Below are 144179 nucleotides of genomic sequence, written 5' to 3' on the forward strand. Positions count from 1 at the left end.
CTGAGTAGGATGTCCCCGGCAAACTGCCGGTCTGTGAGGAAGATGCAGGCGGACATGTTAGATTGCCTTGATCCAAAGCTGGTGCTCTCGATGTCAGAGAGCGCTCAACACCAGCTGGTGTTTCCACTTCCCAATGAACTGATGACCTGCCAATCACTCTGGCTGTTGCAGGTAAAGAGATGGCAGGTCTGCATCCAAAAACATGTGTGACTGCTGTACCCCCAGTCACAGAGGATGAAGAGGCCGCGGATGCACAAGATGGGGCAGACGGTGGTTGGCCCAGCCTGCTAGGCCGCATTGTAGCTCAGTGAGCTTCCCACTGCAACTTATGCTTCATATCCATGTGCCGGTTCATGCATGAAGTACTCAAACTATGGATTTTTTGGCCTCTACTTATGTTTTGGTTACAAATATTACAGATAACACGAGTTGGGTCATCCTTATCATTCTGAATAAATGCCCAGGCTATGCAAGGCTTAGAGCCCATGCGACCTGAAGAGCCACTACGACTTGTGGTCAGAGGCAGAGTTGTGGTTGAGGATGCAGTTGTTGACGTGCTTCCAGTACTCCATCTGTGTCCAGGAAGGCGCAACCTAACCTCGTCATCAATAGCATCTGTGACGCCCCGCTGTGCTTGGTATCACATATCCTAGAAGAGTGTATTGATGGAATCCTCCACAAGAGGCCCCCATAAACAGTCACACATCTCCACCTTCCACCTCAGACCAGCAGAGGGAGCCTGTTAGGGATATAAATAGGGAAGGTGGAGCTAGGCAGTTCAGTTCCTCTGAAGAGTTCCTGCAGTAGAGAAGCCTAAGAGAGGTCAGTCTGCAGTGGAGCTCAGTCTAGTCTAGAGAACTCAGTTAATAGTTCAGCAGTGGAGCACGGGGCTCCTGCTAACTAGATTCAGTAAGGCATAACCGGAATCCCTGGAGAACTACAAGTCCCAGGATGGCTAAGGTGCTGATACGTAACAGAGCCAGGAGACGCAGAGGTCCCGCATAGTGGGAGCGTGAACTCCAAGAGAAGGCCCTACCACAAGGTCAGCCAGCGCAGGACAGAGACAAAGTTAGGCCTAGCTCCAGGCAGGTCAGAAACTTACTACGCAGAGGCAAGAAACAGGAGGCCCTACACCAGCTCATTGGGGAGGATCCTGATATTCACCCTTCACCCTACAGTGCTCCGGGATGTGCCTGAATTTCCTCCAGTAAAAGGTACTGAAGTGACTACCGTGTCCGTTCCCGTTCTTGCTCTGACCCAGCTGGGTCTCGCCTGCCCTGCATTCCCCCTGCATACGCTGCCCTGAGACCTAGCTCCACCTTTGGGGAGCTATACCATCGAGCAGCCTTATCACGGGTCTCAGTGGACTGCTGCAGCGCTGGTGCTTCTCACCAGATACCACAGGTGGCGTCACAAACTCTTATAAAATTAACAATTATCCACTCTTTTAAAGAGTGACCCCAGGGTACGGGCCAGGGAGCCGACCACTGCGACATCCCCAAGGCCAAGCAAAGGCCCGGGTACCGAGTCATCCCCATCCCCTGGGCTAGTCACATCCTCCTCCACCTCCTCCGTTGACCTCATCGACTGGCTGACTGTGGGTTGACAGTAAGTGGGATCTCCAACCTCGTCATCATCACCCTGTGTGTTATCACACCCGTCGTCCTCAAAGCCAACCTCTTCCTGCCCTGACCGAAAAGTCAAGTTGTCGCTCCAATCAGGTATTTGAGTCTCATCATCGTCTTCATCATTGTCTCCACCAACAGGAGTGACAGTTTGGGAACGAGGGTCTACATTATGCTCAGAACCTTCTTCATCTGGTCCTGGATCCGACTTATAAAGATTCTGGGCATCAGTGCAGATCATTTCCTCATCTGGATTAACAGAAGCTCTGGAGCAGACTTACGTTTCCCAGGCTATAGTATGAATAAACAGCTCTGCAGACTCAACCATCTGTGTTACCCCATACTCAGACGGGCAGCTGGAGACTTGGGAGCTGTGAGGAAGCAAGTGCGATTGGGGTGACACCTCTGAGGACTGGAATATTTGTGATGTTGAAATTGAGGTGGAGGAGAGCCCACTTGAAGGAGCACTTGATATCCGCTGAAGCACCTGCTGTTTTTGTGCCTCATCTGGAATTTGTAGCGATGGGCGTGTCCGTAAGAAAGGGATCGTATCACATTGTCCACGAAAAGAAGTCGACATCTTAGCTTGCCTGGAAGATGGTCTTTCTTCTGCAGATGTTACCCCACCCCCCACTGCGGGGGAACTCGACCCACCAGCGGACAGGCACCAGTATTGGGAGAGGGGGGCTGGCCGTCAGGGTCCACCGCGGCTCTGGCACAAACCCGGCGACACGGAGGTGGCACGGGCAGGAACGAACTGGCCGTGTCGGCTTCTCACTTTTTGGATTTTAGAAGGGCATGACATGCCTATATCTGTGTCTCCCCCTCCTTTTACTCCTCCACCTCTTTTCTTTTCGCATGACTATATGTACTTGTCACTTTTCCATGTGTTAGTTATGTCTTCTGAGCAGTTTGTCAGCTTTTGGACACCTTTGAAGGTGTTTTCTATGTGTTTCTATGTGTTTTTGTTTGCCTGCCATTGGTTTTAATGGTGTTCGAAGGTGTTCGACGAACAGTTCGACGAACAGTTCGGCGAACACACGGGTGTTCGACGAACCGAAACGAACTCGAACACTACGGGGGTGGCTCAACACTAGTTAACAGCAGCTCAGATTAGAGACCAGGTCAATGCCACACAGAGTTCTAGCAGCAGACACATCTCTACAACAACTGTTAAGAGGAGACTTTGTGCAGCAGGCCTTCATGGTAAAATAGCTGCTAGGAAACCACTGCTAAGGACAGGCAACAAGCAGAAGAGACTTGTTTTGGCTGAAGAACACAAGGAATGGACATTAGACCAGTGGAAATCTGTGCTTTGGTCTGATGAGTCCAAATTTGAGATCTTTGGTTCCAACCACCGTGTCTTTGTGCGACGCAAAAAAGGTGAACGGATGGACTCTACATGCCTGGTTCCCACCGTGAAGCATGGAGGAGGAGGTGTGATGGTGTGGGGGTGCTTTGCTGGTGACACTGTTGGGGATTTATTCAAAATTGAAGGCATACTGAACCAGCATAGCTACCACAGCATCTTGCAGCGGCATGCTATTCCATCCGGTTTGCGTTTAGTTGGACCATCATTTATTTTTCAACAGGACAATGACCCCAAACACACCTCCAGGCTGTGTAAGGGCTATTTGACCAAGAAAGAGAGTGATGGGGTGCTACGCCAGATGACCTGGCCTCCACAGTCACCAGACATGATCCCAATCGAGATGGTTTGGGGTGAGCTGGACCGCAGAGTGAAGGCAAAAGGGCCAACAAGTGCTAAGCATCTCTGGGAACTCCTCCAAGATTGTTGGAAGACCATTTCCGGTGACTACTTCTTGAAGCTCATCAAGAGAATGCCAAGAGTGTGCAAAGCAGTCATCAAAGCAAAAGGTGGCTACTTTGAAGAACCTAGAATATAACACATATTTTCAGTTGTTTCACACTTTTTTGTTAAGTATATAATTCCACATGTGTTAATTCATAGTTTTGATGCCTTCAGTGTGAATGTACAATTTTCAAAGTCATGAAAATACAGAAAAATCTTTAAATGAGAAGGTGTGTCCAAACTTTTGGTCTGTACTGTATATATATATATATATATATATATATATATATATATACAGTAAATATATTTATGTATACTGGATATAGATATAGATATACAGTATATATATCTGAAAGAAAATACACAGTGGAAATATTTCCTGTTGTGGTGTATTGTCAATTTGCCTTTTAAAATAAAATAATTTATAACATTAAAAACATTAAAGGCTGTTTATTGTGTGTTTGCTAATTTGTACAAATCTTGCTAGTCATCTTGAAGGGAATCAGGTCACCGGGTTTGTGCAAACTAATCTGAAAGCTGCATAATGTAGAGACAGAGATCCTGATTCCAGTGATGTGTCACTTACTGAGCTGAGTTTTGTCAGCAGGAGATTATCACTAGAGGACTATTAAACCTGCTGTCACATAATCCTCCATATTTATGAGCTCTGTATAACATACCCACTTCACTGATTGGCAGTTTCTATGCACAGTGTACCCAGAAAGCTGCCAATCATAGAACTGCTAGATCTGAAGCAGAAAAAAACAAGGATTTATCAAAAATACAACATGCAGCCCAGTAAGTAATACAAAGCTGGAATCAGGGTTTCTGTCCTACATTATGGTGCTTACAGATGGGGTAGAAAAACCCTGCTGACAGATTCCCTTTAACCCCTTAATAACATCTGACGTACTAATACGCGTCTGTGCCCTGGGACTTAAGAGCCAGACCCGTATTAGTACGTCATCGCGATCGCGCCCGCACACAGGCTGTGCGGGCGCGATCGCCGCCGGGTGTCAGCTGATTGTCACAGCTGACACCCGGTACTATGTGCAGGGAGCGGTCACGCACCGCTCCCAGCACATTAACCCCCGCGATGCTGCGATCGAAGTCGATCGAAGTCGATCGCGGCATTGCGGGGGCAAGGGGAGGTGATCGGCGATACTCACCTCCTCTTCCGGCTTCCAGCGCAGTCTGCAAAGGCTTCCCGGGTGTTGCCATGACGACCCGATGTCGTCATGACAACATCCGGGTCACCAGAGAGCAGGAAGATTGCTTGGACATGCGCAGTGCATCTCCAAGCAATCTTCACACTGTGCACTTCTGACAGCCTTCATGGCATAGGGATGGTGCTCCATTCCTGTGCCATGCAGGCGATCAGAAAAAAAAAAGTGAAAGTCCCAGAGTGGGACAAAGTAATAAAGTGTATAAACTGTGTGAAAGTGGAAAAAAAAAAAAAAAAAAATGTGCAAAAATATTATAAAAAAATAAAAAAAATAATACACCAAAAATAAAAATATAATGTACCCATCAATAAATATTATTATAAAAAAAATAAAAAAAAAACAATAAAAGTACACATATTTGGTATCGCCGCGTCCGGAACAACCTGACCTATAAAACTGTCCCACTAGTTAACCCCTTCAGTGAACACGGTAAAAAAAAAAAAAAAAAAACCAAGCAAAAAACAATGCTTTATCACCATACCGCCAAACAAAAAGTGGAATAACACGCGATCAAAAAGACGCATATAAATAAAAATGATACCGCTGAAAACGTCATCTCGTCCCGCAAAAAACAAGCCGCCATATAGCTCCATCAGCCGAAAAATAAAAAAGTTATAGCTCTCAGAATAAAGCGATACTAAAAAATATTTTTTTCTATAAAATAGCTTTTATTGTGTATAAGCGCCAAAACATAGAAAAATGATACAAATGTGGTACCGCTGTAAACGTACTGACCCGAAGAGTAAAGCTGCCTCATCAATTTTACCACACGCGGAACAGAATAAAAAAAAAAAAAAAAAAACAATTCCTGAATTGTTGGTTTTTGTTTATTCTGCCTCCCAAAAATCGGAATAGAAAGCGATCAAAAAATGTCACGTGCCTGAAAATGGCACCAATAACAACGTCAAGTCATCCCGCAAAAAACGAGCCGTCACATGACTGTCTGCCAAAATCTGGAAAAATTATAGCTCTCAAAATATGGCGATGCAAAAACTAGATTTTACAAAAAATGCGTCTTTTAGTGTGTGACAGCTGTCAGTCATAAAAACCCCATATGATTCTGGCATTGCTGTAATCACACCGACCCGAAGAATAAAGTCGTCTAATCACTTATACCGCACAAGGAACGGCGTCAAAAATAAACTCTTGAGTTAGGATTGGGCTAGGGTTAGGGCTGGGTTTGGGGCTAGGGTTGTGCTGGGGCTAGGGTTGTGCTGGGGCTAGGGTTGTGCTGGGGCTAGGGTTGTGCTGGGGCTAGGGTTGTGCTGGGGCTAGGGTTGTGCTAGGGTTAGGGCTGGGGTTGGGATTTTTTTCAAAAGTAAGAAAAAAAGATGACGATATGGCGACTAGTGTTGAGAGCAAGTGCTCGCTACTTGAGTTTGCATCGGGTGCTCTGGTATGCATTTAGTATCGTGGGTATTTGAGTGACATGCTCGAGTCTCTGCCCCATATGCTTCGCGGCCAAAAAACTTTACGGGGATTGCCTGCCATGCACGAGCGATCCCCGCATGTTTTTTTTTGGGTGTCTAATAACCGTGAAACATGCGGAGCAGGGACTCGAGCATGTCACTCGAGCACACGCTGTACATGGTGCATACCTGAGTACCCGATGCAAACTCAAGTAGCGAGCACTTGCGCTCAAGAATAATGAAAACTTATTCAATATGATGACCTAATGTAAACAAATAATGTGCCGTACCTCTGGGTTCAAAATGTTCACTATACACCTTAATAAAATCTTTGAGGGGTATAGTTTCCAAAATGGGGACACTTGTGGGGGAGCTCCACTGTTTAGGCACATCACGGGCTCTCCAAACGCGACATGGTGTCCGCTAACAAATTGAATGGAAAATCGGCTCAAATTGTTAGCGGACGCCATGTTGCGTTTGGAGAGCCCCTGTGTGTCCAAACATTGGAGCTCCCCCACAAGTGACCCCATTTTGGAAACTAGACCCCCCAAGGCACCTATCTAGATGCATAGTGAGCACTTAGAACCCCCAGGTGCTTCACAAATTGATTCGTAAAAATGAAAAAGTGAAAATAAAACACTTTTTCATTTTTATGAATCAATTTGTGAAGCACCTGGGGTTCCAAGTGCTCACTATGAATCTAGATAGGTGCCTTGGGGGGTCTAGTTTCCAAAATGGGGTCACTTGTGGGGGAGCTCCAATGTTTGGGCACACAGGGACTCTCTAAATGCAACATGGTATCCGCTAACAAATTGAATGGAAAATCGGCTCAAATTGTTAGCGGACACCACATTGCGTTTGGACAGCCCCTCTGTGCCCAAACTTTGGAGCTCCCCCACAAGCGACCCCATTTTGGAAACTAGACCCCCCAAGGCACCTTTCTAGATGCATAGTGAGCACTTGGAACCCCCAGGTGCTTCACAAATTGATTCGTAAAAATGAAAAAGTGAAAAAAAAAACACTTTTTCATTTTTATGAATCAATTTGTGAAGAACCTGGGGTTCCAAGTGCTCACTATGAATCTAGATAGGTGCCTTGGGGGGTCTAGTTTCCAAAATGGGGTCACTTGTGGGGGAGCTCCAATGTTTGGGCACACAGGGACTCTCCAAATGCAACATGATATCCGCTAACAAATTGTCGGCTCAAATTGTTAGCGGATATCATGTTGCATTTAGAGAGCCGCTGTGTGCCCAAATATTGGAGCTCCCCCACAAGTGACCCCATTTTGGAAACTAGACCACCCAAGGCACCTATCTAGATGCATAGTGAGCACTTGGAACCCTCAGGTGCTTCACAAATTGATTCATACAAATGAAAAAGTGTTTTTTTTTTCACTTTTTCATTGTTACGAATCAATTTGTGAAGCACCTGGGGGTTCCAAGTGCTCACTATGCATCTAGATAGGTGCCTTGGGGAGTCTAGTTTCCAAAATGGGGTCACTTGTGGGGGAGCTCCAATGTTTGGGCACACAGGGACTCTCTAAATGCAACATGGTGTCCTCTAACAAATTTAACGGAAAATCGGCTCAAATTGTTAGCGACACCATGTTGCGTTTGGAGAGCCGCTGTGTGCCCAAACATTGGAGCTCCCCCACAAGTGACCCCATTTTGGAAACTAGACCCCCCAAGGCACCTATCTAGATGCATTGTGAGCACTTGGAACACTCAGGTGCTTCACAAATTGATTCATAAAAATGAAAAAGTGTTTTTTTTTTCACTTTTTCATTGTTACGAATCAATTTGTGAAGCACCTGGGGGTTCCAAGTGCTCACTATGCATCTAGAAAGGTGCCTTGGGGGGTCTAGTTTCCAAAATGGGGTCACTTGTGGGGGAGCTCCAAAGTTTGGGCACACATGGGCTCTCCAAACACAACATGGCGTCCGCTAATTATTCAAGCAAATTTTACAATCAAAAAGTCAAATAGCGCTCCTTCCCTTCCGAGCCCTGCCATGCGCCCAAACAGTATTTTTTCCCCAAATATTGGGTATCTGCGTGCCCAGGGGAAATTGCACAACAAATTTTGCGGTCCATTTTTTCTTGTTACCCCTGTGAAAATAAAAAAAATTGGGTCTAAATTAACATTTTTGTGAAAAAAGTTAAATGTTCATTTTTTTCTTCCACATTCAAAAAATTCCTGTGAAGCACCTGAAGGGTTAATAAAGTTCTTGAATGTGGTTTTGAGCACCTTGAGGGGTGCAGTTTTTAGAATGGTGTCACTTTTGGGTATTTTCTGTCATAAAGACCTCTCAAAGTGACTTCAAATGTGATGTGGTCCCTAAAAAAATGGTTTTGTAAATTTTGTTGGAAAAATGAGAAATCGCTGGTCAACTTTTAACCCTTATAGCTCCCTAACAAAAAAAAATTTTGGTTCCAAAATTGTGCTGATGTAAAGTAGACATGTGGGAAATGTTATTTATTAACTCTTTTGTGTGACATATCGCTCTGATTTCAGGGCTTAAAAATTCAAATTTTGAAAATTGCAAAATTTTCAAAATTTTCGCCAAATTTCCGTTTTTTTCACAAATAAACGCAAGTGATATCGAAGAAATTTTTCCACAATCATGAAGTACAATATGTCACGAAAAAACAATCTCAGAATCAGGCGGATCCGTTGAAGCGTTCGAGAGTAATTACCTCATAAAGTGACAGTGGTCAGAATTGTAAAAATTGGCCCGGTCATTAACGTGCAAACCACCCGCGGGGCTTAAGGGGTTAACCTCTTCACCTTGCGATTTTCCATTTTTTCGTATTCATTTTTTGCTCCCCTCCTTCCCAGAGCCATAACCTTTTTATTTTTCTGTCAATATGGCCGTATGAGGGCTTGTTTTTTTGGGGACTGGTTGTACTTTTGAGCAACACCATTGGTTTTTCCATATAATGTACTGGAAAACGGAAAATTTTTTTAAGTGTGGTGAAATTGCAAAAAAAAAATGCAATTCACAATTCTTTTGTGGGGTTTCTTTTTACCATGTTCACTAAATGCTAAAATTGACCTGCCATTATGATTGTCCAGGTCATAAGAAGATCGCAGATACCAAACATGTATAGGTTCTTTTTTATTTAAATAGCAAAAAAAAATCCAAAGTTTGTAAAAAAAAAAGTGGTGCCATTTTCCAAGACCCGTAGCGTCTTCATTTTTCGGGATCTGGGGCCGGGTGAGGGCTTATTTTTTGTACTCCGAGCTGACGTTTTTATTGATACCATCTTGGGGTAAATATGATATTTTGATTGTCTGTTACTGCATTTATTGCTATGTTGTGGCAACCAAAAAAACATAATTCTGGAGTTTTTTTTTTTTTTTTCTCGTTTTGTCATTTACCGATTGGATTAATTTAGTTTATATTTTGATAGATTGGGCATTTCTGAATGCAGCAATACCAAATATGTGTATTTTTTTAATATTATTATTTTATTTTGAATGGGGCAAAGGGGGGTGATTTGAATCCGCTTAGGTGATTTGAAGCTGCAATCATCCAATCGCTTGTGCTACACATAGAAGGGCTTCATCATCTCCTATGAAAGCCGGCCACGAGACTAGTGTTGAGCCACCCCGGTAGTGTTTGGGTTCGGTTCGTCGAACACTGGGATGTTCGCCGAACACCTTAGAACACCGTCGAACACTGTTAAAACCAATGGCAGGCAAACAAATACACATAGAAACACATAGAAAACACCTTTAAAGGTGTCCAATAGCTGACAAACTGCTCAGAAGACACTCTCTTTAAAAAAGCCGGCCGGCAATTCAGCAGCGGCATACACCGGTACCCGACAATTTAGAACAGAAAGAATAAAGCATCACACATAGATTAGATAGATAGAAACATGTCAGTCACATATATAATAAGTACAGTGACAGTGTTGCTTACTGTACTTGTCATTTAGTGTTAAAGGATTAATTAAAAAAAATAATAGTGTTTTCATGGTCCGTCTCTTTAAAAAAGCCGGCCGGCAATTCAGCATCGGTACCCGACAATTTAGAATAGAAAGAATAGAGCATCACACATAGATTAGATACATAGAAACATGTCAGTCACATATATAAGAAGTGCAGTGATAGTGTTGATTACTGTACTTGTCATTTAGTGTTAAAATAAAGGATTTAATTTAAAAAAATTGGCGTGGGGTTCCCCGTAATTTTAGTCTCTAGCGGAGGTTAAGCAGACGGCTGGGGCAGATGTTTGAAGCCTGGGAAGGGGGTAATACCCACGGAGCTTCCCAGGCAACTAATATCAGCCCCCAGCTGAATACCTAGCCTTTACTAGCTATTAAAATGGGTGACCCCCAAAAAAATGACGTGGGGTTCCCCCCTATTTTAATAGCTAGCAAAGGCTAGGCAGACAGCTGGGGGCTGATATTAATAGCCCAGGAAGGGTGCTATGAATATTGGCCCCCTCCCAGGCTAGAAACACCAGCCGTCAGCCGCCCCAGAAATGGCGCATCCTTAGGATGCGCCAATTCTGGCACTTAGCCTTGCTCTTCCCACTGCCCTGTAGCAGAGGCAGTGGGGTAATAGGGCTGGGGTTGATGTCAGCTTATAATGCCAGCTGACATCAAGCCCAGGTTAGTAATGGATAGGCGTCTATAAGACACCCCCATTACTAACCCCATAGTCAAAGTTAAAAAAAAAACGCAAACACCCAGAATAAAGTCCTTTAATTGAAATAAACACACAATTTTTTATTGTTCTAAATTAAACCATACTTACCATCACGCCCATTCCAGCTGAAGCCAATGTCTTCTGCAATAAAAGTAAAATAATAAAGCAACATCATCCTTACCTTTCCATGGTTCCCACGACAGCTTCAGCTCTGCTACATTGACATGACAGGCTGGATCACAGCCGAAAGCTGCCATCCAGCTTGCCATGGCGCAGACACTGAGAAGCGCAGGCATGCTTGTGCTCCTCAGTGTCTCGCTGTGACGGCATAAAGATGAGCCGAGGTCATGTCCAATGAACTCAGCTCACCTCATGCACGTCACTGACAGCGTGGGAAAATTCTCCTGCGCTTGCAATCAGCGTGAGAGAATTCTCCTGCTGAAGCGCAGAGTGCAGGAGAATTTTCCCACGCTGTCAGTGACGTGCATGAGGTGAGCTCATGAACAGTGACTGAACCCATGCCAGGGCCGCCTCCGTGACTGAAACACAAAAGCTGCCATGGAGAATAAAGTTTATTTTCACCACATTCAGCTACGTGCGGGCGCCGGACAGGTTAATAACCCCTACCATTATTCTCTATGCGAACCCTATGAAAATGCTTCAAACATGATCTGTTGATGGGCTTTGAGGACTAGAGTTGAGGAATACTGCTAAACATTACAGGAGCTTTTATGAAATCCAATTCTTAATCCATAGACATTAATATTAGTGATGTCACAACTCGATAATCGATCGAGCATCGGGGTGCTCGGGCACGCTCATTACTTGATCGAGTATCGCAGGTGATCGAGTGCCTTGCTCCAGTCCCCGGCCCGCATGTTTCATGGCTGTTAGGTGGCCAATAAACATGCGGGGATTGCCACCATACAGCATAATGCTGTAGCCATATTAGCTACTGGCATTACTGTGATTGGTCGGTTGCATTGTGTTATCGGGTCTTATAATAGACCTGGTGACGTTATGCTCGGCTCACTCTCCTCTGGAAGCAATTCAGGGAGAGTTGTTATAGGAGGGAGAACTTAGATTATGGTCTACCCCCCTAAATATTATAAAGTTGCACCCTTTAGTGCCTTTCATGTAACGCTAAAGTGTGTTTTTAACCTTTTTTAAACCTATTAAATAATTAATAAAAAAAAATTTTGAGGGGTCACCCCCTATTTTTCATGATCAGCCAAGGTAAAGCAGACAGCTCGTGGCTGATATTATCCGGCTGAGAAGTTCCCTGGATATTGGCCCCTTCCCAGCCTCAAAATACCAGTCCGCAGTCACCCCAAAATTGGCGCATCACATTGGTTACGTCAATTCTGACACTTTGCCTGGCTCTTCTTGATTGAGCATGTATACAGGAATACCCATTCAACCAGGAGAACATTTGTGAGTTCAGACATTGATGGAAGTAAGGGCTTTTCATTTCTACTCTAGTTCATCCCAAATGAGTTTGATGGGATTGAGGTCAGGGATCTGTATGGCCAGTCATGTTCTTCCACACCAATTTCATACAACCATGCCTTTACTGACCCTTCAGTGTGCACTGAGGCATAATCATGCTGGAAAAACATAATGCCTGACCCAAACTGTTCCCACAAGGTTGGAATTATACAATTGTTCAAGATGTATTGGTATTCTGAAGCATTAAAATTTCTCTTCACATATACTTATGGGTCTAGGCAACCTCTGAAAAAAAAACTCCATTGCATTTTCCCTCTTACACCAAACTTCACAGTTGGTGCGATGCAGATAACCTCCTCCTGGTATTTGGCAAACTAGAATTGTCTTGAGACTGCCAGATGAAAAAGCTTGACTTATCACTAGTGTTGAGCGATACCTTCCGATATCAGGAAATATCGTATCGGATTGGATCGGACCTATACTCAAAAAGTATCGGATATCGCCGATTCCGATACCGGAAACCAATGCAAGTCAATGGGACACAAATATCGGAATGAAAATAAACCCTTTCTTTCCTTGTAGGTTAATTCTACATGAAGTAAAACAACTAAGAATAATGTAGAATGTATTATGCGAAAAGCGGGCAATTCATCAGCGGCATACACCGGTACCCGACAATATACAACAGAAAGAATAGAGCTTCACACATAGATTAGATAGATAGAAACATGTCAGTCACATATATAAGAAGTACAGTGACAGTGTTGCTTACTGTACTTGTCATTTAGTGTAAAGGATTTATTAAAAAAAATAATAGTGTTTTCATGCACCGTCTCTTTAAAAAAGCCGGCCGGCAATTCAGCATCGGTACCCGACAATTTAGAACAGAAAGATAGAGCATCACACATAGATTATATAGATAGAAACATGTCAGTCACATATATATGAAGTACAGTGACAGTGTTGGTTACTGTACTTGTCATTTAGTGTAAAGGATTTATTTAAAAAAATAATAGTGTTTTCATGCACCGTCTCTTTAAGAAAGCCGGCCAGCAATTCCGCATCTGTACCCGACAATTTAGAATAGAAGGAATAGAGAATCATACATAGATTAGATAGATAGAAACATGTCAGTCACATATATATGAAGTACAGTGACAGTGTTGATTACTGTACTTGTCATTTAATGTTAAAATAAAGGATTTATTTAAAAAAAAATTGGCGTGGGGTTCCCCTTAATTTTAGTCTCTAGCGGAGGTTAAGCAGACAGCTGGGGCAGATGTTTGAAGCCTGGGAAGGGGGTAATACCCACGGAGCTTCCCAGGCTACTAATATCAGCCCCCAGCTGAATACATAGCCTTTACTAGCTATTAAAATGGGGGACCCCCCCAAAAAAATGACGTGGGGTCCCCCCTAATTTAATAGCTAGCAAAGGCTAGGCAGACAGCTGGGGGCTGATATTAATAGCCCAGGAAGGGAGCCATGAATATTGGCCCCCTCCCAGGCTAGAAACACCAGCCGTCAGCCGCCCCAGAAATGGCGCATCCATAGGATGCGCCAATTCTGGCACTTAGCCTTGCTCTTCCCACTGCTCTGTAGTGGTGGCAGTGGGGTAATAGGGCTGGGGTTGATGTCAGCTTATAATGCCAGCTGACATCAAGCCCAGGTTAGTAATGGAGAGGCGTCTATAAGACACCCCCATTACTAACCCCATAGTCAAAGTTAAAAAAAAACACAAACACCCAGAATAAAGTCCTTTAATTGAAATAAACACACAATACTTTATTGTTCTAAATTAAACCATACTTACCATAACGCCCATTCCAGCTGAAGCCAACGATCTCCTGCAATAAAAGAAAAATAATAAAGCAACATCATCCTTACTTTTCCATGGTTCCCACGATGGCTCCAGCTCTGCTACATCGAGATGACAGGCTGGACCGCAGCAGAATGCTGCCATCCAGCCTGTCATCCCGCAGACACTGAGAAGCGCAGGCATGCTTGCGCTCCTCAGTGTCTCTCTGTGACGGCATCCAGATGAGCCGAGGTCATGTCCAATGAACTCGGCTCACCTCATGCACGTCACTGACAGCGTGGGAAAATTCTCACGCTGAAGCGCTGAGTGCAGGAGAATTCTCCCACGCTGTCAGTGACGTGCATGAGGTGAGCCGAGTTCATTGGACTTGACCTCACCTCATGCTCGTCACTGACAGCGTGGGAAAATTCTCATGCACTCAGCGCTTCAGCGTGAGAATTTTCCCACGCTGTCAGTGACGTGCATGAGGTGAGCCGAGTTCATTGGACATGACCTCGGCTCATCTGGATGCCGTCACAGAGAGACACTGAGGAGCGCAAGCATGCCTGCGCTTCTCAGTGTCTGCGGGATGACAGGCTGGATGGCAGCCTTCTGCTGCGGTCCAGCCTGTCAACTCGATGTAGCAGAGCTGAAGCTGTCGTGGGAACCATGGAAAGGTAAGGATGATGTTGGTTTATTATTTTTCTTTTATTGCAGGAGATCGTTGGCTTCAGCTGGAATGGGCGTGATGGTAAGTATAGTTTAATTTAGAACAATAAAGAATTGTGTTTTTATTTCAATTAAAGGACTTTATTCTGGGTGTTGTGTTTTTTTTAAATACTTTACTAGAAATTCATGGTGGTCATGTCTAATATTGGCGTGACCCCATGAATTTCGGGCTTAGGGCCAGCTGATAATGCCAAGCTGGCCTTAACCCCTTTATTACCCAGTGAGCCACCGCACCAGGGCCCTGGATGAGTTGGGTACAGCACCAGAAGATGGCGATTCTATGAACGCGCCATTTTCCGGGGCGGCTGCGGACTGCAATTTGCAGCGGGTGGGGCCCAGAAAGCTTGGGTCTCCCTGCGCTGCAGATTCGAGCCCCCACCTGCCTAGTTGTACCTGGCTGGACACAAAAATAGGGCGAAGCTCCACGTATTTTTTTTTTTTATTATTTCATGAAATTCATGAAATAATTAAGAAAAAAAGGGCTTCCCTATATTTTTGTGTCTGGCCAGGTACAAATAGGCAGCTGGTGGTTGGGGGCAGCCCGTTCCTGCCTGCTGTACCTGGCTGGACCCAAATATAGTGCGAAGCTCCACGTCAATTTTTTTTTAATTATTTCATGAAATTATTTTTTAAAAAAAGGGCTTCCCTATATTGTTGTGTCCGGCCAGGTACAAATAGGCAGCTGGTGGTTTGGGGGCAGCCCGTTCCTGCCTGCTGTACCTGGCTGGACACAAATATAGGGCGAAGCCCCACATCAATTTTTTTTTAATTATTTCATGAATTTCCTGAAATAATTAAAAAAAAATTGACGTGGGGCTTCGCACTATATTTGGGTTCAGCCAGGTACAGCAGACAGGAACGGGCTGCCCCCAAACCAACAGCTGCCTATTTGTACCTGGCCGGACACAACAATATAGGGAAGCCCTTTTTCTTTATTATTTCATGAATTTCATGAAATAATTAAAAAAAAAAATACGTGGGGCTTCGCCCTATTTTTGTGTCCTGCCAGGTACAGCTAGGCAGCTGGGGGATGGAATCCGCAGCGCAGGGAGGCCCAAGCTTTCTGGGCCCCCCCCCGCTGCAAATTGCAGTCCGCAGCCACCCCGGAAAATGGCGCGTTCATAGAAGCTGGATGCTGTACCTGGCTGGCATACAAAAATATAGCAAAGCCCACGTCAAAATTTTTGGGAAAAATTAATTAAAAAATAAATAATAATTTAGGGACTGCATCTTTATTAACTCCTCAAATGTCATTTAGTGTTAAAATAAAGGATTTATTTTAAAAAAAAATTGGCGTGGGATCCCCCATAATTTCAGTCTCTAGCGGAGGTTAAGCAGACAGCTGGGGCAGATGTTTGAAGCCTGGGAAGGGTGTAATACCCACGGAGTTTCCCAGGCTACTAATATCACACCCCAGCTGAATACCTAGCCTTTACTAGCTATTAAAATGGGGGACCCCCCCAAAAAAATGACGTGGGGTCCCCCCTATTTTAATAGCTAGCAAAGGCTAGGCAGACAGCTGGGGGCTGATATTAATAGCCCAGGAAGGGTGCCATGAATATTGGCCCCCTCCCAGGCTAGAAACACCAGCCGTCAGCCGCCCCAGAAATGGCGCATCCATAGGATGCGCCAACTCTGGCACTTAGCCTCGCTCTTCCACGCTGCCCTGGTGCGGTGGCAGGGGGTAATAGGGCTGGGGTTCATGTCAGCGCCAGCTGCCATGAAGCCCAGGTTAGTAATGATGGGCGTCTATAAGACACCCCCATTACTAACCTACAAAGTGTTAAAAAGAAAAAACACACTACACCCAGAAAAAAATAATTTATTTGAAATAAAACACACAATTTTATTTAATTCTTAGTTTACTAAAAAAAAAAATAGTTACCTGTCCACGTTCCTGCGCTGATCTCCCATGCACAGCTGTCACATCTGGAGATGGTGACAGCTGTGCATGGCTGCTGTAAGCTCATGCTGCCGGGAACACGTCCGCTCCCGGCAGCGGGAGCCCCTGACTGAGGTCACCGGAGTGCATTCAGTCAGCGCTGCTCCGGAGACCTCCTTTACGGCACTGCTGTACCGTGGGAATTTATCACGATACAGCAGGGCCGTAAAGGAGCTGACCGGAGCTGCGCTGCCTGAACTCCGGTGAACCCGCTTATGCAGTGACGGGGCTGCTTTACGGCCCCGTCATTCTAGCGGCGGCGGCGGTTCAGAGCGGTCACATTCTATGTGGCTGCTCTGAACTGGAGATCATCGTGGGACACTCGTGGACTACTACGGAGGAGTAAGGATAAGGTTGTGGTTTATTATTTTATATTTTATTACAGGAGATCGATGGCTTCGGGGAATTAGGTGTCTAGGTGAGTATAGGTGTAGTTTTTTATTTTTTACTTTATTTTAGGTGGCGATCGGCGGGGACAGGTAATGTATAAACTAATTTATTTTAGGTAACCACTGGCCACCAATGACATGTATTTAAAATTTATTGGGGACACAGTAGGGCAATTTATATAGCAGGATCAGGCTGATGGGAACTACTGCTCCCATCGAGCTGATCCTGCTGGCACGAGTGGACGGGGGACAGACATAGGCCGATGGGAGTAGTAGTGTCACATCGGCCTATGTCTGCCTGCACGCACACACCCGCAGACATCGCACAGACACAGTGCACACCCGCACACATCGCACAGACACAGCGCACACCCGCACACACTCGCAGACATCGCACACACCCGCAGACATCGCACAGACACCGCGCACACCCGCACACATCGCACAGACATCGCGCACACCCGCAGACATCGCACAGACACCACACACACCCGCAGACATCGCACAGACACCGCACACACTCGCAGACACCCACACACACCAATCATGACGGGCTGATTGTCTGGGAGGTGAGGCTGACCTGTGCAGCCGTGGGAAAGTTCATGTGAGTTCATGCAATGCAGTGAAGCATGAACTCACATGAACCCTCTGAGGGCACCGCGGCGACTTCAAATAAACAGCTGATCAGCATCACCTGATACCTCAGCTGTTCATTTGAAATAACTGGCGGGAAAGCGCAGCAAAGAACGGGAAAGCCGGCGGTGAAGTCTTTTCTCTGCCGGCTTCCCCGCCCGGGTCCTTCGCTCCCCGCTCCTTGGTGCTGCGCTCCCCGCCCAGTCCTAACTTACGATTGGGATTGGAGGTGGCGAGAGGAGCGGAGGATCGAGGTGGGAGGCTGCCGGGAAGCAGTATGGGGCCGTGTGATTGTTTAAAAGCCGGCGGCTTTTTACCGCCCGCCGGCTTTTAAACAATCAGGAGAATTCTCCCACGCTGGGATGGCATTCTGATGACAGGCTGGATCTCAGCTGAGCGCTGCCATCCAGCTTGTCATCCTTCAGAGACACTGCAGAGCGCAGGCATTATGGGAACTTCCGATTCCGGTATTCGATATTGTAAAAGTATCGGAATTAAGTATCGGAATTCCGATACCGCGAATATCGGCCGATACCCGATATTTCAGTATCGGAATGCTCAACACTACTTATCACTCAACTAAAAACATTTCCATAGTTGTAGAGTCCAGCAACGATGTGCTCTTCAACATTCCATCTAACAACTTGGCATTTTGCTTGATGATTAGAGATGAGCGTTGTTCGACTCGAACTGCTCGCCAATCTCAAATTCAAGCTGTTTTGGGCGGTGTTCGAGCCATTCGGCGAACACGAACGATTTGAGAAAAATTCGGCTGTTTGACGTTATGTTCGATAACTGTTCGTGCACCAAAATCATAACTGGATTTTTTCTCAGTAATGATGAAAATTAATGTTAATACGCAGTTTGAGTGTACAGCGGGGTGGGGGGAGGGGCAGGGGATGGATCTCTGCAGGAATAATGAAGATCTCCATTTTTTTTTCTCTTTTCCCGCATTTACAGTGGGGAGGTGCAATCTGTCAGCCTATCAGCAGCGCACACACGGAGCGAAGTGCTTTTTTTCACACAAGCAAGGGCATGTGTCATTGGCAGTGTATGTCACATGTCCTTGCCCTATAAGACCAAGCCATTTTCCCCGTCGCCACCATTTTCTCACTGCTGCAGCTGAGTGTTAGACGGCACCGCTGTTGCTCTGTGTGCTATACCTTGTTAATTTCAAGCCAATTTTCGCACAAATCTACAGATAGCTTGGGAGTAGGGAATAGTTGTGATTGCAGTCCTTTTAAGGACTAGGTTACAGCATTTCCTACGACTTTTATCAGGCAGGTCTGTGCTCTTAAATAGATAGATTGTGGGAGTAAAGACTAATTGTAATTGCAGTCCTTTTCAGGACTAGGTTACATCAGTTCCTATCAGTTTTTGCCAGGCAGGTCTGTGCCAGTGCTGTGCAAGTTTTTTTCACAGCATTTGGCTGAATCTAGCAAAGCTAATCCTTTTTGGCCTATTGCAGAGTTTGTTAGTCAGTGGAGTAGGCTTCTAGCAGTGTGTGGGACTTGTTCTATTAGTCCATCTATACTGACCTCCATCAGGTTGCAAACTGAATATAATTTTTTTCTGCATCTAGCTCTGAAAAAATATTTGGCCTTCTAGCATTGTGTGGGACTTTCTCTATTAGTCCATCTATACTGACCTCCATCAGGTTGCAAATTAAAAATAATTTATATCTGCATCTAGCTCTGAAAAAATATTTGGCCTTCTAGCAGTGTGTGGGACTTTCTCTATTAGTCCATCTATACTGACCTCCATCAGGTTGCAAATTAGAAATAATTTTTTGTCTGCATCTAGCGCTGAAAAAATATTTGGCCTTCTAGCAGTGTGTGGGACTTTCTCTATTAGTCCATCTATACTGACCTCCATCAGGTTGCAAACTGAATATATTTTTTTTCTGCATCTACCTCTGAAAAAATATTGGGCTTCTAGCTGTGTGTGGGACTTGTTCTATTAATCCATCTATACAGACCTCCATCAGGTTGCAAACTGAATATAATTTTTTCTGCATCTACCTCTGAAAAAATATTTGGGCTTCTAGCTGTGTGTGGGACTTGTTCTATTAATCCATCTATACAGACCTCCATCAGGTTGCAAACTGAATATAATTTTTTTCTGCATCTACCTCTGAAAAAATATTTGGGCTTCTAGCTGTGTGTGCGACTTGTTCTATTAGTCCATCTATGCTGACCTCCATCAGGTTGCAAACTGAATATAATTTTTTTCTGCATCTAGCTCTGAAAACAATATTTGGCCTTCTAGCAGTGTGTGGGACTTTCTCTATTAGTCCATCTATACTGACCTCCATCAGGATGCAAATTAAAAATAATTTTTATCTGCATCTAGCTCTGAAAAAATATTTGGCCTTCTAGCAGTGTGTGGGACTTTCTCTATTAGTCCATCTATACTGACCTCCATCAGGTTGCAAACTGAATATATATTTTTTCTGCATCTACCTCTGAAAAAATATTGGGCTTCTAGCAGTGTGTGGGACTTTCTCTATTAGTGCATCTATACTGACCTCCATCACGCTGCAAATTCAAAATAATTTTTTGTCTGCATCTTGCTCTGAAAAAATACTTGGCCTTCTAGCAGTGTGTGGGACTTTCTCTATTAGTCCATCTATACGGACCTCCATCAGGTTGCAAATTAAAAATAATTTTTATCTGCATCTACCTCTGAAAAAATATTTGGGCTTCTAGCTGTGTGTGGGACTTGTTCTATTAGTCCATCTATACTGACCTCCATCAGGTTGCAAACTGAATATAATTTTTTTCTGCATCTAGCTCTGAAAAAATATTTGGCCTTCTAGCAGTGTGTGGGACTTTCTCTATTAGTCCATCTATACTGACCTCCATCAGGTTGCAAATTAAAAATAATTTTTATCTGCGTCTAGCTCTGAAAAAATATTTGGCCTTCTAGCAGTGTGTGGGACTTTCTCTATTAGTCCATCTATACTGACCTCCATCAGGTTGCAAATTAAAAATAATTTTTTGTCTGCATCTAGCTCTGAAAAAATATTTGGCTTTCTAGCAGTGTGTGGGACTTTCTCTATTAGTCCATCTATACTGACCTCCATCAGGTTGCAAACTGAATATATTTTTTTTCTGCATCTACCTCTGAAAAAATATTGGGCTTCTAGCTGTGTGTGGGACGTGTTCTATTAATTCATCTATACAGACCTCCATCAGGTTGCAAACTGAATATAATTTTTTTCTGCATCTAGCTCTGGAAAAATATTTGGCCTTCTAGCAGTGTGTGGGACTTTCTCTATTAGTCCATCTATACTGACCTCCATCAGGTTGCAAATTGAATATAATTTTTTTCTGCATCTAACCCAGCCAATAGTTTTGGCCTAATACCACAGTTTGGCCACTCAGCTCTGCTCGGTTCCCATCCATTGTTTTTTTGTGCAAACAACTCCAGAGTTGTGAATTAGTTAACCACCAAAATGAGTGGAAAAAGGCCTGCTGCTGGTGGAAAGGGGAATAGGCGTGTTGGGAAGGGGAAAAAAGGTTGTGTTCGTGGGGTAGGTGTTAAAGCAACAGTAAAATCTGCAGAAGAAAGACCATCTTCCAGCCAAACTAAAATGTCTACTTCTTTTAGCGGACAATGTGATAAGATCCCTTTCTTACGGCCACGCCAATCGCTACAAATTCCAGATGAGGCACAAAAACAGCAGGTGCTTCAACGGATATCAAGTGCTCCTTTAAGTGGGCTCTCCTCCACATCAACTTCAACATCACAAATACTCCAGTCCTCAAAGGTGTCACCCCAATCGCACTTGCTTCCTCACAGCTCCCAAAAAAAATTATGTGGGGCTTCGCCCTATATTTGTGTCCAGTCAGGTACAGCAGGCAGGAACGGGCTGCGCCCAACCACCAGCTGCCTATTTGTACCTAGCCGGACACAACAATATAGGGAAGCCCTTTTTTTCTTAATTATTCCATGAATTTCATGAAATAATTAAAGAAAAAAATACGTGGGGCTTCGCCCTATTTTTGTGTCCAGCCAGGTACAACAAGGCAGCTGGGGGCTGGAATCCGCAGCGCAGGGAGGCCCAAGCTTTCTGGGCCCCACCCGCTGCAAATTGCAGTCCGCAGCCGCCCCGGAAAATGGCGCGTTCATAGAAGCGCCATCTTCTGGCGCTGCACCCAACTCATCCAGGGCCCTGGTGCGGTGGCTCACTGGGTAATAAAGGGGTTAAGGCCAGCTTGGCATTATCAGCTGGCCCTAAGCCCGAAATTCATGGGGTCACGCCAATATTAGACATGACCGCCATGAATTTCTAGTAAAGTATTTAAAAAAAACACAAACACCCAGAAAAAAGTCCTTTAATTGAAATAAAGACACAATTCTTTATTGTTCTAAATTAAACCATACTTACCATCACACCCATTCCAGCTGAAGCCTACGATCTCCTGCAATAAACGTAAAATAATAAAGCAACCTCATCCTTACCTTTCCATGGTTCCCAGGACAGCTTCAGCTCTGCTACATCGAGATGACAGGCTGGACCGCAGGAGAAAGCTGCCATCCAGCCTGTCTTCCCGCAGACACTGAGAAGCGCAGGCATGCTTGCGCTCCTCAGTGTCTCGCTGTGACGGCATCCAGATGAGCCGAGTTCATGTCCAATGAACTCAGCTCACCTCATGTACGTCACTGACAGCGTGGGAAAATTCTCACGCTGAAGTGCTGAGTGCAGGAGAATTTTCCCACGCTGTCAGTGACGTGCATGAGGTGAGCTGAGTTCATTGGACATGACCTCGGCTCATCTTTATGCCGTCACAGCCAGACACTGAGGAGCGCAAGCATGCCTGCGCTTCTCAGTGTCTGCCGGATGACAGGCTGGATGGCAGATTTCTGCTGCGGTCCAGGCTGTCATCTCAATGTAGCAGAGCTGAAGCTGTCGTGGGAGCCATGGAAAGGTAAGGATGATGTTGCTTTATTATTTTACTTTTATTGCAGGAGATCGTTGGCTTCAGCTGGAATGGGCGTGATGGTAAGTATGGTTTAATTTAGAACAATAAAGAATTGTGTGTTTACTTCAATTAAAGGACTTTTTTCTGGGTGTTTGTGTTTTTTTTAAATACTTTACTAGAAATTCATGGTGGTCATGTCTAATATTGGCGTGACCCCATGAATTTCGGGCTTAGGGCCAGCTGATAATGCCAAGCTGGCCTTAACCCCTTTATTAGCCAGTGAGCCACCGCACCAGGGCCCTGGATGAGTTGGGTACAGCGCCAGAAGATGGCGCTTCTATGAACACGCCATTTTCCGGGGCGGCTGCGGACTGCAATTTGCAGCGGGTGGGGCCCAGAAAGCTTGAGCCTCCCTGCGCTGCAGATTCCAGCCCCCAGCTGCCTAATTGTACCTGGCTGGACACAAAAATAGGGCGAAGCTCCACGTATTTTTTTTTTAAATTCATGAAATTCATGGAATAATTAAGAAAAAAAGGGCTTCCCTATATTGTTGTGTCCGGCTAGGTACAAATAGGCAGCTGGTGGTTGGGGGCAGCCTGTTCCTGCCTGCTGTACCTGACTGGACACAAATATAGGGCGAAGCCCCACATCAATTTTTTTTAATTATTTCATGAATTTCCTGAAATGATTTAAAAAAAATTTACCTGGGGCTTCGCACTATATTTGTGTCCAGCCAGGTACAGCAGGCAGGAACGGGCTGCCCCCAACCACCAGCTGCCTATTTGTACCTGGTTGGACACAACAATATAGGGAAGCCCTTTTTTTCTTAATTATTTCATGAATTTCATGAAATAATTTTAAAAAAAAAATCCGTGAAGCTTCTCCCTATTTTTGTGTCCAGCCAGGTACAACTAGGCAGCTGGGGGATGGAATCTGCAGCGCAGCGAGGCCCAAGCTTTCTGCCCCCCCCCCCCTGCTGAAAATTGCAGTCCGCAGCCACCCCGGAAAATGACGCGTTCATAGAAGCTGGATGCTGTACCTGGCTGGCATACAAAAATATGGCGAAGCCCACGTCAAAAGTTTTGGGAAAAATTAATTAAAAAATAAATAATAATTTAGGGACTGCATCTTTATTAACTCCTCAAATGTCTTTTAGTGTTAAAATAAAGGATTTATTTTAAAAAAAATTGATGTGGGGCTTCGCCCTATATTTGTGTCCAGCCAGGTACAGCAGGCAGGAACAGGCTGCCCCCAACCACCAGCTGCCTATTTGTACCTGGCCAGACACAACAATATAGGGAAGCCTTTTTTTAAAAAAATTATTTCATGAAATAATTAAAAAAAAATTGACGTGGGGCTTCGCACTATATTTGTGTCCAGCCAGGTACAGCAGGCAGGAATGGTCTGCCCCCAACCACCAGCTGCCTATTTGTACCTGGTTGGACACAACAATATAGGGAAGCCCTTTTTTTCTTAATTATTCCATGAATTTCATGAAATAATTAAAAAAAAAATGCGTGGGGCTTCGCCCTATTTTTGTGCCCAGCCAGATACAACTAGGCAGCTGGGGGCTGGAATCCGCAGCGCAGGGAGACCCAAGCTTTCTGGGCCACCCCCGCTGCAAATTGCAGTCCGCAGCCGCCCCAGAAAATGGCGCGTTCATAGAAGCGCCATCTTCTGGCGCTGTACCCAACTCATCCAGGGCCCTGGTGCGGTGGCTCACTGGGTAATAAAGGGGTTAAGGCCAGCTTGGCATTATCAGCTGGCCCTAAGCCCGAAATTCATGGGGTCACGCCAATATTAGACATGACCACCATGAATTTCTAGTAAAGTATTTAAAAAAACACAACACCCAGAATAAAGTCCTTTAATTGAAATAAACACACAATTCTTTATTGTTCTAAATTAAACCATACTTACCGTCACGCCCATTCCAGCTGAAGACAACGATCTCCTGCAATAAAAGAAAAATAATAAAGCAACCTCATCCTTACCTTTCCATGGCTCCCACAACAGCTTCAGCTCTGCTACATCGAGATGACAGGCTGGACCGCAGCAGAACGCTGCCATCCATCCTGTCATCCCGCAGACACTGAGAAGCGCAGGCATACTTCCACTCCTCAGTGTCTGGCTGTGACGGCATAAAGATGAGCCGAGGTCATGTCCAATGAACTCAGCTCACCTCATGCACGTCACTGACAGCGTGGGAAAATTCTCCTGCACTCAGCACTTCAGCGTGAGAATTTTCCCACGCTGTCAGTGACGTGCATGAGGTGAGCTGAGTTCATTGGACATGAACTCGGCTCATCTGGATGACGTCACAGAGAGACACTGAGGAGCGCAAGCATGCCTGCGCTTCTCAGTGTCTGCAGGATGACAGGCTGGATGGCAGCGTTCTGCTGCGGTCCAGCCTGTCATCTCGATGTAGCAGAGCTGAAGCTGTCCTGGGAACCATCGAAAGGTAAGGATGATGTTGCTTTATTATTTTTCTTTTATTGCAGGAGATCGCTGGCTTCAGCTGGAATGGGCGTGATGGTAAGTATGGTTTAATTTAGAACAATAAAGAATTGTGTGTTTATTTCAATTAAAGGACTTTATTCTGGGTGTTTGTGTTTTTCTTTAACTTTGACTATGGGGTTAGTAATGGGGGTGTCTTATAGACGCCTTTCCATTACTAACCTGGGCTTGATGTCAGCTGACATTATAAGCTGACATCAACCCCAACCCCATTACCCCACTGCCACCGCTACAGGGCAGTGGGAAGAGCGAGGCTAAGTGCCAGAATTGGCGCATCCTATGGATGCGCCATTTCTGGGGCGGCTGACGTTTGGTGTTTCTAGCCTGGGAGGGGGCCAATATTCATGGCTCCCTTCCTGGGCTATTAATATCAGCCCCCAGCTGTCTGCCTAGCCTGTGCTAGCTATTAAATTAGGGGGGACCCCACTTTATTTTTTTGGGGGGTTCCCCCATTTTAATAGCTAGTAAAGGCTAGGTATTCAGCTGGGGGCTGATATTAGTAGCCTGGGAAGCTCCGTGGGTATTACCCCCTTCCCAGACTTCAAACATTTGCCCCAGCTGTCTGCTTAACCTCCGCTAGAGCCTAAAATTAAGGGGAACCCCACGCCAATTTTTTTTTAAATAAATCCTTTATTTTAACACTAAATGACAAGTACAGTAATCAACACTGTCACTGTACTTCATATATATGTGACTGACATGTTTCTATCTATCTAATCTATGTGTGAAGCTCTATTCTGTCTGTTATAAATTGTCGGGTACCGCTGCTGAATTGCCGGCCGGCTTTCTTAAAGAGACAGTGCACGAAAACACTAATATTTTTTTAAATAAATCCTTTACACTAAATGACAAGTACAGTAAGCAACACTGTCACAGTACTTCATATATATGTGGCTGACATGTTTCTATCTATCTAATCTATGTGTGAAGCTCTATTCTGTCTGTTATAAATTGTCTGCTACCGCTGCTGAATTGTCGGCCGGCTTTTTTAAAGAGACGGTGCACGAAAACACTAATATTTTTTAAAATAAATCCTTTACACTAAATGACAAGTACAGTAAGCAACACTGTCACTGTACTTCATATATATGTGACTGACATGTTTCTATCTACCTAATCTATGTGTGAAGCTCTATTCTTTCTGTTGTAAATTGTCGGGTACCGGTGAATGCCGCTGATGAATTGCCGGCTTTTCATGTCATTCTACATTATTCTTAGTTGTTTTACTTCATGTACAATTAACCTACAAGGAAAGAAAGGGTTAATTTTCATTCCGATATTTGTGTCCCATTGACTTGCATTGGTTTCCGGTATCGGAATCGGCGATATCCGATACTTTTTGGGTATCGGCCCGATCCAATCCGATACGATATTTCCTGATATCGGAAGGTATCGCTCAACACTAGTGCTAAGCCTTGCATAGCCTGGGCATTTTTTCAGATCGATAAAGATGACCCAACTCGTGTTATCTGTAACATTTGTCAGCAAAAGCTAAGTAGAGGCCAAAAAATACATAGTTTGAGTACTTCATGCATGAACCGGCACATGGACATGAAGCATAAGTTGCAGTGGGAAGCTCAGTGTGCTACAATGCGGCCTAGCCGACCGGGCCAACCACCGTCTGCCATATCTTGTGCATCCGCGGCCTCTTCATCCTCTGTGACTGGGGGGACAGCAGTCACACCTGTTTTGGGGCGCAGACCTGCCACCTCTTTACCCGCAACAGCCAGCGTGATTGGCAGGTCATCATTTTCTTTGGAGGTGGTAACACCAGCTGGTCTTGAGCGCTGTCCGACATCGATAGCACCACCTTTGGATCAAGGCAACCTAACATGTCCGCCTGCATCTTCCTCACAGACCGGCAGTTTGCCGGGGACACCCTTATCAACCCCGTCTAAGCACAATAGCCAGCCCTCGGTCCCTCAGATGTGGACAAGTAAAAGACCATTTCCTCCTAGCCATGAGAAAGCTAAGAGGTTGAATTTCACCATCTGCAAGCTCTTGGCTACAGAAATGCTGCCTTTCCGCCTGGTGGACACAGAGGATTTTCGAGACCTTATGTCCGTCGCAGTGCCCCAGTACCAGATGCCCAGTCGGCACTACTTCTCAAAGAAAGGTGTGCCTGCGCTCCACCAGCATGTCGCACACAACATCACCGCTTCTTTGAGAAACTCTGTGTGTGACAGGGTGCATTTCACCACAGACACTTGGACGAGTAGGCATGGACAGGGGCGTTACATGTCGCTGACTGGGCACTGGGTAACTATGGTGACAGCAGGACAAGGGGCTGCTGTCCAAGTCTTACCGTCCCCACGAGTTGTGCGTCAATCCTCTTTATCTCAAAGTTGCTCCACTGCTTCTGCCTCCTCAACCTCCTCTCGGTCTTCCACCTGCACCCAAAGCCTGTCTAGTCATGCCACAAGCTTTCTAACTGCGCAGAAGGGATCCTGCACACCTCCTTACTATGCTGGCAGTAGGGCTCAACGTCATCAGGCGGTTTTTACATTGAAATGTCTGGGAAATATGAGTCACACAGCTGAGGAGTTGTGGTCAGCTCTGGAGAACCAATTTCATGAATGGTTGTCTCCACTGGACCTGAAACCAGGGAAGGCCGTGTGCGACAATGCTGCAAACCTGGGTGCGGCCCTTTGCCGGGGCAATGTCACACACGTGCCTTGTATGGCTCACGTGTTGAACCTGGTTGTCCAGCAATTTTTAACCCACTATCCCAGACTAGATGGCCTTCTGCAGAGGGCACGGTCGCTGTGTGCTCACTTCCGCCGTTCGCATCCCGCAGCTCAGAGACTTACATCTCTACAGAAGTCGTTGGGCCTGCCACTTCACCGGCTAAAATGCGATGTGCCTACCCGGTGGAATTCAACTCTGCACATGTTGCAGCGACTGTGGCAGCACCGACAAGCCCTGGTGCAATACGTTCTGACGTATAGCCTGGGCCAATGAGATCCAGAGGTGGGGCAAATCACGCTGGAGGAGTGGTCTCAGATCAGGGACCTATGCACCCTTCTGCACAGTGTTGAAATGGCGACGAAGATGTTTAGTGCTGACGATGCCATTATCAGCATGACTATTCCGGTGATTTACATGCTGGAGCACATGTTAAACAGAATTCGGAGTCAGGTGGTGGCACAAGAGGAGGTGGAGGAAGTAGAGGAGGAGGAGTTGTATGCGGAAGGGCTAACATCTGCAAGGTCCAGACGGTCGGCAGCACCAAGGCGGCAGGCATGTGAGGGTGGGGGAGATGGTTTTACCAGGGCGCATGGTAGCAGCCAAACTAGTGAGGAAGGTGCAGGAGCCCAGGAAGAAGTGGAGGACGAACTGATGGAAGACTCATCAGATGAGGGAGACCTTGATCACATTTCTGTTGTGCGAGGTTGGGGGGAGAGGACAGAGGAAGGAAGCATGATTGTTACCTCGCCACCAACACAACAGGGACTTGGTGCTCCTGGATGCGCAACACACATGAGTGCCTTCTTGCTGCACTACCTGCAACATGACCCTCGAATTGTGAGAATTCGAAATAATCCTGACTACTGGGTTGCCACACTGTTAGATCCCCGGTACAAAAGTAAATTTGCAGAAATTATTCCTGCCATAGAAAGGGATGCACGCATGCAGGAGTATCAGCAGAGACGGTTGCAGAATCTTACATGTGCTTTTCCACAAAACACCAGTGGTGCACTTAGTGAATCTCACAGTTCCAACTTGCCAACCGTGGGACCATCAAGTGTTCAGCACTCAAACCGTAACAGAACCACAGTATCTGCTGGTAACATCAATTTTGCGTTTTGCGGAATCATTTCACCACTTTTTTAGCCCATCCTTTGCAAGGCCACAGGAGACAAGAAGTCTGACACATAGTCAACGCCTAGAGATGATGGTACAGGAGTATCTCCAAGTAAACATTGAAGCCATGACTGTGTCACTGGACCCTTGCTCTTTTTGGGCTTCCAATCTGGATAAATGGCTGGAGCTAGCCACTTACGCCTTGGAGATCTTGTCATGCCCCGCAGCCAGCGTTCTGTCTGAACGTGTGTTCAGCGCTGCTGGTGGTGTGCTGACAGATAAGCGCACGCGTCTCTCCACTGATAATGTAGACAGACTCACGTTCATAAAGATGAACAAATCATGGATCCGAAACGACTTTTCTACCCCTGTGTCATCCTGGGGAGAGTAAAAGCTTGATGATTGGTTAAAATCACCCTACCAACCGTTTTAAGCTTTCAAATTACTAATCATGTTTATCTGTATCTTGGCTGGAAAATAATTTGGGCTTTGTAGCAGTGTGCAGCACTGATTCTATTAGGCCATCTATAATAAGCTCCACCAGATTTAAAATTACTAATCATGTTTATCGGTATCTTGACTGGAAAATAATTTGGGCTTTGTAGCAGTGTGCAGCACTGATCCTATTAGGCCATCTATACTAAGCTCCACCAGATTTAAAATTAATAATAATTTTTAGCTGCATCTAGCCCGGAAAATAATTTTGGTGCTCCGAGATGCGCAAGACACATAAGTGCCTTCTTGCTGCACTACCTGCAACATGACCCTCATATTGTCAGAATTCGAAGTAATCATGACTACTGGGTTGCCACACTCTTAGATTCCCCAAACTTTTCGATCAACCTTTTCATTTTAATAAAGACCAAAAAAATTGTCATTTTTGAAATTATAAGCATTAGCAGGTTATTAGAAACTGAAATCAAACAGTTTTCAACTCAAAACTTTATTCTAGGTGATGTTACATTTTCACATAGGACCCCTTGTTCGAAAGGAGCTTCTGAACTCTCTCGTCCATTGAATTTGTCAGGTTTTGGATGGTTTCTGCTTCAATTGTTTTGCATGAGGACAGAATACCCTCCCAGAGCTGTTGCTTAGATGTGAACTGCCTCCCGCCATCATAGACACTCCTTTTGATGATGCTCCAGAGGTTCTGAATGGGGTAGAGGTCAGGGGAGCATGGGGGTCACACCATAAGTTTGTCCCCTTTTATGCCCATATCAGCCAGAGATGCAGATGTTTTATGTGCAGCATGAGATGGTGCATTATCATGCAAAAAAATGATCTTGCTGTGAAATACACGGTTCTTCTTCTTGAACCATGGCAGGAAGTGCTGTTTGAGAAAATCCAGATACAATATGGAGTTCATCTTTAGCGCCTTCAGGGATCCTAAAGGGGCCGACAATCTCTCTCCCCATGATTCCAGCCCAAAACATTACTCCACCTCCTCCTTGTTGGTGCTGTAGCCGTGTTTGCGTGGGGTGTCCATCAACCAGCCATCCTCCACTCCATCCGTCTGGACCATCGAGCGCTGCACGGCACTCATCCGTGAACAAAACAGTTTTGAAATCAGTCTTCATGTAATGTTTGGCCCACTGGAGCCGTTTCTGCTTGTGTGAAGTGGATAGAGGAGGTCGACAGGATGGCATATGCACAGCTGCAAACCTCTGAAGGACCCTGCATCTTGTTGTTCGGGGGACGTTGGAGGCACCAGCAGCTTCAAAAACTTGTCTGCTGCTATGACAAGGCTTTTTTGCCGCTGCTCTTTTAACCTGACGTAATTGCTTGTAGGAAAGATTCCTCAATTTGCCCTTATCAGCACGCACACGTGTGTACTGTGAATCAGCTACATACTTCTTGATTGCCAAGACACTTCATCCTGATCATCGCACAATGTTGATTGTAGTCATGCCTTGACCTAAACACTCCACAATTTGTTGCTTCTCAGCAGCCGACACATCCTTTTTCTTTCCCATTTTGGCATAAAATGTAGGCTGCTTAATAATGTGAGACAGCCTTCTTAAGTAGTCTTGCCTTTCATTGAACACACCTGCCAAACTAATTAGCACAGGTGTCTGCGATTGCTTACAGTGATATAAAGAGCCCTGACACACATCACCATCAATGAGTTTAACTGACAAACAAACAAATTCTTCCCTTATCACTCCTAAACACTTTTTGCATAATAATTTGGAACACAGTGTACATGTGCTTTTCCACAAAACACCAGTGGTTCACGTAGTGAATCTTACAGTTCTAACTTGCCAACCGTGGTCTGTATGGAGTTGTTCAATAAAGGGCCCAAAATTAAGATAACATAGATGGGAGAGGTCTCTATGAATAGGAATTCCTAAGTATTTGATACCCTGTGAGGGCCATGCAAAGGGAAAGTTGGACTGGATGGAATCCTATATGGATTTGGGGAGGAAGCCATCGAGGGCCTCAGACTTCGCTGCATTGATTTTAAAATATGACCATGTAACAAAGTGATCTATTTCAGCCATAACAGCATGGATGGATATATGTGATTGAGTGATATATACTAGGACATCATCAGCAAATAGAGAGCACTTGTACTCGCTGCCTCCCACCTCATTCCACCTAATATTGGGGTTATGGCGAATTGATGAGAGCAGGTGCTCCGTCACTAGGATGTATAAGAGAGGGGACAGAGGACATCCCTGCCTTGTCCCATTGGTGATTGTGAAAGGTGATGAAAATGTTCTGATGCACCCCCTGGGCCTTGGGACACCCGGAGCCGGACCCTTTTTGGTGGATGCTGGTGGTTGTAGTCTCCGTGGCGGCGACCCGGTTCCGTGGCTCAGGGTGGTCAAACCAGTGGCGGAACTATTTATGTGGTTTTGATGTTTAAATGTCCGACTACGACACCCGTGGATTGCGGTCAGAGTGAACCGCCGCTGCAGGGCAGACCGCTGAGGCTGGTGTTGTGGGTGCAGCAGAGCGTAGCATAACTCCCCACGGTAGGAGTATAGCCTCAGGGCAGTGTATGCGGAGGATGGGGGTGATGGTGCAGGGCAGCAGCAGTAACGACACGGAGTCAGTGATGCAGTCCAGGGCCTTTACTCACAGTTCTTATTATCCAGACCACGTCTGCAGATAACGGCTGCCCACGTCGTACTGTGCTCACCAGGTGAGGGGCTCAGACAACTCCCAGATAACTTTGGAGCGCTTCACAGGACCCCCTTTGTGTGTCCTTTGTCTGGCCTTTCTTACCAACCCTTCTGTCCGGCTGCCTCGGGCCTCCTCTTGGTAAACTTGGCGCCAGTTTCCCTGACCCTATGTGGTGCCTTCCTAGCGGGTGTAGCGAGGGGCTGCTCCACATAAAATTTCACAGCCTCCGGTTTCTAGCTGAGGGTCGTTTCCTGCCTCCACTAGTTTCGGGGACCGGTCTCCCCCTTTGGCCTGACCCCTCCACGCAGGTGGATTCGGGCGTGCGGTGGTGACTCGCCCATCCGCACCCCTGGGATCCCTTCATTCCTCGTTTCTGGAGCCTTCTCCGCTCCTCTTCCTTCCTTCTCCCTCTTCCAGGCCTGGGCCTCTGTTACTAGGCCCGCCTCCGGAGCAGAGCTCATGCAGAGCCCCTGCTCCCTGCCACTTCTGCTCAGACTTCTCTGCACTGAACTAAGATGGTGCCCACCTTTTATACTCCCTTCTCAATGCACCCAGGAACTGCTTCCTCCCTGCTCCTGCACTACAGGGTTCCCCTTCCTCAGTGTTCCCTCCCCCCACTCCAGCCAGGGACAGGGACTGTCGTGCCCATCTCAGAGGCATATTGGTCGCCCTGCCCCACGGCAATGTGGTGTAATGCATGCAGGTGTCGGGTCCTGATCCACACTCCATCCTCACCTGAGAGTGAGATATCACACCTCTGGGTGAGGTGCAATACCTCTGTAGCAACCGAGCCCTCAGGGTGCTACAGTTCCATTTATCTTCAGCCTAGGTGACGTATTGTGATACAGGGCCGTGATTTTGGCTATAAAAGGGTCCCCTAGACCCCTACCCCAAGCTTTTTAAGAGAATCATATATGGCGTGCCAGGAGACTCTATGGAATGCTTTCTCAGCATCCAACGAGAGTATCTAATTACAAATTTTTAACTGCATCTAGCCCAGGAAATACTTTGTGCCTAGTAGCAGTGTCTGCTAGTCAGCGGATTATCCCGGCTGTTAAGCAAGCTACACCACCTGTAGTTTGGACACTTAATTTTTTCAAAGGAAATGCTTCGGGACCACGGGATACTCAATGAAGAGCATCAGGAGGCACCCCAAGGCATAGGGGCTGGGACTGGCAGTAGGATGCCTTGCGGTGGACAGCCGAGCTCGATCCTTATAAAAGCTTTTTAACTGCAGCAGCTTTAGTGGACGCTACTGGAGCTGGAATTACGCGGCTGCTAGCATGAGACTTGCCCTCCAATAGATCCTTGTAAATGGATTTAAAGTGTATTCATTCAAATTAGAGAGACAATTTAAATTAAAAAGCTTAGAGCTGCCTCCACCACAGGGGGGCTCGCTCGACCCACCAGCGGACAGCCACCAGTATTGGGAGAGGGGGGCTGGCCGTCAGGGCTCACCGCGGCTCTGGCACAAACCCGACTGTTTGACTTAATTGTATTGTTTCCAGGGGTGGATTAAGAGTAGCAAGGGCCCCGGGCAGTTTAGAAGGCGCGGGCCCCCCCCCCCCCCACACACACACCTGATGCATCACATGTCACATGATCCCCTGTCAGAGGTCATGTGATAGTTCACGTGAAATTAATTTGGCACAATATTAATATATTAATTATAATAATTTCTTTTAGGCTGTGTGCCCACTATGCATTTTTTAAGCATTTCCGCACCGGCAAATCCGCTACAGAAACGCTTAAAAAACGCTTGGTAGAAGGTCTGCAATGTTCCCCAATGATAATCCGCATGTGCTGTGCACATGCTGCGGAAATTTCCGCTGCGGATTATCATTGCGGAAAAATACGCAGCACTACCAATTATTTTGCGGAAGCGCTGCGTTTTCGCCGCTTTTGGAATGCATGTAATCCGCATCACTGCATCTGTACATGCGGATTCCATGCATTTCAATTTGCGGATGGTACCCGGGTCTGGAGAAGAAGAGACTCTCCTACGGACCCAGGTACCATAGAACCTGTAAAAAAAAGAATAAAATAAAAAATAAATATTATACTTACCTTCTGATGGCCCCCGATGTCTTTATCCGATGCGTCCTGGATTGCTGGCAGCTCGCGGTAGACTAAAGGACCTGTGGTGACGTTATTTAGTCATGTGACGGGTCACGCGACCGCTGACGTCGGCAGGTCATCAGAAGATAAGAATATATATATATATATATTTTTTTACCATTCTTTTACGGTCACACTATATAAATCCATACTGTTTGCATGGATTTATATAGTGTGACCAAGTTGTCAAGCACTTTCCAAGTGATGCTAAAATCGCTTGGAAAGCACTTGTCAACCCGCATGCGGAAATGCATGTGAAGAACGCTTCACTTCCGCTTCTCCCTGGCAGGAAAAATGCATGTAAAATCTGCATGCGTTTTTTCTGCCAGGGAGAGCAGAAATGCTCACAAAAAATCCGGAGCATTTCTGCATCATGGGCACATAGCCTTACATTAATTGTATGGCTTAATATTGAGCACACATAGCCATCTATACACAGCAGGAGGCCGCACGTAGCCATCTATACACAGCAGGAGGCTGCACGTAGCCATCTATACACAGCAGGAGGCCGCACGTAGCCATCTATACACTGCGGGAGGCTGCATGTAGCCATCTATAAACAGCGGGAGGCCGCACGTAGCCATCTATACATAGCAGGAGGCCACACGTAGCCATCTATACACAGCAGGAGGCTGCATGGCGCCATCTATACACAGCAGGAGGCCGCACGTAGCCATCTATACACAGCAGGAGGCCGCACGTAGCCATCTATACACAGCAAGGGGCTGCACGGCACCATCTATACACAGCAGGAGGCCGCACGGTGCCATCTATACACAGCGGGAGGCCGCACACAGTCACGCACACACACAAACATATACAGACATATACATACACGCATAAACACATTTGAAACACAAAAATACATATAAACAGACATCACACAATGATATCTGCCTGCACACACTCACTCACTCAATCACTCACACACACACTCTCACACACACACACACACTCACACACACACACTCACACACACACACTCACCATCCCCAGGCTCGGCTCCAGTCCTCCAGCTCCTCTCCGGTGCAGCAGTGCAGCGTGCACTGCGTGACATCACACTAGCAGACACGGCCGCGCACAGCAGTGCTGGCCTGGCCGAAGAAGAAGCAGTGGCCCTGCGCCGCTGCTGGAGGAGCGGTCCGGGGGTCCCCCTGCCTCTGACTGCCGGTATGTGCCGCGGCGCCGTACATATTATAATGAGGGCAATCAGGCCATGGACACCCTAGAGCCCAGATTGCCCTCATTATAATCCGCCTATGATTGTTTCTTATTTAATTATGTCTGTTCAGATTGATAACTTTTAGTATTCTTATTATTGCATTATAACTGTGCAAAAATTGTAAGAAATACAAAAATCACCTGACAATCTAGGTAATGTGGCTAGTAAGAATGTCGTTAGGAGGCCTCCAGTTTGCTATAAAATGTATTGACTTAGTCAACAAACAGACTGGAACGTAGCCAATTAGGTTTTCCCCTGACAAAACTACAGCAGCAACTGTAAGGAGTCTATCAGGAATGCTGTTATTTCAATAAAACTAATTTCTCCACTACAGGAGGACCCCAGGCTTTCGCCATATTGCTGTCTAATGACTATAACCAGGCATTATTGATCCTTTATGTTTAAGCCATCGATACAGTACTCAGTTTTCTCTGCACATGATCATTATGTCCTGGGCTGAAAATAAAAAAACAATATAAATAAAATAATATAATAATGAGTAATATATAGTATAATATAAACACTTAGAATATAGGTAAAAAAACAATAAAAAAAAAAAAACTTCAACCTTTTTGATAAATATCAGCAAAACTTAATTTGGAAAGTTATGTTTTCTAAGTTTGCATCATAAAGCCTCTTTCTTTAAAAGAAATAATGTTTTTAATATTTTAATATTTCCAATGCCAAAGATTTTTTATTCGTTTTTAGCAGGACACGTCATTGTTTTCATTAGTGCTATTTTTAGATAAATATGGCAAATTGATTAATATTTCATTGATACGATTGAATAATTTTGATGCAGATTTAACATGAGTAGAATTTTATGACATTCATATGTTCTGGAGAATTTTAGCAATTAACGATTAGATTCACACAAATCTCAAAAAAATTCCTGTCAACTTTTTGCACATTGCAGAAGATAATATCAGTCAAAGAAGACTCACATGACCTCAAGCTCAGCCACACAGGTTTTTCCATAATGCCATGTAGCAGTCACATCACATGGCAAAAGCACAGCTTATCAGAAGGAACAATCATAGCCTGTATAATAGCTCAGGCAGGGTAGTAGTACGACCAAACGCAACATTCAACCTCCTTTGTCTCTGGCAAGTGTATTAGTGGGGAGGAACCTGCAGGTGTTATGGAATATATGTCTCATCACTCGTCTGAGTCACAGCGAGATGACGTTATCTCTGACAGCAACACTGTCAGTTTGAGTTAAGTGTTCAACAAAGAATTGTGCAACTGAAAAAATAAATAATAGGACAATTAATACGACAATTGTTGACCATTTTTTTTATTTTAAACAACGTGCAAAGTATGACAGAGTGCTACGTTATTAAATGGACTGTTAGGTATTACAGGTTGCTATTCGTTTTTATGGTGAAGTCACTTTGACATTAATAGGGTCGTGTTTATGTAAAGAGCTTTAGAGAGGTTGGATACAGTCCTTAGAATCCTTGGAGAGCCACTAATACTTCTTAAGACAATTGGAGGATTTTCAGCAGTTTGTAGAGATTTGATTCACTGCGGCTAACCCAGTAAATGTCTTTTTTTGTGTTTGTTGGACACTGATGCCTATTATGACATAGTGACTTTTTTATTCTGGTTTAGAGACTCCATGTTTGGGAACCAGTAGTTCAAACTTCTTGTAGAGATACCTACGGGAAATGCATGGATACCTTAAACTCCGCACTTCACTTTGCTCAATGTTAGACCAATTGCAATTCTAGGTTTCACTTTTGAGACTACACCTGCCTACAATGTCATTTGGTTATCTGTGATGCTATATTATGGGATAATTCATTTCTATAGAGCATTTTTAATATTTTACATTATTATATTATTATAATTACTAGATTTTTTCACTTATAAGTTGATTGATGCTGACACTAAAAGGTATAATAGGAAATTGCTGCATACTGTATGCAACAATTTTCAATATGCTTTATTTTCCAGATAGTATTAAATCTTACTTTTCTATATTATAGTGAAGCTTGACACTGTTTAGTAACATCTTGGCATTATGACAGATTCTAATGTTACACTATTTTACAAAATAACTTATGCACAATGTGACATTAGTATAGTTTTATGGCAAGTTTCCAGATCTTAACCTAAGAATTTTCCAAACGTGGATAATTTCATAGAACATTCTAAAAGATGTCACAACTATTTGCAAGCAGAGAACTATTTTCAGTATCTTATGCAACTGAGTGAAAAAAGATCTTTAGACCATTCTCAATCTGGTGATTTTTCAATTTTGAGCTTGATTTTTCCTGCTCTTCATGCAGAAGCCATATTGTGAAGTCTTTTTCTAGTAACTGAACTTGTAATGGCTTGTTTTCTGCCGGATGATTTGGAAGCATTCATTTTACCATATATAATGTGCTAAAAAATAGAGAAAAAAATCCAAGTGACTTGACTTGAAATTGTAAAATAAAATAAAATCCGGCATAATTTTTTTAATGTTTTTTTTAAGTGCTGATTATTTGATTCCCTAGGTCAGTATGATTACAGCAGGACCAATCTTGTCCATTTTTGTTTGTTTCTTTGTTTTTTTGTTTTAAGTGGTACCTTTTTTTCTTAGAACATTGGAAAAACAAAAGATTTTGATTTGTGTTGATATTTTTGTAAGACATTACCATTTTTATTATTCCGTTAATGGGGTGTACATTTTTAACATGCTGAGCTACAGTTTGTATTGGCTACATTTTGAGGTGCATTTAATTCTTCAATTTCTTGTTTATTGCACTTTTAGGCAAAGGTGTAGTGACTGACAAACCGCAATTCTGGCTTTTTGATTTGACTCTTTATGTAATTTACTCTTTGGGTTAAATAATTTATTTTTAAATAAAAAGGGTTATTAAATTTTTTTATGTATTTTTAATGTTCACATATTTTTTCTTTATTTTTTCCCTTCTTTTTGGACCTTGATTGGGACTAGACCCCATGTTCCTTTGATCAGGATTGCAGTATATAGTGAGAATCATGCTCTCCCAGCCTTCACATGAGTACCAAGTTAGTGCAACCATGGAAACCTATTGACACCCGATGAAAATGTTCCATGGCTTTTTGCACCTCACTTTCTTCTTGTGTTCAATACTTTTCCCTGTGTAATTTCTCACTATTACACATAAGTTAATTTATGGACATCTATGGTTTGATTTCTTAGCCTGTGTGGATTTAATGGGTTGTTACCAACAACTGGTGAGAATTTCATGTCAATAGCACCTTTAAAAAATATACCGTATTTTTTGGATTATAAGACGCACTTTTTCATCCAAATTTGTGAGGAAACTGGGGGTGTATCTTTTAATCCAAAGTGAAATTACTGGGGGCGGCTGTAGTGGAGCTGGATCATAGGAGGCAGTGTTGCTGATTCAGCAGGCTGGCGGTGGTGGAGTCAGGAGTGGGGCGATATTGTGGGCCCTGGGCTCTCATAAAATGTCATCGCCGGTGAGCGGAGTCCCATTTCCCAATCTGCCCCTGCGCCACCTCCAACGTCCATTTTCCCAAAGCCCTCTGCAGGGAAATCATTGGGAAAGGGGACTCCACTCACCAGTGCCAACATCTTATGAGAGCCCAGGGCCCGCAGCACCACCCCTCTCTTGCCGTTGCCGGCCTCCTAAAACAGCGACCCTGCCTCCTGTGACCCTGCTCCACCCCCAGTAAGCTGCTGTTAAAATGGACTATAAGACACACCACCATTTTATCACCATTTTATTTAAAAACACTTTTTTCTTATCTTTCACCCCAAAATTTGGGGTGCCTCTTATGGTCCAGTGTGTCTTCTAGTCCACAAAATATGGTATTTACTTAGAAAATTGGTGACGTGTTCATACCTATTTCACCCGCTGTAGCACAGACAGCTACTGCTGTGTGTGGTTGTGAGTCCAAATTTGTTCAAAACACAGGAACCTGAAATCAGATGTACCAGTACATCCTACGTTGGAAGGGATTAAAAGCTAACTCAAGAAATGATTGAGGGAGCTTGCAAATGTGTCTTATTCTAGTGTGTTTTTTTTTTTTATAAATGTGTGACCTGAGATTAGACATGAGATTAGATGACAGATTAACCGCTTCCCGACCGCCCCCTGTACATAAACGTCAGCGCTGCCTGGGCTCTGTGCAGCGCCGACGTTTATGAACGGTCGGTGGCCCGCAGCCCTCAGGCCCCCCAGGGTCCTGCAAGTGCTGCGGTTGCGGTTCAGAGCGATAGCTCTGACAGGGGAAATCATCGGGACCTGATTGGATCAGGTCCCAATGATGTTAACCCTTTTCTGTCTTCTATATGCCGCGGTCTATAGTGATCGCGGCATATAGAAGATAGTGAGAGGAGAGGGGGTCGTCCACTTACCTCTCCGACTGCCCCCTGATGTCTTCCAGGAGCTGCCGTTGTTATGGCAGCTGGAGGTCACATGACCACCTCCAGATCTGCAATATATGGTGTCCTGCTGAGCTCAGGCTGCAGCTGAACTCTAGCAGGAGACAGACAGTGTGAAACTGTCAGCAAACTTCTCACGCAATGTAATACATGTCTATTACATTGCATGAGAACAGCGATTAGAAAAATAAAAATTAATGTCCCATACAGGGACTAAGTAAAAATGTAAAAAAAAGGCTAAAAAATGTTTTCAAACTGTTAAAAAAAATCACAAAATAAATAAAAATAAATAAATAAAATATTAAACCAATAAATCCGTATATTTATGCAAAAACAAAAAGAGTACACATATTTGGTATCGCCGCGTCCGAAACAACTATGCTTTTTCATCATATCGCCAAACAAAAAGTGGAAAAAAATGCGATCAAAAAGCAAAATGTAAGTAAAAATGGTAGAGCTGAAAACGTCATCTTGTTCTGCAAAAAAAAAGCTGCCATACAGCTCCATCAGCCAAAAAATAAAAAAGTTATAGCTGTCAGAATAAAGCGATGCAAAAAAAATATTTTTTCTATAAAATTGTTTTATTGTGTAAAAGCGCCAAACCATAAAAAATCTACAGTAAGTGTAGTATCGCTGTAAACGTACTGACCCGAAGAATAACGCTGCCTTATCACTTTTACCACACGCAGAACGGCATAAAACAAACCCTCAAAAAACAATTCCTGAATTGTTGGTTTTTGTTAATTTTACCTCCCAAAAAACGGAATAGAAAGCGATCTAAAAATGTCACGTACCCAAAAATGGTACCAATAAAAATGTCAACTCATCCTCCAAAAAACAAGCCATCACATGACTCTGTCGGCCGAAATATGGAAAAATTATAGCTCTCAAAAACTAGATTTTGCAAAAAAAAGCGTCTCTTAGTGTGTGATAGCTGTCAGTCATAAAAACCCGATATAAATCTGGTATCTCTGTAATCGCACCGACCCAAAGAATGAAGTAATCTCATCACTTATACCGCACGAGGAATGGCGTAAAAAATAAATAAAGCCAATTCTTCACCTGCTACTGATTTGTTTGTTATGTCTCCCAAAGATCGCAGTAAGGCTCTGCTCACACCTATCCTGCGCTCTGCGCTGAGGACTTACACCAGAGTTTCTCTGAAATACGTGATTCAGACGGAACCCATGACGGAAGATTCCCTGTAACGAGGCAGATATAGGCCACTGTGGATGCCATCTGGCCTGTGATCCCACTGTGTCATTTTTTTTAGGCGTGCATAAAAGTGCGGTTGGCCACAGTTTTGTGCACTTCTGAAAAAAAGGACACCGCTAAACAGAGGCCAAATGGAGTCCATAGTAACTCTGCTGCCTCATTATATTCAGTGGATCCTGCAGGGGTTTCATCTGAATTACATCACTTGGAAATTTAGATGGAAACCCCGATGTAAGTGCTCAGCCTAGAGCGCCGGATACGTAAAATGGTCCCAATGAAAGCTTCAACTCGGTCCTCAAAAAAAGCTAGTCCCCACTCAAGTCCATCATCTGTTAAAAATATAAGGGACTTCCAAGATACTGGTAGCAGAAAGGCTCTGGAAAAGCGAAATGGCCCTTGCCTCCCAAAAGAAACTCAGAAAATTTTGTGCTCCCAAATCCAAATGCCTAATCTACAATAATTTGTTCTCCAATTGTCAAATAGCGCTCCGTCCCTCCCAGATCTCGCCGTATGGCTAAGCGGTATGACACAGCCACATATGGGGTATTGTCACTTTTAGAAGAAATTGTGTGACACATTTCGGCACCATTTTTACCCATTGCCCAGTGTGAAAATGTAACATCTGAGGGTAAAACATTTTTTTGTGGTAAAAATACAATTATGTTTTCTTCACTGCCCAATGGTATAAATTTAAAAATTAAAAAATACTCACTAGTTCCCTAGATGAATTCCTTGAGAGGTGTAGTTTACAAAATGGGGTCACTTGTGGGGGTTTCTGTTGTTTCGGCATGTCAGCGACTCTTCAAATGTGACATGGTGTCTGAAACCTATCCCAGCCAACATAGCGCTCCTTTCTCTTCCGAACCCTGCCGTACACCAAAGCAGTGGTTTTCCCCCACATATGGGGTACCGGCGTACTCAGGAGAAAATGCACAACAAATTTCATGGTGCAATTTCTCCTTTTATCCTTATGATAATGCAAAATTAAGGGATGAAAGATGTTTTTGTTGGAAAAATGTGAAAATGTTGTTTTTACAGCTCAATATTATAAACTTCTGTGAAGCACCTTGGGGTTCAAGGTGCTCACCACACATCTAGATAAGTTCCCTAAGGGGTCTAGTTTCCAAAATGGTGTCAATTGTGGGGGGTTTCCACTGTTTAGGCACATCAGGAGCTCTCCAAACGTAACATGGCATCCGCTAATTATTCAAACAAATTTTACATTCAAAAAGTCTAATGGCACTCCTTCCCTTCCAAACCCTGCAGTGCACCCAAACAGTGGTTATCCCTCACATATGGGGTATACGTGCGCTCATGAGAAATTGCACTACAAATTGTGTAGTCCATTTTTTCCTGTTTCCCTTGTGAAAATAAAAAAATTGGGTCTAAAGTAACATTTTTGTGAAAAAAAGTTAAATGTTCATTGTTTTCTTCCACATTCCAAAAATTCCCGTGAAACACCTGACGGTTTAATAAACTTCTTGAATGTGGTTTTGAGCACCTTGAAGGGTGAAGTTTTTAGAATGGTGTCACTTTTGGGTATTTTCTGTCATAAAGGCCCCTCAAAGTCACTTCAAATAAGATGTGGTCCCTAAAAAAATGTTTTTGTAAATTTTGTTGCAAAAATGAGAAATTGCTGGTCAATATTTAACCCTTATAGCTTCCTAACAAAAAAAAAATTTGGTTCCAAAATTGTGCTGATGTAAAGTAGACATGTGGGAAATGTTATTTATTAACTATTTTGTGTGACATATCTCTCTGATTTAAGGGCATGAAAATTCATGGTTAGAAAATTGCAAAATTTTAAAATTTTTTGCCAAATTTCTGTTTTTTTCACAAATAAACACAAGTGATATCGAAGAAATTTTACCACTATCATGAAGTACAATATGTCACGAAAAAACAGTCTCAGAATCAGGGGAATCCGTTGAAGCCTTCCAGAGTAATTACTTCATAAAATGACAGTGGTCAGAATTGAAAAAATTGGCCTGGTCACGAAGGCAAAAACAGGCTCTGGCGCGAAGTGGTAAAGGGAAATATGCTCATTAACAAAATTCTGAATACAAAAGAGAAAAAAAAAAGTATTAATTTAATTATTATTTGTGCTATGCAGTTTATGAGGGCTGATCTAAAAATTATGCCTTCTATTTATTTACAACAGATCCAGAGAGCATAGTAACACAGTTGAATAGAACAAGAATATATCATGTCAATTTTCTACATATTCACCACTATGGTTATAAATTTCGCCAGAATTAAAAACACTAGTATGGGACCTTGCGTTATTATATTGCAAGTGAAAAGTTGTCTTCTTCTCGCTGCTCTGTGTCTGGAAATTTGAGCCTTTAGTTTAGTCAGATTCTTCATGTAACACTCAGAATGGAAAGTTCTTACAGGATGCTGAATATCCAAAAGAATCACATTTTTCATATCCCAAGACTGTGCAAAAAATCCTACTAATATTATAAATGCGAAAGTTTGTGAGTATGTATGTTTGTTACTCTTTCACGAAAAAACTACTGGACGGATTTGCATGAAACTTTACAGTAATATAGATTATACATCGGAATAACATATAGGCTACAATTTGTAATGATTTTATGTAATTTTGGTCGTAATATAACGATACATGTCAATTAAGTCAGAAAAAAATCTGGCCTCTGAGAGCTCTCTTATATACACACATACACAGGTGATATTTAAATGGCCGATTTACAGCAGTCAGAAGAGATTGATAATACAATAATTTGCCCATAGTGGATCATTGTATAGTGAGGTCACAGTTGCCGCCTGTCCACAGTCAGAATACAGGGTTGATCATATAACGTGACCAGGTACAAGTGTGGCACAGGGGGTTCACACACGACCCCCAGGGACTGACATTTCCTAGAAACTTTGACAGCTGTCAGTCATGAGCTCACCCTGATACATTACATTCTGTAAACAGCTGAAGGGAGAAGGATAATTTATGACATTTTCTCAGACTTAAAAAAACAACAAAAAATTAAACACAGAAAACAGCCCATATGTCAGGAACAGGTTACTAGGGAACTACACGTCCCAGCACGGCCTGCCCGCGCCCACAGCCCAGGGGGAGTGTGAGGCTTCATCCTGCAGGTTGCCCGGGGGCACCGGGCCGTCATTGTCCTCACACAGGGGGTCCCCGCCACCATTGTCCCTCCACATAACACCGTATAATAAAACATGCGCTCACCTGCGCCAGCTGCTGCAGCCGGGAAAGTTCCGAGCGCCTCACCTGGGCGGAGGGGAAGTGACTCACACACGGGGAGGGGCAGTAACCTGAGCGCGGCTCCATGGAGGATGCACACACTGCAGCCTGACAGCACCGGCAGCAGCGCTACACAAATGGCGTCCTCCCCTCCTGTGTGCAGCACAGCCCTGTGTGTGTGCAGCGCAGCATGTCACCCACAGCACCAGCAGGCTGCTCTCACCTCCCACAGAGCACTGGGAATGGTTGCTATGGGTAACCGCGCCACAGCTGCTCCTCATAGACCAGTCATATACAACTGATATCGTCTGTACAGCGATCGTAATATAACTAATTAGATTGTTTAAGTATTTTGTTTGAACTTTACTAAGTACCTATTTTGTAATTAGTACTTATAAAAATGCCGCGAAAGCGTAAGTCTAACATTTCGCAAAGCTCTAATAAAGCCCGAGCTATGAAAATAATTAGACGTGATGAGACGTCTCAACAAGCCGAGCAACGAAGGCTTGAGCAGGTGGTGCGTTGTGCGGCACATAGAGCTGCAGAGACACCAGAACAATCCCAAGCCCGACGTGAACGGAATGCAGAGTTTTTGGCATCTCAACGGGCAGCTGAAACTCAAGAACAGTCCCAAGCCCGACGTGAACAGCATGCGGAGTATCTGGCGTCTCAACGGGCTGCTGAAACTCCAGAACAGTCCCAAGCTCGACGTCAGCAGCAAGCGACTTACATGGCGTCCCAAAGAGCCACTGAAACTTATGAAATGGCCGAATCTCACAGACGCACTGTTGCTGAAAGGGCAGCACAGCGACGTCAAACATTTACAAGAAATACATGGATATTGTTTAATAAAGCTGCATTTGAGTATGACGAGACTCTTGATAATGAAACTCACAAGCTTATAAAAATAGAAGCAATGACCATAGATTGCAAATATTGCAGAGCTCTTAAGTGGAAAGAGGAAGCAGCAGGTATGTGTTGTTTGGACGGGAAAGTAACTCTTCCTTATATAGACGAGCCAGTTCAACCTTTAAAAGAGCTTTTCTCTAATGAAACTGATGAATCTCGCCTTTTTCTAAATAATATAAGAAAATACAACATGTGCTTTCATATGACGTCTTTTGGAGCAGATCAAATTGTCTCAATGCCAGGGTTTTGCCCGACCTTTACAATACTAGGACAAGTATACCACCGTATCGGTTCTTTAATTCCTACGTCCATTTCGCAACCACAATTTTTACAAGTTTATTTCATAGGTGACGAAGAAGAACAAATCAACAGGCGTACTGAGTGCGTGCAAAGCGTAGATAGAAACATAGTTAAAAAATTACAACGAGTACTTCACGACCACAACATTTTGGTGCATGAATTTAAAACGGCTAGAGACATAATGATCAATGACGATCATTTCAAAGTAGTGATTCACCCAGACCATGTACCACGTGGTCAACATGAGAGACGATTCAATGCCCCTACTACAAATGAAATAGCTGCTGTAATAGTTAGTAGTGAACAAACTATGTCTCGGGACATCGCTGTGCAGCCGCGCGATGGCATGCTCACTACTGTTCCCGATACACATAGATTCTATGACTCTCTCGAGTACCCAATAATTTTTTGGAAAGGACAAGAGGGGTACAGCATTGATATTGCTCAGATAAATCCAATTACCAAACAAGCAATGCCAAGCAAAAAGGTGTCCTGCAAAGATTTTTATGCCTTTCACTTGATGGTCCGTCGCAGCGATTTTAATTTGATGCTTAAGTGTAGGCTCCTACTTCATTAGTTTCTGGTCGACATGTATGTAAAGATGGAAAGTGAGCGCGTAAGGTTCATTTCTTTAAATAAAAAAAAACTGCGCGCAGAAAATTATATTCACTTGCAAGATGCAATAAGAAATGATGCGGATTTGGATCCAAATAACTTAGGTCAGATGGTGATTCTCCCGTCATCATTTGTAAATAGCCCGAGATACCTACACGAATACACACAAGATGCGTTCACATACGTACGTAATTATGGGAGGCCTGATTTATTTATTACAATGACTTGCAACCCCGCTTGGCCAGAAATCACCAAAGAGCTTATGGCTGGTCAAAATTCAACGGACAGACATGACTTAACAGCTCGAGTATTTAGAATAAAAGTACAGAAGTTGGTAGCTCTACTTACAAAAGGTAACATATTTGGTGATATGCAATGCTTCATGTACTCGATCGAGTGGCAAAAGCGAGGTTTGCCTCATGTGCACTTACTGCTGTGGTTAAAGGAAAAATTGCATCCGAACCAAATTGACGAAATCATATGTGCTGAGATACCAAACCCAGAAACCGATCAAAAGCTCTATGATACAGTGACAAAGAATATGATTCACGGGCCATGTGGTACATTCAATTCTTCATCGCCATGCATGAAGGAAGGAAAATGTACCAAAAAATATCCGAGGAAGCTTTTAAAAGATACTCAAACCAATGACAAAGGTTATCCTTTGTACAGGCGCAGAGCACCAGAGAATGGTGGACGCACGACGATTATAAAAACCCGTAGAGGAACACAGGAAATATTGGTGGACAATAGCTGGGTGGTCCCATATTCTCCATTCTTATCAAAAAATTTTAATTCTCATTTAAATGTAGAGTTCTGTAATACGGTACAGGCGATAAAATATATTTGTAAATATATTAATAAGGGTAGCGACCAGGCTATTTTTAACATCCGCCAGCAAGGGAATGTTAACATTGACCCAAGAGATGAGGTGCAGACCTTTAGAACCGGCTGATATGTTAGTAGTAACGAAGCAGTGTGGCGGATCTTAGGTCTGCCTCTGCACGAGAGACACCCAACCGTCACTCATCTCGCGATTCATTTACCCAATGACGAGAGGGTTTAAATTACGGAAAATAATTTTAGAGAGAGATTAGAAGCACCACCTAAAACTACACTAACTGCATTTTTCCTGTTGTGCCAAAGTGATACGTTTGCAAAAACATTACTTTACATTGACGTGCCTCGCTACTATACTTGGAATGTGCCACGGAAGCAATGGAAACGTCGTTTACAAGGAACACCTGTCGATAGCTGGCCAGGTGTGAAGGCAGGAGACGCTCTAGGTCGCATTTACATGGTGCACGTTAGCAATTTTGAATGTTATTGCTTGCGTATGCTGCTGAATGTAATAAGAGGTCCAACCAACTTCTCGGATTTAAAAACATTTGAAGGTCAAGAACTTGCAACTTTTCGGCAGGTGTGTGAGAAGATGGGGTTGTTGGAAGATGAAAACCACTGGGATACCACCTTAGAAGAGGCCGTGCTATGTCGCTCCCCGGCGCAAATAAGAGAGCTGTTTGCCATATTGATATGCACGTGCGGTTTATCCAATCCTCTACAACTCTGGCACAAGTATAAAACTGCGTTATCAGAGGATATCATGCACAGATTTGAAAGAATGGATCACGTTAACGATGATCTCTGTTTCAATGAGGCATTGGGGCTTATCAAGGACAAAATATTAATAATTTCTGGAAAGAAATTGTCTGATTTTGGTCTACTGTCACCGCGGCGTAGAGGAGAGCTGTCGAACGAGTTGATAAAAGAGCTAAGCTATGATACCAACCAGTTAGACGCTCACGTTTGCGAAACTGAGCCACATTTGCTACCTGATCAAAGAGAGATTTATCACAAAATAGTAGGACGAGTTGAGAATGGTGAAGGCGGACTTTTTTTCCTTGATGCCCCGGGTGGTACAGGAAAAACTTTCTTGCTTAATTTACTTTTAGCAAAAATTTGAAGCGGTGATAACGTTGCATTAGCTGTGGCTTCCTCTGGAATTGCTGCAACATTGCTAAGCGGTGGACGGACGGCACATTCAGTCTTTAAATTACCTCTTAATCTGGTGAACGAAGAAACCCCATCGTGTAATATCAGCAAGAGCAGCGCCCGTGGCCTCCTGTTGCAACAGTGCAAACTAATCATGTGGGACGAGTGCACAATGTCACACACACGCGCCATCGAAGCTCTTGATCGTTGTCTACAAGACTTACACAGAAAACAAACAATAATGGGTGGTGTGGTTGTTTTATTGGCTGGGGACTTTAGGCAAACTTTGCCTGTCATCGAGCGAGGTACTGCAGCAGACGAAATTAACGCATGCTGAAATCCTCATATTTATGGACCAAAGTTGAAAAGCTGCACCTCACCACCAACATGCGTGTCCAGTTATTCAGTGATCTAGAGCCGGGCGCGTACGCTGAGAAACTGCTCGAGATCGGTGAAGGTCGAATCGAAACTGACGAAGAAGGTATGGTTCTATTCACTAACCAATTTTGTCATGTTGTGGATTCGGAAGACGCACTTATTGCTCAAGTTTTTCCAAATTTGCAACAAAACATCCACGATGAAAATTGGCTATGTGAAAGAACTATACTAGCACCAAGAAATGAAACAGTTGTGAAAATCAATAAAATTATCTTGGACCAAGTAACCAGCGATGCAACAACCTACAACTCCATCGACACAGTCATGTCATCTGAAGACTGTATGAGCTACCCCGTGGAGTTTCTTAACTCTTTGGAGTTATCCGGGGTCCCATCTCATAAGCTCGAATTAAAGGTCGGTATACCCGTTTTGTTAATGCGCAACTTGGACGCCCCGAGATTATGTAATGGCACTAGAGTGCGAGTCACTGAACTAGGCAGGCACATTGTAAAGGCCACAATGTTAACTGGAGAAGCTAAGGGTGAAAATATTCTTATACCACGCATCCCAATAATACCCAATAACTTACCCTTTAATTTCAAATGTTTGCAGTTCCCACTTAAAGCTGCATTTTCAATGACCATCAATAAATCGCAAGGGCAAACTTTGAAGTTAGCGGGGATACATTTAGGCACGCCCTGTTTTTCCCACGGTAAGCTATACGTAGCTTGCTCACGTGTTTCTAAATCGCAAAATCTACATATTTTCGCTGAACGAAAGAAATCAAATAACATAGTTTACAGGAGTATATTGCAGTAAAAACACATAGATAAATTACCTGCAGATGTCCATTATTCCAATTACATACTAATTCTTTACTAACACGAACAATATTAAACGCAAGTAACTTCAGTCCGTCCTGTTTATTAATCAGTGTTTAGTAATCCGTTTGTGATGAAATTTGATATGGATAATTTCAAGCCTGGGGAAGGACATAGGGCTACTTTTTATAAACACACCATACAGGCGAAGATTATATAAAACTGTAAACCTGATTGACTGACATACCTAGCGGTCAACGCACAGCCGAAACCACTGAACTTAGCATCTTGAAATTTACAGATAGGTTCTATTATAGCTTAAATGAGCACTAAGAAAAGAATTTTGATTATTCCATCCTCAAGAGTTTCCCTCTTCATATTATAGGGGTTCAAAGATTGTATGGAATCCGTCAGTTTTGAAGTTAGACATCTGAAATTTTGGATGTACGAGTAACTAAATAAGATTATTTTTTTTTACTATTAAGATTATTTTTTTTTACTATTAAGATTATTTTTTTTTACTATTAAAATGATAAGTCACGAAACTTAATGTGGCAGACCAAATTCCACGCGAGCGAAGCCGCGGGTAAAAGCTAGTACATCTATATGCCTGCAGATTCCTGTGTCTTGATTTTCTTTTTTGATGGGAAGTTCACAAGTCACCACTTCATGAACTTTATTTTGATTTTGATGACACCACATCTCATCAATGATGTAGAAACCTGCAGGTTTAATAAATGAAACAGGTTTCTCACAATAATAAAATACAATTCTGGACTTAATTTTAAACAATAGGCTGGAACAAATGTAAAATATGTCGAGAGTGACCTGTTGGGAGACAGTGTTTTGGTGTTTGTTGTTTTAAAGTTGTCCAGGGGAAATGTCATAGGAGAAGGTATATACAGTGGCTTGTAAAAATATTCACCCCCCTTCACCCCCCTTACCCACCAAAACTCTTAGCCCAGGCAAGGAGGGCATTAATCAGAAAGGCAGCACAGAGACTAAGGTAACCGTGAAGGACCTGCAGAGTTCCCAAGCAGAGACTGGAGTATATGTCCATACGACCACAATAAGCCATACACTCTATAGAGGTGGCCTTTATGGAAGAGTAGGCAGAAAAAAGCTTTTACTTACATACAAAAATTGTAAGACTCATTTTCCGTTTGCTAAAAGACATGTGGGAAACTCCCCAAATGTATGGAGGAAGGCGCTGTGGTCAGATAAGACCAAAATTGAACTTTTTGGCCACGAAGGTAAACGCTATGTCTGGAGTAAAACCAACACAGCTCATCACCCCAAGAACACCATCCCCACAGTGAAATATTGTGGTGGCAGCATTATGCTGTGGGGATGTTTTTCGGCAGGAGGGACAGGGAAAATGGTCTGAGTCGAGGGGAAGGTGGATGGTGTCAAATACTGGGACATTCTTGAGTAAAACTTGTTTCAGTCTGTCAGTGATTTGAGACTGGGATGGAGGTTCACCTTCCAACAAGACAATGATCCAAAGCATACTGCTAAAGTAACATTCGAGTGGTTTAAGGGGAAACATGTAAATGTTTTGTAGTGGCTTAGCCAAAGCACATACCTTAATCCAATTGAAAATCTGTGGTCAAACTTGAAGATTGCTGTTCACCAGAGGAAACCATCTAACTTGAAGGAGCTGGAGCAGTTTTGCCTTGAGGAATGGCCCAAAATCCAAGTGGCAAGATGTGGAAAGCTCATAGAGACTTATCCAAAGCGACTTGTAGCTTTAATTGCTGCATAAGGAGTCTTTACAATGTATTGACCTTAGGGGGGTGAATAGTTATGCACATTGAAATTTTCAGTTATTTTGTCCTATTTGTTGTTTGCTTCACAAAAAAAAAGAAAACCAAATTTTCACAGTTGCAGGCATGTTCTTTACATGAACTGATGCAAACCCTCAAAAAAACAAAATTTCAGATTGTGAGGTAGCAAAATGCAAAAAATGCCAAGTTGTGGTGAATACTCTTGCAAGCCACTGTACGTGGGTGTTATCTGTAGACTAGAAATGAGGTTACTCACCTGTCCTGGCTAAGGTGTTGGTTCCTTCCCATAGGGCTGATTCTTTTGGGAAAGTTACTATGGTAACCTGGCAAACACCTTTGTCATCATCATACAAGACTATTTTAGGATGAGTCGCGCAGCTTTTTGCTGTCTGATTATTAAGTAAGCTATCCACTACATATATTAAACAACTTGGCATAGCCATGACAAACATAAGCCTGAAGGGGTGGATCACTACTCCACAATGGGCGGTGAAACCCCCCCTAACCACTGGCTGTCTAAAGAACATGAGAAAAAATTGGAGAAAACAACAGGTAGAATAGTGGAAATATATAAATTCATTTTATTAGAAAATATCAATAGAAATTGTATAAAGACAGCATACGAAGTGGATACAACAAGGGATGTACATAAATATAACCCTATGTGAGGAATAACAAAGGGAGCAAAGTATGATGGAATGCAGACTCAAAGCAATATGAAAGCAGAGAACACCGTATCAGATAAATAAATTCACTGTATCCAAACGACTATTGCACTGTGCCCTATGGCCAAATACACCTCACATGTTCGTAAGTGACTCGCATAGATAAGTTATTAGCCATTTTTTTAAAAGCACAGTGGCCCAGTTTCTGAGTAAAGGGGCACAGCGCAAGAGCAGTGGGGTCAGTGGAATTTTCCTTATTATTCACTTGTCTAAAACAACCTTTTAGCAAACTTTAGCCTGCCTGTCAGCTTTCCACATCTAGACCCAGCTCAGACGTGAGATTTCTGGTGCTTTGCAATCTCAACTCTGCTACAACAGGTACTTGACATTATATTCACAGATCATACACATAAAATCACTGTTTATTAGTATCCATTAAAAAAATTGCAAAAAGCAAAAACAACACAATTCCCTCAAAAAATGTGACCATATCCAATATAAAGTAAAAAAATAAAAAAAATCAGGTAGTGCGTGCGAGAGTATGGGGCAGTCACCCTAAAATGACCACTGACCTCGTCCTTACCTGAGAACGGAGGTTGGCACACTCTACAGCGCCTCTCCCTAATAGTCTCTATAAGACCTTAGTCCAATGAGAAATCATGGAAAGTGGGAAGTCACAAAAATGGAGATTCATGGAAAGTGGGAAGTCACAAAAATGGAGATAAGTAGTTCTTGATTGCAAACTTTCCTCTACTAATACTAGTGCTGTGTTTGATTATAATGGCATATGAAGCGCCCCTTGGGCTGTGGGGTACTCGGTAGCCGGGCCGGTTGGTGCTGGGGATGTCACGGTGGCAGTGACCCGGTCCGTGACCAAGGGCGGTCAATTAAAGGGAAAGAAAAAGGGGAATAGAGTTTTTATAGAGATAATGTTCGTGACGTCATCTGTGGTATGCGCCTCAACTCACTTTGCACTTTGTGTATCGTCCCTGGGCATGGCTTCAAGGCACTCTGTTGGTGGGCCTGGTTTTCGGCCACGCCTGCAGTTTATTTTCCCCCTGAGACCTATTGCTACCCGACACCATATTAACATTTCACTCCTAGGGGGCATTGCAATGGGGAATGGATCACTCATTCTGACACTGCCGACTTCTCCTCCAGATAGCTCTACCTGTTGTCTTTGCATCAGGGCTCTGAGCTCCTTCTGCAGAACTCGCTGCTGACTGGAACTGGCAGTCTCTGCGACCTGCAACAAAACAATAATTTCCCCAAGACAATTCTCTATCACATTGGTGCCTATAGTTATCATAGGATGACTTTCTCGGCAATCAATATCAACAATAATCATTCCTTGTGATGGCAATTCTACTCAGACAACTTTTATGGTCACCTCTTTATACCCCACCTGACTCAAGGGCTGACCATTGCTGGCATTGATGTTAAGATGTTCATCTGGACTGCGGGTAATGTCTGAATCAGTCCATTATCATTTGAAAAGGATATATGGCATCGTTGTTACCTGGAAACCAGTGTCCAGCAATGCGTTCATCAGGATGCCATCAAGCACGACAGGTAGGACTGGTCGTCCTCCCACGTACTTGTCTCGCCAGCTTTGTGCGCCTGGTCGTCTTACTCCTGGGGGTTGGCCCTCTGCCCCAGGAGTTGCTCATTTAAATTACAGAATTTTGCAAAGTGCCCCGCCTTTTAACAGCGGCGGCAGATGGGTTGTCCATACTGGTCGTAGCGATCGCTGTTCCTCCCTCTGGTCGGTGGAATTCTTCTCTGCCGTCGACACAGGATGTCATCTGGACTGGAAGCCAGGTGGATTCTTTCCTTTGGAGACACTTGCATGGCCTGCATGGTTTTGGTTAGCGTAGCCACACTTTTGGTCAGCTCCTGGACCTGAAGGCGTAGGTCTGCAGAAAGGTCATTATCTAGGGTCTGCCCGTCAGCCTCCACAGGTGTCGGGGAAAAGGACACCACCTCCTGGTGGTATGTGATAGCTGGGCACCGGAGGGGTGCAGTGCCACTTGGGGTTGACTCTCGCAGCACCTGGATGGCCTGGTCATTAAATTGCACAAAGTCCAGTTCAGGGTTTTGCAGAGCCATAATGCGCAGCTGTGTCCGGTGAGTGTTAGACAGGAGCCCCTCAATAAACTGCTCAGTTAGCAATCTGTCCTCGTCTTGCACACTGTCAGGGTCTACCTGTTAATTGCCCGCAGTGCCTCCTGCAGGTTTAGAGCATAGTCCCGTACACTGTCCTGCACCCTTTGTTTGCATCTGTAAAACTTCATTTTAATCTCCGCTGCTGTGCGGGTGCAAAGGAATCCTTCAACCGGGCCAGTATTTCTTTAACAGTGCCTTGTCCCTGCCCGGCCAGGACTTCACCTCCCTCTGGGCTGCACCGATTAGCTGGCCTATAAGGATGCAGACTTTCTGCTCCTCAGACAGGGGGTACACTTGGAACAAACTGCGCAGTCTATGTGTGCGACTCCCCTGAGTACTGGGGCAACCCAGTATTCTCCCTGAGTACTGGGGCAACGCCACCCCTGGTATATATGGCATTGATAACGGCATTACAGTGGCGGCAGCCGTGCCTGTGGCTGAATCCTCTCCCAGGTTGGGCATCTTCCTCTCCCCTAGTGAACCTCAGCCAGCTCCTGGGTTTCTGCTGACGTACCAGTATGCTGCTCTGACGGCGAGAGGGATCGCTTACCCGGCGGTTCCGGATCGGGGCCTCTTGCTTCCCCTCGGCTGATGGCAAATGACATGATGACACAGTTCAGAAAAGTCTATGGCACACAGGACCCGGTTAAACCGGGCTTCGTGAATCCTGTTTGTGACGCCAGTTGACGAGCCCCCTGACCCCTGGGGTACTCGGTAGCCGGGCCAGTCGGTGCTGGGGATGTCACAGTGGCAGTGACCTGGTCCATGACCCAGGGCGGTCAATTAAAGGGAAAGAAAAAGGGGAATAGAGTTTTTACAGAGATAATGTTCGTGACGCCACCTGTGGTATGCGGCTATATGGGGCCGCCGCTGCGGTGCAGATCCTCTGAAGCTGATGGTGACGCAGCAGAGTTGGTTCAGTTCTCCACAGGCAGAGCTAAGCTCCAAGGCAGTAGATGGTGATTTTATGAGGTAGATGTTATTGGTGCGGTGTAATGCAGGTGATGGCGCAGATAATGACCAGTCCACAACTTAATGCCGGTTTCCTCTTATCTTTACTTGCGGTTGTTAAGCAGACCGGAGCACGGGTACTAGCTAGTAGTAGAGGTCCGGGTGGCCTGGGAGCAAGTTGGGGATCCACCTCGCAAGGTGAATTTGTAGGCCTTCCCTCTGCGCTAATCTATTTGGTACTACTGCCTGTAGCTATGCTGTGGCCCTTGTCCATGAGTAAAACGTCTTTCTCCTCACCTGTATTGCAGACAGCTCGGGCCTTCCTGGAATGTCACTCCCATGTGGCAGTGCTGGGCCATAAGATCCTGCTGTGTCGCAGGGCGTCTGATGGGACCAGGAGACCTGCAGTCTCCTGCCCTCCGGTTTCTGCTGCTGGGCCTTCAGTGCCCCACAACCTCGGACTCCGGTGTCCAGTTCTTCTGCGCTTCTCTCCTCTGGAGTGAGCTCATACACAGCTCCTTTCCCCTGGTCCTTCCTCATTGCTGTCCTGTCTCCAACTCCTCTCAACTAACTCTTACTAACCCCGCCTCCAGATTCCAGTGTGAAGGGGAGGAGCTCTCCTTTTTTAATCTGGAGCCAAGAAAGTGTTGTATGCTGGTAAACCTGATTAGGGGACCCCTCCTTCCTTCCAGGCATGGCATCACCCCTTGTGAGGGAGGCAATGCCACTGTGGCAACCGGACCCCTGGGGTGCCACACATACATATTATATATGTATATTAGGTCAACATGGCTATATATTCTATGACTATTTTTTTTTTCTCCACAGGATTCTACTTTGTTTTTTTCATCTTTACCCTCTTTTAGTTGGGACTTTGTTTGGGACCTAGTGGTCGGCGCTCATAGTACAGGAGCATTTCTGCTATATAGAGGTGATCTGCTCATCTATGTAGCAGAGGCGATCAGGTAATTGCTGCTTCTAGTCTCCTATAAAGACTATAGAAGAATGCAAAAAGTGAAGAAAAAATGTTTTTAAAAATATTTAAAAAATTCAAAAATATAAAAGTTTAAATCATCCCCCTTTTGCCCCATTCAAGATAAAATAACAAAAAGAAAAGCACATACACATATTTGGTATTGCCGCGTTCAGAATCACCAGATCTATCAATATAAAAAAAGAATTAATCCGATTGGTAAACGGCGTAACTAGAAAAAAATTCTAAACGCCAGAAATACGTTTTTGGTCGCCACAACATTGCAATAAAATGCAATAACGGGCGATCAAAACATCGAATCTACCCCAAAATGGTATCAATAAAAACTTCAGCTCGGCGCGCAAAAAATAAGCCCTCACCCGGCCCAAGATCCCTAAAAATGGAGACGCTACGGGTCTTGGAAAATGGCGCCTTTTTTTTTTTTTAGCAAGCTTTGGAATTTTTTTTCACCACTTAAATAAAAAAGAACCTATATATGTTTGGGGGCTATGAACTCGTAATGGAGAATAATAATGGCAGGTCAGTTTTAGTATTCAGTGAATGTGGTAAAAAAAATGTAAAAAAACCATCTGTGGTATTGCACTTTTTTTGCAATTTCACCGCACTTGGAATTTTTTTCCCCATTTTCCAGTACACGATATGGTAAAACCATTAATGTCGTTCAAAAGTGCAACTCATCCCGCAAAAAATAAGCCCTCACACGGCCATATTGACCAAAAAAATAAAAACGCTATGGCTCTGGGAACAAGGGGAGCAAAAAACGAAAATGCAAAAACGGAAAATCCCAAGGTTGCGAAGGGGTTAATGTCATTGATGTACTTTACCCTTGTGACCATGGCAGCTGAGATTACATAAGGAGTTAGGTCACAGCCTGTAAAAGTCAAAATAATGAGAGTTTTTTACTTTTTAAATATAGTTATAATATTAAAATCTAGAAAGTAATTTCATATAATAGTCATTTACACCATTAGGAAGGTAAAGAATGGCTGTCCATTTGTTTCTTTATAAAAAAACAATAGTGATATTTTCTATAAAAACAAGAACATTTGTTGGCGATTCTGAAATTTTGAGCTTGATGGTGTTTTTCAACTGTACTAAGAAATTCTGAAACTATATATACTGTACTGTATATACTATGTATAATACATGAAGATTATGTAAATTTTCTTTCCATAAAAAAAAATACTGTTTTTTGAGCAACATTTGAGAATCAAGATACAGTTTATTTTAGAATCTGAGTGAGTCACTTGCGGATGTTTGTCTATCACTGTCTGACAGACTTGTTTTTAACAGAAAATAATCGCACATGTCACGCATAAAGCATGTTTACTTGTATGAGTCATTCATTCTTTGACATTTTCCATAAGATGTGTTACAGAACACAGAAATAATATAATTTCAGGTGCCCAGTCATGAGATTTAATGAGAATGACCTTCTTAAAATTAGCAATGGTTGAACAATTGGTGATAAATAGTGTTTAAACAACATTCTATTTAATTAGAAAAAATGTTGTATTTTGCATACATTTTTGGCAGCTCAACAAAAAAACCTGTTTACATTTTTGCAGGGGACTGCAACCTGCGGCCCTCAGCTTTGCTGAACCTATAATTTCCACCAAGCCTTGACATCTACCGTACCTCGCTGCCTGTGGCTGTCAGAATATGTTGGGAGTTGTAATTTCACAACAGTAGGAAGGCTGCAGGTTACTGATCCCTGTTTGAAAATGCTGTACCATATTTTGGTGCCTAATGGCAACTGCACTCATGTGTTACAAGGTAGAGAATGCAATAAAAAAATCATACAGATAAAATCAAAAGGCAAAATTAATTAAAACTGAAGGTCTGTCCAAGTAGAATGTCAGTCTCTTGTCCAGTGTAATATGCTAAAACCCAAGAAAGAAAATAAAATGAGCATATATTCTGTACTTAATAAATAAGTAAAAAAATAACAGTACATGTAAATAACATATTAACACTATTTTGATAAAAAAAACATAAAAGCCATCCCTCCGGGACTAGGTGTACCCAATTGGGTTTTCAGTGCAATATGTTCTATATTGAGCACCAGGGCATATGCTGCATGGTAAAAGCTCTCCACCGTCTTCTCCATTTAACAACCTACTTTTTCTCTGTTGAAGAACAGAACCTAAAACTTGTCATAATGTTTCTTTGTATCACTCTGACTGATATTCTACATATTTGGCAAACTTTTAGATGTTTTGGGCCACATTAATCAAGTTTTCAACATAATTCTAGCAGAAAACTGCTTGAAATGTAGTCACCTTTATGTGCAAATCCTTGAAAAATGGGCAAAGCTTCATGGGAGAGGAATGGTCAAGTGCATCCAGCAAATTCATCATACCTAAAGTAAAAAAAAGTGGCATAAATTATCACAGAAATGTTCTTCAGTCTACAACTGCAGTAAGTTTCTTGCAGTGTCACAAGGCAGATGAAAGATGAGTCAAATTTGAGTCAAATTTATTACCAGACACATGCTTCTTAATGAATTTGGCACATCTTTCTCCATCACACTGTTCATCAAGACTGGCATAAAATAAACACCATTCTTAAAGAATATAGCTTTTTGTCTTACGAATTGAAAATGTTTAACAGAAAGTTAAGGAAGAAAAAACTAATGTTCTTCGATTAAACTAGTAATATATGACTCTCATTTTTCATTATTAAATTGTCTCCTATGTGAAGGACTTTTCCATGTTGCACCAATTTTGAAGAACTTACTTCTCAGACTTGCTCCCAATATTCCTAGAAAACTTATGTTCATTTTCACATTTTATTCATTTATTTTTATTTACCCATGGAATATCTGCAAAAACAGTTTAAGGGAACTGATATTAAAAGGGTTGAAACTACTAGCAACTGGAGTAGAAGCTGTCGTATTCCTGTAGTTAAGCATGTGTTATAAAAAATTAGGTTCACTGACAAATTGATGTTCCACATCATAGTAATATAGGGATTTGGGGTTGTCACAGTATCCTTAAAGTATGAAGCCTAAGGGTGCTGTCCAGACCAGAGCAGAAAGAGACCAACCTGTAAGCCTATAGCAAGAGTCTACTGTCCAATTCTAGTTCGGGCAAAGTCACTGAATGAGGGAGCAAAAGTTATCTGCAGAAATTGTGCAACTTTAATATGGTCATATATGTGTTTAATGGAGATGAGAGATAAGGGTTACAGCTGTCATTAACTTCTAAAATAGTTGAATATAAGTGTGTAATTTTCTTATGAAAATTGGTGATTCGTGCCAACAATGTGTTGCTGCTCAGTAGTATGATGCTTTCTATTTTGCTACCTTTATCAATTTACTAAGATGACATTAATATAAACCAATGGTTTATTGTTATGTGTATGTTATGATAAAAGGATGGGCCTAAAGGTGAGACAAATGCTGTATGTGTGATGCTACTGATTGGTGATATGTTAGCCCATGCATAATATGGGTGAAATGCTCTAGGCCTAAATAAAACTAGCCAGGGTGCCGCTAAGTTAGGGTTGTCTGAAGTTCCACTTTTTAAAAGGGAAAATGAGAGATTTTTCATGATATATTTTACAGTTCATTGAGTAGGTAACCATTCAAGCTGCAGCCTCAAAGTTGCCAGTTACCCAGGTAAAGAGCATGCGCAGCTTGCAGGCTCTATGCATTAGAGATACTACAAGCACCGCTGTGAAGCTGGCCAGACCACCAGATCCAGATAGGGTCAGTGTCCCTGCACTTCTCCAATCCTGCAGAAACAAGCCTACCTCTGCTAGCAGCATGGAAGAGTACTCAGTTTGGACCAGAAGCACAGTTGTCTGAACTGCCAATCTTCAGGGGTGCACTGCCTCCCTGGAAGCAGTGCGCTCGTAATCTCAGATGATTAGAACATTCTTTTAATCATTTTAACAAATTCTATATCAAGGCAACAACATTTATCTTTCACACTCATTTATACTGCAAGATTATTGTGGATGAACCTTCCTAAGAATGCTTGTTTCACGATAATCTTACTGTCAGTACAGGTTGTCATTCATTGGGTGAAATGATCTTTTGGTTTGCACAAAAGATCATCATTCTTGAAAGCACATTGTCCTTTATAGACAGGAACAGCATACCCGAGAACATCGGCAGCGTATGTGCACTGAACGATCTATTACAGCTCAGTGTGTACCGTTAAGCATGATCTGCCTGTGTAAACAGGCGATTAAATGACCCCCAATCGGTAAATATATAAAATCTGGTTATGTAAAACCTTTAAAATGTACACCTTTCCATACTATTAGCCTACTAATTGTGGTAGTCAGAATTTATTAGTGTACCATCATTTGTGGCATCATGATATCACTAATGCCAAAGTACGACTATTGTATTTTATTAACAGGAAAAATGTAATAGATTATTGTAAAGCTTAGTACAAAGCATCTACACAATTATTTTCATGGCACGACAAAGCATTTTAGTTTTGTACATACGTTATCTCTAAGCTTTGCTTTCAGCCCTCGGAACTCATAATTGTTCAAGATTTCCCATAAGTGAAAGCTGTGTTTTTCAAAGTTGTCAGACGTTGACTTTTTGATAGAAATCGTACAAAGGGCAGTGTCAAATACTGCAAATTACAGATTTCAGAAAATATGTATTTTTTTCGCTTGTAAGATGCTTTTCAGCAGAGCAAAGGAGGTGAAGTGGAAATAGTCCCACATGGCATAAAATGACACTGCCTTCCTAACCCTTCTCTACTGCATCTTTTAGAATTATATTAGAAATTATTTCAGTTGTGTATTGCTCTCAGATTCTAAGACATCACTTATCTTCTCTCTTCAAATGCTTCTTCTTCCTTTGTACTTAGGTTATAGGAACTTTTAGATGGTCTAGCAAAGAAATGTATTGAATAAAGGAAGGTGGGGAAAGGAAATCTGGTGAAACGTCTCAATGGCTGAGAAGGAAAAAACAAAACAAAATAGTTTTATGGAAATATTCTGAAATTGTCCTGGAGGTAAATGTTATATATTTTAGCACTTTTCACTTGCTCACTTTATGTGGTTATTTTTATACTTAACTTAAGAACCGTGCAATTTTCTATTTTTTTCATTTTTGTTTTCTCCCTAATTCCAAGAGCTAAAACTTTTTTATTTTTCCATTGATATAGCCATGTCAGGGCTTGTTTTTTGCGGGATGAGTTGTACTTTTGAATGACACCATTGATCTTATCATATGATGTACTGGAAAGTGGGAAACAAATTCAAAGTGTGACAAAATCTCAAAAAAGTGCAATTCTGCAGTTGTTTTTTATTTACAGCGTTGATTTGAGGGATAAAACTGACCTAATTCTCCAGGCCAGTATGATTATGCAGATAACAAACATGCAGTTTTTGTTTTATTTAAGTGGTGAAAAAAATTCTGAAATTTATAAAACAAAATTTTTGCTTGTGTCGCCATATTCCAAAAGCCATAGCGTTTTCAAGTTTTGGGATATGTGGCTGTATGATGGCTTATTTTTTGCACCATAAGGCAATGTTTTTATTGATATAATTGTAGGGTAGATGTTTTGATTGCCTGTTGATACTTTTTTTATGTTGTAGCTGCGGCTGAAAAACTGCAATTCTGGAGTTTTTATTTTTTTTCTTGTAGCATCGTTTACCAATCAAATGAATTTATTTTACATTTTGATAGATATGACTTTTATAAATGCAACAATTATGTGCATTTCTTTAATTTTTTAATTCTTAATTTTTAATGGGTGAAAAGGGGAGTGATTTGAACTTTTATTTATTTTTATTTTTTTCAGATTTTTTAAAACCGTTTTATTTTACTTTTCATGGTATTTCTTAGTCCCCTAACGGAATTTGAACCTGTGATCGTCTGATCACTTGTATTATTTACAGCAATACCACAGCATTTCTTCACGCTTGTGTTTTTTTTTATCACAGCAAGTAATGATATATAGCAAGGATATGGCATGAATTTTTAAACCAATGTGACTGTCAGGATCTCAGGAACCTACAGTGACTTGAGAAAGTATTCACCCCCTTGGCTTTTTACCTACTTTGTTATAATTATAACCTGTATTTAAATATTTTTGTAATCCGATTTGTCTGATGCTTCAGCATAAAATAGTCTAAGTTGTGAAGTGAAGTGAGAAAAATATAAGCATAAATTAAATTTATAGGGCTCAAATAACTAAAAATTGACATGTGCATATGTAGTCACCCTTTTTGCAATGAAGCCCCTAAAAATGTGATGCAAGCAATTACCTTTGTCAAGTCACATGCTTAGTGAAAGGAAGTCCACCTGTGTGCAATCTAAGTGTCACATGATCTGTCAGTTTATACACTTTACTTTTTCTGAAAGGCCACAGAGACTGCAACAACATTAAACAAGAGGCACCACTAACCAAACACTAAGAAGACCAAGGAGTTCTCCAAACAAGTCATGGACAAAGCTATTGGTATGTACAAATCTGGGTTTGGTTATAAAAACTATCCCAATCTCTGATGATCCCCCAGTGCACCATCAAATCTATTATTATCCAATGGAAAGAACATGGTACCACAACAAACTTGCCAAGAGAAGGCCGCCCACCAAAATGCTCAGCCTGGGCAAGAAGGGCTTTAATCAGAGAGGCAGCACAGAGACCAAAGGTAACCCTGAAGGAGCTGCAGAGCTCCCAAGAAGAGACTAGAGTATCAGTCCATACGACCACAATAAGCCTTAAACTCCATAGAGGTGCCTTTTATGGAAGAGTAGGCAGAAAAAAGACTTTACTTTCACAAAAAAATTATAAGGCTCGTTTTGAGTTTGCCAAAAGATAAGTGGGAGATTCCCCAAATGTATGGAGGAAGGTGCTATGGTCAGATGAGAGCAAAATGTAACTTTTTGGCAGCCAATTTAAACGCTATGTCTGGTGCCAAACCAACACAGCTCATCATCCCAAGAACATCATCCCCATTGTGAAACATGGTGGTGGAAGCATCATGCTGTGGGGACGTTTTTCGGCAGCAGAAACAGGGAAAATGGTCCGAGTTGAGGGGAAGATGGATGGTGCGAAATACAGGAATATTCTTGAGCAAAACCTGTTTCAGTCTGTTTGTGATTTGACATGTAAACAATGGTACAGCGGTCTCAGGGAGCGCCAAAGGAATACTGGACAAGTAAATGGACAACAACTGACCTTTATTCTTCCTCCAATGCCACAATGCATTTCGACGGTCTAAGTTTGTGATTTGAGACTGGGATGGAGGTTCACCTTCCAAGGAAACAATGACCCAAAGCATACTGCTAAAGTAATACTCGAGTAGTTCAAGGGAAAATGTGTACATTTTTTTGGAGTGGTCTAGTCAAAGCCCAGACCTTAATCCAATTGAGAATCTGTGGTCAGACTTGAAGATTGCTGTTCACCAGAGGAATGAGCAAAAATCCCAGTGGCAAGATGCGGAAAGCTCATAGAGACTTATCGAAAGTGACTTGCAGCTGTAATTGCCAGAAAGGAGGCTCTACAAAGTACTGACTTTATGGGAGTGAATAGTTATGCACACTGAAGTTTTCAGGTATTTGTTGTTTGCATCGCAATAAAAATAAGACCAAATGTTCATAGTTGTAGGCATGTTTTTTTTTACATGAAATCATGCAAACCCTCATGAAAACTGTGAAATTACAGGTTGTGAGGTAGCAAAACACTAAAAAAAAAATACCAAGGGGGTGAATGCTTTTGCAAGCCACTGTACATATAAAAATAAATTCATTACAGAACCACTTTAAAGTTGTGATAGAAGCCTTATTTATTTTCTACAATAAGAAAACCAGTTCAATGCATAATAATCAAATAGTCTGATTTATATCTTAATACTAGAGATGAGCGGTGTTCGACTAGAACTGTCGCCAATCTCAAATTCGAGCTGTTTTGGGCGGTGTTCGAGTTGTTCGACGAACCCGAACGATTTGCAAAAAATTCGGCTGTTCGAGGTTATGTTCGATAAATGTTCGTGCACCAAAAGCGTGTCCTGCATGTCTGGCGCTATTTTGAGCACAAATCATGCAGGGATTGCCTGCCACTCACTGTAATGCCACAGCCATGGTGTTTGTGGCATTACAGTGATTGCCCAAATCGATGGGAACAGTGCCAACAGTGAAACATGAAAAGCGGCAATTCAGCAGCGGCATAGACCGGTACCCGACAATTTAGAACAGAAAGAATAGAGCATCACACATAGATTAGATAGATAGAAACAAGTCAGCCACATATATACGAAGTACAGTGACAGTGTTGCTTACTGTACTTGTCATTTAGTGTAAAGGATTTATCAAAAAAAATAATAGTGTTTTCATGCACCGTCTCTTTAAAAAAGCCGGCCGGCAATTCAGCAGCGGTACCCGACAATTTAGAATAGAAAGAATAGAGAATCACACATAGATTAGATAGATAGAAACATGTCAGTCACATATATGAAATACAGTGACAGTGTTGCTTACTGTACTTGTCATTTAGTGTAAAGGATTTATTAAAAAAAATAATAGTGTTTTCATGCACTGTCTCTTTAAAAAAGCCGGCCGGCAATTCAGCAGCGGTACCCGACAATTTAGAATAGAAAGAATAGAGAATCACACATAGATTAGATAGATAGAAACATGTCAGTCACATATATATGAAGTACAGTGACAGTGTTGCTTACTGTACTTGTCATTTAGTGTTAAAATAAAGGATTAATTTAAAAAAAAATTGGCGTGGGGGTCCCCATAATTTTAGGCTCTAGCGGAGGTTAAGCAGACGGCTGGGGCAGATGTTTGAAGCCTGGGAGGGGGGTAATACCCATGGAGCTTCCCAGGCTACTAATATCAGCCCCCAGCTGAATACCTAGCCTTTACTAGCTATTAAAATGGGGGACCCCCCAAAAAAAATGACGTGGGGTCCCCCCTATTTTAATAGCTAGCAAAGGCTAGGCAGACAGCTGGGGGCTGATATTAATAGCCCAGGAAGGGTGCCATGAATATTGGCCCCCTCCCAGGCTAGAAACACCAGCCGTCAGCTGCCACAGAACTGGCGCATCCATAGGATGCGCTAATTCTGGCACTTAGCCTCGCTCTTCCCACTGCCCTGTAGCGGTGGCAGTGGGGTAATAGGGCTGGGGTTGATGTCAGCTTATAATGCCAGCTGACATCAAGCCCAGGTTTGTAATGGAGAGGCGTCTATAAGACATCCCCATTACTAACCCCATAGTCAAAGTTAAAAGAAAACACAAACACCCAGAATAAACTCCTTTAATTGAAATAAAGACACATTCCTTTATTGTTCTAAATTAAACCATACTTACCACCACGCCCATTCCATCTGAAGCCAACGATCTCCTGCAATAAAAGTAAAATAATAAAGCAACATCATCCTTACCTTTCAATGGTTCCCACGACAGCTTCAGCTCTGCTACATTGAGATGACAGGCTGGACCGCAGCAGGACGCTGCCATCCAGCTTGCCATGCCGCGGACACTGAGAAGCGCAGGCATGCTTGCGCTCCTCAGTGTCTCGCTGTGACGCATAAAGATGAGACGAGTTCATGTCCAATGAACTCAGCTCACCTCATGCACGTCACTGACAGCGTGGGAGAATTCTCCTGCACTCAGCGCTACAGCGTGAGAATTTTCCCACCCTGTCAGTGACGTGCATGAGTGACGTCTCATCTTTATGCCGTCACAGCGAGACACTGAGGAGCGCAAGCATGCCTGCCCTTCTCAGTGTCTGCGGGATGACAGGCTGAATGGCAGCGTTCTGCTGCGGTCCAGCCTGTCATCTCGATGTAGCAGAGCTGAAGCTGTCGTGGGAACCATGGAAAGGTAAGGATGAGGTTGCTTTATTATTTTACTTTTATTGCAGAAGACATTGGCTTCAGCTGGAATGGGCGTGACGGTAAGTATGGTTTAATTTAGAACAATAAAGAATTGTGTGTTTATTTCAATTAAAGGACTTTATTCTGGATGTTTGTGTTTTCTTTTAACTTTGACTATGGGGTTAGTAATGGGGGTGTCTTATAGACGCCTCTCCATTACTAACCTGGGCTTGATGTCAGCTGGCATTATAAGCTGACATCAACCCCAGCCCTATTACCCCACTGCCACCGCTACAGGGCAGTGGGAAGAGCGAGGCTAAGTGCCAGATTTGGCGCATCCTACGGATGCGCTATTTCTGGGACAGCTGACGGCTGGTGTTTCTAGCCTGGGAGGGGGCCAATATTCATGGCACCCATCCTGGGCTATTAATATCAGCCCCCAGCTGTCTGCTTAGCCTTTGCTAGCTATTTAAATAGGGGGGACCCCACGTCATTTTTTTGGGGGGGTCCCCCATTTTAATAGCTAGTAAAGGCTAGGTATTCAGCTGGGGGCTGATATTAGTAGCCTGGGAAGCTCCGTGGGTATTACCCCCTTCCCAGGCTTCAAACATCTGCCCCAGCCGTCTGCTTAACCTCCGCTAGAGACTAAAATTACGGGGAACCCCACGCCAATTTTTTTTTTAATAAATCCTTTATTTTAACACTAAATGACAAGTACAGTGATCAACACTATCACTGTACTTCTTATATATGTGACTGACATGTTTCTATCTATCTAATCTATGTGTGATGCTCTATCTTTCTGTTCTAAATTGTCGGGTACCGAGGCTGAATTGCCGGCCGGCTTTTTTAAAGAGACGGTGCATGAAAACACTATTATTTTTTTAAATAAATCCTTTACACTAAATGACAAGTACAGTAACCAACACTGTCACTGTACTTATTATATATGTGATTGGCATGTTTATATCTATCTATGTGTGATGCTCTATTCTTTCTGTTATAAATTGTCGGGTACCGCTGCTGAATTGCCGGCCGGCTTTTTTAAAGAGACGGTGCACGAAAACACTATTATTTTTTTTAATAAATCCTTTACACTAAATGACAGTACTAAAGTACAGTAAGCAACACTGTCACTGTGCTTCTTATATGTGTGACTGACATGTTTCTATCTATCTAATCTATGTGTGTTGCTCTATTCCTTCTTGTCTAAATTGTCGGGTACCGGTGTATGCCGCTGCTGAATTGCCGACCGGCTTTTTTAAAAAGAGCGTCTTCTGAGCAGTTTGTCAGCTTTTGGACACCTTTGAAGGTGTTTTCTATGTGTTTCTATGTGTTTTTGTTTGCCTGCCATTGGTTTTAACGGTGTTCGACGGTGTTCTAAGGTGTTCGACGAACAGTTCCTCGAACATCCCGGTGTTCGACGAACCGAACCGAACCCGAACACTACGGGGGTGGCTCAACACTACTTAATACCTAGCAAAACTTAAGGAATCGGTTACATGGGAAGGAATTCAAGAGGTATAAACCTATTGTTAATCCAAGGAGACTCACAGCCCATTCAGGGTTTACTTTTAAATGTTTTTTTGATCTTAGACAAAATGGGTTGTACAATAAATAAATTTATCATCAATCCGCAGGATAAGTGATGTATGATTGATGAGGGTCGAAATATTAGGACCCTCACTTATCAGCCTACAGTGTTCCATGTGAATAGAGTGGCAGTGCACATGTGTGACCACTAGTGATAAGCGAATGTGCTCGCCACTACTTGGTACTCGCCCGAGCATCACGGTGCTCGACAAGCTTGGCAAGTATTTCCGGGCTGCTCAGGTGGGAGCTCGGGTCCCCGTCCTGCATGTTGGTGCTCTTTAGAGAGCCAATGAACATGCAGGGATTGCTTGCCACGCACTGTAATGCCGTAGCCATGTTGGTTGTGGGCATTACAGTCATTGGCTGGCCGCACAGCGTCATCAGGTATTTTTAAGACCCGGTGACGCTAGGCTCATCACAGTCTACCCCGGAAACAGGCAGAGTAGGGAGAGTTGCTGCTGAGTCAGGGAGAGATTTGCTTGTTTATAGTTAGTAAAAGTATTCCACAGCATATCTATATATTCATCTGAACTAACAGTCCTTCTGAGGACTAATCCAGCTGCATATATTCAGTGGTGATAGCAGGAGTTAGGTAGGCAGGGTATGTGCAGACTGCAGTGCATATTGCACAAGAGGGTCCATAGCATGTTCTGTCTGCTGCTGTGACAGATATTTGTAGACGTAGCCCCAGATATCAGGGGCCAGGGTTAATTTTATTTTATCTTAATCCTGGTTATTTGCTTAAAAAGCAATCCAGAGTACACCATTTTTCTGCTCCATTTGCTTGTTAGCACTGCAGAATACAGCCAGATCTTTTCCATATTACAGTGATAAAAATCCAAAATTTGAACTGAACGTGGAAAATATTGGCCTCCTTTTCCATTTTGTTGCAGTGTGGCAATCAAGCTATTCACACGACGGTCATTGTGAAGAATAGTATTAGTAAACTACAGGCCCGATATTTAAAACCATGGTTCTCCGTCAGACGTATCACATATAACTGAGTTTCAAAATCAGCCATTGCTGGCTTTCATTTCCATTTTTTTTCAGTGTGTCGGTGAAGCTATTCACGCAAAGTAGCTGTGAAGAATAATAACCTACATGCCCGCTATTTAAAACCGTGGTTCTCTGTCAGATGTATCACATACTGTATAACTGCGGATCTAATCCAGCCATTTGTAGTGAACAATGAAAATATTGTCCTCCTTGTAAAATAGGCAAGGTGCGTGGCAAGGGATGGGGAAGTGGACGTGATGTTGCATGCAGAGGCCGAGGCCGTGGCCATGGGCAAGCTTAAATTGTGCCACAACAAACACCCACATCTTGTTGCTCGACCTTCCTGTCCCATTTACAAGGGGACCACAGAACACCACTATTGAACACAAAGCAGTGTCAAAAGGTTGTTGGATGGATAGCAGAGAATGCTTCCAGTCACTTTGCTACCACCACCACCACCCTGTCTTCGACATGGTCAAGTCTCAGTAGCCGTGAGTCTGGACCGCATATTCCTCACCCTGATCCTCCTTCCTCCCACCATGCCGAGTGTCCGGAGACAACTGATCCCACACTTGGACATTCAGAAGAGCTGTTCACTTTTCCATATATAGATTCGGGCCTCTCGCCCGGCCAGCTTCAAGCGGGTGAAGAGGAGAACTCGTATATTGATGCCCAAATATTTGACCAGCCACAGTCACATGAAGGCAACGGTGGGAAAGTGCAATTACTGTCACAAGAAGTGGATGATGATGAGACACAATTGGCAGAAAGTCAGGAGGAGGACCAGGGTGCGGAAGTGGAAAAAGAGGTGGTGGATGATATAGTAACTGACCCAACCTGGCAGGGTGACATACAGATCGAGGACAGCAGCACACAGGGGGAGGGAGGCATAGCACCACAATAGGCAGGAAGAAGCAGTGTGGTGGCTGCAGACACAAGGCGGGAAAGCGTTCCCCGTAACGCCAACAAGACGGAAGTTACCAGTACAACTGTTAGGTCTTCAGCCGGTTGTTTTTTAAAGACTCTGCAGATAACCCCAAAAAGGCCATTTGCACTACCTGCCAGGCCAGCATGAGCAGGGATAGAAAAACTAGCAGCCTGACCACTACCAGCATGATCAGGCACATGGCAGCAAACCATCCGACAAAGTAGGCTGAACCCCAGGGTCCAGAAACAGTGTCTGTGGATGACACCACTGCTTTTTTCGCTATTATTCGTGTACGCCAATTCCCTGACTATGGCGCATGCAAAGTTGCCTCCTGCCCTTCATCTGTTGTTACACACTCTCAACTAGCACAATCAGCAAGCATGTCCACGTCCTAGTCCCAGGGCAGCGTTCAGTTGTCCCTTCCCCAGTCCTTGAAACGCAAGTGCAAATACACAGCCAACTCCCCTTTGGCCACACTACTAAATTCACACATTTCGTGAATGCTTGTGCTTGAAATGTTGCCTTTTATGCTCGGGGAGACGGAAACTTTCTGCAATATGATGGCACCACCCGTCCCTCGGTACTCGGTCCCCAGCCGGCACTAGCAATATTTCTCCCCGTGTGCTGTCCCCGCATTACACGAGCATGTGTCCCACAGCATTAGCCGTGCCCTCAACAATGGAGTTACTGGAAAGTCCACCTAACCACGGACACGTGGACAAGCGCTTGTGGACAGGGACGGTACATCTTGGTGACTGCACACTGGGTTAATATAGTGGAAGCTGGGACCCAGTCGGACCTAGGGACTTAACACGTCCTCCCGAAGCCGAGGATTGCAGGCCCTGGGTCAATCAGGGTTTCCCCCACATCCTACAGCTACTGCATCTCCTCTTCCTCCTCTTCAGCCTCCATCTCCCAAATGACCACATCAGTCTCAAACTGGAAGCACTTCCTCGGCCAAGCAGCAAAAGTCTGTGCTGAAGCTAATATGCTTAAGTGACAAAGCGCACAACTCTGAAGAGTTGTGGACAGCTCTGAAAGAGCAGGCAGATATGTGGCTGACACCACTGAACCTACAGCAAGGCATGGTCATGTGTGACAATGGCTGGAACCTGGTGTTGGCTCTGATGTGAGGAGAGCTCACACACGTACCATGCCTGGCCCATGTGCTTAACCTCGTGGTTCAGCGGTTTCTCAAACCTACCCAGATGTGCAGGATCTGCTTGTCAAAGTACGCCACCTGTGTGCCCATTTTAGAAAGTCAGCTACAGCTTCCACCTCCCTTGCCATGCTTCAGCAGCATTTGCAGCTTCCAGCTCACTGACTGGTGTGCGATGTCCCCACGCTTTGGAACTCTACACTGCAGATGTTGGGAAAGATTTGTGAGTAGAAGAGGGCAGTTGTTGGCTACCAGCATCAACAAGGCCCTTGGTATTCAGGTTAGACTCCACATATAAGACCCCAGGAGTGGACAAGGATGTAAGACATCTGTACCATCCTCCAAAACTTTGAGGACTCCACTAAGATGGTGAGCGGCGATGACACCATAATTAGCATCACCAACCCACTTCTCTGTCTTCTGAAATGTTCTCTGCTAACAATTAAAGAGGATGCATTGCAGGCGGAGCACGATGAGATGGAGAAAGGAACCATACAGGGTGATTCCACACAGCCCAGCCTCATCTCATCCCAATGTGGATTGGGTGACAATAAGGGAAGAGAAGGAGGAAGAACAGGAGCTAGTTTCCTGCACTATAGATGGTATTGAGCATCCAAGCTGGACATGTGGCATGAACTGGCTCTCTATGTCTTGGAGGCCCTGACCTGGCCTGCCGCTAGCGTTTTGTCAGAGAGGGTTTTCTTGTGCCGCTGGTGGAATTATAACTGATAGGCGCATCCGCCTGTCAACTGAAAATGCTGACAGGTTGACTGTTATAAAAATAAGCAAGGGCTGGATTGGGCCTGACTTCTCAACACTACCGAATGATAGCAGCATAACATAAGTTCAAATACAGTGTCTTTTTTTGGGGAAGTCTAACTCTATTCCCATGCACTTCTGTCTTCACACCAGACATGGGTATATGCTTCCTGATTTTGTCTATTTGCTCTTGCCCTCCTCATCCTCATCCTCCACCACCATATCACCACCATATCACCATATCTACGTCTCTTCCATATGGCATTGGAGTTCCTCCAAATTTTTGGCAGCCGTTGAGAGACCCACTTCCTAATAATGGGACCATTTTCTTCAGGAGGCCATCCATCTGACCTCACCATCCCTTCCAAGGGGTATTGGAGTTCCGCCAAATTTTTGGCAGCCATTGTTCTCACTTCATACCCTATAACTGAATAGCAGAACCGCTCCTTTCTAGGAACATGTCGTTACTGAGGCCCACCTCTATGTGTTGTGGTAGGACGACTCGCTCGGCCACTTCCGGAAGTAGACTCAGGAACCCGGGTTTTTCTTTGCAGGCTTTATTAGCAGCATAAAGCTCTGCACTCCAGCAAAATAAATACAGCCTTACTTGGCTAAACCACAAAAAAAAACAAAAGATAAACTATAGCACAGTCCATATATATGTGTGCGGGTCGCACACACAGGTTATGTCCAACCTTCAGCTCCCTCCTGAGCTATGGCTGTCCAATCTGGAGACCTTGCCTCTCCAAACACAACTCACAGAAAAAAAAACAGGACAGAACTTTTAAACGTTGCTTAGCCACACCCGGAGGTGGAGGTATAGGGAATGACGTCCCTGCCATCTCTATATCATTCCCCTGAAACCACACCCTTTAAGTGAGTTAACCCACCAGCATATAACATGCTGGCAGAAAGTCCATTGGTTTCAGTTCACACAGGCTAGCAAACTGTGCGACACATACCTCTCCTCATATACCATACCAGTGACTCTGTCACATATTCCCCCCCTCTGCCCAAAGCCGGGGGTTTGGGCACCTTCCAATACCAGACAGGGAATTCTAGAAAGGGCATCAGCATTCCCGTATAACTTCCCGGGCCTATGCTCTACTGGAAAGCTGAAGTCCTGAAGAGCTAGGAACCATCTAGTTACCCTGGCATTTTTACCCCTCTTTTCCCTCAACCATCTCAATGGGGCATGGTCCGATACCAACTTAAACTTCCGGTCTAGTAGGTAGTATCTTAGTGTATCTACGTCCCATTTTATGGCTAGACACACTTTTTCTACTATTGCGTAGTTTTTCTCGCAGGACGAAAGCTTCCGGCTCAGATAGAGAATGTGATGTTCTTCTCCATTTATCTCTTGAGAGAGTACGGCTCCTAGACAAACCTCTGAAGCATCTGTCTGGACCACAAACTCTTTCTTGAAGTCTGGTGCGACCAGGACCGGCTGTTTACACAGTGCTGACTTCAACAGTTGAAACGCAGTCTATGTTTCCTCCGTCCACTTCACCATGGTTTATCTGGTGCCTTTTAGGAGATCTGTCAGTGGCGCGGCAATCATGACAAAATTTGGGATAAAACGCTGGTGATATCCTACCATTCCCAGGAATTATCTTACTTGCTTCTTGGCGAGCGGTTTCGGCCAGGTCTGGATTGCCTCCACTTTATTAACTTGCGGCTTTATTTTGCCTCTCCCGACGACATAGCCCAAGTACTTAGCCTCCTCTTTTCCAACCACGCATTTTTTTGGATTTATTGTAAATCCCGCCTTCCTTAGAGCATCCAGAATGGCCTGTAGTTTAGGTAGATGACTTTCCCAGTCTGGGCTAAAGGCTACAATGTCATCAAGGTAGGCTGCGGCATACTTCTTATGTGGGGCTAGGATCCGATCCATAGCCATCTGGAAGGTGGCTGGGGCCCCCTGTAGTCCGTACGGCATCTGAGTGTATTGAAAGCACCCATCAGGTGTTGAGAAAGCTGTCTTCTCCTTGGCCATCTGGGACATGGGGATCTGCCAGTAGCCCTTCGTCAGGTCCAGAGTGGTGATGTACCTCGACGGTCCAAGCCTCTCGATGAGTTCATCGATGCGGGGCATCGGATACTCGTCACACTTGGACACCTCATTCAGCCGGCGGTAATCATTGCAAAACCTCCACTCTCCGTTGGGTTTTGGCACAAGGACGATGGGGCTCAACCATCCACTCTTTGACTCCTCTATTACACCGAGGTCTAACATCCTCTTCACCTCGGCCAAGGTCACCTCCCGGCATGCTTCAGGAATCCTGTATGGCTTCAGGTTCACTCTTATATGCGGCTCTGTTAGTACATCATGCTCTTACCACCTGCGTATGACCCAGCAACTCTGAGAACAGGTCCCGATTCTGCTGAAGCAGTTCTCGACACTGTTGCTTCTGGGCTGGCGAAAGGGTCTCTGCTACCGTGACATCTTCCACCTGGCCTTCGGGAGTAGCTCCCAGGCAAGGAGTTCCCATGGATTCCCGATCTCGCCACGGCTTGAGCAGGTTTACATGATACACCTGGTGTGGCTTTCCTCGGCCAGGCTGGTGGACTCTGTAGTTCACTTCACCAAGCTTCTCCACCACCAAATATTGGCCTTGCCACTTGGCCAGAAACTTACTTTCAATGGTGGGAATAAGAACCAGGGCGCGATCCCCAGGTTGGAACTGTCTCAGCCTTGCCGGTTGGTTATACACCCTCGCCTGTGCTTCCTGCACCTGGAGGAGATGTTCCTTCACGATGGGCATAACCTTTGCCATTCTCTCCTGTAACTGGGTGACATGTTCGATGATGCTCCGGTGGGGCATGACCTCGGCCTCCCAGGTTTCCTTGGCGATGTCTAGGAGACCTCTTGGATGAAGTCCATACAGGAGCTCAAATGGAGAGAAGCCAGTGGAGGCTTGAGGAACTTCTCTGACAGAGAAAAGCAGAAGTGGTAGCAGGTAGTTCCAGTTTCGCCCACCCTTTTCAACCACCTTCCTGAGCAGAGCATCGCCTTTAAGGTCTTATTGAAGCGTTCCACTAAGCCATCCGTCTGTGGATGATAAACTGAGGTCTGAATCTGGGCAATCTGAAGGACTCTGCATAGCTCCTTCATTACCTTGCTCATGAAGGGGGTTCCTTGGTCTGTCAAAATCTCTTTTGGTAGACCTGTCCGAGCAACAATATGAACTAGCTCTGGGGCTATACTTTTACTGGATGAGTTCCTTAGGGGTACCGCTTCGGGGTACTGGGTCGCATAATCCATGACCGCCAGGATGTATTGGTGGCCCCGGGCCAATTTAACTAAGGGACCCACAAGGTCCATGGCAATCCTCTCAAACGGAACCTCTATGACAGGTAGTAGAACTAATGGACTACGGAAGTGGGAGGTTGTCGTGGTTATCTGGCAGGTGGGGCAGGACCTACAATAGTTTAAGATTTCCCGATAACATCCTGGCCAATAAAACCTCCTTATAATTCTCTCCTGGGTTTTCTCAACCCCTAGGTGTCCCCCCAGAATATGTGAGTGTGCCATGTTTAATATCCTTTGACGATATGAACCTATAACTAACAGCTGTTTAGTTTGGTCACCCAGTATAATAGCTCCCCCTGAACTGTAAAGTGTGGGTACCCGGTGTCCGCCCCCGGCTCTTGAGCAACACCATTACAAACAGTAACATTATCCCACTCTCCTTTCAAAGTCAAGTCCCGAATCTGAGCTGACCCAAAGTTCTCTCGAGGCACCTCTAATTCAGCGAGGTCGACCACCTCAGACACAGTCTCGTCCTCGTCACCGACAAGGACACATAGTGGGAACTCATCCACTTCAGATGTCGACCAGGGTATTTCTCTAGGGTCCTGGCTTTTTTCCACGGGACTCAGTCTGGATTCCTTCCCCCACAAGTCCCAGAACAAGGGAAAATCGTGCCCCAAAATGAGGGGATGTATCAGGTCCTTGACCACCCCGACTTCGTGGGACTGGGCGCCACAGTCTGTTTCGACTGTAACTCTGGCCACCGGGTAGTTCTTGGCATCCCCATGTATGCAACGGACAGCCACAGATTTGGTAGGGATCAGCTGGTGGGGAAAGGTGGCACTGATTAAGGTTACCAGACTCCCAGAGTCTTACAGCCCCAGGACCATCACTCAGTTAACGGATACGGCACATGCCTGCGACCCCTCGCTGGGTAGACAGTCCACACTGCAGGTTGGGTAAGCATAGTATGAACATAGTCTGCCTAGGCTGCAGTCCATTGGCTCAGTAGACGTATGACACTGGGCGGCTACTTGTCCCGGATTGCGACACCGCCAACAGATCACGTCCTTAACCACAGTCCTTGTGGCACCTTCAGTGGAAGTGGGACACCCTCCAGTTGTGGCTCTGAACCCCTTCCGTGGTGAACACGCCCCCTTTTGGGCATTCCAGTAGGGGGAGGTGATTATGTCGGGTTTCCCAAGGGATTTTTCGACCACTTGGTACCTCTCTACCAGGCCAACAAGGTCGTCCGCATTCTGAGGGTCGCCCTGGGCAACCCAGGTCTGCACCGGCCTGGGTAGGGAATGGATGAACCTGTCCATCACCACACGCTCAACCATCTGGGCAGGAGTGGAAGACTCTGGCTGCAGCCACTTCTGAACTAGATGTAACAAGTCGAACATCTGTGAGCATGGAGGTTTGTCGCCGGCACACGCCCAGTGGTGGCCAATATCTCTGCTTTTAATTTTGCGTTCTCCTTTGCATCTTGTAAAGTCAGATCATAATAGGCCTTCTGCGGCTCCCCGGTCAAATATGGCGCCAGAACCTCTGCCCACTGCTCCTGAGGTAAACTTTCTACTGTTCCGCCACCCTTTCAAAAATAGTTAGGAATGCCTCAACGTCATCCCCCGGGGTCATCTTCTGTAAGGTTCTCCTTACCGTTTTCCTGACGTGTGCATCCTCACCTGGATCTGGGGGCGGAGCGGATGTCCTGCCACGGATCTTTGCTGCTAGGAGCTCCATCTGTCATTGCTGCTGCTGGATTTGCTGTATCAAGAGTTTATTTGTCTCCTGCTGCTGCTCCCGCTGCTGTTGCAGCTGCTCCCGTTGCTGCTGTAGCTGCTCTCGGTGCTGCTGCTGCATGCTCTGCTGGGTCTGCTGTATGCTCTGCTGGGTCTGCAAGTGCAGTTGCTGCATGCTCTGCTGGCTTTGGGCCAGGTGCTTAATGAGCTCCTCCATGCTGCCGTATTTCTCTGGCTGGCTGGCAGCCTTTACCCAGGACATCTTCTGGTCTCTGTGGCAGGTACACGTGTTCCTGGAATCTTGCACGCACTCTCGCACCAACTGTGGTAGGACGACTCGCTCGGCCACTTCCGGAAGTAGACTCAGGAACCCGGGTTTTTCTTTGCAGGCTTTATTAGCAGCATAAAGCTCTGCACTCCAGCAAAATAAATACAGCTTAACTTGGCTAAACCACAAAAAAAAACAAAAATAAATTATAGCACAGTCCATATATGTGTGTGCAGGTCGCACACACAGGTTATGTCCAACCTTCAGCTCCCTCCTGAGACATGGCTGTCCAGTCTGGAGACCTTGCCTTTCCAAACACAACTCACAGAAAAAAAAACAGGACAGAACTTTTAAACGTTGCTCAGCCACACCTGGGGATGGAGGTATAGAGAATGACGTCCCTCCCATCTCTATATCATTCCCCTGAAACCACGCCCTTTAAGTGAGTTAACCCACCAGCATATAACATGCTGGCAGAAAGTCCATTGGTTTCAGTTCACACAGGCTAGCAACCTGTGCGACACATGCCTCCTCTCATTTACCATACCAGTGACTCTGTCACAGTGTCTTTAAATTTTTATTGGGGTTTTTCCTAAATTTTGGTAGCCCTTGTACTCACTGCATACCCTATAACTGGATAGCAGAGCTGCTCTTTTCTAGGAACATGTTATTACTGAGGCCCACCTCTATGTGTCTTTAAATTATTATTGGGGTTTTTCCTAAATTTTGGCTTCCCTTGTACTCACTGTATAACCTATAACTGGATAGCACACGTGTTCCTCTCTAATGGGAACATTTCGCTACTGTTGCCCACCTCTATGTGTCTATTTATTGTTATTGGGGTTTTTCCCAAATTTTGTCAGCTCTTGTACTCATTGCATACCCTATAACTGGATGGCATAACCGCTCCTTTCCAGGAACATGTCGTTACTGAAGCCAACCTCTATGTGTCTTGAAATTGTTATTGGAGTTTTTCCTAAATTTTGGCAAACCTTTTACTCACTGCATACCCTATAACTAGATAGCAGAACCACTCCTTTCTAATGGGAACATGTGGTTTCTGAGGCCTACCTCTATGTGTCTTTAAATTGTTATTTGGGTTTTTCCTATATTTTGTCAGTCCTTGAAGTCAATGAATGAGCATTACCACTATAGGAGACCCACTCCTTTATAATGGGGATTTTTTTTTACTGAGGCCCTCCTATATGTCTCTTCAAAGGGGTATTGGGGTGCATCCAAATTTTTGGCAGCCCTTGCAGTCACTGCATATGCAATAAAAGTATAGGAGACCCACTCTTTCATAATGAGAACAACAAAGCATAGCCGGCTGATGGCCTTCTAACAATAGTGAGGGCCGACTGCTGGCCCTTTAAGAATAGTAAGGGCTGCCTAATGGCCCTATAAAAGTAGTCTATGTGACTTTCAGAGTCCCTCCTTCATAAATGAAACAGCATGTGTCTGATGATGTCTCACACACCACTTGTATTGCAAGGAATGGGGGAGGTACAATTGAACACTGCCCTGGGACTAGAACTTGCATGGGGATAGTTGCAAGTCTGCATCTTCTGATGCGGTAAGGATCACTTATGATGGGCACACTTTTAGACAGTGACCTGGGAGTCAGAGATGCTTCCAGGGGTCTTCCCCATGCTGTTCCCTTGTCTTTTCAGCACTTTATGCATGTGTCACACAGCACATGGCCAGATAATGTTGTAAAATGTTAAAATGACATTTACCGTTGAATGTATTTTTCACCGTTGAAAGCAATGCAAAAGTGCAAAAACACATCAAAATCGCTGTGTGTGAACATAGCCCAAGGTGTGGAGAAGCAATTTTGTTTTTGAAAATTTATTTTGCCTTATATACAAGACATTACCCTGGAAAGGATGTTCCTTAACATTTTTCCCAGGAAAATCCATTTTGGTTGAGTTTTTGTATATTTTATTGTGAGTCCGTAAAAGTGGCATAATACCTCTGACAACATTGTTGACAGCATTGACCTGGGAGTCAGAAATGCCTCCAGGGGTCTCCCCCTGCTGTTCCCATGTCATTTGAGCACTGTTCCCATCGATTTGAGCAGTTTTTAGGCCCTCTGCATTGCGACTGGGGCGGGCCGCCGGAAAAATGCTCTAGTTTCCCATAGACTTACATTGGGCTCGTTGCTCAGACCCAGCACTCAAGCATTCCAAGTTGCTCAACCCGAGAAATGAGTACCCAAACATTTTAGTGCTCGCTCATCACTAGTAACCACCATTGCATCACTTATTGTCTGTGGAAAAGACACTCATGCATTAGTATTACTGCTCCCATTAAATTACAACTAGGAATAAAATAGTGCTCACACTTGTATTATACTTAGTGGCGTACCACTAATGGTGGCAGGCCATGCCACTGCTATGGGGCCCGTGAGCAGGGGGGCCCCGAAGCAGCATGGGAACGAGGAGGATAAGTGAGTAATGTATTTACGGGGGGAGGAGAGGTTGCGGCTGCGGAAGAGCTGGCACATGCAGTAGCCGGCTGCTGCAGCTACCATATGTGCCCGCTGCTAAAGGGAAATGAATATTCACACCTCTCCACTCCCATGGGCATGGATAAGAATGACTATTCATTCTCTTTAGCAGCGGGCATGGAGGAGCGCTGAGCCGCGGCTTCTGCTGACAGTGCGCGCTACTAAAAAGAATACATATTCACTCTTTTCCACACACAAAGTCCATCACATCAGACGCTTATGTGAGCTGCCAACAGGATGCAGCGCTGGAGCATAGGTGACAAAGGAAGGTGAGTATAAGTGTTTATTTGTTTTATGTGTGCAGTGATTGGGCCATGCATACCAGGATTGGGGGATGAGGAGGCCTCACATACCAGGATTGGGGGATGAGTGTTAGAACCCTCCTGTTAGTTTTTTCTATTTTGCTGGTCACGTGATTTTTTGCCTCTTTGGTCCAGCTCCGCCCTCCTGGCCTTGCTGGACTTCAGTGTTACTTTTACTCTTAAGCTAGCCAGGTGCCTTGTACCTTACTCTGTAGTTTGCTTGATCTTTTGACCACTAGTACTTCTGTTTGTTTGTTTGTCTTTGCTCTGCTACAATTTCTGCTAGGAGGTGTCCAACTATATCCCAGTCCTTAGTTCTTGTAGGGACCCCTCTCTTATATCTATAGGTCTGCGTTCAGACTAGCTGAGGACTTAGGCGGGTCTGTTCACAAGGAACAGGTCCCCCACTGCATCGTAGGGAATCAGCTTAGTCCTACTGTAGGGACAGTTTTCCTTTCTTTCCTTAGTGTTTGTAGCAGTTCATAACAGTAAGTCCAGCCAAAAAATAAAACACTCTAAGGAAAGAAATCCTGATTTCAGCATGGTGTCGGTTCAGGAGTTGGCTCAACGCCTGTAGGGACTGTCTTTGGAGGTGGCCGAGCTCCAGCAACATGTGAGTAGCTGTCCTGGAGCGCATTTTGTCGAACCGAAGGTAGGACTGCCAGATTTTTTTTATGGTAAATGGCAAGATTTTTTTTCCTTTAAAAACGCTTGTTTATTATATTTTCGTTTAAGACTCAGATACTCGGGGAATGAATCGCAGCGCATTGGGTTTATAATGTCACTTTTGCGCAAAGAACCACAGGGATGGGCCTTTTCTCTACATATACAGCAAAAAATGGTGAGGAAACGCGTTGGGAAACTTCTGTAGGGTCTATGTAGGGCTGATCAGATCTTTAGGGTCAGCTGTGGACTGCCCTTGTTAGGGCGGGAGCTTTGGGGTCCTAGGGACAGCATATGAGAACAGGGCATTATAGGGTCAGAGGTGGATGACCGCTGGATTAACCCTGTGCAATTCTTTGGAGAAATTCGTGCTGCAGGACCGGTGAGATTGTTCCTTTTCTTTCTACTTATGAATTTCCACTGTTTGCATATGATAGTCTCTCTCTACTATTAAGGAGTAAACATTATTGTAGTAAATTAAGGAACATTTATCTCCTGTTGTATTTTCTGAACTAGTCCACCCCACTGGGTGAATAACATCCCTATTTATGTTTGTTTGTGTGTATCTAGATACTATTTTAGATTTTAATTATCCCATTAAAAGTTATATTTTAATTCTGCCATTTTTTGCTGTATATGTCCGATTCTTGTTGGCGGATTTTTTGTGGCCAGATGGCCTTTTTTTGAGATTTGTATGTATTTGCAGTTTTATTGCCTTTTCTCTACAACCTAATGATCCGTGTTTTAGATCTGTGGAAGATTTTTTTTCTGCTATGGGGTTGTTGTATGATGATCCTGATCGAGTCTCATCTGCTGAAACTGAATTAAGACGTTTGAAGCAGGGATCAGGTGATGTGGAAAATGATTGTACATACTTCAGAAGATGGGCGGCTGAAGTGGAATGGAATGACTCAGCATTAAAATGTTTGTTTCTTGATGGTCTAGGTGAAAGGGTTAAGGATCAGCTGAATGCCTTCCCAAAACCTGGAACCTTGCAGGAGGCAATGCAATTAGCCATACGTGTGGACAGGAGACTGCGTGCTAGGAGTAATGAAGAGAAATCTACTGCTATGGCAGCTCCTAGTTTTCAAAGGGTCTGTTCGGAGGGTGGAGAACCGATGGAGATTGGGGCGATGTCACCCCACTCTCAGGAAAAAGACCGCAGGTTTGCTACAGGATTGTGTTTTTATTGCGATAAATCTGACCACTTTATTAAGAACTGTGTGCTTCGTTTGAACAAAGAAAAAAAAAGAGGTCAGTTACGCCCGCATAGCTTGTTTAAACTCAAAAGGAGTATTTCTTTCTGGAAGCACCTCATTCCAGGAGGAGTTGATTGAATTTCGGGATTCTGGTTCTACACTCAATGTGATTGATGAGGGTATTTTGGAAAAATTTAAATTAGAATCCAAACTTTTGTCATCTCCTATTTCTGTGGTTGCTGTTGATGGCTCTCCCTTGAAAGGTATTACTCACAAGGTTTTTGAATTTCCCCTCACCATTAATGGTATCCACCAAGAGAATTTGGATTTGGCGGTATTAAATAATTTGCCTGCTCCAGTGGTTTTGGGGTTACCTTGGTTAAAATTGCACAATCCTGTACTGGACTGGTCTACCAATGAAATTAAGTCTTGGAGTCCTAAGTGTTATGATAGATGTTGCAACGGTCGCATTGCTGCTGTGGAAAGAGGGGAATTACCTGTACCTATTCAGGATTTTTGGAAGGTTTTTTCTGAGGAGGAGTCGCAAGTTTTGCCTCCTCATAGGGACTATGATTGTACTATTGAGTTTGTCCCTGGAGCAACTCTTCCCAAGAGTCGCTTATTTAATCTTACTATCCCTGAGAGAAAGGCCTTGGAGGAATACATACAGACAAGCTTGGCCGCCGATCATATTAGACCTTCTAAGTCACCTGTGGCTGTTGGATTCTTTTTTGTAAAAAAAAAAGGACGGCGCTTTACGTCCATGTCTGGACTTTCGCGAAATTAATAAAATTACAGTACGCAATTCCTACTCACTGCCATTAATTCCTGACTTGTTCAACCAGTTAGTGGGGGCCAAGTGGTTCTCTAAAATTGATCTCCGGGGGGCATGCAATTTGTTACGTATGAAGGAAGGTGATGAGTGGAAAACTGCTTTTAACACTCCAGTGGGTCATTTTGAGAATCTGGTTATGCCCTTTGGTCTTACCAACGCACCAGCGTTTTTTCAGAACCTTATTAATGACATCCTGAGACCATTGATCGGTAAGAATGTGGTGGTGTATTTGGATGACATTTTGATTTTTGCGCTGGATCTGGAGTCTCATTGGCAGAGCGTACGTGAGGTATTGCAGTTGTTAAGCGACAATTCACTTTTTGCTAAGCTGGAGAAATGTGAGTTCGCTGTGCAGAGAATTAGTTTTTTGGGCTACATTATCTCCAGCAAGGGCTTTGAGATGGACCCGGTGAAGGTTCAGGCGGTTAAGGAATGGCCTAGGCCTATTGGTTTGAAACCAATACAGAGATTTTTGGGTTTCGCCTATTATTGCAGAAAATTCATTAAGAATTTTTCTATAATAGTTAAGCCGCTGACCGATCTCACCAGGAAAGGTGCGAATACGGTCCAGTGGACTACTGAGGCCATTGAAGCTTTTGTGTATCTCAAGGAGAGGTTCAGTTCTGCCCCCATCCTTATGCAGCCTGATGAGACCAAGCCTTTTTTGTTCGAGGTTGATGCTTCTTCGGTGACGGTCGGTGCTGTTTTGTCTCAGGAAAACAAGGATGGAGTACATCCCTGTGCTTTTTTTTCAAAAAAATTTTCTGAGAACGAACTTAATTACGATGTCGGTAATCGGGAATTGCTGGCTATTAAACTCGCATTTGAACATTGGCATCATCTCTTGGAAGGTCCTAAATTTCCCCTTCAGGTTTTTACTGATCATAAGAATCTGATCTATCTTGATGCTGCCAAGCGCTTGAATGCCCGTCAAGCTAGGTGGGCACTTTTTTTTTCGCGGTTTAATTTTTCTGTTACTTACATTCCGGGTACCAAGAATGTAAAAGCTGATGCTTTATCTCACAGTTTTTCTCCCATGGTTGGTACCGAGGAGGAGGAGAGCATTTTACAGGAAGGTGTTGTGATAGCAGCATTGGACTCCGTTTTGGAAGATGTGATTCTGAAAGCCCAGGAGGATGCCCCATCTAACACTCCCCATGGGAGGTTGTTTGTGCCTAGGAACTTTAGAAGAGATTTGTTTGTGGAGTGTCATGAGTCTCGGTTGGCAGGTCATCCAGGAATTTCGGAGACTAAGAGACTTGTAGGTCGCAGTTTTTGGTGGCCTGGGTGGCAGAAGGAAGTCATTAAGTGGGTGCGTCAATGTACTGTGTGTGCTAGATCTAAGTCTTTACATGCTTCTGCTGCAGGGTTGCTTTGCACTCTGGAGGTTCCTAGTGCTCCTTGGACGCATCTTTCTATGGATTTTATTACTGACCTTCCTGCCTCTGAGGGTTTCACTGTTATCTGGGTGGTCGTGGACCGTTTTAGCAAGATGTGTCACTTGGTTCCCTTCATCAAACTGCCCTGCGCCAAGACACTCGCTAAGGCTTTTGTTAAAGAAATTGTCAGGCTCCATGGCGTTCCTACCGACATTGTTTCCGATAGGGGACCTCAGTTCGTGGCTCATTTTTGGCGTCCCTTTTGTGACAGGTTGGGAGTCCATTTGTCAATTTCATCTGGTTATCATCCAGAGTATAATGGACAGACAGAAATAAAGAACAAGGATGTTGAACAGTTTTTGCGTTGTTTTGTGGCTGACAATCAAGAGGGGTGGTCTGAGTTTCTGCCACTGGCTGAATTTCTCCTTTTTTTTGTTGTACTGGGAGACATCCGTCGTTTGGGTCATTCTCCAAATTGGTATAGGCTGTGCCGGAGGAGGAGAATTTTTCCGGTGATTTGGAGAGAGTTTGGACTGATGTACGCCGTAACATTCAAGAGGCTAACAAAAAATCCAAGAGGTACTTTGACAGGAAACGTCAAGAGGTTTTGTTTACAGTTGGTGACATGGTTTGGTTGTCCTCTAGGAATCTGCAGTTGAGGATTCCTTCTAAGAAATTGGGCCCGAAGTTTGTGGGTCCGTTTAAGGTGCTTCAGGTAGTTAACCAATCTGCTGTTAGGTTGGAGGTTCCTACCTCCTGGAAGATTAATCCGGTGTTTCATGTTTCCTTATTGAAAAAAGCTGATGTTTCTGATAGGGACGCCACTGTCTCTGTTCCTCCGGTGGAGGAAGACGGTGAATATGAAATTTCTCGCATTCTTAATTCTAGATGGCTTAGAGTGAGATTGCAGTATCTCGTCGCTTGGAAAGGTTTCGGTCCCGAGGATAACTCCTTGGTAAGGGCGGATGATGTCTCTGCTCCTAGACTTGTCGGAGCATTTCACAGGAGGTTTCCTGATAGACCTGAGCCTGGAGGATCCGGAGGATCCTCATAGAAGAGGGGGTACTGTTAGAACCCTCCTGTTAGTTTTTTCTATTTTGCTGGTCACGTGACTTTTTGCCTATTTGGTCCAGCTCCGCCCTCGTGGCCTTGCTGGTCTTCAGTGTTACTTTTACTCTTAAGCTAGCCAGGTGCCTTGTACCTTACTCTGTAGTTTGCTTGGTCTTTTGACCACTAGTACTTCTGTTTGTTTGTTTGTCTTTGCTCTGCTGCAATTTCTGCTAGGAGGAGTCCAACTATATCCCAGTCCTTAGTTCTTGTAGGGACTCCTCCCTTATATCTATAGGTCTGCGTTCAGACTAGCTGAGGACTTAGGCGGGTCTGTTCACAAGGAACAGGTCCCCCGCTGCATCATAGGGAATCAGCTTAGTCCTATTGTAGGGACAGTTTTCCTTTCTTTCCTTAGTGTTTGTAGCAGTTCATAACAATGAGAAGGCCACACATACCAGGACTGGGGGAAGAGTGGGCCACACATACCAGGATTGGGGATTGAGAGGGCCACACATACCAGGATTGGGGGATGAAGAGGCTGTGCATACCATGATTTGGGGATGAGGGGGCTATACATACCAGGATTGGGGGATGAGAGGTGCCATACATACCAGAGTTGGGGATGAGGGGGCCATGCATACCAGGATTGGGGGATGAGGGGGCCTTACATACCAGGATTGGGGGATGAGGGGTGCCATACATACCAGGATTGGAGGATGAGGGGTGCGTACATACCAGTATTGGAGGATGAGGGGGGCCATGCATACCAGGATTGGGGGATGAGGGATGACATACATACCAGGATTGGGGGGATAATGGGTGCCATGAATACCAGGATTGGGGGATGAGGGGTGCCATACATACCAGGATAGGGGGATGAGGGGTGCCATGCATACCAGGATTGGCGGATGAGGAGGCTATGCATACTAGGATTGGGGGATGAGGGGTGCCATGCATACCAGGATTGGGGATGAGGGGTGCCATGCATACCAGGATTGGGTGATGAGGGGGTCATGCATACCAGGATTGGGGGATGAGGGGTGACATGTATACCAGGAATGGGGATGAGGGGTGCCATACATACCAAGATTGGGGGTGAGGAGGCCATGCATACCAGGATTGGGGGATAAGGAGGCTATGCATACCAGGATTGGGGATGCATACCAGGATTCGGGGTGAGGGGTGCCATGCATACCAAGATTGGGGGATGAGGGGTGCCATACATACCAGGATTGGTGATGAGGGAGTCATGAGTACCAGTGGCTGCTGCATTTCCCACCCTAGGCTTATACTCAAGTCAATGCATTTTCCCAGTTTTTGTGGTAAAATTAGGGGCCTCAGCTTATACTCGGTCTTGCTTATTTAAAATATACGGTATTTTAAAATAAGTGAGTACGTGGTGCCCATAATACTGCAGGATTGGGGTGCATTATACGATATGGGGGCTGCATTTTACCTATGGGGTGTGCAATATACTGCATGGAGGACTATGGGGACTGTATTATATTCTATGGAGGACCATGGGATGTTCATTATATTATATGGAGGATTATAGGAGGCGCATCATACTATATGGAAGATTATGGCGAGCGCATTATACTATATGGAGGATTATGGGTGGCGTATTATACTATATGGAAGGCTATGTGGGGCCATTATACTGTATGAAAGCAATTATATGGTGTGAAGGTTTATGTGGGGTCCATCATACTGTTTGGAGGGCTGTGTGGGGCCATCATACTGTATGTAGGCCCATTATACTGTATGGAGAGCTGTGTGGGAGTCACAGTTGGGGGATCATACTATGTTGGGGTCACCATACTTTGCCTTGGGAGTTGAGGTGGGGCACAGTAGGGACATTATACTGTGCATGTGGAGACTAATTTCACTTAATCTAATGCACCATGGGGTATCATACTGTGTTTGAGGGGCACTTTTATTGGCATCATACTTTATGGGGGTAATGAAAGAGGAATCTAGGACTTCAGCAGGAGGAAAATTACTATGTAAAGGCTGAAAAATTGTGAGATCTGCTCTTCTATGACACAGACTAATATTTATTTATTTTTTGTGGGGGGTGTGAGGGGGGTCCAATTTGATCTTCTGCTATGGGGCCCCATGATTTCTATATACGCCCCTGATTATACTGCTCCATTTACAGAGTGCTTTAGACACCTTCCCAGGTTAGGGATCAGTAAGGGACCCTCGAGATAGACCCTCAAAAATCATATATTAATCACTTATGATATATACAAGTGCTAAATGTTTTTTAAACAGCTCCTTTGATGGCATGCGTTCAGGACTAGAGATGAGCGGTGTTCGACTAGAACTGTTCGCCAATCTCAAATTCGAGCAGTTTTGGGCGGTGTTCGAGTTGTTCGACGAACCCGAACGATTTGCAAAAAATTCGGCTGTTCGAGGTTATGTTCGATAACTGTTCGTGCACCAAAAGCGTGTCCTGCATGTCTGGCGCTATTTAGAGCACCAATCATGCCTGGATTGTCTGCCACTCACTGTAATGCCACAGCCATGGTGGTTGTGGCATTACAGTGATTGCCCAAATCGATGGGAACAGTGCCAACAGTGAAACATGAAAAGCCGGCAATTCAGCAGCGGCATACACCTGTACCCGACAAATTAGAACCGAAAGAATAGAGCTTCACACATAGATTAGATAGATATAAACATGTCAGCCACATATATACGAAGTACAGTGACAGTGCTGCTTACTGTACTTGTCATTTAGCGTAAAGGATTTATCAAAAAAAATATTAGTGTTTTCATGCACCGTCTCTTTAAAAAAGCCGGCCGGCAATTCAGCAGCGGTACCCGACAATTTAGAACAGAAAGATAGAGCATCACACATAGATTAGATAGATAGAAACATGTCAGTCACATATATATGAAGTACAGTGATAGTGTTCGTTACTGTATTTGTCATTTAGTATTAAAATAAAGCATTTATTATTAAAAAAATTGGCGTGGGGTTCCCCTTAATTTTAGGCTCTAGCGGAGGTTAAGCAGACGGCTGGGGCAGATGTTTGAAGCCTGGGAAGGGGGTAATACCCACGGAGCTTCCCAGGCTACTAATATCAGCCCCCAGCTGAATACATAGCCTTTACTAGCTATTAAAATGGGGGACCCCCCAAAAAAATGACGTGGGGTCCCCCCTAATTTAATAGCTAGCAAAGGCTAGGCAGACAGCTGGGGGCTGATATTAATAGCCCAGGAAGGGAGCCATGAATATTGGCCCCCTCCCAGGCTAGAAACACCAGCCGTCAGCCGCCCCAGAAATGGCGCATTCATAGGATGCGCCAATTCTGGCACTTAGCCTCGCTCTTCCACGCTGCCCTGGTGCGGTGGCAGGGGGTAATAGGGTTGGGGTTGATGTCAGCTAATAATGCCAGCTGACATCAAGCCCAGGTTAGTAATGGAGAGGCGTCTATAAGACACCCCCATTACTAACCCCATAGTCAAAGTTAAAAAAAACACAAACACCCAGAATAAAGTCCTTTAATTGAAATAAAGACACAATCCTTTATTGTTCTAAATTAAACCATACTTACCGTCACGCCCATTCCAGCTGAAGCCAACGATCTCCTGCAATAAAAGAAAAATAATAAAGCAACCTCATCCTTACCTTTCCATGGTTCCCACGACAGCTTCAGCTCTGCTACATCGAGATGACAGGCTGGACCGCAGCAGAACGCTGCCATCCAGCCTCTCATCCCGCAGACACTGAGAAGCGCAGGCTTGCTTGCGCTGCTCAGCGTCTCTCTGTGACGACATCAAGATGAGCCGAGTTCATGTCCAATGAAATCGGCTCACCTCATGCACGTCACTGACAGCGTGGGAAAATTCTCACGCTGAAGTGCTGAGTGCAGGAGAATTCTCCCACGCTGTCAGTGACGTGCATAAGGTGAGCTCATGTCCAATTAACTCAGCTCACCTCCTGCACGTCACTGACAGCGTGGGAGAATTCTCCTGCACTCAGCGCTTCAGCGTGAGAATTCTCCCACGCTGAAGCGCTGAGTGCAGGAGAATTTTCCCACGCTGTCAGTGACGTGCATAAGGTGAGCTCATGTCCAATGAACTCAGCTCACCTCCTGCACGTCACTGACAGCGTGGGAGAATTCTCCTGCACTCAGCGCTTCAGTGTGAGAATTCTCCCACGCTGAAGCGCTGAGTGCAGGAGAATTTTCCCACGCTGTCAGTGACGTGCATGAGGTGAGCCGAGTTCATTGGACATGAACTCGGCTCATCTGGATGCCCTCACAGAGAGACACTGAGGAGCGCAAGCATGCCTGCGCTTCTCAGTGTCTGCGGGATGACAGTCTGGATGGCAGCGTTCTGCTGCGGTCCAGCCTGTCATCTCGATGTAGCAGAGCTGAAGCTGTCATGGGAACCATGGAAAGGTAAGGATGATGTTGCTTTATTATTTTTCTTTTATTTCAGGAGATCGTTGGCTTCAGCTGGAATGGGCGTGATGGTAAGCATGGTTTAATTTAGAACAATAAAGAATTGTGTGTTTATTTCAATTAAAGGACTTTTTTCTGGGTGTTGTGTTTTTTTTAAATACTTTACTAGAAATTCATGGTGGTCATGTCTAATATTGGCGTGACCCCATGAATTTCGGGCTTAGGGCCAGCTGATAATGCCAAGCTGGCCCTAACCCCTTTATTACCCAGTGAGCCACCGCATCAGGGCCCTGGATGAGTTGGGTACAGCGCCAGAAGATGGCGCTTCTATGAACGCACCATTTTCCGGGGTGGCTTCGGACTGCAATTTGCAGCGGGGGTGGCCCAGAAAGCTTGGGCCTCCCTGTGCTGCGGATTCCAGCCCCCAGCTGCCTAGTTGTACCTGGCTGGACACAAAAACAGGGCGAAGCCCCACGTCAATTTTCTTTAAATTATTTCATGAAATAATTAAGAAAAAAAGGGCTTCCCTATATTGTTGTGTCCGGCCAGGTACAAATATGCAGCTGGTGGTTGGGGGCAGCCCGTTCCTGCCTGCTGTACCTGGCTGGACACAAATATAGTGCGAAGCCCCACGTCAATTTTTTTTAAATTATTTCATGAATTTCCTGAAATAATTAAAAAAAATTGAAGTGGGGCTTCGCACTATATTTGTGTCCAGCCAGGTACAACTAGGCAGCTGGGGGCTGGAATCTGCAGCGCAGGGAGGCCCAAGCTTTCTGGGCCCCCCCCGCTACAAATTGCAGTCCGCAGCCACCCCGGAAAATGGCGCGTTCATAGAAGCGCCATCTTCTGGCGCTGTACCCAACTCATCCAGGGCCCTGGTGCGGTGGCTCACTGGGTAATAAAGGGGTTAGGGCCAGCTTGGTATTATCAGCTGGCCCCAAGCCCAAAATTCATGGGGTCACGCCAGTATTAGACATGACCGCCATGAATTTCTAGTAAAGTATTTAAAAAAAACACAACACCCAGAATAAAGTCCTTTAATTGAAATAAAGACACAATTCTTTATTGTTCTAAATTAAACCATACTTACCATCACACCCATTCCAGCTGAAGCCAACGATCTCCTGCAATAAAAGAAAAATAATAAACCAACCTCATCCTTACCTTTCCATGGTTCCCAAGACAGCTTCAGCTCTGCTACATCGAGATGACTGGCTGGACCGCAGCAGAACGCTGCCATCCAGTCTGTCATCCCGCAGACACTGAGAAGCGCAGGCATGCTTGCGCTCCTCACTGTCTCGCTGTGACGGCATCCAGATGAGCCGAGGTCATGTCCAATGAACTCGGCTCACCTCATGCACGTCACTGACAGCGTGGGAAAATTCTCACGCTGAAGTGCTGAGTGCAGGAGAATTCTCCCACGCTGTCAGTGATGTGCATGAGGTGAGCTCATGTCCAATGAACTCAGCTCACCTCCTGCACGTCACTGACAGCGTGGGAAAATTCTCCTGCAATCAGCGCTTCAGCGTGAGAATTTTCCCACGCTGTCAGTGACGTGCATGAGGTGAGCCGAGTTCATTGGACATGAACTCGGCTCATCTGGATGTCGTCACAGAGAGACGCTGAGCAGCGCAAGCAAGCCTGCGCTTCTCAGTGTCTGCGGGATGACAGGCTGGATGGCAGCGTTCTGCTGCGGTCCAGCCTGTCATCTCGATGTAGCAGAGCTGAAGCTGTCGTGGGAACCATGGAAAGGTAAGGATGAGGTTGCTTTATTATTTTTCTTTTATTGCAGGAGATCGTTGGCTTCAGCTGGAATGGGCATGATGGTAAGTATGGTTTAATTTAGAACAATAAAGGATTGTGTCTTTATTTCAATTAAAGGACTTTATTCTGGGTGTTTGTGTTTTTTTTAACTTTGACTATGGGGTTAGTAATGGGGGTGTCTTATAGACGCCTCTCCATTACTAACCTGGGCTTGATGTCAGCTGGCATTATAAGCTGACATCAACCCCAACCCTATTACCCCCTGCCACCGCACCAGGGCAGCGTGGAAGAGCGAGGCTAAGTGCCAGAATTGGCGCATCCTATGAATGCGCCATTTCTGGGGCGGCTGACGGCTGGTGTTTCTAGCCTGGGAGGGGGCCAATATTCATGGCTCCCTTCCTGGGCTATTAATATCAGCCCCCAGCTGTCTGCCTAGCCTTTGCTAGCTATTAAATTAGGGGGGACCCCACGTCATTTTTTTGGGGGGGTCCCCCATTTTAATAGCTAGTAAAGGCTATGTATTCAGCTGGGGGCTGATATTAGTAGCCTGGGAAGCTCCGTGGGTATTACCCCCTTCCCAGGCTTCAAACATCTGCCCCAGCCGTCTGCTTAACCTCCGCTAGAGCCTAAAATTAAGGGGAACCCCACGCCAATTTTTTTAATAATAAATCCTTTATTTTAATACTAAATGACAAGTACAGTAACCAACACTGTCACTGTACTTCATATATATGTGACTGACATGTTTCTATCTATCTAATCTATGTGTGATGCTCTATCTTTCTGTTCTAAATTGTCGGGTACCGCTGCTGAATTGCCGGCCGGCTTTTTTAAAGAGACAGTGCATGAAAACACTATTATTTTTTTTAATAAATCCTTTACACTAAATGACAAGTACAGTAAGCAACACTATCACTGTACTTATTATATATGTGACTGACATGTTTCTATCTATCTAATCTATGTGTGAAGCTCTATTCTTTCTGTTCTAAATTGTCGGGTACAGATGCTGAATTGCCGGCCGGCTTTTTTAAAGAGACGGTGCATGAAAACACTAATATTTTTTTTAATAAATCCTTTACACTAAATGACAAGTGCAGTAACCAACACTGTCACTGTGCTTCTTATATGTGTGACTGACATGTTTCTATCTATCTAATCTATGTGTGATGCTCTATTCCTTCTTGTCTAAATTGTCGGGTACCGGTGTATGCCGCTGCTGAAATTGCCGGCCGGCTTTTTTAAAGAAAGCGTCTTCTGAGCAGTTTGTCAGCTTTTGGACACCTTTGCAGGTGTTTTCTATGTGTTTCTATGTGTTTTTATTTGCCTGCTATTGGTTTTAACGGTGTTCGACGGTGTTCTAAGGTGTTCAACGAACAGTTCGACGAACAGTTCCTCGAACATCTCGGTGTTCGACGAACCGAACCGAACCCGAACACTACGGGGGTGGCTCAACACTATTCAGGACAGGCAGAGTAATTCTAATGACTAAATACATACCCAAAACACAACAAGAATAACATATCAGTAAACAGCAGCTTGACGATGGTTTTCATTGACAGTAGAGTTTTTCAAGAATGCATTAAAAATACTGGAAGCCAGTAGTAACCACTAAAATAATGTTAATACAGTAAATATGATAGTAGTCACATTTCAAGGCTATAAGGTCATTATTTACCAATCCTGGTTAGTTTGATTATTCCTATAACTACTTCAATCCTCAGCTGTACATAAATGTATTATAGTAACTTAATAAAAAATAGAAAATGCAATTGTATTACATTGCATCACACAGCAGGAGTCCAAACCTCCTTGATCCTTGTGCTGAAGTTTTCTTTACTAATCTATTCCGTCATTATATTGACCACCAATAAAACAATCCATTAAACTACTGCACTTAAAACCATGTCTGCTGTATAACTAACTTTAGAAATGTGGTAGGGCAGCCACATTGTGTGATATATCAATAATTTTTAATGTAAACGGCTCTGGGAACATATTCTACTCCAATCCATTAGCGAGAGAAATAGATTAACTGCAGGAGCTAATGGCATAGAGCAGTATAAATATTTACATTAGTGTATGACTACATATTTTTATTAGTAGGTCATACATTCACTTCCAGGCTGTACGTCTTCCCATTTATTATTAGATATTAAAGTGGATTTATTCCCCAGGTAGTAATGGAGTTTAACTGCAATGCGGAGCAAGGAAGCAGTGGCTTACGCTGTGTTTAACTGGTTGAGAATTGATTTTAAGTTTCAATTGGCTTGTGGTTTTCAACGGAAAAGAATTCTCTAGAAATTACTATGGATTAAAAATGTCTGGGTTTATTATAACATTTATAGATTATTTCTGTAAATGGTCAATTACTTGTGCATACATCATTATCTGTACGTGGAAGTTCAATGGTAGATGGATGCCACCGACTTAACTGTAACTCTACTATAATTATTAGAGAAAAACACAGTTATGCTATGGACAAGCCTTATAATATAATGTTGTCATATTATTTTACAAAAACTGGATAAAATGCGTTCATAAGGTGTAAATTTTTTTTGCTCAGATTTAAGAGGATACTCATAGGGTATTATATTGAATCCTGAAGTGTATATCCATGCTTGGGTAGAAAGAGGTGCATGGAAATAGACCAGAAAAAAAATGGATTTGAGTTTATGTTCCACTGCTGTTGTCCGGTAGTGTTGAGAAGTCTGTGCCAATCCAGCCCTTGTTCATTTTCATAAGAGTCGGCCTGTCAGCATTATCAGTTGACAGGCAGATGCACCTATCAGTTATAATTCCCCCAGATGGCACTAAAATTCCGCTCTGACAAAATGGTAGCGGCAGGGCAGGCCACAACCTCCAAGTTGAAGAGAGACAGTTCATGCCACATGTCTAGTAGAGATGAGCGTTGTTCTACTCGAACTGTTCGCCAATCTCAAATTCGAGCTGTTTTGGGCGGTGTTCGAGCCGTTCGGCGAACACGAACAATTTGAGAAAAATTCGGCTGTTCGAGGTTATGTTCGATAACTGTTCGTGCACCAAAATCATAACTGGATTTTTTCTCAGTAATGATGAAAATTAATGTTAATACGCAGTTTGAGTGTACAGCGGGGTGGGGGGAGGGGCAAGGGATGGATCTCTGCAGGAACAATGAAGATCTCCATTTTTTTTTCTCTTTCCCTCATTTGCAGTGGGGAGGTGCAATCTGTCAGCCTATCAGCAGCGCACACACGGAGCGAAGTGCTTTTTTTCACACAAGCAAGGGCATGTGTCATTGGCAGTGTATGTCACATGTCCTTGCCCTATAAGACCAAGCCATTTTCCCCGTCGCCACCATTTTCTCACTGCTGCAGCTGCGTGTTAGACGGCACCGCTGTTGCTGTGTGCGCTATACCTTGTTAATTTCAAGCCAATTTTCGCACAAATATACAGATAGCTTGGGAGTAGGGAATAGTTGTGATTGCAGTCCTTTTAAGGACTAGGTTACAGCATTTCCTACGACTTTTATCAGGGAGGTCTGTGCTCTTAAATAGATAGGTTGTGGGAGTAAAGACTAATTGTAATTGGAGTCCTTTTCAGGACTAGGTTACATGAGTTCCTATCAGTTTTTGCCAGGCAGGTCTGTGCCAGTGCTGTGCAAGTTTTTTTCACAGCATTTGGCTGAATCTAGCAAAGCTAATCCTTTTTGGCCTATTGCAGAGTGTGTTAGTCAGTGGAGTAGCCTATCTGTGTTGCAAGATATAACACCTGTGTATAGAATACCAATTTTTTTACTGCACCTAGTGAAGTAAAATCTTTTGGGCATAGCATCATTCTATTAGTCCATCTATACTGACCTCCATCAGGTTGCAAACTGAATATAATTTTTTTCTGCATCTAGCTCTGAAAAAATATTTGGGCTTCTAGCAGTGTGTGGGACTTGGTCTATTAGTCCATCTATACTGACCTCCATCAGGTTGCAAATTAAAAATAATTTTTTTCTTCATTTAGCTCTGAAAAAATATTTGGGCTTCTAGCAGTGTGTGGGACTTGTTCTATTAGTCCTTCTATACTGACCTCCAGCAGGTTGCAAATTGAATATAATTTTTTTCTGCATCTAGCTCTGAAAAAATAGTTGTGCTTCTAGCGGTGTGTGGGACTTGGTCTATTAGTCCATCTATACTGACCTCCATCAGGTTGCAAATTAAAAATAATTTTTTTCTGCATCTAGCTCTGAAAAAATATTTGGGCTTCTAGCAGTGTGTGGGACTTGGTCTATTAGTCCATCTATACTGAACTCCATCAGGTTGCAAATTAAAAATATTTTTTTTCTGCATCTAGCTCTGAAAAAATATTTGGGCTTCTAGCAGTGTGTGGGACTTGGTCTATTAGTCCATCTATACTGACCTCCATCAGGTTGCAAATTAAAAATAATTTTTTTCTGCATCTAGCTCTGAAAAAATATTTGGGCTTCTAGCAGTGTGTGGGAGTTGGTCTATTAGTCCATCTATACTGACCTCCATCAGGTTGCAAATTAAAAATAATTTTTTTCTTCATTTAGCTCTGAAAAAATATTTGGGCTTCTAGCAGTGTGTGGGACTTGGTCTATTAGTCCATCTATACTGACCTCCATCAGGTTGCAAATTAAAAATAATTTTTTTCTTCATTTAGCTCTGAAAAAATATTTGGGCTTCTAGCAGTGTGTGGGACTTGTTCTATTAGTCCTTCTATACTGACCTCCAGCAGGTTGCAAATTAAATATAATTTTTTTCTGCATCTAGCTCTGAAAAAATAGTTGGGCTTCTAGCGGTGTGTGGGACTTGGTCTATTAGTCCATCTATACTGACCTCCATCAGGTTGCAAATTAAAAATAATTTTTTTCTGCATCTAGCTCTGAAAAAATATTTGGGCTTCTAGCAGTGTGTGGGACTTGGTCTATTAGTCCATCTATACTGACCTCCATCAGGTTGCAAATTAAAAATAATTTTTTTCTGCATCTAGCTCTGAAAAAATATTTGGGCTTCTAGCGGTGTGTGGGACTTGGTCTATTAGTCCATCTATACTGACCTCCATCAGGTTGCAAATTAAAAATAATTTTTTTCTGCATCTAGCTCTGAAAAAATATTTGGGCTTCTAGCAGTGTGTGGGACTTGGTCTATTAGTCCATCTATACTGACCTCCATCAGGTTGCAAATTAAAAATAATTTTTTTCTGCATCTAGCTCTGAAAAAATATTTGGGCTTCTAGCGGTGTGTGGGACTTGGTCTATTAGTCCATCTATACTGACCTCCATCAGGTTGCAAATTAAAAATAATTTTTTTCTGCATCTAGCTCTGAAAAAATATTTGAGCTTCTAGCAGTGTGTGGGACTTGGTCTATTAGTCCATCTATACTGACCTCCATCAGGTTGCAAATTAAAAATAATTTTTTTCTGCATCTAGCTCTGAAAAAATATTTGGGCTTCTAGCAGTGTGTGGGACTTGGTCTATTAGTCCATCTATACTGACCTCCATCAGGTTGCAAATTAAAAATAATTTTTATCTGCATCTACAGTACCTCTGAAAAAATATTTGGGCTTCTAGCAGTGTGTGGGACTATTTGTATTAGTCCATCTATACTGACCTCCATCAGGTTGCAAATTCAAAATAATTTTTTTCTGCATCTAACCCAGCCAATAGTTTTGACCTAATACCACAGTTTGGCCACTCAGCTCTGCTCGGTTACCATCCATTGTTTTTTTGTGCAAACAACTCCAGAGTTGTGAATTAGTTAACCACCAAAATGAGTGGAAAAAGGCCTGCTGCTGGTGGAAAGGGGAATAGGCGTGTTGGGAAGGGGAAAAAAGGTTGTGTCCGTGGGGTAGGTGTTAAAGCAACAGTAACATCTGCAGAAGAAAGACCATCTTCCAGCCAAACTAAAATGTCTACTTCTTTTAGCGGACAATGTGATAAGATCCCTTTCTTACAGCCACGCCAATCGCTACAAATTCCAGATGAGGCACAAAAACAGCAGGTGCTTCAACGGATATCAAGTGCTCCTTTAAGTGTGCTCTCCTCCACATCAACTTCAACATCACAAATACTCCAGTCCTCAAAGGTGTCACCCAAATCGCACTTGCTTCCTCACAGCTCCCAAATCTCCAGCTGCCCGTCTGAGTATGAGGTAGAACAGATGGTTGAGTCTGCAGAGCTGTTTACTCATACTATAGCCTGGGAATCAGAGGTCGACTCCAGCGCTTCTGTGAATCCAGACGAGGAAATGATCTGCACTGATGCCCAGAATCTTTATGAGTCGGATCCAGGACCAGACGCAGAAGGTTCTGACCATAATGTAGACCCTCATTCCCAAACTGTAACTCCTGTTGGTGGAGACAATGAGGAAGACGATGATAAGACTCAAATACCTGATTGGAGCGACAACTTTAGTTTTTTGTCAGGGCAGGAACAGGTTGGCTCTGAGGACGACGGGTGTGATAACGCACAGGGTGATGATGATGAGGTCGGAGATCCCACTTACTGTCAACCCACAGTCAGCCAAGAGATGAGGTCAGCAGAGGAGGTGGAGGAAGATGCTAGTGACGACGAGGTCAGGTTGCGCCTTCCTGGACAGAGACGTAGTACTGGAAGCACGTCAACAACTGCATCCTCAAACACAACTCTGCCTCTCACCACAAGTCGTGGTGGCTCTTCAGGTCGCATGGGTGCTAAGCCTTGCATAGCCTGGGCATTTTTTCAGATCGATAAAGATGACCCAACTCGTGTTATCTGTAACATTTGTCAGCAAAAGCTAAGTAGAGGCCAAAAAATACATAGTTTGAGTACTTCATGCATGAACCGGCACATGGACATGAAGCATAAGTTGCAGTGGGAAGCTCAGTGTGCTACAATGCGGCCTAGCCGGCCGGGCCAATCACCGTCTGCCATATCTTGTGCATCCGCGGCCTCTTCATCCTCTGTGACTGGGGGGACAGCAGTCACACCTGTTTTGGGGCGCAGACCTGCCACCTCTTTACCCGCAACAGCCAGCGTGATTGGCAGGTCATCATTTTCTTTGGAGGTGGTAACACCAGCTGGTGTTGAGCGCTGTCCGACATCGATAGCACCACCTTTGGATCAAGGCAACCTAACATGTCCGCCTGCATCTTCCTCACAGACCGGCAGTTTGCCGGGGACACCCTTATCAACCCCGTCTAAGCACAATAGCCAGCCCTCGGTCCCTCAGATGTGGACAAGTAAAAGACCATTTCCTCCTAGCCATGAGAAAGCTAAGAGGTTGAATTTCACCATCTGCAAGCTCTTGGCTACAGAAATGCTGCCTTTCCGCCTGGTGGACACAGAGGATTTTCGAGACCTTATGTCCGTCGCAGTGCCCCAGTACAAGATGCCCAGTCGGCACTACTTCTCAAAGAAAGGTGTGCCTGCGCTCCACCAGCATGTCGCACACAACATCACCGCTTCTTTGAGAAACTCTGTGTGTGACAGGGTGCATTTCACCACAGACACTTGGACGAGTAGGCATGGACAGGGGCGTTACATGTCGCTGACTGGGCACTGGGTAACTATGGTGACAGCAGGACAAGGAGCTGCTGTCCAAGTCTTGCCGTCCCCACGAGTTGTGCGTCAATCCTCTTTATGTCAAAGTTCCTCCACTGCTTCTGCCTCCTCAACCTCCTCTCGGTCTTCCACCTGCACCCAAAGCCTGTCTGGTCATGCCACAAGCTTTCTAACTGCGCAGAAGGGATCCTGCACACCTCCTTACTATGCTGGCAGTAGGGCTCAACGTCATCAGGCGGTTTTTACATTGAAATGTCTGGGAAATGTGAGTCACACAGCTGAGGAGTTGTGGTCAGCTCTGGAGAACCAATTTCATGAATGGTTGTCTCCACTGGACCTGAAACCAGGGAAGGCCGTGTGCGACAATGCTGCAAACCTGGGTGCGGCCCTTCGCCGGGGCAATGTCACACACGTGCCTTGTATGGCTCACGTGTTGAACCTGGTTGTCCAGCAATTTTTAGCCCACTATCCCAGACTAGATGGCCTTCTGCAGAGGGCACAGTCGCTGTGTGCTCACTTCCGCCGTTCGCATCCCGCAGCTCAGCGACTTACATCTCTACAGAAGTCGTTGGGCCTGCCACTTCACCGGCTAAAATGCGATGTGCCTACCCGGTGGAATTCAACTCTGCACATGTTGCAGCGACTGTGGCAGCACCGACAAGCCCTGGTGCAATACGTTCTGACGTATAGCCTGGGCCAATGAGATTCAGAGGTGGGGCAAATCACGCTGGAGGAGTGGTCTCAGATCAGGGACCTATGCACCCTTCTGCACAGTTTTGAAATGGCGACGAAGATGTTTAGTGCTGACGATGCCATTATCAGCATGACTATTCCGGTGATTTACATGCTGGAGCACATGTTAAACAGAATTCGGAGTCAGGTGGTGGCACAAGAGGAGGTGGAGGAAGTAGAGGAGGAGGAGTTGTATGCGGAAGGGCTAACATCTGCAAGGTCCAGACGGTCGGAAGCACCAAGGCGGCAGGCATGTGAGGGTGGGGGAGATGGTTTTACCAGGGCGCATGGTAGCAGCCAAACTAGTGAGGAAGGTGCAGGAGCCCAGGAAGAAGTGGAGGACGAACTGATGGAAGACTCATCAGATGAGGGAGACCTTGATCACATTTCTGTTGTGCAAGGTTGGGGGGAGAGGACAGAGGAAGGAAGCATGATTGTTACCTCGCCACCAACACAACAGGGACTTGGTGCTCCTGGATGCGCAACACACATGAGTGCCTTCTTGCTGCACTACCTGCAACATGACCCTCGAATTGTGAGAATTAGAAATAATCCTTACTACTGGGTTGCCACACTGTTAGATCCCCGGTACAAAAGTAAATTTGCAGAAATTATTCCTGCCATAGAAAGGGATGCACGCATGCAGGAGTATCAGCAGAGACTGTTGCAGAATCTTACATGTGCTTTTCCACAAAATACCAGTGGTGCACGTAGTGAATCTCATAGTTCCAACTTGCCAACCGTGGGACCGTCAAGTGTTCAGCACTCAAACCGTAACAGAACCACAGTATCTGCTGGTAACATCAATTTTGCGGAATCATTTCACCACTTTTTTAGCCCATCCTTTGCAAGGCCACAGGAGACAAGAAGTCTGACACATAGTCAACGCCTAGAGACGATGGTACAGGAGTATCTCCAAGTAAACATTGAAGCCATGACTGTGTCACTGGACCCTTGCTCTTTTTGGGCTTCCAATCTGGATAAATGGCCGGAGCTAGCCACTTACGCCTTGGAGATCTTGTCATGCCCCGCAGCCAGCGTTCTGTCTGAACGTGTGTTCAGCGCTGCTGGTGGTGTGCTGACAGATAAGCGCACGCGGCTCTCCACTGATAATGTAGACAGACTCACGTTCATAAAGATGAACAAATCATGGATCCGAAACGACTTTTCTACCCCTGTGTCATCCTGGGGAGAGTAAAAGCTTGATGATTGGTTAAAATCACCCTACCAACCGTTTTAAGCTTTCAAATTACTAATCATGTTTATCTGTATCTTGACTGGAAAATAATTTGGGCTTTGTAGCAGTGTGCAGCACTGATCCTATTAGGCCATCTATACTAAAGCTTCACCAGATTTAAAATTAAAAATAATTTTTAGCTGCATCTAGCCCGGAAAATAATTTTGGGGCTCCGAGATGCGCAAGGCACATAAGTGCCTTCTTGCTGCACTACCTGCAGCATGACCCTCATATTGTCAGAATTCGAAGTAATCATGACTACTGGGTTGCCACACTCTTAGATCCCCCAAACTTTTCGATCAACCTTTTCATTTTAATAAAGACCAAAAAAATGGTCATTTTTGAAATTATAAGCATTAGCAGGTTGTTAGAAACTGAAATCAAACAGTTTTCAACTCAAAACTTTATTCTAGGTAATGTTACATTTTCACATAGGACCCCTTGTTCGAAATGAGCTTCTGAACTCTCTCGTCCATTGAATTTGTCAGGTTTTGGATGGTTTCTGCTTCAATTGTTTTGCATGAGGACAGAATACCCTCCCAGAGCTGTTGCTTAGATGTGAACTGCCTCCCGCCATCATAGACACTCCTTTTAATGATGCTCCAAAGGTTCTGAATGGGGTAGAGGTCAGGGGAGCATGGGGGTCACACCATAAGTTTCTCCCCTTTTATGCCCATATCAGCCAGAGATGCAGATGTTTTATGTGCAGCATGAGATGGTGCATTATCATGCAGAAAAATGATCTTGCTGTGAAATACACGGTTCTTCTTCTTGAACCATGGCAGGAAGTGCTGTTTGAGAAAATCCACATACATTATGGAGTTCATCTTTAGCGCCTTCAGGGATCCTAAAGGGGCCGACAATCTCTCTCCCCATGATTCCAGCCCAAAACATTACTCCACCTCCTCCTTGTTGGCGCTTTAGCCGTGTTTGCGTGGGGTGTCCATCAACCAGCCATCCTCCACTCCATCCATCTGGACCATCGAGCGCTGCACGGCACTCATCCGTGAACAAAACAGTTTTGAAATCAGTCTTCATGTAATGTTTGGCCCACTGGAGCCGTTTCTGCTTGTGTGAAGTGGATAGAGGAGGTCGACAGGATGGCGCATGCACAGCTGCAAACCTCTGAAGGACCCTGCATCTTGTTGTTCGGGGGACATTGGAGGCACAGGCAGCTTCAAAAACTTGTCTGCTGCTATTACAAGGCTTTTTTGCCGCTGCTCTTTCAACCTGACGTAATTGCCTGTAGGAAAGAGTCCTCAATTTGCCCTTATCAGCACGCACACGTGTGTACTGTGAATCAGCTACATACTTCTTGATTGCCAAGACACTTCATCCTGATCATCGCACAATGTTGATTGTAGTCATGCCTTGACCTAAACACTCCACAATTTGTTGCTTCTCAGCAGCCGACACATCCTTTTTCTTTCCCATTTTGGCAGAAAATGTAGGCTGCTTAATAATGTGAGAGAGCCTTCTTAAGTAGTCTTGCCTTTCATTGGACACACCTGCCAAACTAATTAGCACAGGTGTCTGCAATTGCTTACAGTGATATAAAGAGCCCTGACACACATCACCATCAATGAGTTTAACTGACAAACAAACAAATTCTTCCCTTATCACTCCTAAACACTTTTTGTAAAATAATTTGGAACGCAGTGTACATGTGCTTTTCCACAAAACACCAGTGGTTCACGTAGTGAATCTTACAGTTCTAACTTGCCAACCGTGGTCTGTATGGAGTTGTTCAATAAAGGGCCCAAAATTAAGATAACATAGATGGGAGAGGTCTCTATGAATAGGAATTCCTAAGTATTTGATACCCTGTGAGGGCCAGGCAAAGGGAAAGTTGGACTGGATGGAATCCTATATGGATTTGGGGAGGGAGACATCGAGGGCCTCAGACTTCGCTGCATTGATTTTAAAATTTTACCATGTAACAAAGTGATCTATTTCAGCCATAACAGCATGGATGGATATATGTGATTGAGTGATATATACTAGGACATCATCAGCAAATAGAGAGCACTTGTACTCGGTGCCTCCCACCTCAATCCACCTAATATTGGGGTTATGGCGAATTGATGAGAGCAGGTGCTCCGTCACTAGGATGTATAAGAGAGGGGACAGAGGACATCACTGCCTTGTCCCATTGGTGATTGTGAAAGGTGATGAAAATGTTCTGACGCACCCCCTGGGCCTTGGGACACCCGGAGCCGGACCCTTTTTGGTGGATGCTGGTGGTTGTAGTCTTCGTGGCGGCGACCCAGTTCCGTGGCTCAGGGCGGTCAAACCAGTGGCGGAACTATTTATGTGGTTTTCATGTTTAAATGTCCGACTACGCCACCCGTGGATTGCGGTCAGAGTGAACCGCTGCTACAGGGCAGACCACTGAGGCTGGTGTTGTGGGTGCAGCAGAGCGTAGCATAACTCCCCACGGGAGGAGTATAGCCTCAGGGCAGTGTATGCGGAGGATGGGGGTGATGGTGCAGGGCAGCAGCAGTAACGACACGGAGTCAGTGATGCAGTTCAGGGCCTTTACTCACAGTTCTTATTATCCAGACCACGTCTGCAGGTAACGGCTGCCCACGTCGTACTGTGCTCACCAGGTGAGGGGCTCAGACAACTCCCAGATAACTTTGGAGCACTTCACAGGACCCCCTTTGTGTGTCCTTTGTCTGGCCTTTCTTACCAACACTTCTGTCCGGCTGCCTCGGGCCTCCTCTTGGTAAACTTGGCGCCAGTTTCCCTGACCCTATGTGGTGCCTTCCTAGCGGGTGTAGCGAGGGGCTGCGCCACATAAAATGTCAGAGCCTCCAGTTTCTAGCTGAGGGTCGTTTCCTGCCTCCACTAGTTCGGGGACCGGTCTCCCCCTTTGGCCTGACCCCTCCACGCAGGTGGATTCGGGCGTGCGGTGGCGACTCGCCCGTCCGCACCCCTGGGATCCCTTCATTCCTCGTTCCTGGAGCCTTCTCCGCTCCTCTTCCTTCCTTCTCCCTCTTCCAGGCCTGGGCCTCTGTTACTAGGCCCGCCTCCGGAGCAGAGCTCATGCAGAGCCCCTGCTCCCTGCCACTTCTGCTCAGACTTCTCTGCACTGAACTAAGATGGTGCCCACCTTTTATACTCCCTTCTCAATGCACCCAGGAACTGCTTCCTCCCTGCTTCTGCACTACAGGGTTCCCCTTCCTCAGTGTTCCCTCCCCCCACTCCAGACAGGGACAGGGACTGTCGTGCCCATCTCAGGGGCATATTGGTCGCCCTGCCCCACGGCAATGTGGTGTAATGCATGCAGGTGTCGGGTCCTGATCCACACTCCATCCTTACCTGAGAGTGAGATATCACACCTCTGGGTGAGGTGCAATACGTCTGTAGCAACCGAGCCCTCAGGGTGCTACAGTTCCATTTATCTTCAGCCTAGGTGACGTATTGCGATACAGGGTCGTGATTTTGGCTATAAAAGGGTCCCCTAGACCCCTACCCCAAGCTTTTTAAGAGAATCATATATGGCGTGCCAGGAGACTCTATGGAATGCTTTCTCAGCATCCAACGAGAGTATCTAATTACAAATTTTTAACTGCATCTAGCCCAGGAAATACTTTGTGCCTAGTAGCAGTGTCTGCTAGTGAGCGGATTATCCCGGCTGTTAAGCAAGCTGCACCACCTGTAGTTTAGACACTTAATTTTTTCAAAGGAAATGCTTCGGGACCATGGGATACTTAGTGAAGAGCATCAGGAGGCACCCCAAGGCATAGGGGCTGGGACTGGTGGTAGGATGCCTTGCGGTGGACAGCCGAGCTCGATCCTTATAAAAGCTTTTTAACTGCAGCAGCTTTAGTGGACGCTACTGGAGCTGGAATTACCGCGGCTGCTGGCATGAGACTTGCCCTCCAATAGATCCTTGTAAATGGATTTAAAGTGTATTCATTCAAATTAGAGAGACAATTTAAATTAAAAAGCTTAGAGCTGCCTCCACCACAGGGGGGCTCGCTCGACCCACCAGCGGACAGGCACCAGTATTGGGAGAGGGGGGCTGGCCGTCAGGGTTCACCGCGGCTCTGGCACAAACCCGGCGACACGGAGGTGGCACGGGCAGGAGCGGACTGGCCGTGTCGGCTTCTCACTTTTTGGATTTTAGAAGGGCATGACATGCCTATATCTGTGTCTCCCCCTCCTTTTACTCCTCCACCTCTTTTATTTTCGCATGACTATATGTACTTGTCACTTTTCCATGTGTTAGTTATGTCTTCTGAGCAGTTTGTCAGCTTTTGGACACCTTTGAAGGTGTTTTCTATGTGTTTCTATGTGTTTTTGTTTGCCTGCCATTGGTTTTAACGGTGTTCGAAGGTGTTCGACGAACAGTTCGACGAACAGTTCGGCGAACACACGGGTGTTCGACGAACCGAACCGAACTCGAACACTACGGGGGTGGCTCAACACTAATGTCTAGCTTGGATAGCCAAAAATTGTAAGGCATAGAGGAATCATGGAGGACGTTGGTACGGTCGGCAAGGTGCTCCTTCAACATCTTCCAAAACTTTTCTCTCCTTGTCAGAGTACCCAAGCATCAAGGCCTGGGTGGTGGCAGAGTCTGAGAAAACTGTCCCAGACCTTCTTTGATAGTGTTCCCCTGTCTCGACTACATCTGGTGTTTGTCTCCCTCGTGTCTACTCATTGGTTGTCCAAGGAACTGTGACCTTGGCTGACAGAATTCAACTAGGGCCTTTTGGTACTACAATATTTTCATAGAACTCTCTGCCACGGGAAGGAGAGATGGAAAGTTCTCCTTGTAAAGTGGGTCTAGATGGGTGACCAACCAGTAATTAGTGTTGGCAAAAAAGCACACAACACGAGGGTCACGGGAAATGCAGCGGGACATAAACTCAGACATGTGTGCCAGATGGACAACAGCCAAGATTTCCCTGTCCCCACCAAGAGGACTACTGTCCATGCTCTTCCTCATCCTCTTCATCATCCTCCCTCTCCTCCTCATCTTCAGGCCATCCACACTGAACTGATGGGATGAAAGCGGTGTGCATTCATTTGGAAAGCGCGTGGTGGATGCTGGGCTGTGACCTTCGGTGAAACGCCACCCACAGCCCATCAATCAGGGGGTGCATGTCACTGGGTCAGCAATTGCGCCACTCACAGGCAAGAATGACCACACAAAGTAATTACAAAAACACTTCTTTCCACTCTTTAAATTGATGGGGGCATTATGTATAGTAGTGGACAACCTCTTTAATATCTGGTTTCACAAGCTTTGGAATAAATAACTGCAATCAATTGCTTCCTATAACCATCAACAAGCTTATTACACCTCTCAACTGGAATTGTGGACCACTCTTCTTTTGCAAACTGGTCCAGGTCTCTTATATTTGAAGGGCACCTTCTCCCAAGAGCAATTTTACAATCTCTCCACAGTTGTTCAAAGAGATTTAAATCCGGACTCATTGCTGGTCACTTCAGAACTATTCAGCTCTTTGTTTCCATATGTGTGTGCTTCTTGAAGTATGTTTGGGGTCATTGCCCTGCTGGAAGACCCATGACTTTACCCAGGTTTCTGATACTGGGCACTACATTGAGACCCAAAATCCTTCCTGTGTCTCTTGTCATAACGTTTCATGTCATTCAATTGTCAACAGATAGTTTACGCTGACATTGATGCACCTTGATCCTGCAGGACGGCTTGAATTTCTTTAGAACTTGATTGGGTCAGCTTATCCACCAACCGGACTATCCTGCGTTGCAACCTTTTATCAAATTTTCTTTACCCTCCACATTCAGGGAGATTAGCTACAGTGCCATGGGTTGTAAACTTCTTGATTATGTTGTGCACCATGGACAAAGGAAAATCAAGGTCTCTGGAGATGGACTTGCAACCAAAGGATTGTTGATATATTTCAACAATTTTGCTTCTCAAGTCCTCAGTTCTCTTCTCGTCCTTCTGTTCTTCATACTTAGTGTGGCACACACATACACACAATACAAATATTGAGTCAACTTCTCCATTTTTTATCTGGTTTCAGGTGTGATTTTCATATTATCCACACTTGTTACTTGCCACAGGCAAGTTTGAACGAGCATCACATGCTTGAAACAAAGTTGCTTCCCAACATTTTTGGAAAGGTACCAACAATTTTGTCCGGCCCATTTTTGGGGTTTATTGTGAAATTATGTCCAATTTGTCTTTTTTTTCTCTGTTTTTTTGTGTTGTTCCAATACACACAAAGGAAATAAACATGTGTGTAACAAAACATGTGTAATTGCAATAATTTTCTGGGAGAAATACTTCATTTCTGGAACAATTTCAAGGGGTGCCAACACTTTTGGCCATGATTGTATGTGTAGAAACGATGTAGTATTAGGGGCGCGCTAGTGAGCGAAACACTCAAAGCTGCAGCAGATAAAACACAGCTACCACAAGTTGTGGGGTATAAATGGCTAAACGTAAAGGGTAATATATGCGCTGATCTGAGTGTTGGTGGATGAATCGGAAGGAGGTAGATAAGAGAGAGGGGTCATATATTTAAAAAAGATTATAGTTTATTGATGCACAAAGGGTAAAGATGTGCGTAAAATATTAAAAATATTAAAATTGTTGTGAGTTAAATATCTGCATACTACTGGCAGGTTATAGTCTGCAGGTGGCAGTTGTGGACAACAGGTTTCTGTAAAGAAAACCAGAGAAGTGGCAATAAGTACAGCGGACGGCAGATATGCGGCTGCTGGGTGTGTGAAACAAGGGTGAGGATTATCTTTTGATGTTCACTGATAGAGGAGAGAGGGGTCCCTTATGGCGAGGTGTCTCACAGGAGAACTTGCCTGAGTGGATGTATAGAACTAATCTCTGTGGGGAATACACTGTGTTCCAAATTATTAAGCAAATAACATTTTCTCAGATTTTCCCAAATTACCTATATGAATTGCAGTCATTGTAATTTTCCAGTCAAATAACTATTAGAGTACAATTGAAAGGTTTTTGTACAAACTGCCTATGATAACAGTATATTTTTAAAAAAATAAAACACTCAAACTGCACTCAAAATGGATGTTCCAAATTATTATGCACAGCAGAGTTTTCAACCTTTTCATTTTAATAAAGAACAAAAAAATGGTCATTTTTGAAATTATAAGCATTAGCAGGTTAGTACAAACTGAAATCAAACAGTTTTCAACTCAAAACTTTATTCTAGGTGATGTTACATTTGCACATAGGACCCCTTGTTTGAAAGGAGCTTCTGAACTCTCTTGTCCATTGAATTTGTCAGGTTTTGGATGGTTTCTGTTTCAATTGTTTTGCATGAGGACAGAATAACCTCCCAGAGCTGGTGCTTAGATGTGAACTGCCTCCCGCCATCATAGACACTCCTTTTGATGATGCTCCAGAGGTTCTCAATGGGTTTGAAGTCAGGGGAGCATGGGGGCCACACCATAAGTTTGTCCCCGTTTATGCCCATAGCAGCCAGAGATGCAGATGTGTTATGTGCAGCATGAGACGGTGCATTATCATGCATGAAAATGATCTTTCTGCGGAATGCACGGTTCTTCTTCTTGAACCATGGTAGGAAGTGCTGTTTGAGAAACTCAACATACATTATGGAGTTCATCTTTACCCCTTCAGGGATCCTAAAGGGGCTGACAATCTCTCTCCCCATGATTCCAGCCCAAAACATTACTCCACCTCCTCCTTGTTGGCACCGTAGCCATGTTTGCATGGGGTGTCCATCAACCAGCCATCCTCCACTCCATCCATCTGGACCATCAAGCGTTGCACGGCACTCATCGGTGAACAAAACAGTTTTGAAGTCAGTCTTCATGTATTGTTTGGCCCACTGGAGCCGTTTCTGCTTGTGTGCAGTGGATAGAGGAGGTCAACAGGATCCCATCCATCCATCCCAGCTGCTGCAGCTCTGTGCTGAGTGATCCCATCCATCCAGCTACTGCAGCCCTATGCTATGTGATTCCATCCATCCATCCCAGCTGCTGCAGCTCTGTGAATACAATACAAGTGCGAGAATGCTGGGCACCATAGTAAAGTTCAACCTGGACAAGGGCTGGGGCTTTTTCCAGGAGCCTCAGGAAGCCACGGACCTATTCGTCAACCGGCGTGACGTGGAGTCTCACCTACAGCAGGGACACCCGGGACGGGATCTGTACCCCGGTGACAGAGTCACTTACACCCGTCACCGCGGAGAACTTGGGTGGTACGCCCTAAATGTATACAGGGTAGAAGAGGAGGAGGATGTACCCCTGCTATCAGAGGCTGATGACCCGGCAGGGCCATCCAGTGGTGACCAATGTTTCCCCAGAGGGAACACCACCACTGAACTGAGCTAAAAATGTGAGAAAAAATTGTGTATATAGTTACCCGGAAGGGTATTATGTCAAAGTTTTATAGTACCCGGATAAGAACAGGACATTATAGGTTGTGGACAGTGAACAGCCAGAACTTTTATTGTAAAAAGTTAGCACTTCTTAAGGTGCTTTTTGTTGGTTTTATAGACCATTGAACAAAAAAACGTTTGGCGTGGCCGAATACCTTGTCCAACATGTGGATCAATTATGCCCTGCAGCCACACCCAGGGCCTACGTTGGGGTTTTTTTGTGGATGGGTCCCCTACATTGCACTTACACCAGTGAGATGGACACCCTGATAAGGATCTCGCTACAGTCTGCTGAACTTACTTGAAAAAGTGATGAAATGTTTTATATCTGAAAGAATGTTATTTAAAGTGATCTGATATTGATTTATATACGAGTAGTTATATGTAAGGTTTAAGAAAAAGTGCCTCCCATAAAGGGAAGAAAAAGTTATCTATTTACCAATTTTACCTGTAAAAGCATTTTAAAATTCTGTCTGTCTTAAAATTCTTGTTTTACTCTGTTCCAGCCCGCGGACGTGCTGTGTTTAATGGGGGGGGGGGGGTGTGGAGCCCCTGCAGGGCCAGTTGCCACAGAGGTACTGCATCTCAGCCAGAGGTGTAGTACCCCACTCTAAGGTAAGGAGGGAACACTACCTGGGACCCAACCACTCACATCCAACTCTACACAACTTCATAAGGGAAGGTCCAGATAGCTCCTAATGGAAAGCACAGGCCTGGTCCCTGTTAGGAAGGTGGAACTAAGTAGAGGAGGTGGGTGGAGGAAGTAGTTTAGGGGAACACTGAAGGAAGAGTATAAAAGGAAGGGTAGAAACATCTAGAAGGGAGTTCGGGTAGATTTTACACCTGGTTTCAGTGCTTGGAGCAGGAGTTCAGAGAGTGAGGAGAGAAGACCGGAGCAGTGAGGAGGGCTCCAGAGATAGAAGAGATCCTAGGGGCACGGCGAGTGCGGGATGTCACCCATGCGCCCGAGTTCACGCTGATCGTGGAGGGTTCAGGCCGCAGTAGGGGACCGGCCTCAGACTAGTGGAGGACTACAAGACTCAGCTAGCAAACCGGAGGTTGCGTTATCTTCAAGTGCCGTAACCAACAGCCACGCACAGTTGCTGAAAAGGTGGCCATATAGGACCAAGGGGACAGACCGGACGTCACCCAATAAGGCCCGGGGCCACTTGCTGGGGACACTGTGTGTGAGGTGCAGGGCAGGAGAGAGAGAGAGCCAGCGCAGAGAGAGAAACGACCTGGCAAGGTACATAAGAAAGGGGTCCCGTTCAAGTGCACCCAAATTATCTGAGAGTTGGCTGGATCACTTCCCCGGAGGACACAGGATGACGTGGGTGGTTATAATCTGGCAGTTGTAACCTGGAGCATCTTGATAACTGTGAGTAAATACGTGAAGACTGCACCCCGCTGTGTCCTTGACTTAATTACTATGCCACCTGCCTTGCACTACACCCAACAACATCTACCTCATCAAGTCCTATATACTGCCCTGGGGCTTAGCTATGCCCATGGAGAGCTGAACCATCTTTGTTGCGTCACCAACAACCCACAGTGGATCTGAATAGCAGCGGCAGCCACATATAGCCACATACCACGGGTGGCGTCACAAACTTTATTTCCCCTTTTCTTTATTCCCCCAATTGACTTCTCATTTATTGACTACCCCAAATAAAACCGACCGGCCAGGCTACCGAGTACCCCACGACCCCAGGGGGTGCGTCACTATCCTGGACAGATTTCATCTACTCCAATGTGGCACTGCACTTGAGGTAAGAGTGTACTCGTGTGGTTATCCCGCTGCACTGAGGGAGGTGAGGATATGCTGTTGGTGACAGGACAACTCACCAGTCTTCATGTGAACACGAGGTGATGACGCGGCTGCGCGATTGACGCCGAACTGGCTGGTAGCAATATCCGGTGCCCGCTTGTCTGTGGTGGGTGGTAGTTCTTACCAGAATAGTTAGGGAGAGTGGTGGGCGGTCTGTGCTGTTGCACACAGTCCCGGCCGTAGGCTGCGTGCAGGGGACCATCGGTAGAAGTTGGCGAGCTTGACGCTTAGCAGGGTGAAGAACCTGTGTGATGCGTGGTCACATGAGTTATGTAATGTGGATTCATACGGAAGCCTAGCAGGACCAATTCCAACGCGTTTCGGAAATACAGCGGTTTCCTTCGTCCGGACCAGATAGTATGTGTGTAGATTTAGCAGAACTGAGTTTTTCCATCTTCCTTAATATGTGATATCATAATGTATTATTATTTGAGTTTTAAAATAGAACTACATGTAAACCCAATGATTTACCTTCAAGGCAACCTGTCATCATTACTACAATTCTATTTTTTATCTCGGCAGAGAGAATTAATCCCTGTCCACAGAGCAAAAAGTTTGCCTACAGCACTTAATAACACATACACATTTTAAACATGATTTTATATTCCTCATCCTCTAATAAACCTGTTCATACAGCTCTAATTCCAGCAGAAGCTTGGATTTTTTGAAATGTATCATTGTTATCTGCCTGTCTATGCTATCTATGATAAAGAGAGGTAACACCAAAATGTAATGTAAAAGATGCTAACTATATATAGGTACCATGGTAGGTTGTGTTTTGTGTTTGTATCCCACTTAAAAGGATTTAAGGGAGGAGCACATTGAGGAGGACTTTGTCTGTAGGTTACTCTCAGCCAATCAACAATTGCTGATTGGCTGACAGAAACGGTTTTCCCACAATACTCCTTCACCATGTCCTTTTCAGTTCTAGCATAGTATTAAGTAAAGTATAAAGGCTTCCATTTCATTCTGAGACCCGAGATAGCATAATTAGAAACTTTTAGCATCTATTAGTTTTATCTTCTTAGGATTATCTACAAATTTCCAGTTTCAGGGTAATAAGGTAAAGGCTGCCGTAAAAAAAGATGATCCCACTTATCTATTACTACCTTGTAAGCCGTAGTTGAACATATAAATACTGTTGTGCTCTTACATTTAATGCTTATGCTAAAAATCACACTTGATTAATAATAATGATCTTAATATTCTGTATGAAGTACCGTTCTTGCCTATAGTCCTGTTTGAGCCAGGACAGTCCCTGCAACCCAACAGTCAAAAGGTTGTTATTATGCAATGTCCACCCACAAATTGATGGTCCTTGTGGTTTTGGGGCTTTTCTGAATAGCCTCTGAGTAAAACTCAAATGTTTCAGTTTGGAGCAATGCAATCTTAGTCATTTTGAGGTATACCAAAAGATTTTTAAATCACAATTGAATTGTTAAGTATTTTGTTTATAGCGCATGTTCTTTAACATATCTTCTCTAATTCCGATTTAACTCTGATATACAGTACATATTTAAATATATACCTATATATGTTCTGCATATCAGAATTATAGCAGAATTAAAGAGGTGCTTCAAACTGTTAAAAAAAGGATCAAAGAAACTTCTTATTTCTATTTTCTAAAAAAATTTAATGGGGCTACAGAGAGATGACATGCATAAGACTGACTTTAATCCCTGTTCTGCTTGACTGGTGATCTCGTAATGACCCAGCCCGGAGGAGTGTATTGATTACTCAGATAGCTGATTTGGTATATTCAGTTTAATTCAAACTACAAAATAGAATTTCTGCTGAGACGGTATGAAAGGTAAGCCAAGATGTTCAGTGAACTCTACTGTCTGACAGCTTTATGATAACTGCCAAAGTATCAGTGGAAATCCTTTGCAAAATATCATAGGATGGAAGGGTCAAAAAGTCTTTTCACTTTAAAATGCAATAGCATTATTGATGTCAATATGTTCCTATGGGAATGTTGGAAGATCTGGTAGTTTAAAGTAGTTTCTGAAGAAAGCTTGGCTATAGCAAATCGGATTAAGTAGCATGATGAGTAACTAACAATATATTTTCTCCAAGATATATCTATGTTTCATAACTCAATCTGAGTTATAGCATCTATCTTTTGCTTAGAAAATGTAGTAAATTTGAATTAATTCAGGTGAGATACACTACAATACTTAAATAGAGATGAGAAAATGGATTCAATGCTAGTCAAATTCATGTCGAATTTTTCTGAATTAGATTAAAATGGCTTCCAGAAATTTATGATTCAATTTGCATTATTGCATAAAATGGCCAGTTACATCAGAAAAGGTCCAAATGACCTCTGGCAGAGCCTGGCTGGTTTACCATTAATGACTTGCAGACAACACAAATGGGAAGGACTATGATAGCTTGTAAAAAAGCAGGAGTAAGCATATCAGCAGCCATTTTGTGGTGAATCTGGTCAGTAAGAGGACTTCACAGTTTAACCATAGAGAAAAGCAGAGAAAGCCAAAAAATCAAGAAATTGTACAGATAGTGTCACAACAATAAAGAAGATTCATTTGTGAAGAAAACAAAATAATACAAAGATTCAATTAATACTATGAGAGAGATAGAAGAGATGGCAATGTTTGATCAGAGTAGTTATAGTGCCCCTGCCAAATTTCAAACACACAGTTTTTTCGCATTCATGCCAAAGAAAGCCACCCATATTGCTGAATGATAAAAGTAATATTAACCATGTGACTGTCTGACAAAAGATGCTTGTCACAAATTACAATTTTTTTTCACACCCATTTTATTATCCAAACATGACATCCTTACATGCCACACCAAAACTGTACTCTGATGCTGCTACTATTTTTGGGGAAAATACCTAGCATTTCTTGGTCAATCCTTTTTAAAAAGGAGATAATTTTGTTTAGAAAAAAAAAAGAAGAGTAAAATACATGCTACAACAATACTGCGTCTGTTATTTTTTTGGCAAGGTGTGTACATGGAATTTTTCGGCTGATTATTATTTGGATTTAAGGATTGTGGATTAAAACTGAATAAAATTCAATCAAATGCTGCAAACACTGTATAGCAAAATAAATTGCGGCAATTGCATAATGTAAAAGAAGAAAAAGCTCATACCACAGCATTTGACAACGCTTTTTCATGTACCAGTAGTTAGTGCCGCTCTTATTAAGCTGTTACAGAAATATAAAGCTCAATTACAAACAAGGGTACATTCCTAAGTCAGTCATAAAGGGATACGTATTCCTTAGATAAAGTGTACATGTAAGCACATGGGGATCAAGTTTATAGAGGCTATAGATTGAATTTCTCAATGTAATCCAATGTATATATTTCTCTGTGTGGAGGGGAAAGAAGGAGGAGTGCATGGCAAAAAAGTAACATGCAGGAAGGGAGACTAAAACTATGAGGCGACAAATAAGAAAAGAAAACCAATAACTCAAGTCGGGTGTTACTGGATGGCATGAGCATTGTAAATAGTGACAGTGGAGGCTCAAAGATTGATACAAAAACAGTGGAGAAAAGTCAAGAGGGAATCAAGAGGTTTTAAAGCAAACTGGAGAGGCGAGAAGACACATAATATGAGTGGTTGATAACTGGCAAGGTGAGAGATCATATAAACAAACAGACAGTATGTGATAATACCTGTTGGTGAGATGGTCGGAGGCGCCGTGGCTCGAGGTGGAATTGCAGAGCCTTATAAGATGTGCATGGGTGGTGTTGATGGAGTCAAGTCGTGAGCATGACCCTAGTCCTGGGACGGCAAGTGCGCTTACATGAAAGCCAAAGAAGACCATAAGTGGTTGAAAGAAGCCTAAGACATGTGCAGAAAAACTAGAATGTGAGATGTACAGCTAAAGAGAGAAATAAGCATGCATATAAAGGCCGCAGAAAGGGGATCCATGGTAATAAAAAAAAGGATGATTGCAAAGGATATAAGATAAAAATGGGATGGAAATGGTGGAAAAATGAAAAAGTGAGAAAAATGGAGAATGAATAAATGGAAAAATTTGAAAGGGAAGAAAATGAGGGAGAAAAAAAGGGAAGATAAGAGAAAGGAAAAGGGGAAAAAGGGCTGAGAAAGTAAATAGGTGGGGAATGAGAAGAAAAGGAAAAGAGAGAAAAGGAGAATGGAGGGTGAGGGGGAGTGAAAGGGGAAAATTAAAAGAGGAGGACAGAAAATGTAGAAGAAGAAAATGGAGAGAAAGGCATGGTAATGAATGAGGTATATATGGGCTAATAACTGGAAGTCACTTATGGTATCTGAAATGGGGGAAAGGAAAAACAGTTTCATATCATGCATGATAGATCCAAAAATGTACAGCAATACTATTGATCAAGTAAAGTATTTCATATTTTCTATTTAAACCATATAGTTCCAATATTTGGAGATCATGGATCCAATAAGCTTCATGCTTTTTTAGTTTCTTGATTCTGTCACTGCCTCGTCTCGTCATGGATACACGTTTGATAATTTGGAATTTAAGCTCTGTTATTGAATGTCACATTCATATGAAATGGGCAAGGATAAGTAGTAGGGTCCTCTTGCATTTGATAGTGGTTTTGTACTAGGAAATGAGATCCCAGATATGTTGAGTGGTTTCACCCACATATTCGAGACCACAGGGACATTTAATGAGATACACTACAAATGTAGAGTCACAAGTAAAACATCCTTTTGCTGAATATCATTTGCCTGAGTGGGAATGAGTGAAAGAATCTCCCTTGAATACATTGGAGCATTCAACACAGCCTTGGCATGGAAATGTACCTTTCCATTGGGTGGATGGAGTACTCAAGGTAAGTCTCGTCGTTTTTGGGCCTAACCAAGTGATATTTTAGGTTATAAGGACTTTTATTGCATATGAATGGTGGGGATGAAAATTCAGGAATATTAGGATAAGACCTGCTCTTGCGTGCCCAGTGTTTTACAATGCATTGATTTTTCTTAGGCATGAAAGGGTGGTACATACTGACAGAGGCTAGTCTTTTTTAATATGTTATCTGCAGACCCGATGAAGGTGTTGGTTTAAGGATATTATTGGAATAAATAACCTCTAGCCTGAAATTTCTGATTAATTTCCTCATGTTGTATAGTACGTGTATCATTGTTAGAGACTATGTGATCCACTCTTTGGTGTTGTGATTCGGTAAGAGATTTCTTGATATGTTTCGGTGACAGTTGGAGAAATGTAACAGTATGTTGTGGTCAGTGGGTTTAGTGTACAAGTCTGTGTATTTGAAGAGTGACCTGAGTGTCCAGGAAATTTATAGTGTGGTCATTGTAATGTAATGTGAAAGTGAAATTGAGGCATAGGTGTTTATGTCCTGAAAGAACTGGGCGGTGGTATTAATGTTGCCATACCAGATGAGGAAAACGTCATCAATATATCTTTTCCAGGTAACTACATGTTCCTGAAAAGTGGGATGCAAAAGAAAAGAGAAAAAAAATTCTCCTAGTGTAATCAAACAGACATAGGGAGGTAGAAAATGTGAGTTGTAAACTCACCTGGTGGTGTTGTGCAGGAGACACAACACTGAATAGGGCATGGATGATCTCACTCTAACGGCTGCATCTGTGTCTGCAAAGATCGGTGGTAGATCCCCAGGACTCAGAAAGGCAATATGAGAAAGAAAAAAGCCATGGACTTGGTGAGCGCTGCTAGGAGGAAACTGACTGATCTAACTCCTTTATCAGATAATGTTGGCTGGATATTGATCGTGACCTCTTTAAAAAGGTCAATGATAACGAAGTGAAATCATTAAAAGAAATAGTGAAACAATGTGAAAAAAAAAGAAAATATTAGCAAGACATATGTGCTGCATAGCAGAAGTGAGCTTGATCATAAAACCTGTTTTTTCTTGATGCTAATATATATATATATATATATATATATATATAAAAACACAGAGATGAACCACACCTCTCACATGTAATTCAATTGAGAACAAATGGACAAAAAAATAATCTTCAACAATTTGAGTTTTCAACACACTCATTTAGGCCATCAGGGGCTAGTGTACAGCAGTGTTCAAATTAATAGCAGTCTAATATGACTAACCAGATTAATCACTGTTTTTAGTATAAATTATATTCCCACTTGTCAAACAATTTACCAGTTGGTGCAGTAGATTTTAAGAAAACCAGCATACTCAGCATTTATAATCTGCATGTTTTTGAGCCTGTGTATTTGAATAATTAATTAAAAGGGGTTGTGTTCAAAATAATAGCAGTGTGGAGTTCAATTAGTGAGGTCAATCATTCTATGAAGAAACACGTGTGAATCAGAATCAGGTGGCCCTTATTTAAGGGTGAAGCCAGCACATGTTGTACATGCATTTCTCCTTGAAAGTCTGAAAAATATGGGTCATTCGAGACATTGTTCAGAAGAACAGCGTACTTTGATTAAAAAGTTAATTGGAGAGGCTAAAACTTATAAAGAAGTGCAGACAAGGATAGGCTGTTCAGCTAAAATGATTTCCAATGCTTTACAATGGAAAGCAAAACCAGAGAGATGTAGAAGAAAATGGAAGACTACTAGTGATGAGCAAACGTGCTCACCACTGCTCGGTACTCGTCCGAGCATTACTGTGCTCGACAAGCTCAGCGAGTATTTCCGGGTTGCTCAGATGGGAACTCAGGTCTCCACCCTACATGTTTGGTGCTCTTTAGAGAACCAATGAACATACAAGGATTGCTTGCCATGCACTGTAATGCTGTAGCCAAGTTGGTTGTGGGCATTACAGTCATTGACTGGCTGCACAGCATCATCAGGTCTATATAAGACCTGGCGCTGCTATGCTCGTCACAGTCTACCCAAAAATAAGGCAGAGTAGGGAGAACTGCTGTTGAGTCAGGGAGAGATTTGCTTGTTTAGAGTTAGTATAGGTATTCCACAAAATATATCTGTATATCCATCTGAACTAACAGTCCTTCTGAGGACTAATCCAGGTACATATTTTCACTGGTGAAGGTGATAGCAGGAGTTAGGCAGGCAGGCAGTGTATGTGGCAGACTGCAGTGCATATAGTGCAAGAGGGTCCATAGCACGTTTCTGCTGCTGCTGTTTGCTACAGATATTTTTAGACATAGCCCCATATATCAGGGGCCAGGGCAATTTTTTTTTTTCTTAATCCTGGTTATTTGCTTCAAAAGCAATCCAGAGTAGACCGTTTTATGCTCCATTTGCTTGTTAGCACTGCAGAATACAGCCAGATCTGTACCATATTTCAGCTATAAAAATCTAGAAATTTGAACTGAACGTGAAAAATACTGGCCTCCTTTTCTATTCTGTTGCAGTGTGACAGTGAAGCTATTCGAATGGATCGAAGAATAGTCAGAATGGCAAATGCTCAGCCACTGATCAGGTCCAGGATGATCAAAGACCATTTCAAGCTACCTGTGAATACTGTGACAGTTAGAAGATGCCTGCGTAAAGCTAATCTCTTAGAAAGAAGTCCCTGCAAAGTCCCACTGTTAAAAAAAATACATATACTGAAGCAGATTCAATTTGCAATAGAACACATCAACTGGCCTAAACAGAAATTGAGAAACATTTTGTGGACTGATGAAAGTAAAATTGTTGTTTTTGGGTCCAAGGGCTGCAGACAGTTTGAAGATGACCCCCAAACTCTGGATTCAAGCCACAGTACACTGTAAACAGTGTGCAAATTGAAGTGGTCAGTGGGGCGCTAGAAACTGGATAAGGCGCCGGAAAAGGATAAAACAAACCTCTTTATTGAAGTATTAATGCCCACAACGCGTTTCTGCAGCGGTCTGCTGCCTTCATCAGGTGGAATTATGGGAAAATGGCAGAAACAGGCACTTTTATACATAAAACAAAGGAACTGCACAACCCACTCAGGTGAGCAGACCACTGTATCTGCACGTATATTCTATTTCCATACAGGCTCACACAAGCACTGCGCTTTTCCAGCCCACCCTCTTTTTTTGTCTTTCACAATACACTGTAAAGACAGTGAAGCATGGTGGTGCAAGCCCATGATATGGGCATGTTTGTCTTACTATGGTGCCGGACCTATTTACCGCATACCAGGGATCATGGACCAGTTTGCATATATTAAAATACTTGAAGAGGTCATGTTGGCTTATGCTGAAGAGGTTATGCCCTTGAAATGGGTGTTCCAACAAGATAATGACTCTAAACACACCAATAAACAAGCAAAATCTTGGTCCCTGTCCAACAAAATTGATGTTGTGGAGTGGCCAGCCCAATCCCCGATCCTTTATCCGATAGAACACTTGTGGGGTGACATCAAAAATACAGTTTCTGAGGCAAAGACAACAAATGGCAAAAAATTGTGGGATGTTGTTAAAGCATCCTGGGCTGGAAAAACAGTTGACAGGTGCCAGAAGTTGGCTGACTCTATGCAATATAGATGTGAAGCAGTTCTAAAAAAACTGTGGTTATACAGTACAACTAAATATCAGGTTAGTGATTCACAGGAATGCTAAATCCTAGAAAAAGAGTACATATTGTGGGTTTGTAAAAACAAATGCATACACTGCTTTTTAAGAACAGCCAAATGTTTATTTTTTGTTATTTTCTGTAAAGTAGTTAAAAATTATATACATTACTCTTCATGTTTTGAATTAGGAAACAGTGTGCCATGTTCCCAATGCTTGGAAATAAAAACTAGTATAACGATTTTGTGCTTAACTCATTTTTTTGAATGCACTGCTATTATTTTGAACACTATTGTAGATAATTTAAAAATCCAATCTGATTCTCCATTGATGAGTATTTGGTATCAATTGGGGGTGTTTTCTGGTATCTGTTCTATTATGTTTAATTTTAAGTCAATGGGTTCTTTGTGATGTTCTGTTAGAAAATGTCTTGACAAACTATGATTAGTTACCCCATTCCTAATATTGTGTCTGTGTTTGTTAATTCAACATACAACAGAATGCAAGCACTTTAGAAAAAGTACTCACACCTTTAATACCACTTATTACTTCATACTAGTGATGAGTGAGCACTAAGATGCTCGGGTACTCGTTGCTCAAGTGCCTGACGTGACCAACGAGCCCAACGTAAGTCTATGGGAAACTCGAGCATTTTTCCGGTGGCACCCCCCCTCCCAGAGGTCTGCAGGGGGCCTAAAAATTGCCGAAATCGATGGGAACAGTGATGAAATTACATGGGAACAGCATGGGGAAAACCCCTGGAAGCATCTCTGTATAGCGTCGGTGTCGGCCTTCTGCCCGGAAGAGACGCCGATACACTCACCGCCGGGGCCCCGGTCTGGCGTTCCCCGCTCCTCCCTCTGGCCTTCCTGATGCGTCTGCCTGGAGTGCTCACGTCACGCGCAGATCCACGGGCAGCTCCCGCTCTCTTAAAGGGGCCGCGCAAGCCGTCCTAAAGAGTCCCCGGCCAATGGTCAGAGGACTGCCCCTATTTAAAGCACCTTTCCAAAATGGAGGAGCCTGTGCCATGTTGTTTTTTGTGTGCTTACACTCTCTCCAGCCCTCAGGTCCCAGCAGTGCCCATCAGCTTGTCTATCAGCCATGCCCGCCAGCTTGTCTATCACCCGTGCCTGCCAGCCTGTCTATCAGCTGTGCCCGTCAGTCTACAAGCCGTGCCCACCTGCCAGTCTACCAGCCAAGACTGCCTGCCTACCTGCATTGCCCGCCTACCTATCAGCCATGCTCATCTGTCGTCCCTGTCAGCTTCAACCTTCAGTCCCGTGGAATTCGCTTGCTCTCACACGAGGTCGGTCCCAGAGTGGCACCTGGTCCACCTTCCCAGTCCCTCCTTGGCTCATGGAGTCAATTAAGCCACTGTGTAGCCAGGGTCCGTCTGGGAAGACACTTAGTTACGCCCCTCTGGTCCCTCATTGCATCACTCACAGAGGTTCCACCCATAACAGTTTGCACAGGCCATGGAATCCGGTGACTCCTAGGCTCCTTCACTCTCTGACCTGTACCAAGAGGTGTCCCACCAGAGATCTCAACAGGATACTATCCTGTCCTATCTGTGGACTGCTAACTCCCTCTTGCATGCACTATCTACCCTGGCTGTGCCCGCCTCTAACCAAACAGCATCCACTTTGGCGACACCTCAACCCAGTGGCACTGTGGCATGTGGCTTAGGACCCCAGCTATCTGCTCCACCACATTTCGGCGGTGATTCCACTTTATGTTGGGGCATCATCAACCAGTGCACGCTGCACTTCAAGCTCTTGCCACATCAGTTCGCTTCAGACGGGGTCAAAATGGCATTTATCATGTCTCATCTCACCGGAGAGGCGTTGGCATGGCTCAACCCCTTTTGGGAGAAAGGGGATCCCCTGGTGATGAATCTTCAGGCTTTTCTTGCGGCCTTCCACAGGGTTTTTGATGAACCGGCCGTACATCTTCATCTGCCTCCTCTCTTCTTCGTGTACGCCAATTGAGTCTCACTGTGGGTCAGTACGCAGTGCAGTTCCAGACCCTCGTGTCTGAACTGGCCTGGAACAACGAGGCCCTGGTGCCTACCTTTTGGGAGGGTCTTTCTGGATTGATCAAGTATGAACTAGTCGGTCGTGACATACCCTCCTCTCTGGACGACCTGGTGTCTTTGGCCACACGGATCGACGTCCGGTTCTAGGAGCGTTCTAAGGAGGTGATCCGTGAGAAGAAACCTTTGCGCCTTGCACCCACCTTCCAAAGGTCAGTCTCCCTACAAGCCTCTTCTTCGGCATCCTCCCCTGAAGCTATGCAGGTAGACCAGATTAAGATGGACAAGTCTCACCAGGAGGTCCGCCGCGCTGAGGGCAGATGTTTTTACTGTCGCAGCCCGGAACATCTTATCCACTACTGTTCAGAGAGACCGGGAAACTCCAGTGCCTAGGATCTCTTAGAGAGGTCGTCCTGGGAAAAATTTCTTCCTCTCCATCCCTGACTCTGTCAGTATCGATAACATGGGGGAAGATACACTTCTTCGAGACTGCCTATCTGGACTCCACCGAGAATCTCATCCAACAGACCATTGTGGAGCAGTATCAGATCCCTATTCAAAGTCTTGCGGATCCGTTAGCAGTTTCCTCTGTGGATGGGAAGCTTCTTTCGGAGTCTATTTTGTTTATCACCAAACCTGTAGCTCTTCAGGTGGGAATGCTACACTCAGAGAAAATCTTCTACGTGCTGTCCGGCCTCTCTCATCCTTTGTTGCTAGGTTTACCATGGCTACAGAGACATGAGCCAGTCTTGAACTGGAGCTCGGGTGAGGTGCTTTGCTGGGGTCAGGAATGTCATATAACCTGCTTGGTTCCTGTCCGCCCAGCTTGACCTCCGTCCACTCCAGCTAACCTACCTGGCTTGCCGTCATCTTACTGGTCTTATGCAGACGTCTTTGACAAAAAGGAGGCTGAGACTCTCCCTCCTCATAAGCCGTATGATTGCCCCATCGACCTCATCCCTGGTGCTTCACCTCCTCGTGGTCGAATCTACCCCCTGTCGCTGGCTGAGACCCGTGCCATGTCTGAGTACATTGAAGAGATTCTTGCTAGGGGATTTATCCGGAAATCACCTTTTAGGATGAAGCTAGATTCTTCTTCGTCAAGAAGAATGACAGCTCCCTTCGTCCTTCTATCGACTATAGGGGTCTAAATCAGATTACTATTAAAAATAAGTATCCCTTGCCTCTCATCTCAAAGTTGTTTGGTTTGACCACTTAAAGGGCGTGAAGATGTTCACTAAACTCGATCTTCGTGGCGCATACAATCTGATTCGCAGGGGAGACGAATGGAAGACGGCATTCAGCACTCGAGATGGCACTATGAGTACCGCGTGGTATTCTTCCGTTTCTGCAACGCGCCTGCTGTCTTCCAGGAGCTGGTGAACGATATCTTACGAGATCTCCTTTACTCTTGCATGGTGATGTACCTGGACGATATCCTGGTGTTCTCTCTTGATTTGCCTTCACATCGGAGGGATGTGCGACAGATATTGCAGAGGCTCAGGAAGAATCGTCTGTATGACAAGTTAAAAAAGTGCATATTTGAACAGACTTCTCTTCCATTTTTGGAATACATAATCTCGGAGACCGGACATAGGATGGATCCTTAAAAAGTGTCTGCCATCCTAAAATGGCACCGATCTGAGGTGCTGAAGGCTATTCAGCGCTTTCTGGGATTCGCTATTACTGCCTCTTCATTCCTCATTTCTCTTTACGGACAGCACCCATCTCTGCCCTGACCCACAAAGGGGCTAATACCAAGAAATGGACATCCGAGGTAGAAAGTGCCTTCATGTCCTTGAAGTTCGCTTTCCTGTCTGCGCCAGTGCCACACCGTCCAGATTGTAACAAACAGTTCTTCCTGGAGGCTGAGGCCTCTTCCTCTGTGGCCGGAGCAGTACTCACCCAGAAATCTTCATCTGGGTGAATGGTGACCTGCGGCTTCTTCTCCAAGCTCTTCTCTCCTTCCAAGCGCAATTACTCCATTGGAGATCGGGAACTGCATCAAATTAGCGCTGGAGGAGTGGCGCTTTTTACTAGAAAGGGCTCTGCATCTACACGGACCATAAGAATCTCGCCTACTTGCAGTCTGCTCAAAGACAAAATCTACATCAGGCCAGATGGTTTCTGTTCTTTGCTCGGTTCAACTTCACTCTCCATTACCGCCCGGCAGACAAGAATATTAAGGTTGACGCACTCTCCCATTCATTCCTGTCTACCGATCAAAAGGAGGAGCCTCTGCACATCATTGTCCCCTCCAGAATGATGACTGTTGCTCCGTTTGATCTGTCTCTTCTTTCTCCTGGTAAGACCTTTGTAGCAGCTCTGGATATGAGGAGGGTCTTACTCTGGGGTCATTTGTACAAACTGTCTGGACATGTCAGCCAGAGGAAGACGCTATGCTTATTTGCTTATTTCCCGACATTATTGGTGGTTGACTCTGCACAAGGATTTTGCGATTTTGTCGAGGCTTGTTATTCCTGTGCCCATAACAAGACATCAAGGCAACTTCCGACTGGTCGACTTCTTCCTCTACCCATGCCTTTTGCTCCTTGGCAACACATCGCTATGGATTTCATCACGGATCTTCCTGTATCGGCCGGTTGTACTGTCATATGGGTCGTCGCTGACCGCTTCTCCAAGATGGCTCACTTTATTCCCCTGCCAGGTCTTCCCTCTGTGCCTGTGCTGGCTAAAGACTTCATCCGTCACATCTTCCGTCTCCACGGCCTTCATCTTCATATTGTCTCGGATATAGGAGTTCAGTTTACTTCACGCTTATGGAGAGCCACATGCAAGCTGCTGAATGTCACATTGAATTTCTCTTTGGCCTATCATCCTCAGTCCAATGGCTAGGTGGAACAGATTAATCAGATCCTCATCTGTTTCCTTCGGCACTTTGTCAATGCTCACCATAGCGACTGTTTAGAACTTCTGTCTTGGGCCGAATTTTCTTACAACAACCATGTGAGTGAGTCCTCTGCCAAGTCTCCATTCTTTGTGGGGTACGGTCAGCATCCCAATATCCCGTTTCCTGTCTCTACTTCTGTGGACAATCCTGCTGTGGAGTCTCTCATCAGAGACTTTTTGGTGTTTTGGGAGGACACTAAATCTGCGCTGCTGCAGTCCTCGGAGCGGATGAAGAAGCATGCTAATAAGAGACATCTGGATCCGCCTCTATTCCGTCCGGAAGACAATGTCTGGCTTTCCTCCAAATATGTCCATCTCAAGATACCATCATACAAGTTGGGTCCGCGGTTCATCGGTCCTTTCGAGATTCTGAGCCAAATTAATCCAATGGCGTACAAGTTGAGACTCCCTGCCTCGTTACAGATTCCCAATTCCTTTCATGTGTCTCTCCTCAAACCTGTTGTCCTCAATCTTTTCTCTGACGATCCAGGTACCACTCCAGCTCCAGTCTCCGCTGAGGACATCTTTGAGGTAGAGAACATTTTGGCCATTAAGAGGGTAAGAGGAAAGACTTTCTTTCTTGTGGCTTGGAAGGGGTTTGGTCCTGACGAGAGGTCTTAGGTTCCCAGGGAGAATGTACATGCTCCTCTTCTTCTAGAAAAGGTTCTTGAGGGCTTGAAGAAGAGGGGGTGTAAAGGAGGGGGTACTGTAGCATCTGTGTCTCTGCCTCCTGCCCGGCAGAGACGCCGATCCACTTACTGCCACGGCCCCGGTCCGGAGCTCCCCACTCCTCCCTCTGGCCTTCCTGATGCGTCTGCCTGGGGTGCGTGCACCACGTGCAGATCCCCGGGCACTGTACTTAGGGCACGCGCGCACTCCCTTTCTCTTAAAGGGGCCGTGTGTGCCATCCTAAAGAGTCCCTGGCCAGTGGTCGGAGGACTGCCCCTATTTAAGGCACCTCCTCCAAAATGGAGGTGCCTGTGCAAAGTTGTTTGTGTGCTTACACTCTCTCCAGCCCTCAGGTCCTAGCCGTGCCCGCCAGCCTGTCTATCAGCCGTGCCCGTCAGCCAGTCTATCATCCGTGCCCACCAGCCTGTCTATCAGCCGTGCCCGCCAGCCTGCCTATCAGCTGTGCCCGCCTGCCAGTCTGCCAGCCAAGCCTGCCTGCCTACCTGTGTTGCCTGCCTGCCTATCAGCCGTGCTCATCTGTCGTCCCTGTTGGCTTCGGCCTTCAGTCCCATGGGAGTCGCCTGCTCTCACACGAGGTCGGTCCCGGAGTGACTCCTGGTCCACCTTCCCAGTCCCTCCTTGATTCATGGAGTCGATTAAGCCGCAGTGTAGCCAGGGTCGGTCCGGGTAGCCACTTAGTCACTCCCCACTGGTCCCTCCTTGCATCACAGTACAGAGGTTACATCACCTGGAACCGTAACACTCTGACTCCCAGGTCACTGCTGTGAGCAATGTTGTCAGAGTATTATGACACTTTTACTGGCTCACAATAAAACATACAAAAACAAAGCCAAAATGAATTTTTCTGGGAAAAATGTTAAAGAACATCCTTCCCAGGGTAATGACTTGTATATAAGGCAAAATAAATAACAAAAAAAACAAAAATGATCCTCCACACCTTGGGCTATGTTCACATGTAGCATTTTTGATGCATTAGTGCACTTTTGCATTGCTTTCAACTGTGAAAAATGCGTTCACCATGAAATATCATTTTAACATTTTACTACCTTATCTTCCCATGTTGTGTGTGAGACATGGTCAGACACATCCTGTTTAATTTATAAAGGAGGGACTCTGAAAGTGACAAAGCCTATTTTCATAGGGCCATCAGGCGGACCTAACTATTCTTAAATGGCCAGCAGACGGTACTCACTATTGTTAGAGGGCAATCAGCCGGCTATGCTGTGTTGTTCCCATTATTAAAGAGTGGGTCTCCTATACGGCTATTGCGCATGCAGTGACTACAAGGGCTGCCAAAAATTTGGACGCACCCCAATACACGTTTAAAGAGACATAGAGTAGGGCCTTAGTAAAAAAATGTTCCCATTATAAAGGAGTGGGTCTCCTATAGTGGTAATGCCCATGCAGTGACTGCAAGGGCTGCCTAAATTTGTGAAATACCTCAATACCAATTTGAAGACACATGGAGCTGGGCCTCAGTAACAACATGTTTCCATTAGAAAGGAGCGGTTCTACTATACAGTTATTGCATATGGTCTCACTGCTCGAGATGCTCGGCGCTTGCCGAGTATTTCTGGGTTGCTCGGGTGGGAACTCGGGTCCCCTACCTGCATGTTTGGCGCTCTTTAGAGAGCCAATGAACATGCAGGGATTGCCTGCCATGCACAGTAATGTGGGCATGTTGGTTGTAGGCTATGTTGGTTGTGGGCATTACAGTGATTGGCTGGCCGCACAGCGTCATCAGGTCTAAATCAGACCTGGAGCCACCATGCTCGTCACAGTCACTCCGGATCAGACAGTGTAGGGAGAGCTGCTGCTGCGTCAGTGACAGATTTGATTGTGTATTAGGTAGTGTAAAGAGAAAAACTGTACATTACACATATCCATTAGTGTTGAGCGAGCACTAAAATGCTCGGGTGCTCGAAGCTCGGGCCGAGCTCACTGTGATACTCGGGTGCTCGACCCGAGCAACGAGCCCAATGTTAGTCTATGGGAGACCCGAACATTTTTGCGGCGGCTCCCCCGGCAGTCTGTAGAAAGCCTAAAAAGTGCCCAAAACGATAGTGACAGTGCTCCAATGACATGGGGACAGCATGGGGATCGCCCCTGGAAGCATTTCTGACCCCCAGGTCACTGCTGTCAACAACGTGGTCAGAGGTATTAAGCCACTTTTACAGGCTCACAATAAAACATTTAAAATCGAAAGTGAAAGTGCTTTCCTGTGAAATATGTTAACCCCTTAATGACCATGGGTCTTTCTGTTTTTGTGTTTTCCTTTTTTGCTCCCCATCTTCCCAGAGCCAGAACTTTTTTAACTTTCGTTCAATATGGCAATGTGAGGGCTTATTTTTTGCGGGACGAGTTGTACTTTTAAATACCATCACTGGTTTTACCATATCGTGTGCTGGAAAATGGGAAAAAAATTCCAAGTGCAGTGAAACTGCAAAAAAAATGCAATTCCACAGTTGTTTTTTGGGTCCTTTTTTTACCACGTTCACAGATTGCTAAAACTGACCTGCCATCATTATTTTCCAGGTCGTTACGAGTTCATAGACAACAAACATGTATAGGTTCTTTTTTATTTAAGTGGTAAAAAAAAAATCCAAAGCTTGCTAAAAAAACAAAAAGAAATGACCCCATTTTCCGAGACCCTTAGCTTCTCCATTTTTCGAGATCTGGGACCAGGTGAGGGCTTATTTTTTGCGTGCCGGGCTGACGTTTATATTGATACCATTTTGGGGTAGATCCGATGTTTTGATCGCCCGTTATTGCATTTTATTGCAAAGTTGTAGCGACCAAAAAAACTTAATTCTGGCGTTTAAAATTTTTTTCTCGTTACGCCGTTTACTGATTGTATTAATTCTTCTTTTATATTGATAGATCGAGCGATTCTGAATGCGGCGATACCAAATATGTGTATGTGTTTTTTTTTTTATATATATATATTTTATTTTGAATGGGGCGAAAGGGGGGTGACTTAAACTTTTATATATTTTTTATTTTTTTTATTTTTTTAAAAACTTTTTTTTACACTTTCTGCTTGCTTCTATAGTCTCCAGAGGAGACTAGAAGCAGCAGTTGTCTGATTGCTTCTACTGCATACAAGCGATGAGCAGATCGCTTGTATGCAGGAGAAATGCTCACTTGCTATGAGCGCTGACCAACACGTCCTCCAGACATAGAGGATTGCGGGTCCTGGGTCAATCAGGCTTCAACACAAAGTTCAGAAGGTAGACAGCAGCAGTGGTCGGCCTCCTACACAACGAGTAAATTATTCATGATCATGAGGCCATCCACCTCCTTAGCTTTCTGTTCCTTGGAATGCAAGTGCATGTATGTAGTAGCAGCTAGGCCTGAGGTGGTCAGCGTTTTGGCGCATATTCTACCTTTGCTGGATGTTTTCCTGCTACTATCCCAGTTCTATGACTCCCGTTAAAACAAAGCTTCAGGTGACGAATGATGGATGAGGTGGTGGCAAAGGAGAAAGAGCAGGAGGAACAGGGACCATTCACATCAATATCAGGCCAGCCAACCACACATGTCTTGTAGGATATGTTTCTGTACCAAAAGGAGCGGTTCAGCTACACAGTTATAAGGCATACAGTGAATGCAATGCCTACCAAAAATTTCGAGGCACTCCAATGCCCCTTGGAAGTGACATGGAGGTCAGAGGGCCTTACCTAAACCGTTTTTTCCATTTATAGCAGCTGGGTCTCCTGTACACTGTTGACCTAAGCAGGGAATGGAAGGCTTTCCAAAAATTATTAGGCACTGCAATGCCCCTTGAAACAGACGTGGATTACAGCGTATTAAAAACCTTCTACCCATTATTGGGGAGTGGGTCTCCCTTAGTGTTCGCCTATGCATTGAAAAGCTGACAAAAATTAGGAGGAAATGCAATGCCCGTTGCAAGAGTCGTGGAGGTTAGAGGTAATTAAAAACAACATGTCAATGCCCCTTGGAAGAGCTGTGGAATTCAGAGTGGTTTAACAAGACGGTTTTAATGCCCCTTAGAAGAGACGTGGAGTTCAGAGTGGTTTAACAAGACAGTTTTAATGCCCCTTGGAAGAGATGTGGAGGTCACAGTAGCTTAACAAAATGGTTTTAATGCCCCTTGGAAGAGACGTGGAGTTCAGAGTGGTTTAACAAGACAGTTTTAATGCCCCTTGGAAGAGTGGTGGAGGTTACAGTGGAATAAAAAGACAATATCAATGCCCCGTGGAAGAGACGTGGAGGTCACAGTAGCTTAACAAGGCGGTTTTAATGCCCCTTGGAAGAGTGGTGGAGGTCGCAGTGGAATAAAAAGACAATATCAATGACCCTTGGAAGAGTGGTGGAGGTTACAGTGGAATAAAAAGACAATATCAACGCCCTGTGGAAGAGACGTGGAGGTCACAGTAGCTTAACAAGACGCTTTTAATGCCCCTTGGAAGAGTCGTGGAGGTCGCAGTGGAATAAAAGGACAATATTACCGACCCTTGGAAGAGACGTGGAGGTCACAGTAGCTTAACAAGATGATTTTAATGCCCCTTACAAGAGCCATGCAGTACAGCATATTACAAACATAAGTCCCATTATTGGGGAGTGGGTCTCCCATAGTATTTGCTTATGCTTTCCCAGCAAAAGCTGCCAAAAATTAGGACGGAGCAACTTGCAATGCCCCTTACAATAGCCATGCAGTACAGCATATTACAAACATAAGACCCATTATTGGGGAGTGGGTGTCCCATGGTATTTGCTTATGCTTTCCCAGCAAAAGCTGCCAAAAATTTTGACGGAGGAACTTGCAATGCTGGCACCCTGGTGGTATAGTGGTGGAGGAGGCTGAGGATAAGGAGAAGAAGATTAAACAGCCGAAATGAGGAAGCATATACCCATGTGTGGGTGTGAAGCGGTGCATGTGAATACACCTCCCGAAATAACACAGTGGATTTGACTTTATGTTACTCTGCTGTCATTTGGTGGTGATGAGAAGTCTGGCCCAATCCAGCCCTTGTTCATTTTGATAAGGGTCAGCTTGTCAGCATTGTCAGTTGACAGGCGAGTGCGCTTATCAGTTATAATTCCCCCAGCGGTACTAAAAACATGCTCCGATAACACGCTAGCAGCAGGGCTGGCCAGGACCTCCAAGGCGTACAGAGCGAGTTCATTCCAAGTGTCCAGCTTGGATACCCAATAATTAAAAGGCACAGAGGAATCACGGAGGATGCTGGTACGATCGGCAAGGTACTCCCTCACCATCTTTTGAAACTTATGACACTTGTACAGATACTACCGTCTACAACGCATGATAGCAGCTCCTGTTCTTAATCCTCCTCCTCATCCTCCTCCTCCTCTCCCTCATTGTCCCCCAATGCACGTTGGGATGAGATGAGGCTGGGCTGTGTGTAATCGCCGGCTACGGCTTCTTAATCCATCTCATCATACTCTGGCTGCAATGCCTCCTCTTTAATTCTCTGCAGAGAGCGTTGCAAAAGACAGACAAGTGGGATGCTGACACTAATGATGGTGTCATCGCCACTCACCATCTTGGTGGCCTCCTCAAAGTTTGTCAGGATGGTACATATGTCAGACATCCAGGTCCACTCCTGAGGTCTTATGTGTGGAGTCTGACCTGAATATCGACGGCCTTGTTGCAGCTGGTACTCCACAACTGCTCTCTTTTGCTCACAAATCCTTTGCAACATGTGGAGGGTAGAGTTCCAACGTGTGGGGACATCACACACCAGTCGGTGTGCTGGAAGCTGCAAACGCTGCTGCAACACAGCAAGGGCGGCGAAAGCTGTAGCCGACTTGCGAAAATGAGCTGACAGGCGGCGTACTTTCACGAGCAGATCTGGCAACTCGGGGTACGATTTAAGAAACCACTGAACCACGAGGTTAAGCACATGAGCCAGGCATGGTATGTGTGTCATCTCACCTCGCCTCAGAGCCACAACCAGGTTACGGCCATTGTCACACACGACCATGCCGGGATGTAGGTTCAGCGGTCTCAGCCACAGATCTGCCTGCTCTTTCACAGCTGTCCACAACTCACAAGCAGTGTGAGGTTTATCACCTAAGCTTATGAGTTTCAGCACAGCCTGTTGCCGCTTGGCGGAGGCAGTACTGCAATGCTTCCAGCTTGTAACTGATGTGGTGATATCTGAGATGGAGGCTGAACATGAGGAGGAGGAGGAGGAGGATGTGCAGGAGCTGTACACTGTGGGGGCAACTCTGACTGACATAGGGCCCGCAATCCTCGGTGTGGGGAGGATGTGTTCCGTCCCAAGTTCCGACTGGGTCCCGGCTTCCACTATGTTTACCCAGTGTGCCGTCAGAGAGATGTACCGTCCCTGGCCACAAGCACTTGTCCACGTGTCCATTGCCAGGTGGACTCTCCCAGTAACTGCGTTGTTGAGGGCACAGCAGATGCTTTGGGACACGTGCTTGTGTAGTGCGGGGATGGCACACCGGGTAAAATAGTGTCGGCTGGGGACCGAGTACTGAGGGACGGCCACCGCCATAAGAATGCGGAAGGATTCCGTCTCCACCAGCCTAAAAGGCAGCATTTACAATGCAAGCAGTCGTGAAATGTGCGAATTTAGGACTGTGGCCTGTGGGGCGTTAGCTGCGAATTTCCGCTTTCGTTCAAAGGTCTGGGATATGGACAATTGAACGCTGCGGTGGGACGTGGACGTGGACGTTGATGCTGTTTCTTGAGAAACTGCCATAACAAGTGAAGACTGAGAGGAGGGGGCATCTTTACATACAGTATGGACAGGGGATTGCCTTGCACACACAACAGGGGGTTCTATTGCACGCACAACAGTGGAAGAAGCAGTGGTGACACCCGCTGACACTGGTCGTGGACCCTGGGTTTCGCCCCACAAAGTCGGGTGCTTTGCTGCCATGTGCTTGATCATGCTGGTGGTGGTCAGGCTGGTAGTTTTGTCACCCCTGCTGATGCTGGCATGGCAGGTGGAACATATGGCCTTTTTGGGGTTATCAGCAGAGTCTTTAAAAAAATTCCAGACTCTGGAAGACCTACCGCTTGTACTGGCAACATCCCTCGTGTTGGTGTTACGGGGAACGGTTGCCTGCCTTCTGTCTGCGGCCACCACACTGCTTCTTCCTGCCTGTTGGGGTACTATGCCTCCCTCCCCCTGTGAGCTGCTGGCCTCACTCTGCATGTCCTCCTTCCACGTTTGGTCAGTTACTAAATCATCCACCACCTCCTCCTCTTCCACTTGCGCACCACGATCCTCCTCCTCACTTCCTGGCAAATTGTGTCTCGTCATCGTCCACCTCTTGTGACAGATTGCCAACGTCGACTTCCTGTGGCCGTGGCTGTTAAAATATTTGGGCATCGCAACATGGGATCTCCTCTTCCACCACTTCAAGCGTATCAGACGAGGGGCCCAAATATGGAAATGGACCAGTGAACAGCTCTTCAGAGTGTCCAAGTGTGGGATCACTTGCTGTCTGACGACACTCGGCATGGTGGGAGGAAGGAGCAACAGGGTGAGGAGGAGTATGCGGTCGAGATTCATGGCTACTAAGAGTTGACCGTGTGGAAGACAGACCGGAGGTGGTGGTGCCCAGGTAACTGGAAGTATTGTCTGCTATCCAATTAATAACCTGTTCACACTGATCAGTTCTCAATACTGGTGTTGTTCTGTGCTTCCCTAGTAATTCGGTCAAGAAGTGGGAGCGAGAAGATGTGGCTGTTGGTTGTGGCACATTTTCACCTTGGCCACGGCCCCGTCCTCTGCACGAACCATCACCAGAACGTCCACTTCCACGTCCCTTGCCACGCGCCTTGCCCATTGTAAATGAAGTAAAATAGCTTACACTTGCACTATCAATGGAAAAAGGGTAATAAAGAGTAGATTAGAACCGTGGAAGAGGAACACCACAGTTATTGTTTACTGGGGTATACCACACTTTTTTAAATAGAGATATTTGCGGCTGAACAGTGATCGACACACTCAAACTGCTTTTTTTTTAGATACCAAAGGCCCAAAACTGGATAGTACAGAGATTTGACCCGTGGAACTGCGAAACCACACTGGGATGTCGGGCCTACACAAGTCTACTTTCAACAGATATATTTTTGTGTCACAACAGTCAGGAGACACTACTGTTTTTCTTTACGGAAAAAACTACCAAAACCTGAATAATAGAGATTTTTTACTGTGGAACAGCAAAACCACAGTTATAATTTACTGGTGTATACCAGGCTTTTTAAAATATATATATATTTGCGGCTGAACAGTGAGCGACTCACTCAAACTGTTTTTTTTAGATACAAATGGCCCAAAAGTGGATAATACAGAGGTTTGTACCATGGAACTGCAAAACCACACTTGTATTTCTCGGGCCTACACCAGACTATTTTCAACAGATATATTTGTGTCTGAAAAATCAGGGAGACACTATTTTTTTTTTTATTACAGCAAAAAATGCAAAAAGCAGGATAATAGAGATTTTTTACCGTGGAACAGCAAAAGCACACTTCTGTCTCTCTGGCCGACACCAGACTATTTTCAACAGATATATTTGTGTCTGAAAAATCAGGGAGACACTATTATTATTTTTATACAGCAAAAAATGCCAAAAACAGGATAATAGAGATGTTTTACCGTGGAACATCAAAACCACAGTAATAATTTACTGGTGTATACCAGGCTTTTTAAAATATATATATATTTGCGGCTGAATAGTGAGCGACACACTCAAACTGTTTTTTTTAGATACAAATGGCCCAAAAGTGGATAATACAGGGGTTTGTACCGTGGAACTGCAAAACCACACTTGTATTTCTCGGGCCTACACCAGACTATTTTCAACAGATATATTTGTGTCTGAAAAATCAGGGAGACACTATTTTTTTTTTTTTTTACAGCAAAAAATGCAAAAAGCAGGATAATAGAGATTTTTTACCGTGGAACAGCAAAAGCACACTTCTGTCTCTCTGGCCTACACCAAACTATTTTCAACAGATATATTTGTGTCTGAAAAATCAGGGAGACACTATTATTATTTTTATACAGCAAAAAACGCCAAAAACAGGATAATAGAGATGTTTTACCGTGGAACATCAAAACCACAGTAATAATTTACTGGTGTATACCAGGCTTTTTAAAATATATATATATTTGCGGCTGAACAGTGAGCGACACACTCAAACTGTTTTTTTTAGATACAAATGGCCCACAAGTGGATAATACAGAGGTTTGTACCGTGGAACTGCAAAACCACACTTGTATTTCTCGGGCCTACACCAGACAATTTTCAACAGGTATATTTGTGTCTGAAAAATCAGGGAGACACTATTTTTTTTTTTTTTACAGCAAAAAATGCAAAAAGCAGGATAATAGAGATTTTTTACCATGGAACAGCAAAAGCACACTTCTGTCTCTCTGGCCTACACCAGACTATTTTCAACAGATATATTTGTGTCTGAAAAATCAGGGAGACACTATTATTATTTTAATACAGCAAAAAATGCCAAAAACAGGATAATAGAGATGTTTTACCGTGGAACATCAAAGCCACAGTAATAATTTACTGGAGTATACCAGGCTTTTTAAAATATACATATATTTGCGGCTGAACAGTGAACGACACACTCAAACTGTTTTTTTTAGATACAAATGGCCCATAGAACTGCAAAACCACACTTCTATTTCTCTGGCCTACACCAGACTATTTTCAACAGATATATTTGTGTCTGAAAAATCAGAGGCACACTTTTTTTTTTTTTTTCGGGGGGGGGGGGGGCACCAAAAGGTTAATAAGATGGGTATTTGTACATTGTGAAGGAGGAAAAAAAAAGAGGATTTAGATAAATAAAAGGATTTTTCCTGGCCCCCGGGACCTGGAGCTAAGTCCAGCAATTTCAGCAACAGGAGCAGCACACAGGACTGTAATGCAGCATTTGCTGGTATAACCACTGCGTCTCCTATACAGCCTGCCTGCCTGCCTGCCTGATATACCTGGGATGGATATTAGTCCTGAGAAGGACTGTTTGTTTGATCTGGCAGCCTTTACAGACCCTACACTAACTATTTTGCAGGATATATCTCTCCCTAAATCAGCAGCGCTGTCCCTACACTGTCTGATCCGGAGCGACTGTGTCCAAGATGGTGGCGCCCGGTTTTAAATACTCGAGGTGACGCTGTGCAGCCAGCCAATCACTGTAATGCCCACAAACAACATGGCTGCGGCATTACAGTGACTGGCTGGCAATCCCTGCATGTTCATTGGCTCTGTAAAGAACGCCAAACATGCAGGGCGGAGACCCGAGCTCCCGCCCGAGTAACCCGGAAATGCTCGGTGCTCGCCGAACATCCCGAGTAGCGTGATGCTCGGGCGAGTACCGAGCAGTGTCGAGAATGTTCGCTCAACACTAATATCCATCTTAACAAACAGTCCTTCTGAGGACTAATCCATCTGCAGAGATATCAGGCAGGGTGTATAGGCAGGCGGTGTATATAGCAGACTGCAGTGCATATAGCACAATAGGCTCCATTCCAATTCTGCCTTCTGCTGCTGTTAGATATTTCTATACAAAGGTCGAGGTCTCAGGGGCCAGAAATACTTTTCTTTGGATCTTAATCCTCATTATTTGCTTAAAAAGCAATTCAGAGATCACCATTTTTTCTGCGCCATTTGCTTGTTGGCACTGCAGAATACAGCCAGGTCCTTTCCATATTAGAGCGCTAGAAATCCATCTATTTAAAACTATGTTTACTCCGTCAAACGGATCACATATACATTGTCAGAAAATACTGCCATTTCTGGCCTCCATTAAAAATTTCCATTAGTGTGTCATTGAAGCAATTCAATGCAGTTTTCTGTTCAAACTACTTACATACGGGCCAGGTATTTAAAACTGTTTTCTCCATCACACGGATCACATGTACATTGTCAGAAAATACTGTCATTTCTGGCCTCCATTAAAAATTTCCTTTAGTGTGTCATCGAAGCAATTCACCGCAGTTTGCTTTTCAAACTACTTACCTACGGGCAAGGTATTTAAAACTGTGTTTTCTCCGTCAAACGGATCACATATACGTTGTCAGAAAATACTGCCATTTCTAGCCTCCATTAAAAATTTCCTTTAGTGTGTCATTGAAGCAATTCACCGCAGTTTGCTGTTCAAACTACTTACCTACAGGCGAGGTATTTAAAACTGTGTTTTCTATGACAAACGGATCACATATACGTGGTCAGAAAATACTGCCATTTCTGGCCTCCATTAAAAATTTCCTTTAGTGTGTCATTGAAGCAATTCACTGCAGTTTGCTGTTCAAACTACTTACCTACAGGCCAGGTATTTAAAACTCTGTTTTCTCCATCAAACGGATCACATAAACGTTGTCAGAAAATACTGCCATTTCTGGCCTCCATTAAAAATTTCCTTTAGTGTGTCACATATAAGTTCGATGCAAACTCAGCCATTTGTAGTGAGCTTGGAAGATACTATCCTCCAATTAAAATGGGCAAGGCACGTGGCAAGAGACGGGGAACTGGACGTGATGGTAATGGTGCATGCAGAGGCCGAGGATAAGGTTGTGGGCAAGCCGAAATTGTGCCACAACAAACACCCACATCTTCTCGCTTGACCTTCCTTTCCCAATTTCTAGGGGACCGCAGCACACCACTATTGAACCCAGAGCAGTGTCTAAAGGTTGTTGGTTGGATAGCGGATAATGCTTCCAGTCACTTAGCCACCACCACCACCACCCTGTCTTCCACACAGTCAAATCTCAGTAGCCATGAGTCTGGACCGCATATTCCTCACTCTGATCCTCCTACCTCCCACCATGCCAAGTACCCAGAGACAACTGATCCCACAATTGGACACTCTGAAGAGCTGTTCACTTTTCCATTTATAGATTCGGGCCACGGTCACACGAAGGCGACGGTGGTAAAGTGTCACAAGAGGTGGACGATGATGAGACACAATTGCCAGAAAGTCAGAAGGAGGAACAGGGTGCGGAAGTGGAAGACGAGGTGGTGGATGATATAGTAACTAACCCAACCTGGCAGGAGGCCATGCAGAGCGAGGACAGCAGCACACATGGGGAGGGAGGCAGAGCACCCCAACAGGCAGAAAGAAGCAGTGTGGTGGCCGCAGACAGAAGGCAGGCAACCATTCCCCGTAACACCAACACGAAGGAAGTTGCCAGTACAACTGTTAGGTCTTCCAGAGTCGGGTTGTTTTTTAAAGACTCTGCCGATAACCCCAAAAAGGCCATTTGCTTCACCAGCCAGGCCAGCATCAGCAGGGGTGGCAAAACGACCAGCCTGACCACCACCAGCATGATCAGGTACATGGCAGCAAAGCACCCGACTTTGTGAGCCGAACCCCAGGGTCCAGGAACAGTGTATGCGGGTGACACCATTGCTTCTTCTGCTGTTGTGCATGCAAGCCAATCCCCTGTCCATGGTGCATGTGAAGACGCCTCCTGCCCTGCACCTGTTGTTGCACACTCTCAAGTAGCAGTATCAGGAAGCACGTCCATGTCCTTGTCCCAGCGCAGCGTTGAGTTGTCCATACCCCAGTCCTTGGAACGCAAGCACAAATATGCAGCCAACACTAGTGTTGAGCCACCCCCATAGTGTTCGGGTTCGGTTCGGTTCGTCGAACACCGGGATGTTCGAGGAACTGTTCGTCGAACTGTTCGTCGAACAACTCGAACACCGCCCAAAACAGCTCGAATTTGAGATTGGCGAACAGTTCTAGTCGAACACCGCTCATCTCTAGCCAACACCTCACAGGCCACACTACTAAATTCTCACATTTCACGACTGCTTGCGCTCGAAATGTTGCCTTTTAGTCTCGTGGAGACCGAAGCATTCCGCAACCTGATGGCGGCGGCCATCCCTCGGTACTCGGTCCCCAGCCGCAATTATTTCTCCCGGTGGGCTGTCCACGCATTACACAAGCATGTGTCCAAAAACATTAGCCGTGCTCTCAACAACGCAGTTTCCGGTATAATCCACTTAACCACGGACACGTGGACAAGTGCTTGTGGGCAGAGATGGTACATCTCGCTGACTTCAGACTGGGTTAACATAGTGGAAGCCGGGACCCAGTTGGACCTTGGGACGGAACACGTCCTCCCGATGCCAAGGATTGCGGGCCCTAGGTCAATTAGGGTTGCCCCCACGGTCTACAGCTCCTGCACCTCATCCTCCTCAGCCTCCTCCTCCTCTTCAGCCTCCATCTCCGAAATGACCACATCAGTAACAAGCTGGAAGCACTGCAGCACTGCCACGGTCAAGCGGCAACAGGCTGTGCTGAAGCCAATATGCTTAGCTGAAAAACCGCACAATGCTGAAGAGTTGTGGACAGCTCTGAAAAAGCAGGCAGATCTGTGGCTCACACCGCTGAACCTACAGCCAGGCATGGTCGTGTGTGACAATGGTTGGAACCTGGTGGCGGCTCTGAGGCGAGGCGAGCTCACACACTTACCATGCCTGGCCCATATGCTTAACCTCGTTGTTCAGCGGTTTCTCAAATAATACCCGGAGCTGCCGAATCTGCTTGTTAAAGTACACCGCCTGTGTGCCCATTTTAGAAAGTCAGCTACAGCTTCCGATGCCCTAGTCATGCTTCAGCAGCGTTTGCAGCTTCCGGCTCACAGACTGGTGTGTGATGTCCCCACGCATTGGAACTCTACACTGCAGATGTTGGGAAGGATTTGTGAGCAGAAGAGGGCAGTTGTTGAGTACCTGCATCAACAAGGCCATCGGTATTCAGTTCAGACTCCACACATAAGACCTCAGTAGTGGACATGGATGTCAGATATATGTACCATCCTCCAAAACTTTGAGGACTCCACCAAGATGGTGAGCCGTGATGACGCCATAATTAGCATCACCATCCCGCTTCTCTGTCTTCTGAAATGCTCTCTGCTCGCAATCAAAGAGGATGCATGATGAGATGGAGCAAGGAACCATACAGGGTGATTGCACACAGCCAAGCCTCATCTCATCCCAACGTGGATTGGGTGACAATGAGGAAGAGGAGGAGGAGGTGGAAGGATAGGAGCTAGTTTCATGCACTGTAGATGGTACTATCTGCACAGCTGTCATACCGTCTGTTCAGCGTGGATGGCCAGAGGACAGAGAGGAGCATGAGGAGAGCACGGTCAGTCATCCTCTTGGTGAGGACACGGAAGTCTTGCCTGTTAGTAGTCTGGCACGCATGGCTGAGTTTATGTTACGCTGCTTTTCCCATGACCCTCGCGTTCTCAAAATTTTGGGTGACAGTCATTACTGGTTGGTGACACTTCAAGACCCACGCTACAAGAACTTTCTATCTCTTATTCCAGAGACGGACAGGTCTACAAAAATGGGGCTGTACCAGAAGGCCCTTGTTGCGGAACTATTAAAGAAATTCTCAACTGAAAACGCTGGCGGCAGAGGGCACACTTCATTGCACAACCAAGGAGTATTGGCGAGAGAGACACAACTTCAACCCAGCAGAGGCAGGAGAACACTGTCAAAGTTCTGGGAGAGTTTTCTCAGACCCTCCCATCGCACAGGTCCTGAGGCGCGGGGTACTCTCACAAGGAGTGCAAAGTTTGGGAAGATGCTGAGGGAGTACCTTACTGACTGTACCAATGTCCTCCTTTATTCCTCTGTGCCTTATAATTATTGGGTATCCAAGCTGGATACGTGGAATGAACTGGCTCTCTATGCCTTGGAGGTCCTGGTCTGCCCTGCCGCCAGAGTTTTATCAGAGCGGGTTTATAGTGCCGCTGGTGGAATTATAACTGATAAGTGCATCCGCCTGTCAACTGAAAATGCTGACAGGCTGACTCTCATAAAAATGAAAAAGGGCTGGATTGGGCCAGACTTCTCAAAACCACCGAATGATAGCAGCGTAACATAAACTCAAATCCAGTGTCTTTTCTTGGGAGGTGTATTCCCATGCACCTTTTCACACCCACTCATGGGTATACACTTCCTGATTTTGGCTATTTGCTCTTGTCCTCCTCCTTCTCCTCATCCTCCACCACCATATCACCAGGGTGACCGTGGTCCGTGATGCAACACCCACATAATTTTTTAAAGGGTGTTTATGATGTCTGTAAAAAAAATGTTTTATACAGTATGTTCATATATACCCCCCAGGGGAAAATGTTTGTCAGCCCATACACTTAGTGCATGGGCACTACAAGTATAGAAGGCCCGCTCCTTTCTAATGGGAACATTTTTTTATGAGGCCCTCCTCGACGTCTCTTCCAAGGGTCATTCAAGTGCCTCCAAATTTTTGGCAGCCCTTGCATTCACTGCATAGGCTAACACTATGGGAGACTCTCTCCTTTCTAATGGGAATTTGTCGCTACTGTGGCCCTGCTCTATGTGTCTTTAAATTCTTAGTGGGGTTTTTCCTAAAATTGGTCAGCCGTTGGACTCACTGCATACCCTATAACTGTATAGCAGAACCTCTCCTTTCTAATGGGAATTTGCCATTACTGTGGCCCTGCTCTATGTGTCTTTAAATTCTTAGTGGGGTTTTTCCAAAAATTGGTCAGCCGTTGGACTCACTGCATATCCTATAACTGTATAGCAGACGCTCTTCTTTCTAAATGGAAATTGTCATTACTGTGGCCCTGCTCTTTGTGTCTTTAAATTCTTAGTGGGGTTTTTCACAAATTTCGGCAGCCCTTGCAGTCACAGCATGGGCATTACCACCCGCTCCTTTATAAAGGGAACATTTTTTTTACTGAGACCCTCCTCTATGTCTCTTCAAAGGGGTATTGGGTTGCATCCAAATTTTTGTCAGCCCTTGCAGTCACTGGATATGCAATAACAGTATAGGAGACCCACTTGCTAATAATGGGAACAACAAAGCATAGCCGGCTGATGGCTCTCTAGCAATATCGAGGGCCGACTGCTGGCCTATTAAGAATAGTAAGGGCTGTCTGATGGCCCTATAAAAATAGGCTTTATGACTTTCAGAGTCCTTCCATCTTAAATAAAACAGGATGTGTCTGATGACGTGTCACACACCACGTTGCCAAATAAGGTTGTAAAATGTTAAAATGACATTTCCAGTGAATAGCGTAAAAAAACAAAACAATATGATCTTTCTTTAGTATAAAAATCAGTGGCACCATTTTAACCTCAATGTAATCACATTGTTCAGCTCATGCACCTCCTCCTCCATCTCCTAAATGACTACATCAGTCACAAGCTGACAGTACTGCAGCACTGCCTTGGCCAAGCGGCAACAGGCTGTGCTGAAGATAACATGCTGAATGCTTAATTGACAAACCGCCCAGCGCTGCAGAGTTTTTGAAAGCTGTAACACAGCAGCCTGATCTGTGGCTCTCACCGCTGAACATACAGCCAGGCATGGTCGTGTGTGACAATGGGCGGAACCTGGTGACGGAGAAATGACAGCCGGGGTAGATACGGTTTGCCTCTATGCCAGTCCATTCACCGAGCTAAAGAATATGGCTGTGGTGAAATACAACTCCCACTGAGAAGCTGTTTCAGATTGAAAAACATTGTGCCCACCAGAAGATTTGATTCTGAGAGATAACCTTTCTCACCCGCTCAAGAGCCCCATAGCAGCTGCAAAGTTAGCGCTATTATGAACTCTCCTGAGGTAGAAGTCAAGGCACACCAAAGCATTCTCTGGTGGGACCGTTCAACCCTGCCGAGAAGCAGCCCTTGCTAAGAAAAGTGTGTGGGAAAGTTCCCGGACACTCTATTTTTATTGAGGAGGAAACACACGCAAGCACGGGGAGAACATACAAATTCTTTGCAGATGTTGTCCTTGCTGGGATTTGAACCCAGCTTTCCAGCGCTGCAAGGCTTTGGTGCTAACCACGGATCACCTTTAATATCTAACAGGCTGGAGAAACTTGCACCTACTGCCACTCTATCTTCAGCTCCTTTGTGAGAAAATGTATTTGGGCAGCCACTCAGTCTACCAAATAAAATTCCTGAGAAGGAAATTGGGGATGGCTTGGCTTCTGGTACTGGGGGCACTGCTAATACCATGGCGTTGTACCATAGTTTGCTGGAAATATTCCAGGCTGGTAGGAGGCAAGCAAATTCCCACAGAAAAGTACCAGCAGTAATGTTCAGGACACATTTCAAGTGCAACCAGCTTTTGAAATGACACGCAGGGTAGATACGGTTTCCCTATATGCCAGTCCTTTCAACAAGCTAAATACAACTCTCAGCAAAAAAAGTTGTGGACTGGCTCCATACCGTCCCTGGCCATATTCACCTGTCCATGTGTTTGTGGTTAGGCGGTCCTCCCCAGTAAGTGCACTGGGGGGGGCACGGGTAATGTTGTGGGACCCATGCTTGTGGAAGGCGGAGGCGATACCGGGAAATATAGTGGCGGCTGGGGACCGAGTATGGACACCCAGCCACCGCCGGCATGAGGTTGTGAAAAGCTTCCGCCTCCACGAGCTTAAAAGGCCATATTTCAAGTGCAAAGAGCTGCCCAGAAATCTGGCAGTTTAGTGTTGCGACCTGTGGGTGGGTGGGTGGCTGGCTGCATATTTGCACTTGCATTTCAAGTAACAGAAAACTAAGCAGATGGAGGCCTCTATCATCATCATGGCCTCACCTCGGCACTATGAACTCTCCTGAAGGAGAAGCCAGGGCCCGCCGGAGGAGTCTCCGGTTCTCTGGTGGGCCCGTCCAACCCTGCCGAGAAGCAGCCCTGGCTAAGAAAAACATGGGGGAAGGTTCCCGGACACTCTATGACTGCTTTTTAAATGTGGATCGGCCATGCTTATGCATGTTATTTCTCAAAACACATTACAGATCAGGCCATTGTCAAACTCTGTATTCAAGATATTAAATGCGCAAAGAAAGATGTGTGTGTGTGAAAGCACCACCGACAAGTGCGAGTTGATGTTGGACGGGCTGCCATTGCTTCTGCAACAAGCTCAATTACACGACTTCCTGGGAAGTCGTTTCCCTCTGGTTTCCCTCTATGCCAGTCATTTCATCAATCTAAATACAACTCTCAGCAAAAAAAGTTGTGGACTGGCTCCATACCGTCCCTGGCCACATTTACCTGTCCACGTGCTTGTGGTTAGGCGGTCCTTCCCAGTAAATGCACAGGGGAGGGCACAGGTAATGTTGTGGGACCCGTGCTTGTGGAAGGCAGAGGAGATACTGGGAAATATAGTGGCGGCTGGGGACCGAGTAGGGACACCCGGCCACCGCTGGCATGAGGTTATAAAAAGCTTCCGCCTTCACGAGCCTAAAAGGCCACATTTCAAGTGCAATCAGTTGTTAAAAATTTGGCAGTATAGTAATGCAGCCTGTGGATGGGTGGATGGCTGCCTGCATACTTGCTCTTGCATTCCAAGGAATGGGGTAGGGACAACTGAACGCTGCACTGGGACAAGGACGTGGACAGTGATTGTCTGCAATGACAGGTGCATGGCGGGAGGCATCTTCGCATGCGCCAAGGATCATTTATGATGGGCACACTTTTAGCCAGTGACCTGGGAGTCAGATATGCTTCCAGAGTTCTTCCCCATGCTGTTTTCATGTCTTTTCAGCACTGTATGCATGTGTCTGATGATGTGTCACACACCACATGGCCAGATAAGGTTGTTAAATGTTAAAATGACATTTCCTGGTGAATCCATTTGTCTTGGCTGAAAGCAATTCAAAAATGCAAAAACGCATCAAAAACGCTACGAGTGAACATAGCCATAGTTGTGGAGGAGTATTTTTATTTTTGGTTATTTATTTTGCTTTATATACAAGTCATTACCCTGGAAAGGATGTTCCTTAACATATTTCCCAGGAAAATCCATTTTAGTTTCATTTTTGTATGTTTTATTGTGAGTCCATAAAAGTGGCGTAATACTCTGACCACATTGCTGACAGCAGTGATCTGGGAGTCAGAGATGCTTCTAGGGGTCTTCCCTATGCTGTTCCCATGTCATTTGAGCACTGTTCCCATCGATTTGGGCAATTTTTAGGCCCTCTGCAGACCGCCGGGTGGAGCCGGCAGAAAAATGCTTGAGTTTGCCATAGACTTACATTGGGCTCGTTGCTCGGGTCGAGCACGCGAGTATTCCAATTTGCTCGACCCGAGCAATGGGTACCCGAGCATTTTAGTGCTCGCTCATCACTAGAAATAACAGAATACCAATTTGAACACATATAGAGGTGGGCCTCAGTAACAAAATGTTGCCATTATAAAGGAACGGTTCTGCTATACAGTTATTGCGTATGCAGTGACTACAACGGCAGCCTAAATCTAAAAGGACAAGGACGTGAATGTGGTTGCTGGTGCTGGTAGTTGCGAGAGTGCAACTACAGGTGCAGGTCGGGAGGCATCTTCGCATGCGCCATGGACAGGGGATTGGCGTGCACGCACAACAGTGGAACAAGTAGTGGTGTAACCCACAGACACTGTTTCTGGACCCTGGTGTTCGGCCCACCTAGTTGAGTGCTGTGCTATCATGTGCCTGAGCATGCTGGTAGTGGTCAGGCTGCTAGTTTTGTTACCCCTGTTGATGCTGGCCTGGCAGATGGTGCAAATGGTATTTTTCGTGTTATCTACAGAGTTTTTAAAAAACAACCAGACTCGGGAAGATCTAATAGTTGTATTGGCAACTTACGTCGCTTTGGTGTTTCGGGGAACAGTTGCTCGTATTGTGTCTGTGACCACCAAACTGCTTGTTCCTGCCTGTTGTGGTGTTACGCCTCCCTCCCCCTATGTTCTGCTGTCCTCGCCTGCATGTCACCTTGCCAGGTTGGGTTAGTAACTTCATCGTCCACCACTTCGTCTTCCACTTCTGCATCCTGGTCTTCCTCCTGACTTTCTGGCAATTGTGTCTCATTATCGTCCACCTCTTGTGATAGTAATTGCACTTTCCCACCATCGCCTTTGTGTGACCGTAGCTGCTCAAATATTTGGGCATTGCTATATGCGATCTCCTCTTGCCCCATTTGAAGCTGGCCGGGCGAGAGACCAGAA

The sequence above is a fragment of the Phyllobates terribilis genome, unplaced genomic scaffold (genome assembly GCF_046119375.1).
Source record: "Phyllobates terribilis strain yellow unplaced genomic scaffold, ASM4611937v1 Scaffold_2__4_contigs__length_985480577, whole genome shotgun sequence".
In the NCBI taxonomy this organism is placed as follows: Eukaryota; Metazoa; Chordata; class Amphibia; order Anura; family Dendrobatidae; genus Phyllobates; species Phyllobates terribilis.